Raw genomic sequence first — 144179 nt, forward strand, 5'->3', positions numbered from 1 at the left:
CCTGTGCACTTTCTGATGTCATCAGTGATCAGTATACTTCCTCTAGTCATCTATGTAACCCTTCAATCCAAGTGCAAAGCTCTATATTGGTCATATACCAAAAACTATATTTCCACTGCTCTGTTTCCCTGTAGTTCTTCATAAATCACTAATATCTTTCGTACGCTATCAATTCAAGTTTTGCACACTTTCCCATATGTTAAATACATGTTGTAGTATATGTTGTTAACTATACATAAGAAAATATGCAATATGATGTCTTTAATACACAAATCTTAGTTAGTTGCTTTGTCAGTCGTATATAAACTTATTGCTATATTGTCATCAATGACAAACAAAGTTCTGAGATGCTTCCCCATAGCATCAGCATTCATGCTAACAGAAGGTGGAAATGAAGTAGAAACCACTAGATTATGTTGAAGGTTACTCCTTGTACGATATGTGTAAGCTATAGAACCTTGGTCATTGAAAGACTCTAAAGACTCCATAGGTTTACCTTTGATAATAATGTAAGGACAACCTTTGATAGTCAACAAAGGTTCTAGATAAACCATGTCGATCATCTCAACACTACAAACAAAGTCATAAGAAGGAAGCAAAGAAGACATCCTAGGAGGAGATAAGGTAGGATCTTGATTCTCCATAAGATCATCACTAAGAGGGAGAGCATTAAGGAAAAACATATCATTCTCCACTAATGCCTCATCACTAGAAGGAAACTCAAATGAAGGTAAAGCACCTATAATGTCATCTTCTTCTAGTAAAATATCTACATAAGTGGAGTGTGTTTGAAAAAGAGTTATCATCATGTATGAATATATCATCCATTAATAAATCACCTTCTTGCATCAAAACTTCTTCTTGAGGAGGGGATAAATCAATCTCTTTATCCAAGGGTTCATCCCAAAAAGTAGATTCATTCACAATGATTTCATGAGGAAGAGAATAATCAGCATCCAAATCCAAAGGTTCATTCCAAATAGGAGGAGGATCATCCCTAACCATAAGGAATTTGAAACCGCTTGAAAATAACATATGTCGCATGATAAAAAGTAAAGAATAGGTCTAAATATATCCAAATGCATTCAAATGAACTTTATAAGGAAATCAAATGCCACATACACAGTAAGGGCATCTAATTCCACAAAGCAATGTAAATGTTTTTATATTTTTAAAGAGATTTTGTAATTTTTTTATTTTTTATTTGAAATATAAATGCAAGAAATCTAATTAGCATGCAAGATTTAACATTAAAAAAAAATTTAACACCAAAAAGATAATATAAAAGGAAATCTAACACCACAAAATACAATAGGGCATCTAATTCCATGAAAGAAAAGAGGGTAAGTGTGTCGGGTTCCCCAGAATGTATAGGATAAAATATGGATGATGAATAGGGTTTTAGAATAGTGCACATGAAAGAGATCCTAAACCCATATTTTACACATACATATGAGTTTTTATGATATGGAAAGTAAATCTAGATGACTAATATTGAAATGAATAAATAAAAGGTACTTACCTTCGAAAAAGAATTAGCTAAAAACCTTGTCAAACAGTCTTAGAATCTCTCATTTTCCACATTCTTGAATCAAAACTATGAGATCTTCAAAACCCAAAAATATTTTTCTTTTCTAAGGGTAGGTCGACCTTAACCCAGTTAGAAAGACACAATTGTGCCTCAAAAAGTTGACCTTGACATGCTCTGTTTTGACATAATTTATGTTTGTGGATCATACAAGTTCGACAAAAAGGGTATCCAAATCTATACTTTAATTCTTCGTTTCACACCTATACCTACAAGACAAATGGTTTTTTTAGTTTGGTGTGGGGTTTTCCTTAGTCAAACCCAAATTTGAAATCAATATGTACAAACAAAGTAAATGGAACTATTCACCTTGCTTATATTGAAATCCTTATAGAGGATTCAAATCCTTGAATCCACAAGTATGGATGCTCCAAATGAATGTAGAATAGGATGTAAGATGTCTCAAATAAATTGTCTTAGATCTTCAACACCAATCTTGAATAGATCTTTGATTAGTAAGTGGCTTGAATGGAAATGGATGAATCTTCAACAAGAGGACTCCATAGAGCTTGAATCCTTCAATGGCTACTAATGGATCTCCTTGATGAATTGAAAGCTTGAAGATGGATGCTTGTGTGAATTTGATAATGCTTGAATGCTTGATCATGAAAGAGTATAGCTTTGTCTCATCTCCTTATGCCTTGTTATCATTCTTCAGTCTTCTTGAGTGTTAGAGAAAATGAGAGGAGGAGGCTTCCTTATATAGAGATCTAGGGCACAAACTTCTAGAGAAGGTCGACATGGGAGCATTAAATCCCAATTAACCTTAACCCCTAGAAACAAATCGAGATTAAATGAAATTTAAGAGTTTACCATTTTGGAGACCAAAACAGCCAACCCAAAAGTGGGAAAATGATTCTTTCTGAAACTCAACATCTAGAAATCATGGAACCTTGAAATTTGGACCTTGGGTTAGCATTGAGATCGACTCTGACCTAGGTCAAGGTTGAGATCATCCTTGACCTAGGTCAGGTTTAAGGTCAACCTTGACCTTAGAGGTCATCCTTGACCCTAAGGTCAAGAATCTTAGGATTTCAGTCCAAAATGCCAAAAAAGTGCAGAAGGGTAGAATAGGGGAAAAATCCATATCCAAGTCAAAGACCTATTCAAGGCACTTGACATGACCCCAAAACACTTAGTTGGAGGGCTAAACACTCTTAACATGAAATTTATTCTATTTTAAGATGATAGAGAATCTGAAGAGGATATTTTGCTTTTTTCTTTAGAAAGTGTTGATGATTGTTGGGTTTTAGATTTTGGGGCTTCATTTCATGATACACGTCACAAAGGTGATTTTATTGATTATGTCCAAGGGGATTTTGGGCTTGTTTATTTGGGGGATAATGAACCCTATCAAATTGTTGGAAAGGGAAAATTTAAGATTAAGTTGCAGAATGAGAATCATTAGCTACTACATGAGGTAAGACATGTTCCAAGGATGAGTAGGAATTTAATTTCAGTAGGGCAACTCAGTTCAATGAGGGTTTTTTAATTACTTTTAATGATAAAAATTGGAAGGTTTCAAAAGGTTCCCTTGTATTAGCAAAAGGTGTGAAGGTATACACCTTATATCTTTGTACAAGTCATATTGTTCCTTCTACTTTGATTGTTTTAGAGAAAAATGAATGTTCAAGAACAGTTATTGTATTTGAACAGGGAGAACATATAATTGTTGTAGATTCAAATATAGCACTATGGAACAATAGACTTAGGCACATGAGTGATAAAGGTATAAAATTACTTCATTCAAGGAAAGTTTTACTAGGTCCAAAATGTGTTAATATGGATTTTTGTGAAAGTTGTGTGTATGGAAAACAAAAGAGTTTGAGTTTCATGAAGATTGGGAAGGAAAAGAAAAGTGAGAAATTAGAGATTGTACATATAGATGTATGCAGACCAGCTCAGGTGTCTTCCCTTGGTTCTCTCATTATTATGTTACATTTATTAATGATGCAACTAGAAAAGTATGGGTTTATTTCCTTAGACAGAAATCTAATGTATTACAAATTTTTAAGAAATAGAAATGCTTAGTTGAAAATGAGACCGGTAAGAAATTAAAATGTCTTAGATCTGATAATGGTGGTGAGTATTGTAGTCATGAATTTGAAGATTATTGCTTCACTAATGGTATTCATAGACAAAAAATTGTTCCAAGGACTCCACAGAAAAATAGAGTGGTTGAACACATGAATAGAACTATAATGGACTATACAAGGAGCATGAGGTTGCATGCAAAGTTTTTCTTAAATGTGGGCAGAGATCATCAATACTATTGTATATTTTATTAATTGATGTCCCTCTACTCCTTTGGGTTGTGGTATTCCAAATGAAGCATGGACCTATAAGAAGGTGAGTTATTCTTTTCTCAAAACCTTTGGTTGTGAAGTATTTGCTCATATAGATTCTAAAAATAGAACCAAGCTGGAAGATAATTCAAAGAGATGTGTATTTGTTGGATATGGCATTGATGAATCTGGTTATAGGCTTTGGGATTTTGAAAATCGTAAAATTTTAAGAAGCAGAGATGTCATATTCAATGAGAAAATGTTGTATAAAGATTTGTTGCAGCAACATGAGAAGAAAGAAGATGATTATATAGTGTTGGATAATACTCCAAAAGATGATGCTTTGACAATTCCTCATGATCTACAACAACCACAACAACAACTACCACACACCCTAGTGAATGTTGGATGGTCAACAAGGCTAAGTAGACCTCTAGAAAGATTTTTTCCTTCTTTTTACTCTATTTTATTAACAAATGCTAGTGAACCTGAATGTTATGATGAAGTTGTGTAGGTGGATACTAAGATTCTGTGGGAGTCTACAATGGCAAATGAAATGGACTCCTTGCTAAAAAATAAGACTTGGGATTTGTGCAAGTTGCTTGTAGGTAAACGAGCTTTACAGAATAAATGGATTTATAGGTTGAAAGAAGAGGATGGAGGTAAGAAAAAATTTAAAGCCGGGTTAGTTGTAAAAGGATTTGCATAGAAAAAAAAGCATTGATTTTGATGAGATATTCTCTTGATAAGTAAGAGATAATTTCCACAGCAAGTCAAATTGTGATGTTCTGTTGTTAAAATGAATTCTATTTGTACTATTTTAAGTATTGTGGCTACTGAAGATTTGAATTTGGAGTATCTTGATGTTAAAATAATTTTTCTTCATAGTGATTTGGATGAAGAGATATATATATATGGCATAACCATAGCGATTTGAGGTAAAAGGTAAGGAGAACTTACAGTGCAAATTGTAGAAAAGTTTATATAGCTTAAAGCAAGCACCTCGACAATGGTATTTGAAATTGGATAGTTTTATGCATGAGCATGGATATAGTAGGTGTCATTCAGATCATTGTGTTTATTTTAAGAGGTTGGATGATGATAGCTACATTATTTTATGTTTATATGTTGATGATATTCTTGTAGCTAGGTCTAACATGGATCACATAAAGGAGTTGAAATTCCAGTTAGCACATTCATTTTCTATGAAGGATTTGGGGGCAGCAAAACAAAGCCTTGGTATGAAGATTTTCAAAGATAGGAAGAATAGGAAACTGATATTATCTCAGGCTGATTATATTGTGAACGTGTTACAATATTTCTCTATGGAGAATGCTAAAGTTGTCAACACACCTTTACCTAGTCATTTGAAGTTGACTAAGGAGATATGTGCAAAGACATAAGAAAAAGAGGATAAGATGTCCAAGGTACCTTAAGCTTTAGCTATAGGAAGATTGATGTATGCCATGATATGTACAAGGCCACATATTGCACATGCAGTGGGAGTCCTTAGTAGGTATATGAGTCATCCAAGGCTTGAGCATTGGAATATAGTAAAATGGATTCTCGGATATTTGAGAGGAACATCTAGTAAGTTTATACATTTTGGGGGCTCTGATTTACAAGGCTATGTTGGCTTAGATTTGGCAATGGATATTGATACCAAGTGGACTACTAAAAATTATGTATTTGTTGTTGGTGGGGCAATTGTGAGTTGGGTTTCTAGGTTATAGAAGGTGAATACTTTATCCACTATAGAGGCAGAGCATGTTGTTGCTATAGAGGCATCCAAGGAGATGACATGGCTTCAGTTCTTCATGGAAGAATTGGGACACACTCAGAGGGATAATTATTTGTTTACAAATAGTTAGAGTATCATTCATCTTGCAAAGAATTCTACTTTGCATTCAAAAACAAAACACATTCAATTGTGGTACCATTTCATTCGATCAAATTTTGGATGACGGATAGATAAAGTTGGACAAGATACATACAAATCAAAATCTAGAAGATATGTTTACCAAGGTAGTGACAAGGGAGAAGTTGAACTTCTCTTCAACTTTGGTTGGTCTTCTATAATGAAGAGATAAAAGAATGACTGAGTCCAGGGTGGTTTGATTCAATGGGAGCCCCATGTGGTAGCAATATTCCTCCAGGGTCAATCTCCAAGTGGGAGATTGTTGTTTAATGTGGAGCCTGATCAATCCCCAAGTGGAAGATTATTAGTTTTTGGTGACTGATCAGGGAAGTACTGTACATACTTCATAATTTTGGGTGGACATGTTATAATTAATTATAACCCTAAAGTGAAAAAAAAATCTTGTATATAAAGGCTTAGTTATAGGGATTTCATAATGTGTGATGCGATACTTTTTTCTTGCAATGGTATTGAGTTGTAAGGGATTACAGATTGTAATCAGGTTGTAATCATTGGATATAATAATATTGGACTCGTTGTTTGGTGGGTGTAGCTTAGGGATTGGGTGAACCACATTAAATCTTGGTGTCTTGTGTTCTCTTCTATGTGATTTATTATTTTCTAATATTGTTTATATTTTTATGTAATTTTTATTTGCATGTAATATTTGTGTTGCTTTAGGGTTATAATTAATCATAACATGTTAGCCCAAAATTTTGAAGTATGTTCAATACTTCCCTTATTAGTCACCACAAACTAACAATCTCCCACTTGGGGACTGATCAAGCTCCATACTAAACAACAGTTATGGCATTAGGGACAAACATTGTTGAATGAGAGTTTAAGATATAGTAGTGAAACTGATTCACCACTTTTATTACCAAGAATGCATGTTTTTTTCTGTGAGTGAGTATCTCAATTCATGATTCTTCAATGACACACTCATGAAGGAAATAGGAACATCCTCACCTCCACCGTGTTGTAGTTGATGAAAGATCAATTGCACAGCTCCCAAGAATCACCTACATGCAAACACCTGTCACAAAAGAGAGATGCAAAAAGCTATAGAGGAAAAAATTACAAATCCATAGATGAGACATTCTTGATGACCAAAAAATATTTCTATAATCAAAAGTGAATACATCAATAATTACAAAGAGAGATCATCCTTATAAAGGAGATTGAATCCCTAAAAAGGTATAACCTAGGTTGCATCATAATAATTAATAAAAGAATTAATTATTAGATGCCTAAAGTTCAACTAAAGAAAACTAGAGTTAATTAGAAAATATCTAATTACTCTAACACCTCCCCTTAAGATAAACTTGGGGAGTAGCTAAAAACCTATAAACTACTACATAAAGTAGATTTGGGTCCCAAAAATAAAGCCTAATGAGGTACCCAAGCACAACTAAGTCTCTTAAAAGAGGAGAAATAGAGAAAATCACATTGGAAAAACCCTACTCCAAAAAGAGATGGAAATAATGCTAAAAAGGACTAGTGAAGGACTAAAGAAGCCTCCAAACTAGGGAATGTCCCAAAAGATAGGAATAAAAGATGATCATGTAGAATACCACTGAACCATGTAGAAGCTACAAAGCTTTGTCAAAAATAGTTGTTGATATGAAGAACCTCTATTGAAATAGAACCTAACAAGGTAGAGAAGACTATAATCTACATCAAGTTAGGAGGCACACAATGGCAAACAACTAAACTTGAAGATACATATGGCATGAAATACCAAAGCTTGAAGAGCTAATCAATCGAACATGGAAGTTTGCATCCAAAGTAGGAATGAAAAGAAGAGTGCCTATATGGTAAATGATCCATCTCACCAAAATGTATAAGTAACTAGCCACTGCATCTGCCTAGTACATAGGAACACATACTAAATACATAGCTCACTCCATCAAACCAAGGAATCATAAGAAACAAATAAAGAACCCCCCCAAATGCAAAGAAGGGTGAGGTGACAAGAAATTGGAAAAGTGGGCCAAAAGAACTGAATGTCAAGGAACCACGATCAAGATGCACAAAAGAATACATATATGTGTACTGGGATGATCAACCTCAGGCACATCATGATGCTAATGTCACAAAAGGGAAGCTCACTGGACAAAGGAAGATGGAAAACAAAGGAAAAACATCAACCCCCCATGGCACTTTAATCATAAGTAGTGCATGTATAATAAGGTACAAAAAATAGTGAATCCCAAGAACACAATAATCTACATGAGTGTCCTCAAATGACATTGCTCAAATCAGAAGGCAAAACAAGGCAAAACTACTAAAATGAAAATTCAAATGCAATACGACACTTTATCTCAATGCATTTTCAATAATGCATGCAAATGATGTCTAAATAGACCAGAACAGACATAATACTAATACAACATATAGTACAACCCATAAAAAATCATCTTAAGCAACAAAATCGATCCCCAGACCTAAAACATCCAAGATATCCACTAGAATGCAAAAATGAAAACATTAAATAGAATGTTCCTAGAGTATAATCTAGAAAAACAACAAGTATCACTGGAAAGAGCTCAGAAAGACCTTTCCATCAATATAAATAATTCCCAAATCAAAGATCAAATGCTCAAGATATGTATCTCGGAGTGCAAAACTGAACCCCTAACTTTGACAATAGAAAAAGCCATCAAAAAAATACTAAAATTGAAAACTAACTATACCACTATGACAGGCTTAGAACTAGATTTTCGATGATATCTTGTTTTGTGGAAAGTGGAGTCTATATGCCCAAGATATGAGTAAAAATGTGAAGGTAGGTCCAAATAGAGCACAAAGGGGTGGCATAAGTGTTGATGTAATGTTGAAATGGTGCTAATGTTAGCAAGTGACAAACCCAAATTCGATGGTCAAACAGTCATTGAGGAGAAAAAATGCATGAAAAATGACCTAATAGCTAGAAAAAAATATCTAGTGTGTTGGAAAATCACTGTCATAAACACGCCTCCAATGTCATAAACCACCTGGACATATGTTGGAAATGTTGCATGTCGGAGAATAAAAAACTCCACTAGAAATGCCACTTTCAAATATGTGATAACTCAGGGGCTACCACTAAAAAATGGAAACCATAATGAGAAAGTCTTTAAAAAATGCTATTAGTCGAAACCATATGAGAATTGCTCACTGAAGACAAACAATATACCTTGTAGCCCAAAAAATGACATGTACATGTGGTTGGTGATATTGAAATTTTGGGAAAATAAATCCCAAACAAAAGGCACTTTAATAAAGCACACAACCTACATTTAGAGGGTGCAAGGGTCCATTCACGGTATAGGATGCTCCAAAAACATGTCCTCTAATCAAAAGAATGCAAATCACCAAACTCCTAGGCATAGGTTCCAAGGAGCATGAGCCAAAATAGGAGCATGCTAAAAAAAAATGTTGACTTCCCAATTCCAAATGGTGCCTCTAATATGGCAAATGGAGCATGGAAAAAAATGGTGTTCCCAATAACAATGGAAGTCCTTCATGATGATATATTGCCAATAGTGGCATGTTTTGATGGTTGAGTTGTTGAATTGTTACCCTTGCCATCAAGGTTCAAATCTAATGGGGATGAGGTCCCCTGTTTGTGACCTCACTGGTTCGTAGCTCCAAGTCAATGCGTTTACCCCTCTTTAAAAAATGGAAGTCCTTCATGATGCATGGCTCAAGAGAAGGCTATTTTGAGTAGCAGATCACTTGAAGATCCCAAGTGCATGACATTCTCTACTTTCCATAGTCATCACCAATGATTTCCAATAATAATTGTGCTCCAAACTCAAAGATAACATGCATGTCAGACCATTCATTTACCAAAAAGGCAAGGATGATCCTCCAACTAAACTCCAAGTCTTTGAAGAAGCTTCCAAATCAATGCCAAAAACCAAGGATGGTGATGCAAGGACCACCAATGAGGAAGCAAAAAAATTGCCAATTATTACCAATGCAAAAAGTGCCAATAGATGACAAAGTGATAGAAAGATAGGTTGGATCCCAAATTGAAATCACAAGCATTGGCAAACATCAAATCAAGCATGAAGAAATCACTCCAAACATAAAGTCACCATTAGAGCCTCCAAATTATTCTATTTTGGAAATCCAAAAATCAATGACAAAAGTGAATATGAACATCATCATGATCATGATTTCTGCAATACTCATCATGTGTAGAACTAGAAGGGCCATGTGGACCAGGAAAATGAGCAAATTACAATTTCAAACTAGATGAGTTGCACTCAATTTCACCAAATGTATACCCTTGTAAAGCTTCTAATGCAGTTGTTGCACACCTTGCATTGGTAAAATCAACAAAACATAGAACAATAGGATCCCTACCAAGATGTTTAGATTCCTTCTACACCAGTCTAACTTCCTTGAAACTAATGAATGGGTAAAAAACATGAGATGCTTCCTTGTGAGTGCAATCAGTAGGAAGACCCTCAAAAAATAGGGTGTTGGATGCGTCAAGTGTAAGTTGGTCATCTAGCCTTCTTGAAGGCTCCACATCAAAAACTCCCAACAAAGCATGCCCATAAAAGTTTTGATAAAAGAATCAAAAAATAATTTGACATATATTTTTAACAAAAAAAAAGTTGTCACCTTGTTTTGTGTGCCTGAGTCAACATGACCTGGGTGCAAAAAAAATTGCCTCAGATTTCAACAACATCCAAACGAGACGTATTTCATATGGAAATGGGGGTTTTCAAGCGATTTAAGCTCAACGATGATGTTTGTTTGGGCTCAAACTACTCTGAAAAATAGACCCCCCCCCCCGCCCCCAACCCCACCAAATCTAATACAAAATCCTCTTAAAGCCACAGATCTAAAAACCAATGCCAAATCTCTCAAGAATAGGGGCATGAAGATCCAGAGATCGGATGCCATGTTGTAGTCAATGAAAGATCAACCCCATAACTCCCAAGAATCACCTACATGCAAATACATATCATGCAAAAGCGAAGAAAAAAGCTATGGAGGATGGAATTTCCAGATCCATAGATGAGATATTCTTGATGAGCAAAAAAAGATTGCTATAATCAAAAGTGAATTCATCAATAATTTCAAAGAGAGATCATCCTTATAAAGGATATTGAAACCCTAAAAAGGTCTAACCTAGGTTGCACCATAATAATTAATAAAAGAATTAATTATTAGATGCCTAAAGTTTAACTTAAGAAAACTAGAGTTAATTAGAAAATATCTTATTACTCTAACACATCGTTCCTTTGCAATAGTAAAACTAACATGGTGTGCTCAGTGGTATAACAATAAATCAAAAAGTCCTTTTTATAGTCTAGATGAGCTAGAACTAGAGCTCATGCAATGGCACTTTTTACTTCTTCAAAAGCCTTAGTAGCTTCATCGTTCCACTTGAAGGTAAGATTTTCACTAAGAAAATTTTCAATAGGCCTAGTTATTTTTGAAAAATTAGGTACAACCTTCTTAGAAAGTTTCTCTAACCAAAGAAAGAATACATTGCATTAAAAGTTTAAGGGAAAGCGTAATTCTTGAATTTCCCAAACTCTTTTAGGATCAATCCTGATTCCATCTTTTGATCCTAGATGTCTTAGTAGCTTATCTCCCATGAGATAGAACACAGACTTCATTGGATTTAAAGATATTTTATGTTCTCTACACCTTTGTAGGAGTAACCTCATATTATGAATATGCTTCATCCTTCTCTTGGAAAAGATACTCTTTTAGGATCAATCCTGATTCCATCTTTTGATCCTAGATGTCTTAGTAGCTTGTCTCCCATGAGATAGAACACAGACTTCATTGGATTTAAAGATATTTTATGTTCTCTCCACCTTTGTAGGAGTAATCTCATATTACGAATATGCTTCATCCTTCTCTTGGAAAATATAGTCATATCATCCAAGTTTAAAAAAATCATCTTATTCAACAAGTGTCTAATGAATGAGTTCATTTCCCTCTAAAAAATGGCACCCATATTTATAATCCCAAAGGCCATCCGACTATAAGAAAAAGTGCCCCGAGGATTGGTGAAAGTTGTTTTATGTTGATATTTAAGGGCTACACTGATTTAATTGTATCCTAAAAACCATAAGCATGGACATCATTTTTGTAAGAATTTTCCTTAGGGTAGAATTCACCCAAGACCAAGGAACTCAAACACAAGCACAACAGTAGACCAAAGAGAGTATGATCAGAATGACAATATATTCATTCAATATTCCATATGAAAGTACATTAGGACATGTACGAATGATGACACATGTCTGTTGACTGTACGGTATGGATGGCTGACTCAAAGTAAACATATGTGTTGACTAGATATTGTGGAAATTGTAGTTGGTATGTGTGGAAATGCCACGTGTCTCTGACTACGTAGATTAGGCATCCATTGTGGCAAAGAGCGGGTGCTGATTGTATAATGACTAGGCATACCACGTGGAAGGTTGGTGATCATTGCGTGGCTGGATTAATGCATGGCCGCATGTCACCACTATCTGTTGTAGGGTCACCAAAATAGAATAAGCAATGGCAAGAGAATTAATTATGAGTTTCGAACCTTTTTGGAGTTTCAGGGTTTCAGGCCATCGAAAAAGGAAAAAATAGCCACTAGGAATGTGGGGTTTAGTCCCACATTCAATGTGGGGCTGACCCAACACATTTTATAAAGAAAAGCCTATGCTTAGAAAAGAAAAGTGAGCTTGTTGATTGAGGAACTCGGCCAAAATGTATATTCTAGTTACCGCTCTATCCGTTGGATTTTCTTGTTAGTCCGATGGTATGTGTCCTACCAAAAAATAGATAATGTGCCCACCAAATTGTTAATGTGCCTATCAAATTAATAAACAGAACATTCCCTTCAAATATTCTCTACAAATGTGCTTGCCAAATTAATAAATAGATTATTCCCTTCGAATATTCTCTGCAAGGCCGAGGTGTGACTGCCTAATTTTGCAAAAAAAAATTCTCTACTAGCCCGACTGGGCAAAAAAATTTAAAAACAAAAATTTGAAAAAGCAAAGAATTATCATATCTGAAAAACAATTAAATAGATCTAAAAGTGACCATACCTGATTTGCAAATCGATGCCTTAGGGTGCCAGTTTGCAAAAAAATTTGCCTCAAAATCAACTTTAGCCTAGCATAAGAAAATTTATAGTCGATCTTCACTGAATCAACGTTCTGGACACAATGACAAGGTTAGATTTGGCTCTAGATGCTCCCAAGTTCTGCAAATTCTCTAGATTTGGGTCGAGGTGTTGATGCATGAATGGTCTCATACGACTATGTGATGAGAATGCCCTCAAGCTCTGATACCATGTAATAATTTTCCTTAGGGCAGAATTCACCCAAGACCAAGGAACTCAAACACAAGAAAAATAGTAAACAAAAGAGAGTATGATCAGAATGATGATATATTCATTCAATATTCCATATGAAAGTACACTAGGAGTACCTATATATAAAGGCCTCTAGAGAGCTTCTATAATGCATAGAAGTCAACAGCATGATAAGTCATACAACTAGGTACATGCCCACCAAATATGGGTTATCCTCCATTAAGCACGAAAGTAAGTGCGATTATGAGAGGATAAGCCTACAAAGGTGTAGCATGAAAATTAATGTTGTAGACAACATGTGCTAAAATGGGAGTGTGAATAACTATGTTGTCTACATGACAACTCAATGAATTATGCAAACTCTAGTGTTGTAGACACCATGTGTTGAATTAGAGTTGCGTACTTCTATGTTGTCAACATGACAACTCATGAGAGTACGCAAACTCCTAAGAGTCTCACCTAAATAAATAATAAAATAATGCATTAACCTAAGTGAACTTAAGTAAAGTGTAAATAGTAAATACTTATTTACACCAACAATTTTAGATCCTGCAACAGTGTACAAGATACAATCCATATTCAAAAATGAAAAATTATCCTTCAAACTTGCTTGATTCATATTTCTAAAGTCTATACAAATTATGATTTCCCCATTTTTCTTGCAAACTGGTACAATGTTGGAAACCCACATAGAATTATGTATAGGATATACTTATAGGCCTTCAACATTTTATCTATCTCCTTGAAAATTATGTCCTCTACCCTAGGATTATAATTCCTCAGCTTCTACCTAGATGTGGTTGCTCCAGGCTTTAAGGGAATTTGATGCTTGAAATTCCCTTTCCTAAATATTATAGGCCTTCATAAGACCATGTGAGCACATCTCTCAACTCCTTCAATAACTTAGAAAACATCATCTTCTCAATTTCACTGCAACATGTACATAGGTTGATCAATTTCAAATTATCCTCTATGCTAATATTAATTTTTTCACATTCACCGAATTTCCTACCCTTTTCCTCTATAGTCCCACTGACATAGTGATCATTTTAGTCAAAAAATGTCTCCAATTCTACCAACCCTTTAGGAAGGATATTACCCTTCAACTAGACAATCTCATTGCCACCTTTGCTAGCAAATTGAAGACAAAATTCTCAGCACTCTGAACTTGAAATTTCAAAGAACAAAGTACTAAAATTCTTGATTCCCTATAGGAATAAATTTATCTGAGAATCATCATTGAATATTTTCCAAGAGCTAGAAATATTAGGTACACTAGGTTGATTTATCAGCTTGATGGTGTAGAGGTCTTCTTGGAAATCAAGATGAGGTTTCATCAAGGATGTTGACCTTGCTAATGCATCTGCCCTAGCATTAAACTCTCTAGATACTGCTTCTATTGAGAATGCATCAAATCCTTCTAACTCATCCCACACTCATTTTATATAGTGCTTTAATCACTCATTTTTCACAACAAAGATATTTTGTACTTGCTTCACCACTAATTTTGTGTCTCCATAGGCCTTTAGGAGTTTAACCCCTCTCTTTTTAGCTTCTTCAATGTCAAGTAGTAGAGATTTGTATTCAAGAGTATATTTAGTATTTTAGAACTCCATTTTGAAATGACAAGGTGTCATCTTCCCAGAAGGTGGCACTAGCACTACTCTAGCTCCTGAGCCAACTGAAGAACAGTTGCTATCAAATTCTAGCACCCATGACCCTTTATCTATCAATTTACATCTACATGTTACATCTTCTCTAAGAAAGATGATATAATTAGAGAAATATGTTTCATGATACAATATGTGGGAACTAGTGTCTTCTAAAGGAAATATTGTATATTTAAACTTAGTCTTATGCCACAAAATGACTTTCTTGTTACCAATTGGTATTGTATCTTGAGACCAATCTAGTTTGATTCCTCCACCTAAGTCTTTGCAAATTGTCTTGCTCAATAACATCTTGTAGCTAGCTAGAATATTTGCAACCAAAATAGTCAACTTGAATCTCTTATCTAGGAATTCAGCTAAAGAAACTTGTGCATCTTTAATTTAACCAATCACAGGGACCTGTTTGGAATCCATTGAATAGCACTTGTCTAAAGTCTTTGTCATGGGTAAATCTAGGGCTTTGGATACAAAGGATGACATGATACTATTAGATTCTCTAGAGTCTATGATACAATTTCTTAGCTTATGACCATGGTGTTGACATATCATTCAAGTTTGTTATTAGTGACATACACTTATTCAGATTGTAAGTATCTACTGAGCTTATTGTACAGTTAATAATGTTTGCCAAGAATTTTAGTTGTTGTCAAGTTCTACAATTGCTGCCAAGTCCTTTGGACAAATTGCAGTGTTTACCAAGCAGTTACAGTTGCTGTGAAGATCATTAGTGTAAATCATGCATCTCAGTGTATGTTGAGTTTACCAGTGCAAACCAAGCTGTTTAGTGCTTAGTAAGTTCATAGTTTATGTGATGTGATTTTAGTGTTAACTGAGCTACTCAATGTTAAACAAGAGACTCAGTTTATACTGAGCTCATGGTGATAGTGTTTACCAAGTCATACAATGTAAACCAAGAGACTAAGTTTATATGATGAGTTTTGTAGTATTCACCAAGTCACCAGTGTAGGTTGAGTTCAAGACTACTTGGAAATGATCAGTATGGATCAAGCTTCTACGTCTAACAAGTGCATGATGATGCCAAGCATTGACAGTGGATGCCAAGTATCAGAACTTCACCAAGTCAATCTTTAGAACCTAAGTATCTACACTTGAGCCAACTTTGTAATATTTGTGTAAACTTGTATAGTGGCCAACTTTATAATTTGTATAATTGGATTGGTATATATGAAGTGTATTGTATTACATCTAGTGTGTGTAGAAATGATGCATATGTAATGTAATCTTAAGAGAAGAGCAAAAAGTGTGAATTACAAAGGCTACAGTAGTATAAGGAGCAACAAAGATTCATCTATCATAGTAAGGTGATTTGTACACTTAAAGGAATCTCATTCAACAAACCAAATTGTAGATTAGAGATTAGCTATTTTTTCATCCTAACAGGTGGATCGGTCTAATCCTTTAACAAGGTATACCTAATAGTCTTTTGTAAATCTCTTTACTAAGTGCATACTTCATTGTATGTTTGTAAATCCTTTCCCAATGTGGACCTAGTAGTCATTATTGCTCCTAATAGGGAAGATCATCAGAAGTGGTCAATGTAAGCCTTAACAGGCCAACTTTATACTATAGTACTAAAGCTTGTGGGTATCATCCCCACCCCAATTTTACTTTCTATTTGAAAGGTTTTTGGGTCACCAAATCTTTGTGTCAAAGTGTTATGAATGCTTTCATGTTTTCAATTTCTTATGCATACAATTAGATCAAATTATATGTGAAGGATTAAATGCTAATTGGACTGTTGGATTAAGAGTTAAAAGTGTAGAAGTTTTAGAAGTTACTGATTCACCCCTCCCCTCTTAGTAACTTAGCCTTGTTAATAATATTTCCAAAAATTGATATCAGAGCATTGTGGTTCTTAGAAGAAAGTTTAACAGCTTGAACAAAGATCAAATCCATGGAGATATTCAGACTTGACAAAGCTATTGACAATGAAAAGCTAGATTTGGAAATAGCTATTGCCCAACTCAAGAAAGCAAAGGAGCAACTCTCTCAATCCCTGAAAAGAAGAAAAGAACTTGCAATTCAAATGAATGATCATCTCTACATTGAAGAAAAGATTGAAGATCTTCATTCAAGCAATCAAGATGAAGCCAATGAAGCAATCAAAGAACTCCTAGAAAAGAATGATTCCCTACAAGAAGAAGTAAGAAAACTAAGAAGAGAACAAGAAATTTAGTTAGTAAGGCTATGTGAAGTCATGGAATAGAAGAAAAAGATAAAAGAAGAGATAGAAGGAAAGAACAATGAAATCCAACACCAATCCCTTCAGCAAGTAGACCTCATTGGTTAGCTCTCCAATGCAAATGAAGAAATCATGAGCCTAAGATCTGAAAATGAAAGATTGTGAAATGATCTAAACTCTAAAAGGCAAATCAATGAAAGAATGATGAAATCCCAAGTAGACATGAATCAATTGAATGAGAAAAATCTTTGTAGACAAAAAGGAAAAGCAAGAATTGGATATACAAAAGAAGGAGAATCATCCAAGCAAGGAGCTCAAAAGAATCAAAAACCTTCTTTCAATCACAATGGTAAAATAGGTCATACTTCAAACAAATATTGGAGTAATGGAAAAGAAAAATTCAATGAAAAGTACTACAATTGCAATCAACATGGTCACAAGGCTAATGAATGCAAAGAAAGACCAAGATTTGAAAGCAAATGTCACAAATGCAAGAAGCATGGGCACAAATCATCAGAATGCAAAACTAAGATATTAAATCTAGCAGAACAAATTGTGAAAGCTATATTTGGTTGGGACTACAACACCTACTACAGATGTCATTATTATGGAGAATTTGGACACATTCAAATGAATTGTGCAAAGCATCATTTGAGGAAAAGAGATACTACTAAAAGATGTTTCATTTTTACAGAACTTGGTCATCTTGCCAAGAACTGCATGAATACTGGTAGAATTGAAGATGAGAAGGAAAAAGCTGATAACATCTAAAACTAAATGAGAAATCAATAGGTTCCAAAGTCTATCAAGAATGAAATACCAAACAATGATGAACAAGTCACTTAAGAATTGGGTGACTCCACAATCTCTACTTCATTTCTCAAAAGAAAAACTAGGACTAAGCTACCAAAGAAGACATATAAAATAGTTCAAGATTGAAAAAACAAAAGATCCATATTTGTATTCAAGATACAAAGGTATCACTGAGTGAAAAGGGTACCAGTCACTACTGAGTTATTTTCCTTACCCAGTGAGGTTGGGTCATAGACTTTACTGAATGAGGTCGGGAGTAACTAAAATTTCATATGGTTACTAAATGATGGAAGACTTTGCTGAGTAATCAATGCAAAGAATTGGATGATAGTCTATCAACTTGATCTACCATCCATACCAAGCACTTATGGAAAAATTTGATAAAAGGAATGAAATCGAAGTCATTTTCACCATGAATTTTCAAGAGCTATTGTACAGTGCAATCTTCTAGAGCTTCCAAGTGATTTGAGAAAATTGTTACCAAAAGATTTCAAATTTTCTCAAACCCTACTGAGTGAAGATGACATCCAACAGCAACAAGGCAAAGAAAGTTTCTAACATGTTAGTTCATGGTGAATGGGAGGCTCCAGATTTCAAACTCACACTTGCAATTGCCGAAACCCTAGGTCCAAGTGGACCATATTCTCAAATCCCTCCAAAGGTACTATTGATAAATGATATTAATTCTCACTTTAAATGTATGATTCAAGATACTGGCACTTTGGAAATGGATGAAGCCCTAGGACAGTTGTGTGTTAATGGTGTCTTGAAACCTAAGTATCAATTCCTGGAGACAAAAGGGTTGACACACATTCCTCATATGCCCTGTGAATTTCAAGTTAAATGGATTAGGTATATTCTTAGCTGAGTTCACAATGGTTAGTTATGGTTGGAGCAGCCAATTTTAATCACAAAGAAGATGATTCATAGAATCACTAGTCTCCCAATGTTGGTCAAAGCTAAAATGACCAAAACCCTAGGTTAGGCTGAGCTTGAGAAGAAAACCTTAGTAGAATGGGATGGTAGAGGCATGAAGATAAGAAATATGACTAATAAAGAATTAAAATTTGGCATTCATATCATAGCGCACAAGATCTATAGCTCTAGCTGGTTAAATAGTGTGCCTTGTGAAGTAGTTGACCTTGTTTATAAGGTGGTCAATAATAATCTTTTGTTTGACCTTACTGAGCTACTATTGAAACAATTCAACAAGAACATGGAAAGCATCTAGATGACAAAGAACAACCTGTGTAAGTTTGGTTCTCTGTTGACCTGTTTATTCTTTTATGTTCAAAAATTTTTCCCTTCAAAAGGATCAATTGTATGGAGAAAAGATGTGCCAATTATCTACTAAATTAATGAGTATATTGCTAAGATGGGAGAGAACCATAATAGTATCATGGATAACTATTTTGATGCATTTAGAGAGAAAATGAATAATAGATTTAGAATTCCAAGAAAACTAGTGGAAGACTACAAGGATGATGTATGTTTCATGGTAGATAGTGATAAGGTATACATTCAGGCAATCAAGCCTAGAATTTCATGGGTGTCTTAGATATGAAGTTAATATTGATGAAACTAAGGATATCATTGAGGCACTTGTAAATGAACCAGTTGATCCCAAGGTTGCATATATTGGTACTTATGATGAAGCAAAAGCTAGGAAAGAACTGGAGATCAAGCTCCCTCAAGCGGTAAACAAAGGAAAGAAAAGAATTGCTAAATTGAAAACTAGCTCCACCCTTTTGTTGACCGAAGGAAAAGATGAGGATGAGGAAGAAAAGGATGAAGAAGAATTTGAGGAAGCAGAGCCATTAAAGAAGAAGGGCAAGGTAATTATCACCAACCTACCAAGACATCCACTATTGTATTTACTAGAAGAACTTTAAGAAAGAAAGTTGATAAGGAAGGAGGTGATATAATATTCAGAAAACCTCAACCCACCTTCCAAGATATACTAAAAGAATTGTAGGAAGGAGCAGGTATAAAATTTTTTAAAGCATTAAAGTATGAAACTAGGTCTAAGGAAGAAAAGAAGCAAATTGAAGACCTGGTGATGGACAAAATGGGTAAGTGGAAATACTCACCAGACCAGCTTACTTCTCAACTCCCTAGCATTTTGTTGGATAAGATTAAGCCAAGATGGGAATTTTCCATGCAAACTTTAAAAGACATCTATGGGAAAACTCTGAAGCAGCTTATTCCAAGCTTAACAGACAAGGAGATTAAAGAATTTCTAAAGAAAAACAAGGAGAAATTAACTCTAAAGTTTAACACTTGTCTAGTTTTGATAAAAGATATCGAGCATGTTGTAAGGAATGCAACACATACATGGAAGAATATATATCTTCTTCATAAACTGAGTGATTTTTCTATTGAAATAAAAGATGATGATGATGATGATAAAAAGGAGAAAGATGAAGAGAAAAATGTTGAAGAAGCAAATCATTTTGACAACATTGATGATGAAGAGGAATAGGAGCAAGAGGCTACCAAGGAAGAAAAGCAAGATGATGAGGAAATCAACCCAGTCAAGATTCTTGCAACAGTTATAGCCTCACTTCCTCATTCTCCAAGCAAGGTATTGACCACATCAAGCACCGAGATGGCCTCTACAGGATTGATTGTGACTAGCACTCAAAGCACAATTAGCCAACCAATCTTTGCATCAACTCAGCTAAGTACATCATTGACTGAAGTGACCTCCACTTCATCTACTAAGCTACATACTCTTCCCTCTTCTATCATGTTGGTAACATCAGTTTTGGACACATTAGTTTTGAATACATCAATTTTGGCTACTATAGGTATTACTTCAGGTATTTCTACAATAAGTGTAGTATCAATTTTTATAGCTAGTCCTAGTATGTCTACTATTTTTTCTATTCTAGGTACACAAGAAATAAGTGCAAGGACAATTGAGACCAAGGCTCAACTAAGTACAAAATTTTTGGGATGAGGAAATTGTAATCCCAAATTGGGACATTTCCAAGCTCACTCTAGACCAAATGCAGACATTTGGTGAACTCCTCCAAAAGAAAGCCAAGCAACAAAGGCTTAGAGAGGAAAGAGATAAGGAATTTAAAATCATTGAGGATGCCAAGAATATTTTGGCTAAGGTAGTAGGTATAGAGGTTGATTCTTCACAACCAAATTTGTATCAACTACCAGAGGCAATCCAAAATTTTAATGAAGACTTGGATGGATAGGACAAATTACTGTAGAAGGCAGAAAAGAAGTTTGAGAATAAAGTGTTGGAGCACATTGCTCAACAAATTGTTATTTATCAAATAGAACTCTTTACCATTTTGTGTTCCCTGGGAACTTTATGTACAAATGTATCAATACTTTTTGGCAAGCTATGTGATGTTTCAAATTTTACTAAGGAAATAAAGGACAAATTATCCAAGATAGATGAAGACCTCAAGACAAGTGCTCAATAGCTATAGCTTGACCCTAGTTCAAGCCATGTACATTTCAATAAGATTAAATTTTTGACTAAGTTATAGGAAGAATTTCTTAAGGAAGAGGCCAGAATTAGATCTACCTTAGTAGATATTTAGAAACATATTGCACATTCCAAAACCATCATCCATGACAACAACTTCCCCATATTAGACCACATGATTGAGCTGTCAACAGAAGTACAGATTGAACTTCACACATGTAAGGTCTTGCAAGACAATTGGGACAAAATGTTGGCTATAATACTTAAGGTACATTCAGACTTTTTATCTCATTTTGGCATTAACATGTAAATATATAGAATAAATCTTTGGCATTAATGTCAAAAAGGGAGAATCTATACTATGAATAAGAAGATACAAAGAAGATATGGAAATAATAAGTTATGCGAAAGAAAATGCATTGTAGAATTGATACATAAGTTGTAAAGGAAATGGGGGAGACATATGTGTATAGAAATATACATTGTATATAGCAAGGAAATGTATTTAGATGTATAGTATACTATATAGGAACCTTACCATGTACAAATATATATCTTACAAAACCAATTTTGAAAAATCTCAAAAATGATATACTCTACCGAGCTAAGAATCACTAGGTGATGGATAAAGATATTTACTTTCTGAATTCAGTTTTGCATGATAAGTGTTTTTTTCACTAATGCCAAAGGTGGAGATTGTTGACATATCAATCAAGTTTATTATTAGTGACATACATTTATTTAGATTGTAAGTATCTACCAAGCTTATTGTACAATTAACAATGTTTGCCAAGCATTTCAATTGTTGTTGAGTTCTACAGTTGCTACTAAGGCCTTTGGACAAATTCTAGTGTTTATCAAGAAATTATAGTTACTGTGAAGATCAATAGTGTAGACTGTGCATCTCAGTGTATGCCAAGTTTACCAATGCAAACTGAGTTGTGCAGTGCTTACTGAGTTCACAGTTTATATGGTGTGAGTTCAATGTTAACCGAGCTACTCAGTGTTAACCAAGAAACTCAATTTATACCAAGCTTGTGATGATAGTGTTTACCAAGTCATACAATGTAAACCAAGAGACTAAGTTTATATGACGACTTTCACAATATTCACCGAGTCACTAGTACAGACCGAGTTCAAGACTACTTGGAAGTAACCAGTATGGACCAAGCTTCTATATCTACTGGGTGAATGACAATTTCAAGCATTTACAATAGATGTCGAGTATCAAAAATTCACTGAGTCAGTCTTCAGAGCCCAAGTGTCTACACTTGAGCTAACTTTGTAATATTTGTATAAACTTGTATAGTGGTCGACTTTGTAATTTGTATAATTGGATTGGTATATATGTAGTGTATTGTATCACATCCAGTATGTGTAGAAGCGATGCATATGTAATGTAATCTTAAGAGAAGAGCAAAAAGTGTGAATTACAAAGGCTACAACAGTATAAGGAGCAACAAAGATTCATCTATCATAGTAAGGTGATTTGTACACTTAAAGGTATCTCATTTAGCTTTGAACCAAGTTGCAAATTAGAGTTCAGCTATTGTTTCATCCTAATAGGTGTATCAATAAAATCCTTTAACAAGGTAGACCTAACAGTCTTTTGTAAATCTCTTTACCGATTGCATACTTCATTGTATGTTTGTAAATCCTTTCACAAGGTGGACCTAGCAGTCATTATTGCTCCTAACAGGGCAGATCATCAGAAGTGATCAATGTAAGCCTTAACAGGCCAACTTTATACTATAGTACTAAAGCTTATGGGTATCATCCCCACCCCAGTTTTATTTTTTATTTGGAAGGTTTCTAGGTCACCAAATCTCTATGTCAAAGTTTCATGAATGCTTTCATGTTTTTGGTTTCTTATGCATACAATTAGATCAGATTATATGTGAAGAATTAAATGGTAATTGGACTGTTGGATTAAGAGTTAAAAGTGTAGAAGTTTTAGAAGTTACTAATTCACCCTCCCCTCTCAGTAACTTAGCCTTGTTAAGAATATTTCCAACACATGGATAAACAAAGGCACATAAAAGGGATTTGGCTTCTCAATTGTAGGGGAAATCTTCAAATTTTCTATGTTTACAATTGTCTCTTCTACTAGAGGACTTGCTTCTAGTTAATGAGAGGTTCAGGGGATGGCATAGAGTTTACTTGTTGAGTTACATTAAGAGGAAAAGAACCTTTCACATATTCAATCAACCTATCTAATTCACTAGGATTATATCTTAAATAATTGACAGATTAATTTTTTATCTTTGTAGACTTACAAAACTCAACAATGTCGAAGGCAGACTCTAAATTAGGTCTCTTCAAAATCTTCACCTATGCTACTGGGGTCTTCTAGCTCTTTGAATCTCCATTGAACTAGTTCACTAGTCCTTTACCTTTTTTGAACGATGTGGAAGAAGGGTGAACTGGAGACTTACTCTGATGTCCCCACTTTAACATATAATTTAAATAATAAATAAGTATTATATATTAATATTAATATTAAAATAGTAATATTTATAAGTAATATTATATTAAAATAATATTTATAAGTAATACTATATTATAATCATATAATATTTTATAATGAAGTTGTATTTATAAGTAATATTATTATATTATAATCATATAATTATATATTATATTATATTATAATCATATTTATTATAATATTAAAATAATAATATTTTATAAGTAATCTTATATTATTATTAATATAATATGATTATTATTATGAAACGATGTAACTCTTACTATTATATTTATATGGAATAATAATATTGGTAAGGAGCATTAGATGAAAAACATAATTAAATTTATATAAATTTGAGAAAATCAGTAAATACCCTAAATGGGACATTAGAAGTGGTATCAGAGCACAACGTCCTGCTAGCCTCTGAATGAAAAAATGGGGATATGAATAGAAAAAAGAGAAATGAAATAAAAATGCAAAGTGATGAGGACTAAAAGACAATATATGCACATCTCCATGCATTAAATAGGAATGATTATTGAAAATTGAAACAACGTACATAGAAGCAGTTTGGTTCTCCATAACCAGTGAGTTAGAAGAAACTTGTGTCAATTCCTTTGTCATAGCTTTTTTAGCCGAAAGCCATGGGAGAAATAGGAGTGGTTTTCAAACCTATACGCCATGAGCATGGGCTCTGTTACACAGAAGAACTAGCATGGAAGATATAGTATTGCCTATAGAACTTTGATGATTGTAATGGAAGACAATCCTTGCACCAAAAAATATTACAGAGACATATGTGCACTAGGAGTGGTATTGACTTGTAATTCTCATCACACTGGCATTGCACAAATCCACAACTTTCAAGCATTTGGTTTGGCTGTCATTCCAATATTGTTGTTGCATGTGCGGGAAGCGGTGTTGTTCAAAGAAACTATAAAAAAGAAGAAAGAGAGAGAGAGAGAGAGAGAGAGAGAGAGAGAGAGAGAGAGAGAGAGAGAGAGAGAGAGAGAGAGAGAGAGAGAGATTGTTGTTGCATCTATGAATCAGAATTGTTGATTTCCATTTCATGTGGTAAAGGCAAACATTCTCAACAATTTTCCTTGACATTGTCTTAAAGGCATCAACATTCTCCATACATATTAAATATAATAAAGAAATTGCATTTAATTTTGTCCCACATTGCTAATTACCCACTCTCCATTTTTAGGCTTCAAAAAACATTAAGTCTGCTTGATAACCAAAAATAATTGAAAAGGGACTTTACTAATTGGTCAGCTTTAACCAGATAGGATTAAGTATAGATAGAGTACAAATGTTTCGATCATGGGGGAGGAAATTCATTCTGTCAATTCAAGCACCTAGATAATCTCAACCTTTTTCCCTGAATAATCCATTTTTGTTACACAGAGCTATTTCTTTATATAGATAATTGTAGATTCCACCAATCAAAATTTGTTCCCTATTATTCATTTGACCCGATTCATTTTCCTAGTAGATCTTCCACTAGTTTTACAAATTTAGCCTTTGATTTTGACTTGACATCACTAAAAAGTTGTACTCACTGGATCCAATACCCAAACCTTGGAGTAGAGCAAGGAGATCTGATCCAGTGCTTGTGTGGGTATTGTTAAGATTAATGAAATGGCATATTCACTGGCTAGATGTGTAGCATATGATCAGAATAAGTGGCTCTGCTACTGGATTGGAGGGTCCAACTGGCCTAGTTTAAGGTCGATGCACATTATCTATCATATATGACCTTGTTATATATCATGTTGTTTTTGGCATTTCTGCTACCATTTATGTTCAATCTTACTATTGTTAACATACCATAATAGTTGACGTGCCATGTAAGCCAAGAACTGACCAATCATGATCATCAGAGAAAGGCAATAGTTTCCAACCATAGAAATAGTCATGAACTATTGGAAAGCGTAAGGTACACAGAGCATATATGAGGTGTACCTGAGGAAAGGACCACAAGTCCCACTTAGGAAGTTCATAGGTGGATACTCATGGTAGTATATATGTTATTGGGTTTTGTAAGATCAGATGCTTCCTTATGAGACTATATTGATGCATGTATGCGGAGATGTCATCTCATTCGAGGTAAGTTGGATTGTAATTATTATTATATTTTTTTATGTTATATTTATTGGAATAATTAAGGAATTTCTAAATATTAGCATAAATAATTATTCCTAATACATTCTTGTAATTGAATTATTATTAGGAATACAATACTTTTCATATTATAGAGCATGAGGCTTGATCTTCTCATTATTAAATAGTTATCAAATGATCATCTCTAATATTTGGTAGACTATTTCCCTACTTGAGCAGCTATAAATCTACCATTCATTACATGAACTAATAAATAAAAGAGGCATCTTTAGAGATACTTTCATTAAAGTAAATTATAATGTTGTTAAGTAAAACTAATTTAATTATCTAAGGTCGTCATCTTCCAAGATAAGATAAGGCCTATGGTGGAATGGGCTAGGTGACACCATTCAAAGGTACTAGGTAAGGCCTGTGGTGAGATGGGCATCGGGCTGCATCATCCAAGGGTACTAGGTAAGGCCTATGTTGGAGCGAATACCCCAAGGTACATCATACAAAGGCACTATTTTGGAGATGATGATCAAAGAGAGATAACAATAATGAAGTAGAATGGTGAGACCCATGATTGGGTAACAGGGCACCCTATTATAGTTTCTCCTCCCATATTCAAGAAATGAAGAGTTAATAAATTAACTATAGTTTTGATTGACAAGTCACTAAATTGAGACCATAAATACCTTGTCAGGGGATTGATATAAGGAAATCCAAAAAAGGGAAATTTATATATAAATATGTACTAATGATTTTTTTGTGGTTGCAGGTTCACAATCAAGGAATCACATAACGTGTATATTGTGTGGTTGCATCATGTTTGCTTTATGTCTTCATCTGTTTGCACCGTATTTGCTTCGTGTTTTCATAAATCTTTTAGGACTCTTGTATGTAAATATGTTTTGTACCTATGAAGGAGTTGTGTATGAATGATTTTGCTTGAGGACAAGCAAATTTGAGAGGGAAGGACTATGATATCCCTATTTTTGCAAGTAATTTAAATAATAAATTAATATTTTATATAAAGAAATAATTATAATAATATTAAAATAATAATATTTTATTAATAATATTATACTATAATCATATAATAATATCATATTATATATGTCGTATTATAATAGTAATATGAAAATATGAATGAAATAATAAATAATGATAAAGATATATTTTAATAGAACAATACTATATTAATAAAGTATTATAATATAATTTAATATATATAGTTGATATAGTATTAAAATAATAAATTTTATAATATAATTATTAATATAATATATCTTATGATATTAATTAATATAATCAAGTCTATTGATATAATTAATATAATTATATTATTATTATTATTATATAATTAATATTATGAAATGACGTGACCCTTTCTATTAATATATATATGGATTAATAACATTGGTAAGGATATCAGATGAAAAACGTAATTAAATTTATATAAATTTGAGAAAATCAGTAAATGCCCTAAACGGGACATTACAAGTCAGGTAAGTACAGAGTAGGAGGGTTCTTCAAGAGTGAAAATAATATCGCCACCACACTCAGAATCAAACTCATATTCAAGATACTAGTTGGAAAAGTTGCCAAGTCCTCCTGAGGTTCCTTACTAGGAATTTATTCTACTATCTCTTGTTCACTTCCATCTCTCTATACCATACCATCTATGGATAAGAATTCCCATCACGGTCATCGATCTAATGGAAAGTACACATGTCTCCTCTATTAGAGGTGGAGCCCTTAATCAATAGTTTATGTGTACTGGTCAACATGTTAGGTTGTTTTGTAAACACTCCTCCTTGATTAGGGTATTTCCTAGTGTTAGTTTGTGGTGACTGATCAGGGAAGTACTGTACATACTTCATAAATTCTTTGGGGTTCAGCTACTATTCACCAATAGTCAACTACTATTCGCCAATTGGCTATTGTTTATATTCACCAATTTATGGCTAACATGTTGTAACTAATTTTAACTCTAAAATGGGAAAAAATACTTGTATAAAAGGGCTTAGGGTTAGGGACTGTTTCATAAGGTGTGATGCAAAAATTGCTTCTTGTGGCAGTATTGAGCTATAAGGGATTATGGATTGTAATCAAGTTGTAATCACTAGATCATAATAATATTGGACTTGTTGTTTGGTGGACGTATCCAAGGGATTGGGTGAACCATGTTAAATCTTGGTGTCTTGTGTTCTCTTTTGTGTGATCTATTATTTTCTGTTATTGTTTATATTTACATGTAATTGTTTTTTATGTTCGTGGTTACATCCTAACAAGTGGTATCAGAGCGAGGTTTTTTGTTTAGTTATCCTCTACAAGAAAGTCTCACGGTTGAGTGGGAGTCTCATGGTTGAGTGGGAGCAATGGCAAATGAGGGTAAGCTGAGGGTTAACAAGTTTAATGGGTAGAGCTTTCAGTAATCAAAGATGCAAATAGAAGACTATCTTTATCAGAAGGATTTATAGAAGTTGTTGGAAGGAAAAACCAAGAATTAGGGATTTATGACAAATGACGACTGGGATTTTTTAGATAGAAAGGCATTTGGAAGCATTCGATTATGCCTAGAACCATCATTGGCTTTTAATATTACAAAAGCGAAGACAACAAAAGAGTTGATGGAAACCCTAAAGAAATAATATGAAAAGCCCTCTGCTTCAAACAAGGTATTTTTCATGAAGCATTTATTTAATATGAAAATGATAGAAGGTGGATCTATTGCGGATCACTTAAATGAGTTTAATATTGTTACTAGTCTGTTATCTTCTATGAGTATTAACTTTGATGAAGAAATTAGGGCTCTCTTGATTTTGTGTTCTTTGCCTGGAAGCTGGAATGGCTTGGTAATGGTTGTAAGTAATTATGTTTCTGGATCTAATACACTAAAATATGATGATGTGATCGGTATTATTTTGAGTGAGGAAACTCATAGGAAAACCTCAAGCAAATCTACATCAGGAAGTGCCTTGAATGCACAAAGCAGAGGCAAAACGACTGAAAGAGGAAATAATTCTGAAAATCATGGGAAATCAAGAGGAAAGTCAAAGGGAAGAGGTCTCAATCCAAAGGACCAAACAACTGTTGGTACTGTGGGAAACCAGGGCATAAAAGAAATATTGCTGGACTCCAAAGAAAAATGAAGGGAAAAGCAAGATCGACACAAGGAGGCCAATGTGGTAAGTGAAAAATCTGAAGAGGATGCTTTGCTTCTGTCTTTATAAAATGTTGATGATTCGTGGGTTTTAGATTCTAGTGCTTCATTTCATGCTACATCTCATAGAGGTTATTTCATTGATTATGTCCAAGCGGATTTTGGGCTTGTTTATTTGGGGGATAATAAACTCTATCAGATTGTTGGAAAGGGAAAAGTTAAAAATAAGTTGTAGAATGGGAATCATTGGCTACTGCATGAGGTAATACATGTTCCAAGGCTGAGTAGGAATTTAATTTCAGTAGGGCAACTCGATGATGAGGGTTGTGTAGTTACTTTTAATGATAAAAATTGGAAGGTTTCAAAAGGTTCCCTTGTACTAGAAAAAGGTGTGAAAGTAGGCACCTTATATCTTTGTATAGGTCATATTGTTCCTTCTAATTTAATTTTTTAGAGAAAAGTAAATATTCAAGAATAGTTGTTGCAATTGAGCAGAGAAAACAAATAGCTATTGTAGATTTTGATATAGCATTGTGGCACAACAGACTTGGGCACATGAGTGAGAAAGGTATGAAAGTACTTCATTCAAAGAAAGTTTTACCAGGTTTGAAATGTGTTAATATGGATTTCTGTGAAAGTTGTGTGTATGGAAAACAAAAGAGAGTGAGTTTTCTGAAGACTAGGAAGGAAAATAAAAGGGAAAAATTAGAGCTTGTGCATACAGATGTATGGGGACCGGCTCAGGTATCTTCCCTCAGTGGCTCTCATTATTATATTACATTTATTGATGATGTAGCTAGAAAAGTATGGGTTTATTTCCTTAGATAGAAATCTGACATATATCAAACTTTTAAGAAATGGAAATGCTTGGTTGAAAATGAGACTGGAAAGAAATTAAAATGTCTCAGATCTGATAATGGTGGTGAGTATTGCAGTTATGAATTTGAGGATTATTGCTCCACTAATGGTATTCACAAATAGAAAATTGTTCTAAGGACTCCATAGGAAAATGGAGTAGTTGAACGCATGAACAGGACTATACTAGAGCGTGCAAGGAGCATGAGGTTGCATGTTGGGTTGCCCTTACACATGTGGGTGGATGTTATCAATATTGTTGTATATTTGATTAATAGAGGTCCCTCTACTCCTTTGGGTTGTGGTATTCCAGAAGAAGCATGGACTAGTAAGAAGGTGAGTAATTCTTTTCTCAAAACCTTCAGTTGTGAAGAATTTTCTCTTATAGATTTTAAAATAGAACCAAGCTAGAAGCTAAGTCAAAGAAATGTGTATTTTTTGGATATGGAATCAATGAATTTGGTTATAGGCTTTGGGATTTTGAAAATCATAAAATTATAAGAAGCAAGGATGTCATATTTAATGAGAAAGTGTTGTACAAAGATCTGTTGTAGCAACATAAAAAGAAAGAAGATGATTATGTAGTACTAGATGATACTCCAAAAGATGATGTTCCAACAATTCCTCATGATGTGCAACAACTGCAACAACAAATACCACACACACTAGTGAATGTTAGATGGTGAACAAGGCTAATTAGACCTCTAGAAAGATTTTCTCCTTCCTTGTATTATATTTTACTTACTGGTGCTAGTGAACCTCAATGTTATGATGAAGTTGTGCAAGTGGATACTAAGATTCAGTGGGAGTCTACAATGAAAGACGAAATGGACTCTTTGTTGAAAAATAAGACATGAGATTTATGCAAGTTTCTTGCAGGTAAAAGGGATTTATAGAATAAGTGGGTTTACAGGTTAAAAGAAGAGGATGGAGGTAAGAAAATATTTAAAGCTAGGTTAGTTGTAAAAGGATTTGCATAAAAAAAGGATTTTTCATGAGATATTCTCTCCTATTGTTAAAATGACTTATATTCACACTGTTTTAAGTATTGTGGCTACTGAAGATTTGTAGTTGGAGCATCTTGATGTTAAAATATCCTTACTTCATGGTGATTTGGATGAAGGGATATATATGGCACAGCCACAGGGATTTGAGGTCAAAGGTAAGGAGAACTTAGTGTTCAGATTGAAGAATGTTTATATGGCTTGAAGCAAGCACCTCGGCAATGGTATCTAAAATTTGACAGCTTTATGCATGAGCATGGATATAGTAGGTGTCATTAAAATCATTGTATTTATTTTAAGAGCTTAAATGATGACAGCTACATTATTTTATGTGTATATATTGATGATATGCTTGTAGTTGGGTCTAACATGGATCATATTAAGGGGTTGAAATGCTAGTTAGTGCATGCATAAATACTATGAAGGATTTGGGGGTAGCCAAAAAAATCCTTGGTATGAAGATTTGTGGAGATGGGAAGAATAGGAAATTGACACTATCTCAAGCTGATTATGTTGAGAAGGTGTTGCATTGTTTCTCTATGGAGAATGCTAAAGCTATTAGCACACCTTTACTTGGTCATTTTAAGTTGACTAAGGAGATGTGTCCAAAGACACAAGAAGAGGAGGATAATATGTCCAAGGTACCCTATGCTTCAGCTATAGGAATCTTGATGTATGTTATGGTGTGTGCTAAGCCAGATATTGTACATGCAGTGGGAGTCATTAGCAAGTATATGAGTCATCCAGGAAGTAAGCATTGGAAAGCAATCAAATGGATTCTCAGATGTTTGAGAGGATCATCCAATAAGTGTTTTCATTTTTGGGGCTCTACTACTAATTTACAAGGATATGTTGACTCAAATTTGGTAGGGGATATTGATACCAGGTGAAATACTATAGGTTATGTATTTATTGTTGGTGGGGTAGCAGTGAGCTAGGTTTCTAAGTTACAAAAGGTTAATGCTTTATCTACAAAAGTTTAATGCTTTATCTACTACAGAGGTGGAGTATGTGGCTGCTATAGAGGCAGCCAAGGAGATGATATGGCTTTAGTTCTTCTTGGATGAATTGGAACACCCTCAAAGAAATAATTATTTGTTTACAGATAGCCAGAGTGTCATTCATCTTGCAAAGAATTCAGTTCTACATTCAAAGATAAAACACATTTCATTGTGGTACTATTTCATTCGATAAGTTTTGGATTATGGACAGTTAAAGTTGGACAAGATACATACAAATGACAATCTAATAGATATGTTTAAAAAGGTAGTGACAAGGGAGAAGTTGAATTCCTCTTCAGCTTTGGTTGGTCTTCTAGACTGAATAGGATTAAAAGAACAACAAAGTCCAGGGTGGTTTGATCTGGTGGGAGCCCTATGTGGTAGCTATAGTGCTACAAGATTAGTCTCCAAGTGGGAGATTGTTGTCTAGTGTGGAGTCTAATCAGTCCCCAAGTGGGAGATTGTTAGTTTGTGGTGATTGATCAAGGAAGTACTGTACATACTTCATAAATTTTTTGGGCTACTATTTGCCAATGGCTAATATTCGCCAATTGGTTATTGTTTATATTCATCGATTTATGGCTGACATGTTGTAACTAATTTTAACCCTAAAGTGGGAAAAATACTTGTATAAAAGGGCTTAGGGTTAAGGACTGTTTCATAAGGTGTGATGCAAAAATTACTTCTTGTTGTGGTATTGAGTTGTAATGGATTATGGATTGTAATCAGGTTATAATCACTGGATCATAATAATATTGGACTTGCTATTTGGCGGATGTAGCCCAGGGATTAGGTAAACCACATTAAAATCTTGGTGTCTTGTGTTCTCTTCTATGTGATCTATTATTTTCTACTATTGTTTATATTTGCATGTAATTGTTATTTCTATCTATGGTTAAATCCTAACACCTAGGAATGTCTTGATATGGCATAGCTGCTTTATGTAGCTATATTTTAACCATGATCATATTATTGACTAGTCTTTGTACCAAAGGATTATTTGAACTAGTAGTGGATGATTGAGGATTCGTGACTCAGACTTCCTACTTCCATTTTCTTGCTGATATAAGATCATCTTCCAATTCTATACCAAGTCTTTTAGTAGCATCAAAATCTTCCACTCTTCCCCTTCTCAAATGAAAGCTAATCTTAGACAGCATAACATTCACAAAGAATCATTTTCTATTATCAGTGTTAGGCCTTTGTGCTACAAGTTTTTGAGTGGGATTTAATTGAATTTGGCCACAAAGTCTCTCATGGGCTCATGGGGGTATTTATCCAAGTTGTGATAAGTGTAAGAGGAGAGAATTCTCATCATCTTCCACTTTGAACCTTTCTTCAAAATCATCTCTCATAGAAGATCAATTAGTAATTGAACCATTGGGTAGATGATGGATCCAATCAATAACTACATCAATCAAGGTTTGTACAAATAGTTAAACTGCCACATTTTTAGTGGGAACAAAAAGAACACCATATGTTGTGTTAGAAGCATTCAAATGTTCATTTGTTGACTTCTTTTCATCCCTACTAAATTTAAGAAGAATGTCTCTAGCACCTTTTAGGAGAGGATCAGGATAATTTCCCAAATTTGAGGGGCCAACCTAAGCACCCCAAGGTTGGTTTGTAGTCATGGTATAAAGTATGATATTAAGAGGTTGTTGTTAAAGTGGGATGGAACTAATGTTATGGGTATTATCAAAGATTGTAAACTACCAATAATAGGGGCTATTTTAAGAGGAAAAGAAGCTCTACTAGTAGATTTAACTGTCTTCTTCCTTTTGTGAGTGTGATCAAGGGTGAATTTGATTTGCTTCAAGGCTTCATAATCATCATCAACAAACCCTTTTAATTTATCACTTCAAGTATACTTCTTTCCAAATAGCTTATTTCAGTTGATGTTTTCAAGATTGGGCTCTTGAATAGGGTTAGAGGCATTCACTCTTAGCTCCTAGGCTAATATGTCTATAACTACTACTTCTTGTACAATGGGTAACCCCTGATGGTTTCTCCTTCCTCCTCATCTTCCATGACCTAATTAACCTAAAAGTATTGTTCAAGGATCATTCTAGAGTTCCAAGCTAAGGCATTTAGATTACAGATGATGTCTTCTTGCATATTTTCAAACCTTAGGTTCAATTGAAGAACAAGAAATATATCTTGATGAGGTAAGATCATTCTAAATCACGAGTATAAGTAGTATTATATTCTAATATAAAAAACTCACCATCATCATTTGAAGGTATATCATATGACATCATTATGGAAGCGAACACATTTACTAACTATGAGTAATTAAAGCATCATCATTATGAAGGTAATCATAATCATCAAATAGACACATGAAAGTATCATTATTAAAAATAAGTAACCATTACTATCTAGTATAATAAATTACCCTATATATCAAAGTATTGTATTTCAAATATTAGTTAAGGGCTAACATGTACATAGAAAAGTCAGATAGAACTTAAATAACAAAGTATACAATGATAGTAAATGAGGGGTATTACATCCGCCCCCCCTAAAATAAGCTTACTCATGGAGCTGACTATTACTACTAAGATACTCAAAGTCAAGAGTAATATCCAAAATTTCATACAAAAGGGTCAAATAGGAAATTAATACAATTTGATTTACTAAGTATACACATCCAACCTCTAAGAGTGATATAATTTTGGTTTAAGCATAAACCTAAAATCGCATTGATCAACATTCTCCCTTTAAGAAATTCTTAAATAGTTTTAAATTTTCATTCAATGAGCATCATAAAGGAAATCCAAAATTTAATGTTACATTTTAATCATAAGTTGAGAATCTCATGAAATCCTAGTTAATGCAACATGGACCCAATCATAAATTAAAGTGGCACTAATGCAAGCTATGTGATCCAAATGACTTTCCTTTTTATATGTAGTCAAAATTCAATCTCACAATATCCTCCCTTATATATACTATCAAAGGTCTTTAATGAACATGGTAGGAACAATACTTGTCACATAATAGGGCCAACAATACCAAACATTCAGATAGTCACCGTAGAATTCAAATGGAAAACCCAAGTGGGTGAACATTGAGCTCAACACTAAATCATAAAACACCTTGCAAGGATTTCAATAGTAAATCAAGGGTGACTAGTTTCATAAAATAGATAAAGAAAAGAGAGTGAGGTGACTAATCCACAGATAAGAAAGTTCAAATTTTCAATACTAGCCCACTCACAACATGAACACATCATAAATAACCAAAAATAAATTTTTACAAGAACATGTTTCACATAGCAAGGTGACTAGTGGTAGTGAAACTCAAGGGAGTAGTTGCTTCACAAAATCTAGAGGTCTAGTATAATGGATGAGCTAGAGAATGCACTTAACCAAAATGAATAGATGGACTATTAATTATTGTTACAATTATATTTCATGTCATCTCCTACAATTATGATCCCTAGTTTACTAATAATCATATGACATTTATTACAATGCTCAATAAGTTTCAATAAATATACACAAGTCTAAGCACTGACTAGAAATCAATGTCACAATAATAAGTGCATAAACAATAGAGTCTATCATACTATCTTAACAAGGCAACTCTAAGTAAGATAATATATAATAAATATAAAATGTACAACCACAAACAAGAGTCTAAAAATTTAGGTGTTACAAATCCAAGTGTCATAGTTCAAAATTTCTATGGTCTTCAATTTTTTGTCTATATTTTAAGTTGATAAGTCTTGTTGTTTAGTCTTGTTACAAGTTTAACTACTTGTTAAGTGATGATGCACAATATGCCTAGAGTTCCTAGTGTACAAACTTGGGCTCTAATACTATATGTAATGCCCTATTTGGGAGCCTAAAAGAAATTAGCCTAATATGCTACAAAGTTTAGTGAATATATGTTTTTTCCTTAAATTTTATACAACTTAATATAACAATACAAAAGCAATATACACATACACATCAAGTATACATAAGCAACTACAAATACAGTTTACATTCCTCAAGGTTTCCTTCACGTTGAGTAACATTTAAGAAAGTTTTATTGATTAGCTTTAATCTTAAGTACAATGCTATAATAAAAAATGAATAATAGATACATAATCTCATAAGAAAATACATAAGTAAAACTAATACAATGAAGCACATCCAAATAATAGCATCCATTGTACATGTTGCAGGGTATGCAAAAAAATAAAAGTACATCAATAACAATACATCATCTCATAGGATCTTAGCATATAAGGTGCATGATACATAGATACATCAAATTGAATAGAAGTCTCCAAAACAAGAACAAGAATGATAATGGTACAATTGAATCAATGAACATCCAACATCAGTGACAATCTATGGGGGACACAAATGGTAAGAAGTCACTATCTCCCAACTACATGGTCACCTAATTAGACTCTCACTCCAACTATGTAGGGGAGATAATCTACGATCCACATACAGATGATCAAACCACACAATAAACAACACAAATCTAGGAAAGGATCCTAAAATCTCTCTACAACAAGTGGTACTACTCATAGAAAAAGATGATCCCAAAGGAAACCCAAAAAAAAAAGCATAAATATAAATATAAATAAGAAATCGAAGTTGCGAATGGGGAAGTGTCATCACATGAGTCAACTCTAAGGTTAACCCTGGAAATCTATCTAGACCCCACCCCCTAGTGACTCCATGTGGAATCAATAATCATTTCGTACATGAAAGGAAACTAACTATGCAAGATCGCAATCAAGCATCTTCTCCCATTCTCATTCTAGCATGTACTAGTGCTCAAGGCATGGGTGAGGAACACTTGATCTTTTTAATTCATTTTAAACCCACCCCATTTAGTGTGTAGTATTATCACTTAATTTAGTTACTTACAATGAGTTACCCCAGCAGCCACTTAGGGCCCCGAGCCCCATTGCAATCGACTTCCCCTCTATACACCTAGATAACCTATCTTAATGCTCCATTCAAAAATAATCCAAATAATACCACACACAAAAAAAAATCCCATAAATCATAATCACAAAAGTCACCAAAGTAATTAAATGGAGCATAGGAAAGAATATCACATCCACACGAGGATTCATTGTCCATCTCAATATAACATCTCAAGAATTATCCATCCCATAATGGATATCCCTTAATCATAGTAATAATCCATAAAGTCTTATAATCATGAGAACAATAAATCATTATCAATAAAATCCATCTCCGTCATAGAGTACATCACACAAAAAAATGACCATTCAAATTATAGAAAGTAACATAATACACAACACAACCATCCAGAACATACATCAACATAAATGATAGCGTAAAGTGACTAGACAAATTGGACTTAATGAAATATTGGTCGTCACCCTTTTGGTTAAAATACATAATGATAGGAATGAGAAGGATTACTCACACTTACTCTCCACACCATACACAAACTAATCGAGACATGAAAATGGTTATATCATTTCACATAGAAAATAGAATCTCATAGCCTCTGGTTTTTAATACTAATTGGTCAACTACATAACCCTCAAAATATCATAAAATAAAATATTAAAAAATCATATATCAAAAAAAATACAATAGTAGTACAAGTTTATTTTTGCATCAAAATGAATTTATATTCTAAAGTTCAATTTGGCTATAAGAGTTTATGTTCAAAAACATGCATGAATTCCTATGGTTAATGGTTGTTCCTTAGAGTTCTTTAAACCATCTAGGGGGTTAAGACAGGGAAATCCTTTATCTCCTATCATATTCACTATTATGGTTGACTGTTTAGGCAGATATATTAAGAAATTGGTTTCTCTAGGGGAAATCAAAGGATTGCATCCCTCTTCTCATCCTCTTATTTGTTCCCATGGACAATTGTTGATGATACTATTTTTTTAGGTAAAGTTGAGGTAAGGGAAGCTAGGAATATTTAAAAGGCCTTTAACCTCTTATCTTCTACTTCTAGTCAATTGAATAATTGGAATAAGAGTTCCTTGTACTTTATCAATACTCTAGTTTCTAGACAGAGTAAAATTGCTAAAATTCTTGGTTGTTCCATAGGTTCTTTCCCTTGTATTTATCTAGGCCTCCCTTTGGGGCCTAATGTGTCAGACTCTTTTTGGGATGATCTTGTTAAAAAATTTAACAAAAAACTAGCAGGATGGAAGGGTAATCTGTTGAGTCAAACTAGTAAAATTACTCTCCTTAAGGCTTGTCTCTAAAATATCCCTACTTATGCCCTGAGTCTCTTCAAGATTCCAGCCAAATATGTTGATTCTATTGATAAAATCGAAAGGAATTTTCTTTGGTCTAGTACTAAGGAGAGGAAGAGAATGGCTTTAATTGCATGCGATCAAATCTGTAAGCTTTAATTGCACAAGGAAAAAGGTTGCTCAGGCTCTTGAGGCTCCTGTTCCTTCGCCTATTGACATCATCTAGAGCACTGCAGAAGCAAGTAAAGAGGTGGTGAACATTATCAAGGAGTTGTTGTACATGTGGGCTGAAGTTTGAGTGGGTTGGTTTTTGGTCAAGGTGGTAATGTTGGGATTTTTCCTTTTGCTTTCCCATTTTTTTTAAACTCTAAGTTCCAGGTCCTTGTAAAACCTGGTTGTTTTGTTTGGTTTAAACTCTTGGTTTTAGGTCCTTGTAAAACCTAGTTTGGATATTTTTAACTTTAGGTTTCAGGTCCTTGTAAAACTTGGTAGTGCTTTAAATGTTTATCTTTAATTTTTTGTAAAGGGTTTCGAGTACCTTCAACACTTTCTTTTACCGTAATCTAAAAGCATAAACCATTAGATAAAATATTAATACCAATATCACTCTTACAATATTACTTTAATTTCCACATAAGTTCAATATTAGTATTTAATTTCTATTGAACTCGTAGTTCAATTATAACTAACTCAACTTAAATTATAATCAAATATATATGATTCTACCAAATATATCTACTAACCATAAATATAATATATATATATATATGCACACCATACACATGCAAGTATGGGGTAAGTATAATCAATACACACGTATAAGTAGAATTATATTCTGATATAAACAACTCATCATCATCATTTGAAGGCATATCATATGGCATCATTATGGAAGCAATCACATTTACTAACTAAGAGTAATTAAAGCATCATCATAATCATCAAATAGACACATGAAAGTATCATCATTGTAAGTAAGTAACCATTACTATCTAGTATAATCAGCTACCCTATATATCAAAGAATCATATTTCAAATATTAGTTAAGGGTTAACATGTACATGGAAAAGTCAAATAGTACTTTAATAATGAAGTCTACAATGATAATAGATGAGGGATATTACACAACCATCCAAAACATACATCAACATAAATGATAGCATAAGGTGGCCTAGTAAATCAGACTTAACAAAATAATGGTCGTCACCCCTTTTGGTTAGAAGACATAATGTTTGAAACAAGGAGGATCACTCACACTTACACTTCAAACCATACACTGACTAATCAAGACATAAAAATAGTTATATCATTTCACAAAGAAAATAGAATCCCACAACCTCTAGTGTACGAGACTAATTGACCAACTACATTACCCCCAAAATACCATACAAAAAAAAAATACAATGAAACCACATACAAAGAAACAATAATAATAGTTTGTCAATAATATTTAATTATAATCTAGAATAGATCTATAATTTATTCTTATTCAATTATAATTAAGCCACTTATAAAATAAATCTCAAATCATACATGATTTATCTTTAAGTCAAATTATAATTTTTATTTTTATTTTTTTTTAAATCAAATCATAAACTTAATTATAATATAATATAATATAAAATTAGTTAAATTATCAATGTACAAATCTATTTACAAATAAAGTAGTCTTAAATTCAATCAAAATATTAAAATTAAAAATAATCTAATTAAATTTTACACTAAACAGACTAAATTATAAATATATTTAGAAGGGGAATAAACAAAATCAAATAATCTCTTAACTTTTTTTAAATAATAAGTAAGAATTACAAGTTTATATATAGTGGGGGGCTTACGTGATCCCACTCCCCCTTCAACCTCTTTATAAACTTAACATTAATAATGAATATGGGAGGGAGTTGGGAGTCAAGCCCCACTCCCAATTCCATGCATTTCATAGAGGATTGAGGTGCGGTTTCCCAAGCCGTACTCTCCAAAAATATTTAGATTTTTATTTTTAGTAATTTTTTTAATAAATATTCAAACTTTTATGGCTCATTAATGGGTCTCTTAGAGCTCATTCTCTCGTGTTGTTGAGAGCTCATTCTTTCGTGTTGTGGAAGCTCATGAATGCAATGTTGGGATGGCGAATGTTGTTGGTGAGCATATAGAGATAGCTCACTCGGGATGAGTTAATTAGATATATCTTCTTTTTATAAATCAATCACTTTTAAAAATATTTAGATTTTTATTTTTAATAATTTATTTTAATAAATATTCAAATTTTTATGGCCCATTAATGGGTCTATTAGAGCTCATTCTCTCATGTTGTTGAGAGCTCATTCTCTCGTGTTGTGGAAGCCCATGAATGCAATGTTGGGATAGTGAATGTTGTTGGTGAGCATGTAGAGATAGCTCGCTCGGGATGAGTTAATTAGATGTATCTTCTTTTTATAAATCAATCACTTTTTAAAATATTTAGATTTTTATTTTTAATAATTTCTTTTAATAAATATTCAAACTTTTATGGCCCATTAATGGGTCTCTTACAGCTCATTCTCTCGTGTTGTTGAGAGCTCATTCTCTCGTGTTGTGGAAGCCCATGAATGCAATGTTGGGATGGCGAATGTTGTTGGTGAGCATGTAGAGATAGCTCACTCGGGATGAGTTAATTCGATATATCTTCTTTTTATAAATCAATCACTTTTAAAAATATTTAGATTTTTATTTTTAATAATTTCTTTTAATAAATATTCAAACTTTTATGGCCCATTAATGGGTCTCTTAGAGCTCATTCTCTCGTGTTGTGGAAGCCCATGAATGCAATGTTGGGATGGCGAATGTTGTTGGTGAGCATGTAGAGATAGCTTGCTCGGGATGAGTTAATTAGATATATCTTCTTTTTATAAATCAATCACTTTTAAAACAAATAAATATTATATATATTTATATAAAATAAATTCTAGTAAATAAATAATTTTCATTTTATATATTTCTTTTAAATAGTTTTTTGAAAACAAATAATAATTTTTTTTTCTCTTTTCAATTAAATAATGATTAATTTAATTATTTTTCGTTTTTAATAAATGTATACAAGTATTTCTATAAAATAGGAATTAATTTGTTTCAATAAAAGAACATGCATGTTGTTGCTATAAGAATATATATATTTTTAAAAATGTATTTTCTTTTAAATATTGAATTCTATTTTTAATTTGCATAATAATATTCAAATCGATGTGTGATCTTTAATTTAGTTTAAATTTGAAGAATTTTATACTGAATTTTATTCAAACCCTACCTCATTGAACTTTTACAAAACTTGACTATTTGCATGTAAAAAAATCTCTAAGGAAGGCCTAGGGTTTTAAAGACCTAAAGTTTTAATAACTTTGATTTAAACATAGTTTTCTCCTAAATGAGCTTTAAGGCTTTTCAAATCGAGGATTTTACTAGAAATTTATACACAAGAATACAATAAATATTTTTCTTCTAATTTCTCAAAAATAACATAACCGAGAAGTATTTTCTCTTTTAAATTTCACAACCAAAACCATTCATAAATTTTACTAATCGGTACAACACAATCTAATAGGCACGAAGAAGACAATATATTTAAAGGAATTACTTGCAAGGCTCTCAAACCCTACCTTAAATCCACCTACAAATTATACAATCCAAAATATGCAATCCAAAATGCTCCTAAGCATTGGATTTGTTATTTAACTTTAATGTCAAATCACAATAAACCTGTAATACTAACTTTCCAATAAGGTTCTTAAAACTTTTGTGTAAACATGTTGAGTATAATTCTCTTCGTGGTTCCCCAAACCATCTCCCTCTAAAAAAATCTAAAATAACAATAATAAAAGAAACCTAGCCCTCTAGGGTTTCTAACATGCAAACCTAAAAAGGGAAAATTGACATAAAATTAAATAATAAATATTTTAATTAATCAATTTCTCCCTCATGCACATCAATTGATGTTTGTATTTAAAATATTATTTTATCTTCTTTTCCCCCACTTTATTAATCAATACAAGCACTTTTTAAAATGTAATTTATTATTTTAAATAATAATAATTAAAGCTCATCATTTAAATTCAACTCTAATTTAATCATTGAGCTAATATAAAGTATCATCATTCCAAGTAAGCAATCATCACTATCTGTGATTATACGTTACTCTACATATGAAAGAATTGTATTTCAAAGATCACTAAGAGTTTTTACAGAAGGGCCTAATAGGGTTTAATAGAGAAATCTAAAATAATGACTAAGGGACTAGTATTAGAGGTACACCATTATTTGGGACAAGGATGACTTTGACATCAAAGTCTGATCACATTGTTTGAGTTTATCAAAGCTCAAGGATAATGGGTAGTGGAAGAATGTTGTTGGAGTCTACACCTTTGCCAATACCTCCCATCTGATGGGACAATGGATCAATTCTTTAGATATCATATGCAATACTATAGTTTCCCTTGACACTAATGCTTTAGAGTCTGATCCAGATTTTGAAGAGGAAGACCTTGATGATAACTAGTGCACTATTTCCATAATTAATATTTAGTTAGAACAACATAGTTTTGATATTATCTAGTTTGAGAACTATTTATAATATGTATATTTTGTTCTAGTATATCATAAGAGATAATTGATTATAGTATGAACTCATACGTAAATTTTGTAAATATTTTTATGATATGAAATGGAAAAAAAAATTAGTGTGTACAGTTATATGCATAATAATATATAAATGTATTATCTAATTATATGTATTTCTTAAGTAAACCTTCTACAAAGTTTAATAATTATTTACATAAATAAGTATTAAAACCCCAAAAATATTTTCAATTCAAACTGTAGACAATAGAAACCAAAATCCCTCAACAATCTAGCAAGTGTGATGTAAACAATTTTCTTAAAAGAGAATGCAAAGGGATTTCAAGACCCTGCCTTAATCCACAAAAATGACTTGCAACCACAAAGAAGAATTACAAAACTCTTAAAAAAACTCCAAGCTTTGAATAAAAATTTTAACTCCTAAAATCCTAACAAGCTCCAAAACGTGATAAGCATTGTGAAATAATAACCCACAAACCCTCTAATATAGAAGATTTGATAAATTTTCTAAACTAAGATACTCAATTATGCAACAAAAAAAATCAATAATTAATTCCTTTAATTAAGTCTCTTAAGTCAACTTAATTTTAAAAGATTAGGTTCTAATTTTATAATAAAGTGTTTTTTAAGTTGCATGACATAGTTTCAATTAATTTAAAATGTGCAACTCAACTAATTTAAATTACTAGATTTTTTACTTAAATCATAATTCAACTTTACTAAATTGAATGTGCAACTTTAATTACATATTAATATTTAGTTAATAATTAATATTTTAGCACAACACAGTATACAAAATTATAATTAATAAATTCAGCATAATATAATATGCAACTTGACTTTTGAAAATTAATTCATATTATTTGTGCAACATTCAACTTGGGTCTCGAAGTAAAAATTAATTAAATATCTAATTCCACAACTAGAATTTTATTTAAGTTTTTTTAATTAGATATAGATATTGAAATTAGTTCATAATACTTAATTATTCTATTATTTAATACTCCAATATTCATAAGATTTAATTATTCCTATATCATAATTAATCTTAATAAATTCATTTCACCAAATAAACATACAACTAAACTCACATGACTAAAACCACATGAAAATAACTAAAGAAGACTTTCATGCTCAAGCTTAGCTTCACAAATTCATGTCACCTTGACAAATTCAAATGAATGGTCAATTACATACTTGTCCACCTTCTCATGACAATAATAGAGGTAAGTTTGGATTTAGACCTAAACATTATCTCCCCTCTATTACCATTGAAAGATTGTGATAGGGCACACTCATCCTAGCATTTCAAGGAAGTCAATGCCCAGTACTTGCAAACCTACATAAAACACGAGCATGTACTAATATATATCTAACTAAACATACAATGGCAAGCAGTGGTACATCATGTAGATCTCAACTCATAGGTAACTACAACTCTCAGGTCAAATAGAAATGTAATATAGACACACAAAGAGACATGCAAGTATGGGGTAAGTACAACTAATAATCTACAAATATGAGTAACATCATTTCCTAAAATATGAATTACATCATCATAAAGATAATTGTAATCATCAATTGGAAGCACATAGTATAACATCATCAAGCAAATAACTTTAATCATTAACCAAGAGCATATGAAATATTATTATGCTAAGCAAATAATCATCACTAACTGTTGATATGATAAAACATGTCACTCTATATATCAAAGCAATACTTTCCAAATATAACAAAGAACAAACATGTTCATGGAAAGGTTTCGTAGGGTTTAACAATGAAATCTACATTTATGACAAAGGGACGAGTATTACACATCTTAATTTTGTATATTGATATTGTAAAATATGAAAATGTCATTTTTATATATAATGTATTTATTATGATTAAATTTTAGATACATGATGATATTGAAAATATAGAAACATTTTTTTAACATAACCTTTCTAATTTGTTAGCCCTTGCTTATATATAGGGAACTAATGTTTTCACTTGTCTAGTTCTAATTAATCTCTCCTAGAAATAACTAGCACTTGCACCCAAAGGAGCAAGGGATACGCTGATAGTGTGAAAATGTGGTAATCTATGTAAGATACATGCCCTCAATTTTTTTTATCATATGACACAAGATCAAGATGATCAAATTTTTCTCTTGTATTATACCATAAACAATATTGTGTGGCATTCAAGAGAATACCACATCTCAAAAGAAATAAAAATGTATGTTTAAACATGACCACACGTGAATATGTACATCTTAAGATAAAATTCCAATTCAAGGTCATTTCCAATATTCAATAATTTGCATTAAAGTTGTTTAGTTGCCATAAAGTTTGGAACTCTGAAATGTGAACTCCTTTTTGAATCAAGGATCTTATTCAACTAAAATATTTTGATGGGATCAATCCCAAAAGGGAAACCTTTTCCCTCCCCTCAACATACATCGACTTGAATACAGAGGGAGTCTCCATGCACGCCATTCAAGCAAAAGAACATATGAATGTGAGGAGTCGGATAACCACATGGGGTATCTTTTCATCGTGCCTATATCACAACAACTTTAAACATTAGGGAAAGATGATATTGAAATGAATAAATGTAGCCAATTCTAAAATTGATGAAGTTAACAAAAACAAATTTCTATAAATTAAGGGAAAGTATGTTATTTAATACCTATCCACTCTAGAGGGAGATTTGTTGTAGTCGAGATTGTTCTTATTTTTTGATAATGGTATATGGATTATCTTTCATTCTTGAATATCTCTCAAAGGAGAATGGTGACTCTATACGAAGGTTGTCCAGTGATTTAACTCTTGATATAGCCGTAAAAGTCAAACCTTGGTGTTCTATTGTACCAATATCAATTATTATTTTTTGAAGCGTCAATCCCTAGGATTTATGTATGGTGAGTGCCCATGACATGGATAGTGGTATCTATCTGTAATTTCCCAAGGTGACAGGTGTTATAGGTAAACTATTTGGGTTGACTTGGTCCCAAGGTGGGCCATTGTAATTATCAAATCATAGAACCACATAAAGAGGTAGTTATGGGGGTTTACAACCAGGTGTGTACACAATATCTACCACCTCCCCAAGTGATCCATTTACAAGGCCCATTTGAATCTAGAGGTTTGTTGTTAACATTGTTCATTGGCCTTTACATAGCAATATTTCTTTTGGAAGGTGATCGACATCACTAATGAGGTTTGGTTGTAAGTGTGTTTTTATTGTACTACTAAGTGCAACAAGAAGATTGAGTAATTTAAGCATTAATTTAAGCATTAATTTAAGCATTTTGCAGTTGTGTAGCCCAACTAAATTGTTTGTAGAGTAAAGGTGCATTGACTGATCAAACATACTTTTTTCAAAAAAAGATATTTTTTTGTTTGTATGTTGCATAAGTAATTCCCAATCTTGTTCAATGGATTCTACATTTTGCAAGTTGTACAACATGTGACAAAAGTTGATCTAAGCTTGAATGTCAGCTTGTTGGTGAAATATGGTTGTCAATGTGATAATCTTTGTAAATTTATCCCAAAGGTATTTCACATTTGAGTGTGATGCATAAATTGGTTTATCCATGACAAGGGGTAGTTGTGCTAAGTCACCCACAAGAATTATTGAAGCACCACCAAAGCATTTTTATGTTGATGGGGGAAAGCCTCACGCAATCTACTAGCTATTTTTAGAAGAAGGTTTGGCCCTATGAAGCTAAATTCATCAATAAGGAGGTATTTCACATGTCTCATCTCTTCTTGAAAGACTAGTAGTGATTGTCCACATAGTGGGTACATTTTTCTTATTGGTATTCTAAGGGTAGCATGTATGGTTGAGGCATGTATGTTGAATGCCGCACTTCCTATAGGAGAAATTGTAAGGAGTGGATTATTATTTTGAGATGCCAAAACCCAAAGTGCATGTCTAATGCAATGTATCAAGTACAATTTCCCTATGCCTATTTTTCCTTGTATGATCATGTCAAGGGGTTGGTTGGAGGAAATTTCATTGTAATGCTCTTTAATAGTGGCAAGTGCTTGTTTTTGTTTGGGAGATAATGGATATAATGGAGCATGTTCTTGTAATATAGAGTGGTCATCTCTCTAGGATGTCTTCTATGTACTTATGAAATGCTCTATAGTGTTGTGCAAATGGGAAGGTATAGAACATTCATCCTAATTGCTTATTTTATCAAAGTCGAGTCAACTGAGCATTTCAACGGTGTTCAAGTTCTCACCACCAATGACTCTCATATGTGATAGAAACTCTCATTCATTCATTTCACTTGTATTTCTTGGATCCACCTCACTTGTATCATCTAAATCTTGTTCATGGTCAACCTCTGTAGCTATCAGGAAATCTACATGCCAGACATGGCAGTTATTTAATTTCATTAGTTTCCAATTCACAACAATGTTATCTTTAGTGAGACCAATATCTATAGAGATGCTACAATAATGCTTGTACAAGAGTAGCTCACTCCAACAAAACATCTTAAATTGTTCAGAATCCTCATTAGGGATACTATAGAAATGAGGAAAAACGTTGACAATTGCCTTTTGTTTTCTAGCTTTCCACTTGCGCCCTTTGCGAACAGCCGAAAATGAGAATGCTCTAGCAGTGTCAATTGATGGCATTAGTTCTAACTTAGTGGGTCATTGTATGTAGGAGTGCAAATAACTTGCTAGTAATGTATTATCACCTAGATTTTTGTTAATTCAATGGAAAACTTTACGTCCAACATTTAGTGTTATAAAAGAGTGACTACTAACCACAAGTGGTAACTTTTGTAGCATATGACATGTCTCCTATGCACCAATATCATGATCTACAATAATCTCAGACATAAATCTATGATATGTTGATAGTGCATGGTCTTCACCCACTTGTTGTTTGCATATGTGTGTTAGCATATCAATACAACTCTTTGATTTCTTTTCTGCCTTTGATGCATATTTTGCTATGTAATTGAGTACAAGCATCTTTGATACAACTGGTTGGGAATCCATATTGGCTCTCCATATTATGTTCATCCTGTCATCATTCTGTGCTAGCATATACATTTTTTTTCCACACTCATCACAAGCCAAAGATAAACTAACACTTTCTAACCATGGGGCTTTGTAGTGACACTCTAGAATACTACCTCATTTGCACAAGCATGTTGCTTCACTACAGTGTGTGTGTTGTTGGATGTGGTTGATCAATTCCTCATAGTCCGCATGCATATCTCTAGAGAGGATAGTAGTTGTTTCCAACAAACAAGGATTTTCTTGCAAAGATCGATATTGGGTGTTATTTCTACAAGATGGTGTGCGGGGATTCCATGCATTGACATATTTGTCAAAGAATGTCCTCACTCATTCTACCTCCTCCTGATTATGCCAATCAAGTCTGTCAATGTCAAGTGCACCTAGAATCCAAATGAACCCATGTATATGTCTTGATCCTCGATGTTGTCATTCATACCTATGCCAGTAATCTGACACACGAAAGAATTTTTCTAATACTTCTTCTCGAAATGTTGTGAACCTTTCATGCAAGAATAAAGAAGTAGTGTGTGGTTTATTGATAATGTTGTTTGTGTGTTCTTTATTTGTTCGTAGGACTAATGGAAAGGCCATTTGGAAATAGTCATTGTAATTCAGGCCACTTAGTATCTACAGCACTAAATGTGAAGAAAAGAGTAGGGGTTCCTAACTGGTTGATCATATTTGAAAGTTCACCATGATGTTTATTCCAATACACACGATTTCCCCTCAAGGAAGATCCAAAGTGCATCAATTCTTCAGCCAATTGAGTGTCATGTATTTGTTGTATTTGCAAGCAAAGGTTTTCAATGGTGGTAGGGATGGAGTCCTCTAGATTTTTCTTGAAAAAAAAAATAGAAGAGATTCCTTGGGTTTGATGTTGCATCATTAGATTTAGTACAAAATAGCAGAACCTTGGGTGGCTCCCAAATCTACTATCATGGTATCTCATTAAGTGCAATACATATTCATGCATCTTAACATCTCGATAGTGAGATTGCATTGGTAATGCAATACCGCTTGGGAAAAGTGTGGGAAAAGCCATATCTAGAAGTCCTTCAGTATTGTATTCATTTATTGGAGAAGGATCAAGCTCAGGCCAATGAATAATAGTGTCCTTGGCATATGAAATTTGCATCATTTATTTGATGATATCTATTTCACGTTGTCTATTTGGTAAGTTAGCCATAAATGATGACGAATACAATATGTCATTTTCCTTTTCATCCTCACTACATAGACCTTCAGATTCAATTGAGAGATCATGTTCATTGTCTACATCAGTAGTATGAAGCATGCTTGAAATGTTCATACTTCTATCTAGGAGTTTTTGTAGACATTCATCATCTATTAGAACATCCTTATAGTATGGGTCATATTCTATCTTATATTTTAATGCAGCCCAAAAACGACCCCTACTTACATAGCAATCATAGTAAGTTCCATGGGTGTGGAATCTTCGAACTATTAACAAGTCTATTCTAAAATCATATGTGGGAGGTATTTTGCTATTGATTTAATGTCTTGTGGAAAGCTAATTGTATGACCATAATATTTGTATTGTCCACCATGAGCATGAGTTACTTGAACTATTGTATTTACTCATGCTATGAGCATTTCCTCAACTTGGGTTAGATTTTTTAACACATCTGGTTGTTTTCCTGGGTCCATATTATTAGATGTTGCAAATCAATGTCTCCCTTTTTCATGAACACATCTAGTGCACACTAGGACACAATCTGTTGAAGAATTGTGCATGCCAAGGTAACATTCATTGCATACTTTGCATGTTCCAATGTTTTCCAATGCATCTACCCTAGTGCGAAACTTCTTAGAGACTACTGCAAAGTTTGTATCCATTTGGGGTGTCCCAATATCTATGCCACATTTGTTCTTTTTTTGTTTGTGTTTCATATGAAGACGAATACTGATTTCTTCTTTGTGTTGAGCATAATAATCACAATCTCTTTTACAATGCTGGTTTTGTTTATTTTCAATTTTTGAGAGCTTTGTCTCACAATTTTGAGGGGAGGAGCTCATTATTTGCAAAGAAAATTACACATTTCATGGTCAATAATATATTCATAATAAATTTTGATATAAGATGCCAATAATATCAATGTCAAACAAAACAAGTAATAACCTAGTTGAAAATTCAACACAAGGTAGTAGAAACATCAATTTTGGGTTCAAATACCAATATTTTAATTCAAAAAGAGTATGTCATAAATAGTTAAGTTGTTGATATAAATCATATTTCAATTGAAGTAAATAAAAGCATAAAAATTAAAAATCAACAACCAATAGTTTTATTCTCTAAAGATATAACTTAACTAAATGCAATTATAAGCAATTAATTTTGCCAAATACATGGTATTTTCATATGTTAGTATGTAGCATCAATGTTGTTAGTAAAAAATATATTTATAAACAATTAAATAAGATCATATTTGGATTGAAGTAAAACAATCATAAAAATTAAAAATCAACAACCAATAAACCCATTCTCTAAAGATAGAACTTAACCAAATACAAGTATAAACAATTAAATTTGCCAAATACATGGTATTTTCATATGTTAGTATGTAGCATCAATGTTGGTAGTAATAAATACAATCATAAACATTTGAATTTACCAAACATATGAAAATTTTAATATGTTGATACATAGCATCAATGTTGGTAGTACAATTATGTACTTGTATTATTAGAGTAGAAGCATCAAAGGTATATTTAAGCAACATTGTCTTTCATATCATCAATTTTACTAGTCAAGGAAGCATTTTCTTTTTCAAGATTGAGAGTGTCAACTTTTGTGACTGTCCACTTCAAATTACCCTGACCAACACTTGAGTCATATAGAGCTGAAATAGTGAAGAGATATTGTTTGAAACAACCTTGTTTGATTACTGTATCTGCATCAATATTTGCTTCTTGATTGAATTAGAGCATATATAAATCATGTATTGACATACTCAGAAGGTAGGTGGCAAGTTCATCAAAAGCAACCACCCAGAGTGTGCATGTATGATCTACTAGCTTCATCTGAAGTGTGTACCTATAAATACAATCTACAAATGTCCCTTTGCACTTTGCACAAGTCCACATTTCATCAGCATTTTTAACAACCTTTTTCTTACATTTTTTACCATTCAAGCAAAGGGGACAAGATGGATAGTAAACTAAATTCATTTATATGAATTGAATTGTTTCCTTTACAATGTATTGAAAATTTTGGGAGCCATTCATTGTTAGTTCCTTAATTTCCACAGTTGTTTTCCTTGGAATTTGCAGGAGCACATATACAGTGTGTGTCAATGATGATAAAATATCCTTCCCATTATGATCAAACCATAATCTTAGTTGTGTTGCCTCCTCTATGTCTAGATTGATGAAGAGTTGAGTACTACCCAAAGTGCTTATGACATTTCCATTGTATTCAATGGCTTTTCCAATTTTAATTGCAAGAACAACATGGTGTAAATGGTACATTTCTTGAAGTTTTGAACCCTCTTTTTGAGTGGTTGGTCCCCATAAAGTTACATTTATGGTAGATGAAGATGAATCTATTAATTGGACACTTCAAAGAACTTCCATCTCATCAAACCTCCTCACTGTGGTACATGGATCCACACAAATAACTATGCCAATAACATCAACAAGGAAATCATTGGCCACATGGATAATTTCATCAAGGGAGGTGAAGGAAAGTTGATGTTTTGGAATTGATAGGAAATCATTTAAGAGTGAAACCCTAGAGTTTTCTTCCAAACATATTTCAAGCTAGCTATTAAGTTTGTTGTAGAGCTTATTCATTGTCTTCAGAGTACCACCCTCTATTGTATATATCACGTAATGAAGATCTACAATTTTATTAAAGCAAGTGATACGTACTTTAGTTTTCTTACAATCTATAATGTCAAAAGAGAAGACTTTTCCATCTCCATGTTGGGTCTTGAAGTGGTGAATTTCCTTTTTTGTTGTAACACGCCCCCTTATAAGCCACCTTGTTTGATATGGATTCAAAGTTTCTAATTAGAGTAATAATAGGGTTGATTTCTTTATTCTTCAAAGATGATGATATCCCAGGCATCACTCTTGCGGAAGGTAGTTGTAAGGCATCATGAAGCCCACATATCGATGGACAACCCAAGTCTATTCCATGCAATTCTGGGCCTTGTTCCTTGCATACATAGACAAGTTCACCAATAATGACATGATGCAAGCAAGTGATGTCTTGGTCAAAAACAACAATCCACCTGCAAGACCATATTGAGTCAAAGTATTATATATTGTAACATAGCACAAAAGGGTGGATTCAAACATGATTGTGTTTTTTGAAATAGACTTCATTGGATAAATTTATAGAAGAGCTTACCTAGACTTGCAAATAGTAGGATAACTATACCCTTTGAGTAACACTATAAACACCTTTACGATTTCTCACAAGCCCACATGATCATTATATTTCTTTGGAATTGTTACTTTTTGTTTGGATACTCTATTAGAGAGGTCCCCTTTGTATCAAAGTGTTGCCTTACGATTCAGCCGCAACTCAAAAATGTCTATGAATTGGAGGTGTGGTTGTAATTGTAGGTTTCCATCAGTAATCATTGTAATTGCGGATTCAGTCAAGAGAGCCATTTTTAGTTATAGGAGGAAAATTAGATCTATAGACAAGACATCACATGAATTAAATATAAATGTAGGATATTACTTTGTTTCCCACAAAATAATTATTATAGTTGATACTGTATTCATTATTGTGTTCATAAATGCACACTGGATATACTTGTGTATATCTCATCATGAATGTGAAATTTTTTCTTCATGGAGCAATTATATTATAAATCTAGACAACCTAAAAACAACAATATTGTGTGACAAATACCTGATTGTGAATCTTTTGGTTTGTTGAGAATTCAACAATAATTATTTTATTTGGAAGGCACCTAAGCATGCAACAAAACATGTGAGATTAATTAGCCAAGGCATACGATAAAGTGAAAGGTATAACATCTACTATTAGAGAGAGATACTTTTGTCAAATAACAAAACCCATAGAGAGAGTTCGAGATCAAGATAATGAGAATAATGATATTTATAGAATGGAACACAATGTGGAACCAAAAGAGGGCTATGGTAAAATTTATATCATGAAAATGAATAGTATTGATGGCTTAACTCATGGGAATGACCAATGTGATTCTATAATGGTTGACCTTATCAATGGTACTCTTATTCATAGAAATTTAATTAATAATAGATATATATTTCTTGTATGTAGCACTATTTTTTTACATATGGTTTTCCATTCAATTGACTTCAAATTATAAAAATTGTTTATTGGTTTTGATAAAAGTAATATCACGAAAATAAAGGGTATTGATGGCTTAAATTATGAAAAGAACAATGTGATTATACTATGGTTGACTTTGTCAATGTGATTCTAATTATTGTCCACATACAGAAGGAAAATCATGCTACCTCTTATTCTCCTCCCCGACTATGAACAAGACTTCCTACTCTTAATGTGAGTTACTAAGTGTGTTGCTAATGAGTTGTTAGTTCTAACATTTAAATTTTACTTTAGTTTTTAAATGTAAGTGTAATTGTAGAAATAATTTTGACATTCTCATACTTAAAAGTAATAACTATAATCTTAGTTATAGCCATCATTTTTATTGAATAATCAAATAGTTCTTATGTATTGATTTTGCATAATATATAATTGTATATAAAATCTATAAATTGTAAAATAATTTAAACCAATCTTGATTAAAAATTAAAGAAACTATTGAGTAATGTGAAAATATATAATTATGTTCATAAGCATTTGGTTCATAAGAAAATATATAATTCTCAGAATGAAGAATCCAATAATTTTCTTGAGCATCTGGTTCATAAGGATCCTCTGGCTTGTCCAGTGCATAACAGTTAAAACTACCATTAAAATTCCTTAATCCTTCCAAATACCTCCAATGATTTGGTAATGGGATGGCATATTTGGTTTCAAAGTGCAACTTCAACATTAAGGTAAAAAAGTGGGAAGCGACTAGATTGGAAGACTATTGTTCTTTTAAATGACTAGTTCACAGGCATACATGGTGATAGGAATGGCCAAAAGAGTATTGTTTTGTTGTCCTGTTCATATCAGTCAATGTTTATTACGTGAAAAGTGATTCGGATCTTGCATGGTAGGGTTCACAATCTTAGTATATCATCTTATTTTGTTTAATTCTCACTGGATTGTCACTTTGTAGCTATCAATATGTGAATTTGGGCGATGTAGATTATAGAATTTAAAACTATGCTTTCAATGTAAGATCTTTTATATGAATTAATAGAAGCATGCTTATCCTTATTATAGGATTAAAAAATCCAAATTTTTATGAAGTACATATTAAATTTATAATAGCAAACTTAAAACACAAAACAAAAGAACAATTTCACAAAGATATCTGAATTTTAAGTCAAAGTTTCCTTATAATAGTGAAAGTCTCAAGCCACAAAATCAGTACAATTTGTGATAAACATATTTTCCAGTGAAATTAAAATTTATATCACTAAAAGGTACAATCCATGAAATAACAAGCACAATATATAATACTTCAGAACTTCTCCAATATGTTTTCCATGACTACAAACTACATTCAAACTAGAAACCATAACTGTTGTTACTTTTATCTGCTTAAGAAAAGGTGAGGGGTGGAACCAACATTCTAAACGAAATCATTGATACATATGGATGCCTCTATATAAGCTTGGCCTACAATTCAGTATTCATCTGCTATGATAAAGCTTTCTTGGGGTTCATTGTTGGAAATTAAACGTCAACGTCTGTAGGTTTTCCTCGAGCCCCATGCCCATCTACCTTGTCAGGTCACCGCAGGCATCCATGAAAGGCAGGCATTCATTTTTGGTAGGTGAGAGTTTGAAATTTGAACGTTGAGAGGGAAAGGAAGAATATGACAAAAGGAATGTTTCTACATTCATTCATTCATCAAGTGCAGATCAAGTAGATCAGAGAGAAGTTGCAAAGCTGAGCAGAGAAAGAAGAGGAAGAAAGTTTGTGCCTGCAGTTGCACGTGTCTCCTCTGTTCATTCTGTGAGTTTTTTTGTTATTTGGATTTGTCCTATTGAAGCATTGATTGCTTCAGGCACCATTGTATGCAGCCATTAGAGTTGCAGGTTTAGAAGTTTATTGAAGTTTGAAGTATTATCAATTTAGGGTTATTTTTAGGGTTTTTCTGGTTGAAGCCGAATGCTCCCAAATTTTGTAATAGTTTAAATCTCATTTGAATAGAAAGAAAGCAGCATACTTAATCTATTGATCTTCCCTTCTATGTTGCATTTGAGAAATTTGTTTGAAAGCTTAAAGCTTTGGCTCCCTGGTTTTAATGGTGAAAGCATTCGCGTTGAAATCTCTTAAGTTATAATTTCTTTTGTGAACCGAGCATACTCGACATTTGTTGTCGAGCTCCTCTTTGTGTCGAGTTCACTTGGCACCTGTTGCCTATCACTCGGCACCTTCAAGTGCTAAGAAAGTGCTGAGTAATTTCTGGAACTCAGCACCTTCCTGTGCCGAGCACTTTTCTTCAAGTGTCGAGCAACCTGCCACTCGACACCATCAAGTGCCGAGTAAAACTGTTACTCGACACCTTCATGTGCCGAACAACTTTTAAGTGCCGAGCAAAGTTTTTCAAGGTTAGGGTTGTGAGTATTGAGTTGAAATTTAAATTTATAGTAATATTTCTCACATGGTATCAGAGCTTTGAGGCCCCACATCCATAGTGAGTTAGGGCTTTTTTTTTCTTGGGATATTTATCATGGCAGGAGATGCAGGAAAGATATGGCAGCAACCACCATCATTTAATGGACAGAATTATGATACATTTGCAAAGAAGATGAAGACCATTATGGTTGCAAATGATTTGTGGGAGTTTGTGGTCAATGGATTCAATGATGTGACTGATCCAACTTAGTATGCTGCCCTCACAAATGCACAAAAGACTCATTTGAAAGAGTCAAGGAGGAAAGATGCAAAGGCATTAAGTCTTATTGAAGCAGCAATGACAGAGACAGTATTCCCAAAGATTGCAGCAGAAAATTATGCAAAGGAAGCATGGGATATCCTTGAGATGAACTTCAAGGGGACTGATAAAGTCCGCACAGTTAAGCTACACAACATAAGGAGAGAGTTTGAGAACCTTCAGATGAAGGAAAATGAATCAGTTGCAGACTTCAGTTCAAGGACCTCTAATGTGATTAACCAACTGAAGTCAAATGGAGAAGACTATCAAGAGCAGAGGATAGTGGAAAAGATATTGAGGAGTTTACCTCATAAATATGACCATTTGGTCATGACCATAGAAGAGGCAAAAGACCTCACTGTTTTGACAATGGATGAGTTGATGGGTTCTCTTCAAACCCATGAGCATAGGATCAATAGATCTACTTCTTCTACTTCCCAAGAGCAAGCATTCAAAGCTCAGTCAAATCCAAGAGCAAGGGGGAGAGGAAGAAATGGCTTAGGCAGGAACTCCAGAGGTAGAGGCCGAGGAAATGGAGGACAAAGGAATGTTGCAGCAGAAAGCTCAGGAAGAGCAGATGGAGCAAGTAGCTCACACAATACTTCAAAAGGAGGTAAGAAAAACTACAACTCAAATAAGAGTAATGTAGAATGCTACTACTATCATAAATATGAGTATTATGCAAATGAATGCTGGAAGAAGTAGAATGATTAGTCAGAACAAGCAAATGTGGCTGATGTGAACATGGGAAGTGGACCCAATGCTGCTGCCTTCATCATGTGTAATGTTGGTGAAGAAGGAAGCCCTGAGGTTTGGTACCTCGACAGTGGATGTAGCAACCACATGAGTGGTAATGAAACCTTGTTTTCATTCATTGACAAGAGTTTCAAATCATAGATTAAAATGGGTAACAATGGAACCCTACCAGTTGTGAGCAAAGGATCTATTATGGTCCGCACCAAGAAAGGTGAGAAAAGGGAAATACAAAATGTGTATTTTGCCCCTGGTATGAAGCACAATTTGATGAGCATTTGTCAGCTCATTCAAAATGGATACAAAGTGCTGATGGAGAATGACATGTGTGTCATCCAAGAAAAAGGTGGGAGCAAGAACTTACTTGCAGCAGTTCAAATGACAAAGAACAGAATGTTTCCCTTGAGGATAGAGACATGTTTCTCATCTCAAGTTTGTGCTACACCTCCCACATAATCAGCTCTAAGGAGTGTGATTGAAGACCCCTCACGGCTGTGGCATCTCAGGTATGGTCATCTTGGCTATGTTGGTTTAAATTTGTTATCAAATAAAAGAATGGTAGAAGGTTTGCCACGAATAGGAAATTCATGTGACAAGTGTGAGGCTTGTATTTTGGGTAAGCAACATAGGCTTCCCTTTAATTCTGGAAATCCTAGGAGGGCTCGATATCCATTAGAGTTAGTGCATACCGACCTAGTCGGTCCTATGCAAGTTACTTGTATTGGGGGGAGTACTTATTTTATGACATTCATTGATGATTTCAGTCGTAGGACATGGGTGTATTTCTAAAGAATAAATCTGAAGCATTTGATAAATTTGTAGAATTTAAAGCCCAGGTTGAAAGAGAATGTGGACACTATATCAAGGTCCTTAGATCAGATAGAGGAGGGGAGTATACCTCCAGTTCTTTTGTAAATTTTTGCAGGAAACATGGCATTAAGAAAGAGCTCACGGCCAGCTATACACCACAGCAGAATGGAGTGGCTGAAAAAAAGAACAAGACCATTGTTGAAATGGCAAGGAGCATGATTAAAGAGAAAGGTCTCCCAACTAAATTTTGGGGAGAGGCTGTGGCAACAGCAGTTTACCTAATTAATAGGTGTCCTACAAAGGCAGTCCGTGACAGAATTCCAATGGAAGTTGGGTCATGTATAAGATGGACAGTTGAACACTTAAGGGTGTTTGGATGTGTAGCATATGCACATGTGCCTAAAGAGCAAAGGCAAAAATTTGATGACAAAGGTGTGAAATGCATTTTCATAGGGTACAGCCCAGAATCAAAGGCATACAGATTGTATGACCCATTGAACAACAAGATGATGCTTTCAAGAGATGTGGAATTTCTTGAAAATCAATCTTGGTATGGACAAATTGATGAGTCACCAAGAACTTCAAGTAATGTGCCAATTATGAGTGAAGAAGATGCTGATGAACAGCAAGAAAAAGGAGCAAATAGAAGAAAAGGCAAGCAAGTTCAGACATTGCCAAGCTCCTCTAGGCATGACCAAGTGTCAGTGCCAAGTACCAGTGAAGACCAAGCTAGTCGGAAATGCAGTAGCAATGAAGATTCTAATCCCACACTCTCCTCCCTATTACCAAGAAATACCAAGAGTCTTAGGGAGTTATACCAAGATGAAAGGTATGAAGATTATGATGAGAGTGTTAATTTTGCATTATTTTCTCATAGTGATCTAGTATATTTTGAGGAAGCTATTAAGGAGAAGAAATGGTGTAATGCCATGGATGAGGAGATAGATTCTATAGATAGAAATGAGACATGGGAGCTAACTGATTTGCCTCCCAAGAAGCAAGTGATTGGAGTGAAATGGGTCTATAAGACCAAATGCAATATTGAAGGCAAGATTGATAGGCATAAGGCAAGGCTGGTAGTCAAGGGCTACAAATAGCAGTATGGAAGAGATTATGATGAGACCTATGCCCCAGTTGCAAAAATGGAAACCGTGTGTATTATCATAGCAATTGTAGCTCAGCACAAGTGGAAGGTATTTCAAATGGATGTAAAGTCTGCCTTCCTTAATGGTGTATTGAAAGAAGAAGTGTATGTGGAGCAGCCACCTGGTTATGAAGTTGCAGGTGAAGAGAATAAAGTATATAGATTGAAGAGAGCTCTTTATGGGCTCAAGCAAGCTCCACAGGCATGGTACAGTAGGATTGACTCATATTTGATGAGCAATGGCTTTAGCAAAAGCAATGGTGAGCCTACTCTCTACATCAAGGCAGCAAAGGGTAATGTGTTGATTGTTGTCTTGTATGTAGATGATTTAATTTTTACTGGTAATGATAAGGCTCTAATTGGTGAGTTTAAAGAGGCCATGAAAAGTGAATTTGAAATGATAGACCTAGGTCTCTTGAAATACTTTCTAGGCATAGAAGTAAAACAAATGCATGATGGCATCTTCATCTCTCAAGAAAAGTATGCCGGGCAGATCTTGGAGAGATTTAAAATGCAGAACAGTAAGGCAGCACCCACACCAACAGCAGTAGGTCTGAAGTTGAGCAAGGAAGACTCTAGCAAGAGAGTGGATCCAACATTATACAAGAGTATGGTTGGAAGTCTAATGTATTTGACTGCAACTCGGCTAGACCTAATGCATGTAGTAAGTTTGATTTCCAGATTTATGGAAACACCAAAGGATTCCCATTGGCAAGCGGGAAAGAGGATTCTAAGGTATGTGAAAGGTACCAAGGGATTTGGGATTTTGTATACTACAAATGATAATTTCAAGCTGGTTGGTTATACTGATAGTGATTGGGCTGGAAGTTTAGATGATAGGAAGAGCACTTCTGGATACATTTTTCATATGGGATCGGGTGCAATTTCATGGGCATCCAAGAAGAAACCTATTGTTGCTCAATCTACAGCAGAGGCTGAATACATTGCAGCAAATGCAGCAGCATGTCAAGCAATTTAGCTAAGGAGGATTTTGACATATTTGAATGAAACGCAAGAGGATGGAACCACAATTTATTGTGACAACATTTCATCAATTGCATTGTCCAAGAATCCAGTCTTCCATGGGAGAAGCAAGCATATTGAGATCAGATATCACTTCATTAGAGAGATGGTGGAGAATGGGGATATCAAAATGAATTTTTGCAAGTCTGAGCAGCAGCTAGTAGACATTTTCACAAATCCATTAGGCATTGGATCTTTTGTACAACTAAGAGAGTGTCTTGGTGTAGTTGATTTGGATCAATTGTGATCCTTGTTCGTTTGGCTCAGGACAAAGGGGGAGTGTTGGAAATTAAACGTCAATGCCTGTAGGTTGTCCTCGAGCCCCACGCCCATCTACCTTGTCAGGTCACCGCAGGCATCCATGAAAGGCAGGCATTCATTTTTGGTAGGTGAGAGTTTGAAATTTGAACGTTGAGAGGGAAAGGAAGAATATGACAAAAGGAATTTTTCTACATTCATTCATTCATCAAGTGCAGATCAAGTAGATCAGAGAGAAGTTGCAAAGCTGAGTTGAGAAAGAAGAGGAAGAAAGTTTGTGCCTGCAGTTGCACGTGTCTCCTCTGTTCATTCTGTGAGTTTGTTTGTTGTTTAGATTTGTCCTGTTGAAGCAGTGATTGCTCCAAGCACCATTGTATGCAGCCATTAGAGTTGCAGGTTTAGAAGTTTATTGAAGTTTGAAGTATTTTCAATTTAGGGTTATTTTTAGGGTTTTTCTGGTTGAAGCCGAATGCTCCCAGATTTTGTAATAGTTTAAATCTCAGTTGAGTAGAAAGCAAGCAACATACTTAATCTATTGATCTTCCCTTCTATGTTGCATTTGAGAAATTTGTTTGAAAGCTTAAAGCTTTGGCTCCCTAGTTTCAATGGTGAAAGCATTCAGGTTGAAATCTCTTAAGTTATAATTTCTTTTGTGAACCGAGCATAGTCAGCATTTGTTGCCGAGCTCCTCTTTGTGCCGAGTTCACTCAGCACCTGTTGCCTGTCACTTGGCACCTTCAAGTGCCGAGTAATTTTTGGCACTCGGCACCTTCCTGTGCCGAGCACTTTTCTTCAAGTGCCGAGCAACCTGCCACTCGACACCATCAAGTGCCGAGTAAAACTGGCACTTGGCACCTTCATGTGCCGACCAACTTTTAAGTACCGAGCAAAAATTTTCAGGGTTAGGGTTGTGAGTATTGAGTTGAAATTTAAATTTATATTAATATTTCTCACATTCACTACATGGATCATCCAAAAAAATGTATTTATTATTTAGGGGGGAAGAGAATACAAATGTAGGGTGTGTAGCAAGAAGAATATAAGATGTGGTAGAATGCCAAATTCAAATGATAAATCAAACATAAATCTAAGAAAACAATAGATATTAGAGATCCTGAAGAACATTTTGCATTATAAATAGACACAGAAGCAGACAATAGATTAAGAAAAGTTGTACAACAATTGAATATTACTTGGGATAAATAACACAACAATAAACTCTCTTTTCTCGTGGTGGCACTGTTTGTGAAGAGCACAATAAAATGAATATATAAAACAAGGGTAGCAGAAGAGGATTTTAAAAACAAATATTATTGATATTGTATCGAGCATGACTGAAATGAGTGGGAGGGGTTTTAAAAAAGCTTCTAGCACGGATACTATGATGCCTAATCTTCCAACTATCATGTTATCATATGGAAGTAGTGTGTGGCATTGTATTATAAATAAAGGCTTCACAATTCTCATAAACAAGCAATCAGGTGCCAAAAAAACTGCAAAATGAAGTTGAACCATGACAAGGCATTCCTACTGGTCCAATTTGCTTCATAAAAAAGGGAAATAACATATACTATATGGAAGATAATAACATTCACAATTCTGGTATCAAGTAGATTGGCAGCAAATGTTTTTTAACTTTTCCTATTATTCAGTGTTGAACAAATCATTGGAATGAAATTTTGATACAAAGCATAGGTATCATGCCTCAAATGTCAAGTCACCACTTATGGCTCAATGGTGTTCCATACAAATCTGGTAAGTTAGATGTTGAAATACTCATTAAAATATGTTTCCGATTTTCTTTAGCAAAATGAAAAGTAAGTGTTTACTGTTTCCAGTTAGTATTGTTAATCCACTATTTTGTTAATAAGTTGGGTATTGAATTTATGCTTGACTTCTTATGAAGATTTATTTTGATATTTATTTGAAATGATTAAGCTATTTTTTAGATATTGCAAATTGTGAATTTACATTTCAAATAGTTATATCACTAAGCATACATATTTTGTGTATTTAAATTTCTTGCTTTTGCATGCACAAAGCATAATACACAGAATATATGATTTAGACACCACTATATTAAACAATATACAACAAGTACAATAGTTTGGTATATATGTAAGTAACAGAGGTTGAAGTTGTATACAAAATATGCTTCATTTCAACACTCTTGTCTAACCAAACATATCTGTAGGTGGCCCATTCTTCCAAACAAAAACAATAAGGTGTGCACTCGATCATAGTTCAAAGTTGTCTACAAAATAAGGCTCATATAAGAAACCTATGCTTGGCCAGCAATGTCTAGGTAGCCACTTCCTCACAAAAGTACAAAATGACATACACTTTATCGAGTATACTATTGTACGATATCATATTTACTATATTCATAGGTATAAATGATATACACTACACATTATTGAGATAATTCTAAAATTCAACTTTGATATTAGGAGCACAACTGAGAGCAATCATCTGCATGCATGTCATGTAGGAAGTTACAATATCCAGTTAACATGTCACATGTCGCATGGAACTTGAGGACTCTTGACTCCATCAGCATTACATCGATATCTCACACAATTTGGATCATTGAGCATGTTGCCTTTGCATGTTCAAGTATGTTAATGCAACTAAGAGAAACTCCATTTGAAAAATTTGGAATACTATTCGTAGGAAAACCAACCTGATTGATTGATTGTGGTGACTAATTTGGTAACACGAGGGGACATTGCTACTGTTAATCTCAATAGCAGCCATAGAATTGAGTGTATTTTCCATAACTAACTGAAAACATTCAATAAAATATTAGAGTTTCAAAAAAATGTATCCAACATGTGGAAAAAAAGTGAATTTCCAATTCTAGATTCGAGTAACCAAAAAAAATGTTAAACATAAAAAAAGGTCTAATTACAATAATATGAGATTATAGAAATATGACATAATAAAAGTGAGTAAAAAAATATGCAATATCTATAGGAAAAAGAATCTCAGGCTAAGTTTGTGCAGGCTAAGTACTACATGGAGGCTTTACGACATAATAGATTGTTACAAAAGATTCAATAAGAGGGCAAAGGTTACAACAAAGTTACAACTACCACTACACGTAATTTTTTTTTTAAGTATTCAAATGGAGGAATTATGAACTTATTAACCAACATGATGAGAGGAATTATGAACTTATGAACCAACATGATGAGAGGATCTAACCTATGTTCATGCAGCAAACGAGAATTAAAAGTCTACTGGAAAGGCCAAAATAATTTATTTTTAAAAAGTATTCAAATGGAGGAATTATGAACTCATTAACCAACATGATGAGAGGATTTGACCTATGTTCATGCACCACATGAGAATTAAAAGTCTATTGGAAAGGCCAAAATAATTCTACCTGGTTTTGACACTATATACCCTTACCAATAGATCATCATGACAGCTTTGTGGGCCTATAGTGAATCTATAGATTGGTTGTTTGAATGCTCTAGTTGTGGGGTTGATAATAAAAGATAGGTTCAAGGCTAACATAATTCAATAATCTAAAGCAATCTTCAAATTTTCTTTATTTAGTTTTAGCTAATTAAAAAACCTAACCAGATGCATTTGCAACGGTATATTGTTTGTGGTGATGCTCCTGATTTCAGTCTACACTCCCTTCTTTGAATATGTTTCCTTTGATATTTTTGACCTACACACAAACCCTAGTGACCTATTTCGTTATTTTATTTTCATTAGTTATTCCTCACGATAACATGTGAAGTAAAATATTTTCATACTAATCTACAACTGCAGTTGCAGTGAGAAGCAGAAAGAAGAAATTTGTCCCCTGCAAAAATTGAAGCTAAAAATCATAAGGAAATGTTTGAGAACTAAAATATTTTCATACTAATCTACAACTGTGATTGTAGTGAGAAGCAGAAAGAAGAAATATGTTTCCTATAGAAATCGAAGCTTAAAATCCTTTCAAGCTTAACAATGTATCTCTAGTTTCAACAATTGCTTGATCTTTGTGAGGGATCAAATACAATCATTTGTTAGGGTCTGCATAAGCATGTTCTTCTAACGATAAAATGAAATGCAATGAAAAAGAAGTAAAACAAAATGAAACTATTGCTATTAGAAGAAGGATAAGTGCAAAAGGTCAAAGGATTTTCTATCATTTCCTCTAAATTCCAACCATGTTGATGAGGCATGCCTATAGCTCAATTTATTCAAGATATAGCTTATTTTGGTCAATCTAGGGCAAAGATGGCATCATTTCAACATGAGCACCTATGTAGGAGACAGAATATCATCTCATTTAACCATAACTTAGAAATCCAAACAAATAAGAACAAATCTACTTTATATTCTCGTGAATTTGCATCACCTATTACGAGCTGGACAAATCTCCCAAAACACTATATCTTGAATGACTTAGAAGTGAGGGTACTATTCATTTATGTATTTTAATCCATTTTGAATTACTTCTATAGTTTTGGTTTTGAGTCCATAGTATTTTTGCTTCATAACCATTGTATATACCATTTATGCGCAAGCTCAAGCGTTCATAAAACCTATCACAAGAAAGGAGGTCAAGTGTTCATGCAACCTATCATGAGAAAGGTCATGCAACAATAAGGAATTGTGGTGAAAAAAATGGGACGATGTATGGGTTATGTAGGGGCAGAGTACACAAAGAAGCAAGTGCAAGTATTGTGCCAAAATACAAAATAAAATGTTTGAAAAAAGAAATAGCGTTTGTATTCCATTAAAGATCCTCTCCTTGATAAAACCTTCTTTTGTGTGAAAACTCCACCTCATGTAATGTTGAATTACAACAAAAAAGAGAAAATTCAAACTAACAAGTAAAACAAATAACATTAGCTATACTCTGTTTCAAAACATAGGATATTCATTGAAGCAAAAAAAAGTTGTTCAAGCAGGTAAATTATAGAGTAAAAAAATTTGTAAGATAGTAATTCAAAGTCATTAACCTCTGTCCTATTATCATACTACTCAAAACCGTAAAACCCAAGATAAATAGAAGGACCAAGATTCATGGACTTACCTAATTGAAATAGACAATTCACAAAGCAACTCTTCTACTCAAGATTCTAGTTGTTTACGCCTTTAACGAGATAATGTTTAGACTATTCATGGGAAGTTTTATAGAGAATGCAGGCGATGGGATAGGATGAATTAACTCCACCAAATATCTGGCATAACAAATCAATATACAAATATAGTAGATCTGTGAAGATATATAAATATTTTCTAATAGATATAGTAACATATATGGTCGGTGCAGTAGATTGATATGGAAGTTGCATTTATTGCTTGAATTTATTGAATAGATTGATATCGAAATCATTAATGGTCGGTGCAGTAGATTGATATGAAAATTGCATTTATTGTTTGAATCTATTGAGTAGATTGATATCAGAATTGCAGTTATTGCTTGAATTTATTGGTTGATTAGTAGTTTACAAATAGAAATACCGCCTAGTTTTTCAAATGGACAAGTTTGTATGAAAAACCCACCTATAATAGCCTATCGGCTAATTAAAATACTAAAGTTCAAAACAAATTTTTTTGTAAAATATTTTTTTGAATCGTTATTTCATTTTTCCTATTGGCTACTATCAATTTACATAGGAGTTATATAATTTTTTTTAGTCAAAAAATGGCAATTTTTCTCTTGGTCTCCTCTAGAAACTTCTTAAGAAGATTGAAAAATAACTCATTAAACTTGATTAAGGAGAGTCATGGAGCTTAGCTGAGATAGATTCATGTGAGACATTTGGTGTTAGTTTTAGCTTGTTGGAATTCAAAAGAGGGAGTAGATTCATGTGAGCCATTTAATGTCAATTTTAGCCTGTTGGAATTCAAAAGAGAAAGTAGAATTGACATCTCCACCGTTGACATCTCTATTTTCTTTGGGCGCCTTTACACTTCCACATTATCCAACTTTGTCGAGATGCCCTCCACATTGAAACGTTTAGACATACTACACTTTCTTTCTTTTTTTTTGACTTTTCCACTTTTCTTAACAATTTTTTTGTGCTTTCCTATTTCAAAGTTCAATTTCTTTTAATAATATTTTTCATTTTTCCTTTTTAAGTTATATGCATTTTCTAAATTTATATATAATCTAAGCTTGTAATCAATCTTCCTTGTTATTATATTCTACAAGTGATGTATAAATAAGATTTTAATTTCTCCACATATGGTATTTTTAAAAGTGAGTACTTTATTAAGATATAAACTTCTTCATCATTGTTATTTTCTATGTTTCATATTTTTTATTAATTATTTTTTTTAATTAATTTAAAATGATTATCTATATATGCTTTGTTCAACGCCTTCATTTTTACAATTCATGGGCTGAGAGGAATTTGGCAGTTAAAAAATCTATATTGCGTTCCTTGGAAAAAACAATTGCACTAGATTGACACTCTAGCCTATTCCCATACATTTGTAGCATATCTTGACGACTGATCTCCCAAGAAAGTATATGTGGGAGACAGAAGATGGTGTGAGATGACTGGGCTTCAATCTTCTGGGAAAACAAGTATAAATACAATTAGACATGTTGATTCAAACAACAAATATTGATTGAGAAATTGCATACACAAAATACTCTTATTAACTTCAAACAGATTCCTCGCTACTGACTTACGTTCTGGTGGATTCCTCTTCTTATTTTTTAGCTTGGGCGTGGGAGGATCATGCGTTTTGCCAAGATACTCCCATTTGATTGGTACTCTTTCCCTCTCTCTCCGTCAAACCAGGAAGTTAAGTGGTATTGCGGTGGAGTGGAATTGGTCTCGACACTTAACAAAAACATGGACTATATATTGAGCCACTCAGCTCTCCTCGGTTTGACACCAAAGCTGAAAAAACGAATGGCTTCTACATCTAGATCGAGCGCCCCTGTTCTACCTCTCACAAAATTAAAGCTTGAGCGCTCCCAATCCCCGACTCACCATTTTCACTCTTCTATTTTGTTTGTCGTTGTCTGTATGCATGGTATATCTTATACATACATACATTTTTATCTGGAGATTAGCTAGTTAAAAATCCTCCTCCATTCATTCATTGCTTCCTTTCCAGACATACCTGTTTGTTTAAAAATTTCAAGAGGCGGTCTTGAAATTAAGCTTGTGACTATAAAGTGTAGCAGGCAAGACTAGAGCAGATGAAAAAATCTTGGATTGATTAAAAAAAATAAAAGTTAATTCTTCACATCTATATCTTCTGATGTCACTCACATGAACAAACTTGTATCATATGACTTACATTCTTTTCATCACACTACAAACACCAGTGTGCTTCCAAAATCTAAACTTGGTCATGATAAAAAAGATATCTGCTTTGGAATTATGAATCCTTCAAGAGCCCTGAATCAACCATGGAATTCCAACCTTCAACTGATCTTAACTGCTATAAAAACTCTATGAGAGGCATAATCAACAATCAAGCAACATTACTATCATCTTTATCAAATCATCTTCACAATTGTCAATCCATCTTCTCAGTCATTAATCCGTCATTAGGACCCAGTCACATAACACCCATCTGCAAGCTAATCAAAACATTATCCTTGTCGAGGCATTACCATATCCATTAATTCATAACATCAAAAAGGCCTCTAAGCCTTATCAGTGTACCCATGCATAAATCAACAACTTACCATACCCAATACATTTTTCTTACAAGAACTCATCATGGCTGCCACATTCCATCACTCTGGCTACACACACACACAAATGCATCAGTACTTAGTTATTCAACTCTTCCGTGAGTTAGTAACTCCATTACATGTTTATTGTCCTACATATTCTAGGTGTCACTCATCTCTGTAGCATAGATTCCTGATCAAATTATTATCAGTACCTTTACTTCCCTTGATCTGACAACCTAGACGAAGTTTAATCCAAATTATTAATGTACAATACACTGATCCTGACTGTCATGTCATGACAGTTGACTACTTGCTCAAAAAATTTGTAATATGAGTTTGTTTCATTCACCAATTGTTTTTTCTACAACTTAGGAGAAGTACAAAGCTTGTCTAATCGTTATTCAACTCTTATGTGCTATTGGGAACATTTCAGTTTGTGAACAATCCCTTCAATGCAATTAAACTATCCAAAAACAAGGATTTTACTGTGTTCAACCCACTTCAGCATCAAATAACCCAAAAGATGCAAAACCAATCAACTTGAAACCAAATGCAATTTAAATTGCTCTGAGTCTACTTTTAAATCCCACAGTTACAAAAAAATTGGACGGCTACAATTCATATTATTCTGAGACTGGGGGTTTAATGGTAGTTTGCAGATAATTCACCCTACTTTACACCATTAACCACGGCTAGGGCTTCATTTGATTTTAAATCAAAGTTAACTCAACGCTCATCATGTTCCAATTGATATTAGAGTACATTCAATCTTCTTTACCAAAGTAAATGTTCATTGAAACAAGAAAAACGTGATTGAATCAAGAACAAATAAATTAAACTGTCTTCATATTAAATAAACTTAAAATAAAACAGAACCTTTGAAATGTTTTACATGGTAGTACCTTCCAACCAAGATCTTTCATCTTCACATGAAGACTTCCATTTACATTGCATACAAAACTTTATTAATGTCTCCAAATTTGCAAAAATGGAGTGACAAATAGAGGTGAATAGAATTGATCTTTGGAATCGACCATTCCATTTCCTTTTATAATGCTTTTGGCAGTTTAAAATTGTTCAACTACCCATAAGACCGACCAACTTCCACTTCCAATGTTTGTGCAACTTCACAAAATCCTGCATTTTGCAAATGTAGCCCTTTTGCAACTTTTGTGACAAGTTTTACATTTTGACACAATTGACTTTAGAACTTTGTATGAACCCTCCTAACATATCAAAATGGATTAAATATGACCTTTTTATAACATTATTACCCTTCCATGGACTTAGTTGCATGATTTGACCAATTCTGGTGCAATTTCTGTTGGGCACTTACATTAGACCATGCCAAAAAAGAATCAAGGGATAACTTAATATACCTATTAGCCTAAGTCTAGATCGCCTACAAACTTAAGTCTGAACTCTGAAGATAGAAAATGAACCTGAGATGCAGGAGCTGATAAGCAGATTCAGATTAGAATGCGCTAAGGAATTGTTCATTAGATCACATGCTGAGACATGATTGTCATCAGTCAAAGTTCTTAGTCTTTCAATTTCCTCAAGCAAAGACAAAAATCAAAACTTGTCACCTCCAATAATAAAATTGTCAGTCTAAATTTGACAGGCAAACAAATGGCATCCTTGTGGACCATATACAAGACTAAAAATTTGACACCTTAACAAGTTGAGAGTAAAAAACTGGAATTCAGAAGAAAAAAAACAGCATTCAAGGATTTTTTTCACTCCATTGATTTTGTCAACGCACTCCAGACCTTGAGTATTGAAAACTTCACAACAATTGTTTCAAAGGAATAAATCAACAAGCCATATCTATATATTACACTCTCAAACTTGATTTACAAATGCATGTTCTACACCTTATCTTAAATTCTAGATATTCCAGCAATCTCTTAAAAGTTGTAACAAAACCCACTCACTCCCTGACTTTGACACATTATATTATATTAGCTTTGTCCCGGGAGGGAAGACGAAAATGTGTAAGGTGAAATGAATCCAAAATTCAAAGCATTGACATGATTTACGACCTACACAAGTGCTGACAACCAAAACTAAAACGTCAACAGTTAAAACATGGCATGTCTCTGTTACTTGACAGAAGTTCACAGTATGGAAAGTTGTGCTTCATGAGACATCTCTCAAACCTGGCACTTGTTTTGCAACCTTATAGCACTGTTTGTTGGAATCCAAATTAGCATGAACATTTCCCATGTTTCTCAACCTTGAAGCTCTCTTGAACCCTACAGTAGTGAAATTTTAGTTTGAGCCATGCTTTACTCCATGTCCCGGGGAAAATTTATATTTGCAATTGATGATTTAATGAAATATGATATAGTTTAAAATAAAGAGAAATGCACTTATTACAGAACTTTAGAAAAAATAACTCTCAATTTGGGGGATAGTATTGTCCATCTGCACAAAAAATCTTTAAATTCTCAACGAAAAGAAATTATTGTTTTTCCCATCTTAGAGAAAATGTATGTTTATGACCAAGTAAGCATAGTGGCCAGAAAATATGAATAACTCCAATTGCCGTACGAAATATCAAACATTTCCTAAACAACGCCTCTTAATCAAGTGGTAATTTTGTTGATGTCTTAAGAAGAATGCAAACAAGAGTATGTAGGATAGGATATCTACAAAAAAGTGCATCACTGGCATTATATTCTTGAACAGGGCGATCATCCAGTAACCTTAGAAACTGCAGTTAAGTTACTTTCATAACATTTCTATTCCATGCTTTGACAGCACCATATTACCAATACGAAGGGAAAAAAACATAATCAAACGTCAGGAATTCCCAAATATGATTCTGTTATAGCACACTGGACAACATCTAAACATGACAATAATGCAATCGAATTCAGAAAACATTCCTAGGCATCGATAAGATCATGTCTTAAACAAGTGCAAACTGCAAACAGAAAACCATGTTTATTCAACAATTGGCAGAGTTTTTACTTTCCAAAGATACCAAAGGACTTTGGTGATTTGCTCTTTGAAATATAGATATCGTAGTTCACAGATTCGGGCTCGGAGAGTACTGAGCAAGCCCAAATTTTTCAACTCGACAACCTAGAAAGCACTAAAATTTAAAATCTCTTTAAGAAACATTTGTTTTTTGTAAGATTCACTTACAAAATGTATTGTATTAGAAATTGACATCTCAATAGAGAAAATGCATTGTTTTGTAGCACTAACATGTGAAACATGCAAATTAACCAGCGTTTTACTTGCATCGACATTTTTACCTACACTTTTTACATCTATAAAAGAAGAGTTAAGACTTGTGAGTACTCACGCAGTAAAAAAAATTAGGAGTACTCGGCAACTTAGAGAATACTCGTAGAGTTTGCAAACTATGATTGATATTATTGATATTTTTATTTTTTTGTTTTTTGACCCATCCCTAGCATTTTCACCATAGTTGCTATAACTTTGATGTATACAAGCTATTATTGGCATTAGATAACACAATCTTTTATTTTATTTTTTGCTATTTTTATAAAGATTGTCACTTGTTAATTTACAGTGTTTTGATGAGATTTATTTATTTTAGACTTTTGATGAGATTTATTTATTTTAGACTAAGTTGTCGGTTTGGGTTTGGGGATGAATTTGGATTTGGGTTCCTATTCATGGGTTCAGGTCAAAACAAATCACATTAGGGTGTGCGTGCACGTGCACATGCGCATTATATATACAAAAAAATAAGAGAAACATGCATAATTGCAAAACTAAGTCATTTCAAAGTATGAATATATGTTGCTTGATTATTAAATGCCAAATATCAAAGATGAACATTAAATAATCCTCATTAATCAATGTTCATGATTGTAAAGAAAATCATACATTGAATTACTAAATTGAATAATAAAACTTCAAAACAAAGACTAGTTCATCAAATAAAAAAGTTCAAAACATAATGATAAATGAAATTGAAAGCACAATGACAAGTGTTTAATAGTTTATCAATGATCATAGTATCAATGCCCTTCAAGGGTCAAATGCGTCATCAAAAAATTAGGGATCAACGGCCTCATCCCCAGCTGCAACTATATCTATATCTAGATCCACAAACAATCTCGACAACCTTCTCTTCGAACTTGCAAAATGGGCACCCCAAAATGAGAGAGCAGATGAGACATTGAATGAGTGAAATGTTCTTTATTAGGCTCCTTTTAGGGTTAGCAAAAAACAATATTTAAAAATCCATATTTTAAGTGTTTTTGTTTTTCACTTTTTGCCACTCACTTTCTCCAGATTCACAAGTTCTTCCCAGGTTCACCCAGGTTCGTGATAGGTCCCCACAGGGTCTGCATCACGTCCTGTGGGTCCGCTTGGGTCTGTGCTGGCATGTACCCTGACGAACCCACAGGCCATGATGCGGACCCTGTGAGGACCCGTCACAAATCCAGGACAAATCCAGACCCGGACCTGGATCCACTTGGCAGGGTCTGAGCCCAGTAACTTAGATTTTAAACAAATGCAATTGAAACACTTACACTTCGCCATGTAACTGTAACACTTACAATCTTGGCAATAGTGTAAATCTCAAAACACAATTAGCAACTTGACAAGCACCTTGATTTAAGTAATGTTACAGTTAAGGAAGCAAGTACACTTTCTCGATCTTGAATATACAGACAAACTCAAGAAACACTGTCTACATATGCATTAAATTAATAAACAGAAAGTTTAATATATTGATCAAATACACACACCTCCATCAAATGAGAGACCCTCGATCTCAACCATCCGCTTCAATTGAAGCTCACTAGAAGTTACTCACACATGGTCAATGTGCAATAAATCGAGCATCAAATGACTATCTGGAAATTTGTTCTAGTCTGCCTCCAAGATTGACAAAATTCAACAATATAAACTTTCCAAAACTCCATCATAATAGTTTTAAACTTCCTCTCGTTAGTTTAATTATATCATTTTAGCATTGCACAAAAACATTGAGATGGTTCTAAGTTTCCAATTGACAGTCCCATTTAAAAACTTGTGGCACAAATAAAAAAGGAATTGTAATTAGTTATGACAAAATACATGGGCATTCAAATCACAAGTACTCGAAAAAAGAACAGATGATTTTGATTTCTATAAAGAACATGCCATCACTTTTAAGAGTTCAATGGCATTAGTTTAATCTGGTACCATAAAAATATTCACATACAGAAAGAACAGTAATTGCAGTGAGGACTGAACCATGAACTTTGCTGATCCGAGAGATATGTACAAGCTACCAATATCAAATTTCCCCAAGCAGCTGCTGTTTTTCATATACTTGTGTGTGGTGGGAGATGAAAATAACAGAAAGAAAGGATGAAGAGCTAATTTGCCTCAAGAGTATGAAGAGCCATCAAACATGCAACTAATCTGGAAGCAATCAGTACCTGCCATGATGTTTTGGATAAAGACAAACTGCTGGTGTCAAGTTGACACTGAGTTGGAAATACTGTTAGAGTGCTTTCCAAACAGTCAACTTATTGAGGCCATACCTTCTCATGTGCATCTCAAAATATGATACTCGAGTCCCTAAATTTGACCACCACTAAGGAAGCCTCTGTTGTCATCTCCAATGGGCAGATGCATTATACCATGGCAGAAAAATCCCTAGGTGTAAAGTTAATTTATAGGATTATCAAAGTAAATATGCAAACAAGTGTTCCCTTCATTATTTGTAAACCACTATTTTTAGTTCTTGCTTAGTGTTTCACTGGCTAAATGTATTATAGATGTTATTCTATAGTATAACATTGGCTATAAAAATTGCTGATATATTAAATTTTGCCCATATAAATCCCCAAAAGTGCAACCCACAATCATTCCAGATGCTGCAACGCTTTTCTGGTAAGGCATAGAGATCACATAGCCTCGCATATGAATCCTGAATACATGGAAAAAGAAGGAATATTAACTCATTCTTCATCCACTTTCTTCTTCCTTTTCTTCTTTTTGCTTTTTTCCTTTTTCACCTTGTTTCCTTTTCCATGCTTTTTCTTTGATTTTTTGTACTTGCTATTCTTATCCACATCACCGTCCATTCTTGAATGTCGTTTGCTCATTTCCTTGCTCTCTTTATTTCCAGAATACTTAATTTTATCTGGACTTGCAAAAGCAGCATCAATCCTGCTGGAAGATGGCAAGCTTGGTCCAATAATACGCTGCTCCCAGTCCTCCTTTACTCGAGTCTCTGTAGGCACTGCCAAGGATGATTCCCCTGCAGGAGACATGAGGTAGGGACCTGGTTCATCCATCCGTGACCCTACAGCTCCCCTACCTCTTTTGGCTCTATGATTCACAACAATGTTTTCTTCAATCAGTTAAAATGAACATATCTCCAGCAATGGCAAGAGTAACACTGAACATTCTTTTGAAACAATCCTCTAAAAATAATCATTGGGACAAGACATGCTACGGACCTTGACCGTAAGAAAGCCTCAATCTCTTCATCAGATAGACCTTCGTCACTAAGGCCAGGATGATGTATTTGGCAGTCATGTGCTGAATCTTCTAAATCTATTGCATTCTTACAAACCCTTTTCCTCTTAGCTGAATAGTATTGCTTGTCTTCAGAACAGTCTGATAATTCAGAAGAACGAGCAATTTCTGAGCTACTAGACAGTTTTTTACAGCCCTTTGCCTCTTTAGAACTTGAATATGCTGTATAATGTGAATCCTGCATGATATGCTCTGAACTCTTGGATGGCATATTTTTCTGATATTTACATGATTGGTTCTGACGCATTTGTCGCTCAAGTTCCAACTCTTTTTCCCTTAGCCGCCACATTTCATTTACATCTGCCATGCGGTTAGCTGCAATTGCATACAAACAAATATTGATGACAAAATTCAAACAGAAACCTTTATTTTATAATAAAGAAAAAGAGAATAGAAAATGCAACCAAATATCCAAGACAATGATCAAACCAAAAACAGATTTGCTTTGCAAACAAATATCTAAGACAAATTTCAAACAGGAACCAAATTCACTTTCATATGGTATAGCAAAAAGAGTAGAAAAAATAAATAAAGCTGAGCACAAAGAGCATTAGAAAATAGCACCTGAGAAATATAAGCAAAGTAATCCTCTAACAAATTCTTCATTTATAACACCATCAAAACAGTAATGTAGAAAAAAGAGATCAAAAAAGTAAGCAAAATATTTTTTCCTGCTGCTTCTCAAAACCTAATAGCCAAATGGCAAAGAAAAGATAAAGGATGTAGTGAAATGTTGTAAGAGGGTTCAAAAAGTGGAAATTCTGACACGTTTGCAAATAGAACATATTCAGTTCATGTAACCATCTGAAAACTGAACTTTTATCTTGGTTCATAGTTCTGAATGACCAAATTAGATCTGGCGAAAGATGTTGAGCAAGAAAGTTACTAGCTATAGATATGGAGAAAATAAAGTGCTTTAGTACAAGAAAATGGATGCATGCGGGTGAGAAGGATTCAAGAAACAAAACCATTTTATAACTGAAAAATAGAATAATACTGAAGCGACAAGAAAAGGGGTCATTAATCAACATGAAATTGCTACTCCTGCAATGGAAGACGCATGATCAAAACAAAACTATCCTTACGGGCATCAAGTGAATGATGACAAACCTTGTTGTACACCACGCACCGTTGCAGTTAGAAACTGTGAATTGGGTCGTCCACGGACCTTTGGTTTGGCTAGATAAGCATGCACACCTTCTTTATCAGCTTGTAGGCGTAACAATTTTGCTTCTTCCATGATCAATGCTGCTAAATGTTTCTCTGTGTCTGGGTCCATAGTGCATGCAAAGTGTACTGTCTATAGAAAAAGCTTCAGGGTAATTTTAAAAGACAAAAAACCTCTTCTCCTCTATGACATCCATTCCCACAGTTTCTTCATAGCAGGATCCTGGTCCAATTGAGCCATCCAAATCAGTCTCAAAACCTTTAAATGCTTTGCAAATAAAAGCAACACGCTACCAAAGTCATATAAACTAAGACTAGAAATTATTACTTGCTATCACAAAATCCAAGAAACGAGATTAAGTCACCAAGGACAAGGTTCCCATATAACTTTTAAATAGAGAACTCAAGTGGGTGATGACTTGTGAAGGTTCAACTGAAACCAGGTACTTTCCCACCTCTTATATAATAGAACAAGACTTGAAGGTCAAGCACATGCAGAAAGGCAGATTCATCCTTTTCATTTTCACTTATTCTCTAGCACACAAATGCATCCACAGAAGAGAAAAGCAGATATAAACTTTAAACTCCTTACCAATGGTATGGAATGGCATTCCTATTGTAAGAACAAGATAAAGAAAATTTAAGAATTTCAAAAACAAGGATGAATGTTACATTTTACTATATCTACCTCAACAAAATAAAAATAAGCTGCAAAAAAACAACAAAAGAAATGTGGCCTACAAAATAATCCTGATTGAAAGTGAATGTCAGAATTCTTACAAATAAGAATAGAAACCAAACCCTAGGTTTCTATCCGCATAAATCGCCAGCACAAAATTTTAAACAACCCAGGGCCAATTGATTTTAAAAACCTCTCAGCAGTAAGGCAGCTCACTGTCCCAGAAAAGACATGGCAACATTTTTGTGTAACAAATACGGGTTGCCTTTGAAAGGAACCCAAGTTTGACATGCCATGTCGGTGCACAATCCAGGTTGAAATCTAAAAGCTGCAGCTTGAACTTACCATATTCTATGTATCTGTTTTAAACACAGCTCACAACCCTAAACAAGATGTACTTAAAAACAAGTCTACACATTTAAACCCTGATCTCCACATTGAAACCCTGTTAAGTTCAATAAGCAAGAGCTCAATTTGTTGTTTAAAAACACAAACAGAAATATAGAGATTATTGAGATAAACTAGAGCAAACCCATATTCAGTTAAGTCTAAAACAAGCAAAAAGAAGGGAAAGAAAATGTTTTTTCATTTATTTAGAATTGGTGAATCTCAAAGCACAGATGTGGGTACATGCTTAAAAACAGAGCCTCCCAAGTTTGATGCTTGGTGAGAAACTTGTTAGAACTTAGAACTACTGATAACATCATCTTTAAATTGATTTGATTTTTAAATCCTGAGCTACTGAGGCTCAAGAAACAAACATGACTATACTTATTCGTTGCCCTGAGATATTTTATTTTTTAGGAAGCTCTGCATCCATTAATACACAAACTTTGCCTGGTAAGTGATCACCGTGACCTGGGAATGTAACTAATCAAGAACGAATCAACTCAGCCATACAAACAGTTAAAACCCAATAGTATCATCACTACATACCCAGCAAGAGAGTTTGTTGTACACAAAGGTTCAATCAGCAGGAAGTAATGATGCCGACTCCTACAGATTCAAACCAAGCAAAAGTTTATTCAGTTTACCTTAGAAGATTCTATACATAACATGGGTAGCCCCTACTATTCTATGGCATCATTGCCCTAATAATTTTCTCACGATCTCAATCTAATACTAATTGGCCCCTGCCCAACACCTAACCCTAATGTTTGTACCCCTTGTGTTTATGTCTCTTCATAAGAATGAGAAGGGAAATAGTTCCGACACTTTTTGACCTAATCGCATGCATGCTCAAAGCTGTGACATAATCAAAATAAAATCTACATCTACAATTAAAATTACATCAGTTGGTTGATGATAGCAAAATTTGATATTGTTCAGGTAACTAGAATGAAATGAAAGAGCCAGGTAATTTTTCGTGAAAATGGTCAGATACTCCTCACCGCAATAAATTGGTAAAAAGCTACATATCCGTGTATCTAGAAAAAGATTTGGGGTGCTGTAAATTGTGATCCATCTTTACAGTTCTTTAAGATAAAGTGTGTGTTCATGGCAAACTCTAACCTGACTCAAGACACCTAACAAAAATGCCAACAACTAAAGAACAAGATGAAAATAGAAGAACAGGTCAAATTTATCTATGAAATTTTATAACATAAAGCCTAAAATTACTAGCAAGTAAAATATTTTTCAGGTTAAATTCAAAAGCCAGAGAAAGATACAATCTCTACAAACCAATTGAGCTGCAGAGAATTTAGGATTTCATTTGCTATATACAATGCTACAAAAGATGTTTCAAAAAAGGCTTCAGTGGGAATGCATACCTGCAGAACAACATTAGATTGCATAATGATTGTGGGTATATATTAAAAGTGTTCATCCATTGCAACTTGCTTTATTGGCAATTTTGTAAACAATTTTTATTTATACTAGCACTTGTGCCCAAAGGTGCAGGGGTTATGACAATAATTATTATATAGAGTTTCTCATTAATTTGACATAAGGTCTGTAGCTGCTTAAACCTACAGGATCATGCTTATATTGCAGGACCAAAGAAACAACAGCAGAGGCTTTTGAATGACAGAAAATTGACACTATTAATTTCAGTAATAACGGTGATTTGGAGACTTGGAATCAGGGAAGCTACAAGTAGCATAGATATCTTAAATAAATCTATGTAAAGAAATGCCAAGAAATATCAATTATAAAATACTTTAAATTTAATTTCCTATACTAAAATATATTTATATTTGTTTTTTGGTATTGACATTAACTTTTATTTTTATTTCTAAGAATTTTGATTATTTATCTCCAAAACTTATGATTTTAGCAAATATTAAATTATTCTTAAAAGTATATTATATTATAATAAATATTGATATTTTGACATGTAGATGGCTGTCGAATTTAAGCTAAAAGGTAGTTGCTAACATTAACACACTCACGCCATCACACTCCTCCCTTTCTGCCATTGTAGAATGCCACTCAACATTAAAGATCTTAGCAACTGTGACCTTGGATCAAAGTCTTTGGTGAAAGTTTGATGACTAAATTTTTGCAGGTTTTCCTTGCCCATCAAAGATGTGGTTTAAGTCAAGTTCAGATTTTGACTCTGTTGTTCTTTGCAGACACCAATAATTAAGAGTGAAACTCACTTGTCCTCGTGCTTACAAAGAGTGCAGCAACAGAAGCATGCCTTCTATGTATACAGAACAAAAGAACTTGTAGAGATACCTTGCTTTTGTTGACAGGAATTCTGCCAACACGTGTGCCTAACTAAACAAAAATTAGAACCACCAAACAAACGTAAAATTTATTTCATGGTTCAACATATATCTACTTGAATTTGAGATTTCACTACAAATTAATTGAATGCAGACAGATGAAAACAAATAACAAACAAGCGAGGAAAACAGATGCTAGAAAGTCCGAAAAAGATGATTTTTTTTCACAACTTATGTTTATAATTTGGAGTGTCTTGAGGTATGAAATGCTACCGGTGCAGGATAGTTTATGTACAAACATGTAGAAGGAAAAAGAGTTTTAAAAGACGTATATTTTCAAACAACTGCAAAAAAACAAAATAAAATTGAAAAATTATTTTTAACATCTGACACACTGGAAATTTACTATTAAACATTAATACCTTCAAACCAGGTGCATTTTATTGTGTTTTTATATGTTGATTGTTACTGAAATCCATGAATAACAGCAATAATAAGTTAATAACAGCAAGTTTAAATTCAACATTAATTACCATTAATAGCTTCTCAGACTATCATAGTTACTGCTGAGCATGAGATAAGCATGTATCCAAATGTGAGACCATTCAAATTTCATATATATAATATTTTCATATGCATGCCTCTTCGCATGACATATGACACATCTTTTTATATAATATTGACTTAAATATTCTCACAAATATCTCTTTCAGATGAAGATGACCATAATGGTCATAACGCATTTCTATTTTACAAGAACAGAGATAAAGATCTCTATCACAGCTACAAACTTCAACTCCCTCTTAGCAAGAGAAATCTTTAATAAGGCAGGCACTCATAGCTGCAACCAAAAGATGATAATTTCACATAACACATATTATCTCAGCATAACATGACTCACCATAGTTACTTCATAAGCACATAAAAAATGAAGTCACACATTATGACTTTCACCATGCCCATTCACAGATGGTGATCAACCATACCTACTTGAAGAAGGTGGCACAAGGGCTTTCACCTCAAACTTCTCCCAAAGAAGAATGCATTTCCACCATGCCTACTCACAAGGGTGGTCCACCAACTCACAGAGGGTGGAAATGAGGGCTTTCACCTCAAACTTCTCCTAGAGAAGAATGCATTAATAACTGAGATTATCTCTTAACAAAGCCTCCCTCTCGATAGGGACAACTTAAATCACCACAATAATATAGCTGACTATTGCATAAACTTGCAAAGGGTTAGACATCTCCCTCTGTCACATAACCTCCCTTTGAAACTGAATAGTCTCTCTGTGAATATGCGTCATATAAGCACCATCCTCTTCTCATTACTTCTTGTTGCATCTTGCAACCAAGAGAGATATTAAAAACTCATAAGATCAACTATAATAGAGATCAATGTTAAAGTCACATGATACTCAATACTTGAGAATACTTATCTCCTTGTTGAAGTTACGAGCCAAAATGCAATAATCAGAAACCAAAAAAAAAATCATAAGAGCAGAAGTCATACCTACAAAAATCTCAATGTTTCTAAATAGCAAAACTGCTTACAAAACATATGAATTACATCAACAAGATCAATCATACATTGATCATGCACATGCTCTGCAAGACACTAAAACAAAATGACTCTAACAAGCAGGATAAGTGAACTTATCTATCACTGCAAACACACAGTATTGGCAGAATAAAACCAACACACAGCTATCCTGAACACATCTATCACTGCAAACACACAGTATTGGCAGAATAAAACCAACACACAGCTAAGTACACAATGTCACTCTATAATGGACGATATCACTGCTTATAGAGAGACAAATATTCTTCAAAGCTGAAAGCTCTGTCACCAAGCGACAGCAGATTACAAAAGACACACGACATCTTAAATATGAGAAAAAACGATGAAAGCTCTCTCACCAAGCGACGACAATTACAAAAGACACATGGCATCTTTAATGTGAGAACAAATGATGAAACCTCTCTACAAAAGACACATGGCATCTTTATTGGCTCAAATAATAAAACAATGACCCCAAAATATAAATCATCAGCATATCAATAATGATATTCACTGCCAACAGATCATTATAACCGCACGGTGCCAAGTAAGCACACACAAGGCACAAACATATATACAGATCCAATAACAATCTGAGACTACGGACAATAATAGACACTCTGAAACAAAACCAATATGATCAGTTCTAAATGAACTAAAAAACGCAGCCACTGCATAAAGATCAACAAATAATATTTATGAAATATGATCCAGGAAGAAAAACATGTACTGTACACAACACTCAACCAGTTTTCCCAACCAAAAATTATTTTTCTTCAATGCTAAGAAGAGACTTTTAATAGGAATGCTAAGAGATGCATAAGAAAGAAACGCTTTAATGTCGTTTACAAGCTAGGTGACAAGACAATATTAATATCAACGGTGAAGGAAGAAAAGAGCTACCGCAAATATAAAACTGAACGCAACCAAGAAGTAAACCCAACGTTGTTGGAGAGTTAGGAAGATGAAGAGAACACAAGAAGATAGAAATGCCAAGTCACATGCTGAGATGGATTTCTTAAAGACATGCACAAAGGTCACAGGAACAATAGAGAAGATGCAGAAGACACGAACCAAGAATAGCACGAACAAAATAATCTAGAGCCATATAGAAGAGAAAAGATCTCCAAAAAGAGAGCTCAACCACCAACAAAGAGAATTCATAGAAGGATCATACAGGGGAGAATATATATATATATGTGCTGCAAGAACAGATTCTCAGATCTCTCTCAGAGCTACTATTCTCAACACTCACGATGCAACACACTTACACAAAACTGAAAAAGAAAAAATTATCTGGTCCAGACACAACCAAAAACCCAATGAACAAGCAATAGATCAAACTGAAAGATCTAACAGCAAACATAAGAGGAATACTCCTTTATTGCTGATATCAACCTAGGTCTGATACCATGTTAAGTTTTGAGTCCAGAAATAAAGATAAAACAGCAATAAAGAGCATAAACAATATACAAAAGACTCAATAAATTTATCTTAGGAAAACCCTTTCCACTTGAAGAGAAAAACCCAGCCACCCAAAAAAAAAGATCTCTTTTATTGATAATGAAAAATGTTCAAGTACAAGGCTTTCCACTTAATCCATTACAATGCACTAAGCAATCACATAAATAGATAGCATTTGACTCTTCATCTTACACACAAAGGTCTTTTCATATCCCAAATGTGTAATGGGCACCTTGGTAATGCCCAAGAACTGAACCAATTGCTGATAGAGATTTTAATGTCTTTGCATAGATTTGAAACCACATAACATGAACAAGAAATGCGCCCAAGCTGCCTGTTATTGAAGCTGATAGCAATGAATTCCAAAGGCCAAACCCCAAGGGGATGACGTCTAGAATGTCACACAAGAGGATAGACGTCCTCTAATGCCAAGTACAGATCTATAACTCACACATCCAAGTTCTTATCAAATGCCATTCACAATAATCCGATGCTAAACAATGAAACTCCCACCTCTATTTATACTTTCCCTTCACCCTTCTAGAAGGAAATAAAATATTAATTAATTGCATTTACTAGAAGCTTCCCCCTTCCAATAATTAATACTCTCTAGAAACTCCTCCCTTGCAATACAATAATTAATTGTGCTTCTAAAAAATTAAATTACTAGAGGCTTCCCCCTTTCCAATAATTAATGCACTGTCTAGAAGCTTCTCCTTGCACTACAATAATTAATGGTGCTTCTAGAAAATTAAATTAATTAAATATAAAGTCGCTTTTTAATTTTAATTTATTTAATGACTTTATAAGAAATTAATTTAATCAATTTCTTATTTCTCCACTTAGCCTTTGGAGAACATAAAGGCTAAGAACTCCACTAAATTACTAAAAAGATGGGGACATTACAATCCGCCCTCTTTGAAATTGCTTGACCTCGAGCAATCTCAATCCTATTTGTTGTAGCACCTGCTCGCTCTCCCAAGTACCATCTTCCTTTGGCAGGTGTCTCCATTTCATTAAATATTTTTTAATCAACCTGTTTCGCAGAGTCCTTTCCCTAGTATCTAGAATAGCCTCAAGAATCAATACGAGCTTCCCCTCCTCATCTAATGGCAGCAATTCTGCAGAAGGCACAACTCTCTGACCGATGGCTTTCTTAATCCTACATGAAACACATTATGCACCCAATTGCCCTCTAGAAGCTCAATCTCGTAGGCAACCTCGCCCACCTTGCGAATCACTCTGTAGGGACCATAAAACCTAGGCTTCAACTTCTCTGCTCCGCTTTTCTTGAGTGATGACTGTCTGTATGGTTGTAGCCTCAAGTAAACCATATCCCCAACCTCAAAGCTGCGCTCTAGCCGATGGTAGTCAGCATACAATTTCTGCTGATTTTGCGCTTGTTGTATATTCTCCTTGAGCACCCTCAAAATATCCTGACTATCCTACAAGAAGTTTTTTGCTTTGGGCACTCTATTATCCCCCAAAACCAGATCCATGAAACTAGGTGCTTCATAACCGTATAGTACCATGAATGGAGTCATCTTGATGGACATATGATAAGTGGTGTTATAACAGTACTCTCCCATTTGTAGCCATTTGACCCAAGCCCTCTATTGTGCAGTCACATAGTTTCTCAAATATCCTTCCACCCATTTATTCACAATCTCTGTATGCCCATCTATCTGCAGATGATAACTAGTGCTAGGTGTAAGATCTATATCACACAACCCAAACAATTCCTGTCAAAAAGTACTCATAAATTTTCTATCCCGATCACTGACAATAAAACTAGGTAGCCCATCTAACCTGAATATCTCTCTAAAGAAAAAATCAGCCACCCATGTTGTTGTGTAAGTGGATGGAATAGCAAAGAAGTGAGCAAACTTCATCAACCGATCTACTACCACATAGATGCAATCTCTCCCCTCTACTCGTGGTAGTCCGGTGATGAAGTCCATAGAAATACTTTCCCATTTCCTATCAGGAATGGGTAAAGGCTGTAACAACCCTGCAGAATATGTGTGCTCTCCCTTATTCTACTAACAAACTGCACACTTCCTGACATGCTTTTGAACATCATCCTTAAGCCCTTTCCATGTGAACTGCTCACGGACCTGCGCGTAGGTCTTAAAGACCCCCGGATGTCCAATTGTAGGTGCATCATGATTGCCTTTAGTATTACCTCCCTAAACTGTGATGAAGGAATCAAATATATCCTACCCTAGAACTTGATCACTTCGTCCATCACTACATTAACGATCATCCTATATGGTGCTTGAAATCACTCCAGAAGCCCAAGTATCCATCGCATACTCTGTCGTAATCTTCTTTATCCAATCTCCTATAATCTCAGCTAGAGCACAAATATGAGGTCTCCTGGATAAAGCATCTGCCACCACATTCTTCTTACCTTTGACAAACTCAATGTCAAAGTCATAAGCCTACAACTTTGTAATCCAATTATGTTGTCTATCATTCAAATCACGCTAACTCATTAAGTATTTGATGTTGTTGTGATCAGTCTTAATAACAAACTTCCCCGCAACTAGGTAGGACCGAAACTTGGCCAATGCATGCATAATAGCCAACATCTCTCGATCATAGATGGAATAGCTCCTTTCCACTCCACAGAGCTTCCTACTCTCAAAAGCAATGGGATGCTTCTCCTGCATCAAGACTGCCCCAATCTCATCACCTGACGCATCACAATGAAGCTCAAATGGCTTCGTGAAGTTTGGTAGAGCTAATACTGGACATGATGACATCACTTTCATGAAATGATCGAAGCATCTCTAAGCTTCCCCTGTCCATACGAAGGCTCCTTTCTTGGTAAGGTCTGTCAAAGGTGCAACGATCTGTGAAAATCCCTTTAACAAATCTCCTATAAAACCCGCAAAAACCAAAGAACCCCTTAAGCTGTGTGAGGTTCATAGGAGTAGGCAATCAACAATAGCTCTAATTTTTTCAAGATCTACCCGAACTCCATCTGCACTGATGATATGCCCTGGGTATAGTAGCTCAGTTAACTCAAACTCACACTTAGATTCTTTGGCATATAGTGACTCTTTCTCCAAAATGGACAACACCACCTCAAGATGTTGTAAATACTCCTCCCAAGTCTTACTAAAGACTAAAATGTCATCAAAGAAAATCACGACAAATCTCCTAAGCTACCCCTTGAATACCTGATTCATGCAACTCTGGAATGTAGCAAGGGCATTGGTTAGCCTAAATGGCATAACCAAAAACTCGAAGTGGCCATAGTGACACCGAAAAGCTGCCTTCTCAATGTCCTCCTCCCTCATCCTGATCTAATGATACCCTGCCCATAAATCAATCTTCGTAAAAAAGCATACACCATGCAATTCATCAATCAACTCATCTATCTGTGGGATGGGATATTTGTTCTTAATGGTCTTCTTATTTAATGCCCTGTAATCAATGCACATGCGCATCGTCCCATCCTTCTTCTTTACCAATACTATTGCTGAATCAAAAGGGCTCTTACTAGGCCTGATATGCCCCATCTCCAACAACTCCTTAATTGCCTTCTCTATCCCATCCTTGTGTTTCTTAGGATGACGATAGGGAGTAATCATAACTCTCTCCTCGAGCTCAATAACATGCTCTATCCCCCTGTCAAGAGGAACTCCATGCGGAATCTCACCAAATATCTTAGTGTGCCTGTCAAGTATCTCCTGGATATCTAGTGGATGACTCTTCACCTATGGCTCCCGTAAAGCTGGCATAGTGAAACATTCTGCTGCCCACTCTATGTCATTATGCCGAAAAAGTCTCTACATTCTCCTCAGGGAGACTACTCTACAACTCCCATCTGAAAGTCCTCTAAGTACAACAATTCTCCCCTCATGTTGAAACCTCATCTCCACTTTTGCTAGGTTGAGTATGAACTCGACTAGCGAGGCCATCCATGTCATGCCAAGGATGACATCATAGTCTCCCATGTCTACTACATAGAACTCATCCTCCAACTCATGACCTCTCTTGGCTACCAATTGTGCATCTATGAAATTATGTGTAGCCCCAGTGTCAATGAGTGAGATCACTTTCTACCCCTGGATAGTACCCTTGACCTTAAATGTGACTGCCTTCTAAGTTCCCGTTAATCGTGCCAATGACTTCTCATCCTCAGGACTGTTGCTCTCCTCTATAGTGCTATCCTCATCTGAATCAGAGTGTTGATCCTCCCTCTCTAACTGTACTCCATTGGATTTGCCTTAGCCTTGAACAGGCACTTATGAGATAAGTTCCAAGGCTCTCTACAATGAAAACATAGCTTCTTCTTCCTCAACTCATTCAGGGTGTCATTATCCAACTTATTATCCCTTTTTGGTTGAGCATCCTTGTGAAAAGATTTTTTGTCCTTCTCCTTGTCCCTTTTCATATAAGAATCCCTATGCTGAAATCTGCTCCTAAAAGAAAAAGGTGCTAAGTCATGAGCCTTCTTAGTAGCCTCCTATAATGTAGTTGGATCATGCCCCTTGACCCAACCCCTCAAGGGATCTAAAATTCCATCCATAAACAACACTACTAACCTCCTCTCTAAAATATCTGTGACCAACACAGCTAACCTCTGAAATTCACTGATATACGTCTCAACTGATCCCCATTGCTTGAGTTGTGCCAACTCCTTAAACTGTAACTCGAGATCCCTGGTATCAAATCTCCCTATGAGCTTCTCAGTAAACTCCTCGTAAGATGTAATCTGATTGTGCCCCAAGGTTACCATGCCATGGTGCCACCACTCATGCACCAGTCCATCCAAGTGAATAGCCGCATACTTTATAGCTCCTCCTCAGGTATAGGATTCAGTTGCAAGTATCTATCTACCTTCTGTACCCAAGCTCGTGCGGTCATCTTCCCTAAAGTATCATAATAAGGTAAAGAAAGTTTTCCAACTTTCTTTCTCAGCTCAAAGTTTTGATTTCTCCCTCCTGATCTAGGCATGTGTCTCATCCTCAAGTCTATAATCTCTGAGGGAAATATCCACCTAAAACTCCGCTCCACTAGCCTCCCAGTCCCTCCTAAACTGATCCTATAACTCGGTAATTTGCGGTTCATTAACCGGTTGAACCGGATCTCTGGGTGGGAAGGTTGGTAGAAAGGTCTCGAGCTCGCTGTTCGAGCTGATGTCTAAAGTTATCAGCCTCATTCCCACTGTTGCCATGTCTATTATCATTAATGTTATTCTCAAGACCGTTGTTCTTGCCTCGGCCTCCATTATTATTATTGCCCCTATTATTATCGTTTCCCCCATTGTTATTGTTTCCATTATTGGCATTGCCTGGATTAATATTGATGCCCATCTGTCTAGCCGTAAGTTGATGCCCATCTGTCTAGCCATAAGCTGCACCATCATATCCATTCGCCTATTTTGCTCCTGTTGAATATGCTGCCCCTCCTCTAATGTACCCAACAACCGTCTAAACATTACATCCTCCTAATCTGGACAAGTATTCCTGCCTCCGCCTAGTCCTATATCCTTATCATCTTGTTCACCCATACTGCTGTCCTGTTCAACGAATATCTCCTCTATGTCTGTATGACTGGATTGTATGTCCCTTTGCACGGATGAACTAGACTACTCACTCTGCAAGTCTGAACTCCTATTTTGTCTTGCTCTGGTATTGCGGAAATTATAAAGCCCATGTCGCATGCTCAAACATAAACGCTTAGCTCTTTTAATTTCTTCTTCTAGTGTTTTGACATTTTGTCAAACACTTTTCCCTCTATCCGATTGTGCCAAATTCCCTATAAGACCTCCACAGGATGGCAGGACAACCTGGCTTTGATACCACTCTAATGGGCACCCTGGTAATGCCCAAGAACTGAACCAACTACTGATAGAGATTTTAATGTCTTTGCATAGATTTGAAACCACATAACATGAACAAGAAGGAATTTATGCAAACTGAAGATTGAACTACTGCTGAAATAATATTAGTTTTCAAACTAATAAAACTAAATACATACCAAACTCACTAATTACTCCAGCATCATGAAATCAAATTCATAACAAACTCTTCAACTCACTAATTACACCCAATCTACCTATAGCTGGAAATGTACTCACACTACCTGTTAATGGAGTTGATAACAATAAATTCCGAAGGCCAAACTCCAAGGGAATGACGTCTAGAATGTCACAAGAGAAAATAGATGTCCTCTAATGCCAAGAACAGATCTGTAACTCACACATCCAAGTTCTTGTCAAGTGCAATTCACAATAATCGGATGCTAAACAATGAAGCTCCCACCTCTATTTATACATTCCCTTCACCCTTCTAGAAGGAAATAAAATATTAATTAAATGCATTTACTAGAAGCTTCCCCCTTCCAATAATTAATGCACTCTCTAGAAACTCCTCCCTTGCAATACAAAAATAAATTGTGCTTCCACAAAATTAAATTACTAGAGGCTTCCCCCTTTCCAATAATTAATGCACTGTCCAGAAGCTTCTCCTTGCACTACAATAATTAAGTGTGCTTCTAAAAAAATAAATTAATTAAATATAAAGTTACTTTTTAATTTTGATCTATTTAATGACTTTATAAGAAATTAATTTAATCAATTTATTATTTCTTCACTTAGCCTTTCGAGAACGTAAAGGCTAAGAACTCCACTAAGTTGCTAAACAGATGGGGACATTACAAAATTTGAGACCATTCAAATTTCCAAATATAATATTTTCATACACATGCCCCTTTGCATGACTTATGACACATGTCTTTTTATATAATATTGACTTAAATATTCTCACAAATATCTCTTTCATATGAAGGTGAGCATAATGGTCATAACACATATTTCAATTTTACAAGAATAAAGAAAGATTTCTATCACAGCTACAAACTTTAACATAGAACACCAGAGTTATGTGAAAATTAAGAAGGGCAAAACCATGGTGCGAATAGTTGCTTGGAAATACTATCCAAATGCAGCCTCCCAAAGATAATATAAAGTTTACAATATTTTGTATTCACTAACCCACATATATTACAACCTGTAATGCCTACACCTAGTTGACTTTTATTGTCGTATTGCTGAATTCTTTTCAGCTAATATTATGATTATGCTTTATGAGTAGTGGTACTTAGTTACTAGATTTAATTAGATGCATTTCATATTCAGTTGATATATGTGTTGGGTTACTTAGTTATTTCATGTATTCATGATTATTTCAATGATGATACATGTATGTTCATATAGTGATTTCAGTTATCTCATGATTATTAGTTATATGTGTGATTTATATGTGGTTTCTATAGATACTTACCCCATACTTGCATGTGTATAGTGTACTTGTATGTTTTACTTTATGATTGACGTTTCTAATGTGGTTGGGAGAGGGAGTCGTAGTCACCTGCTAGTCGGGATCTACACAATGCACCACTTCCCGCCATTGCCTGTTTAGTTTAAATTATATGTGTATGTACATGCGTGGATTTTATGCAGATTGCAAGTACCGAGCATCGACTTCCCGAAATTGCCAGGATGAGCGTGCCCTATCTCAGTATCTAAATGGTAAAAGTGAGGAGATAATTCTTGAGTCCAAACCCTAACCTAAGCCAATTGTCCTAGAAAGTAGGACAAGTATCGAAGTTGTTTACCCATCCAAATTCGTTAATGACATGAATTTGTGATTGGAGTTTGATTATGTTCTTTGTCTTCAGTTGAGTTGTTGTATTTAGCTTTGTGGGTCTATGGTGATTTTCAGTTATAATTAAATCATATTAAAAGATAATTTAATGAAAAATTTATAAAGAAAATTTGATATTTAATTATATTTAATTAATTGAGAAATTAATTAAATAAAAGAATTAAATTTAAAGATTTTATTGAAAGTTCTAATATTGGCGTAAGCATATTTATTTAATTTAATAATAATATATTTAGGAGTTTCTTTTTATAATAAACTCTAAATATTATTATTAGTTGAATTAATAAGTATTTTATTTACAATGTATCATGATTTAATAAAAGAGAAAAAGGTGATTAATAAAGATTATTTTAATTAAATTGCAAAAGTTAGTGCATGAAAATTAAAATATAATAAAGTAATTAAGGCAAAGGGGTTTCGCGTGATTGCACAATTGAAGCCCTAATTTGGGGAACAGCTCTTTATTAGGAAATCAGAACTCATTTCTGCATACCAGGAGTTGGAGGAGCAGCTTTCCAAGGTGTTCAGAAGAAGGGAGATTACTTGCGTACTTCGTGCATTTGTCGTTTTCAGCATCTGATCCGGGTAGGATCTTGTGGGTTTATTTGTACAAGAGTTTTCCGTTCTTCGAATTTTTGTCTTCTTCATGTCTAGATGGATCTGTTTCAAAGTTTTTGTAAATTGGGTTGAAACCCTTGTAAATTTATCGTTCTTTGATTGAGAGACATTTGTATATGTATTGAAAATATAGAGACCCTCGTTTTGTAATATTATAGAATTATATTTTAATCGGGTAGGGTTTCGAAAAGAAATCAAGATTTGAGTTGTGAAATTTGATTAGTTATCCATTTTTTCCTATTAGGTCTGTATTAGAAATTTATTAAAAAATATATGGTAATAAAATTTTACCACAATAAATTTCTTACTATGATAGTTTTTATCACATATCTTTGAGAAAAAACATGAAAAAGCGTATGAATTTGTACGAGGTACTATGATCGATTTTGTTTTTTAAAAAATAAAATAAATTACATTGTTTTGGGGAGGCGGGCCACCAACCCCACCTCCCTCCTCCTCCCTCCCTGTTTCTTATCGGCCACTTGTTTAAAAAACATAAATATAGTTTTAAAATGGTGGGTGGGAGCCACCATCCCCCTATCCTCCTCTCCCTGACTACCGTAGCAACACCTGCCAAGGCAGCCATACGATTTGGGATATGTAATTTATATCGCATTTAATTAATGGGATTTTTTATTTTTTTATTTAAGTTTTGTTTTATATTAATAATAATATTAATATTAATTATTAATTATTAATTATAATATTATTATTAATAAGATTTTTATTAATATTGTGTTAGTTAATTTAATAATTATTATTAATAAATAATATATTATATATATTATTTTATTATTAATTAAATAATTATTAGTATTAATAATTTAACAATAGATAATTATAGTTTACTAATAATATTTAATTATGAGGTTGTAAATATAATTAATTGAAATTTTAATTGATTTGTTATTACAATATAATTGTGAGGTAAATGGGTAATTGTAAATTTGGGAAAATAATTATTTTAAAGTAAACTCGGATTTTACTTGATGATGTAATTATGAAAATGATTTCTATTATAAGGGAAAATCTATTATATCTTTTGATAATTGGAATACCTTAGCAATTATCATACTTTGAAAAGACGAAAACTATAATGTGTATGTTTATTAAATCTTGTGTTTTGATAACAAATTGAACTATGAAACAATGTTTAAACAACTTTTTATGAATTGTTGAGTGTTGAGACTTGCGTGGACCCAAAAACTTTAGTGAATCTATAATACTTGAAAACAAAAAATGAGAACTTGAAACCATAGTGAAAATTGAACTTTTATGTTTTCAAAACCTAATGAATTATGAAAGTTACTTTTGTATGTACTTTATGTGACGTGTGGTTTACTAATGTTGGGTTCAGTTTGACTTAGATCTTTGAGCAATCAGGATGTTTACCAGAGGCTTGGGGGTTTTGTTTTGTGATGATGTTATGGCTTATTTTGGTTACAATATTTTATACCCAACTATGGTGATGTGTCATGTGTGTTCTTTGATGAGTTTGATCAGATGATTTGTTGTACTTTCTAGTTTCTTGTGTAGAATTGAGGGGAATGGTATGACTTTTCTGGTATAACCTTTGAGTCTTTGATCAGTTATCTTTGGATTGCTTTCCAGTTGCTTGTATAGGACAGGTGATTATTGTGTTTTGTTTTTGGTGATGTCATGTGATGTCATGGGATGGTATTTGTGTACATGATATTGGATCAGTCCTGTTAGGATGATTGTATTGGTGAAATTTGTGATTTTGATCAATGATATTTCAGTGCTTTCCAATTGCTTGTTTAAGAACTGATGTGTATGTTATGATCTTATGAGATATTCTGCTTTACTGAGCTTTAGGTAGGTTATTTGTATGTCATGTTGGGAAGTGGTTTGCAATGGAGGCCCAGAGCCCTAAAGAGGCTGCCTTGGTAATCCATTGTAAGTTGTTTTAATAAGTGATAACATTTGGTTTAAAATAAATTATTAAGATACGGTGCCACATAAAGTCACTAGGGGGCCGGAGTCCTGAGAGACTACCAGGGTAACCTTAGAGTTGACTTGTTAGTATGCCTTGTCTATACGAAAGGATATTGATGCTTTATAGAGACACTAGGGGGCCAGAGTTCAGAGAGGCTGTCAGGGTAACCTTAGAGTTAGCTCATGCGATGAAACTTGCCCACGTACATAGTAGATTTCCTACGTGTCTTTGTTGCCTCTGGGATTAGTTGATACTTGTGTCTTGGTACCCTTTGAGATAGTTTGCTTTCAGGTGTTTCCTTGACCTAGATGTTGGTTATGACTTGTGTTTTGATATCCGTATGAGACTTGAGTTTATCTCCTCAGCACAGTGGGAGTGGACCATTTAGGTTCCACAAGGTCGGGTGGTAGTGCATTTTTCTTTTACCATTGAGATCCGACCACTGGATGTCATTGTTGGATGTGCTTGTGCAGATGTTCCTTTCTATCTGATCGTATATTTCTATTGGATGATTATACTCTGTTGTATGTATTTAATTACCAAAGATCTTATGAGATGATGTATTTATTTTGTGATGTATATTCTTTCAGCTTTTCATACCCTATGACTTGTACAGTGGATGATTGTGCATTTTGATTATTGCCAAGTGGCATCCTATGTAATTGTATATTCTTTAAATGGATTTGTACTTGTGATTATTCCATGATGTGGATTTTGGTTATGTGTTAGATTTAATATTAATTAAGCTTAAATGTGATTCAACGTCACAGAACCCTAAGAGATGTAATCTGTTTTATCATGGTTGTTATGTATCCGAGTTAATGCTTCCGCTATTATATCTGTCGATGTTATTATCTTTCAAAAAAAAAATGTTTGGCACACTTAGTGAAACTTTAGGTTGATTTCTTTTGGGTTCCCTGGAGGGGCGTTACACAACCCAAGTCAAAGACACCAATCCCTGATTAGATTTTGCAGGCACCAAGCTACAGGAAACACAAATCTCCATATCCAAGAACTGAGCACTACCTCAAATAATGAGGCATCAACCTCATTTACAACCAAATATGCAAAAATATGTCATACAGACCTTCAATGCTGAGCCTCCAACATTTCTTTGATCTAATCTACTTCAAAACACACTCACATAGTACACAAAATCCGCATTTCAATTTGCACACTTGAAACAAATTGAGTAGACAACTTGCACAACTTTTGCCACAGTAATTTTCTACTCACTTAAGCACCCTTGGAATGAATCTAATCGACATTATATATGCACTCCATCATTTATTACATTTTCAAGTAGGCCTAGAACATATTTGCAACATCCACAAGTTCGCCACAAGAAAAACCTTTAATCAAATTTCTAATAGGCCCATGTAAAAGCCAACACATTACACCAAGAGTGAGAATGCGCTATTCTTTACTTAGGACTAACTCAACTAGTACTAACAACCTTCATACGCTTCCTTCAAATAAAGAACGTTACAATACTCTTGCACATTCATTGAGAATACCAGCACAAACAATGAACTAACACTATAAGCATACTGCCCTTCTTGAGCTCCACCTCTAAAACTTGACTGGATTTGTCCTCAAGCATAGCCTTATTTTCTTTCAAAACATAGTCATAAAAAATCACTATGGCAGAATGTAGTGCAAACATTGTGCCAATGCACAACAGTTTATGAGCAGCAGGCCTCAGAAACTTAACACAGGCACCTCTGTACCTCTACAAACAACTGCAACATGTTTATGATAATTCCATTAATATCTGCAAGTGGGCTATCCACCATAGATTGACCCTGTCCTTCCATAACATAGATGCTCTAACATGGCATGACAAAAGTAATTAAAATTTCAGTAACCTTCTGGAAGAAAGGTACCCATCATAGCTGGATTCTATTCGCCCTAAAAACAGATGCTTTGACAAGACATGACAAAAGTAATTTAAATTACAGCAATATTATGGATATCCTGACAACAAGGAGAGCATTGATGTTTGTTTTGTTCCACTACAGATGCAATCTTGTCAGCGACTCCACCCACCTAGAACAAGCTACTAAGGTATACTGGAATGATTTCAAATCAATACTCCTCTTCATTCATAACAATGGATGCAAACTAAAATTCAATATCAATTGAAGTTGAGTAAATTCAATCCCTAGCTAACAATGCACAGCATACTTACAATCAGCAAGAGGCAAGCGGCCTAGTTTTACGTCCGAGTCTAACAAGTAAACATACAATTTCTTTCATCCAACTGAGTTACTTGAAATGAAATCAATTCTAAGTGAGGGATGTAGATCACCATGCAATACTTCAAACAAAATCACAATCATTCGCCATGCAAAACACAACAACGAATAATAAATCAAATTTGACAGAATATTAGCATTGATTCTCCAACAACCTCATTTACAAATGAGAAAGGTGGTGTTTATATAGGAGCCCCAATTACAATGAATGGCCAAGATTGATTTAGAATCAATCGCCCAAATGAATCCATTACAAACCCTGATTAGAGTAACCAAAATAGCTAATGAGAATAACGCACCACAAAATAAGCCAACAAGAAAATCCAATGGCTTGAGGACCAATAGGAAGCAAGGAAGCTACCTAGTCATCATACAACCCATCCAAGATGTGCATTCCCTTTTCCTTCTCCCTTTTAGCAAAATCAATGAACTTAAGCAAAATTGCACTAATTTCCTCTATGTCGGTACTAGTAAGGTTGTCATGTTGTATCTATATAACTTATATCTTCAACATGCAACTATCCAATGTATTATCCCAATCTGAAGTATGCCTATGTGGACCACTTTTAGAGATCATAAGTGAGAAAAATCCATTCAATTGACTCTTCCCAAGAGAGTTTGTGCCTTCGAAACAAATTGATTTCATCTTCTCCTTCAATTCATACAAATTTAACTCACATGAAGCATCAATGTCCAAACCAAACAAATTTCCAAGATAGGACCCTCAATATTCACACATTTTAATTGTGTTTGCTCATATGCAGTCCTCCTTGTGACCAATAAAAGATTCCAATGACCAAAGTCAAATGCAATTCCTCTAGGGCCTGTTTGGTTGCTGGAATATGATTTAAGAATTGGCATTCGAAATCATGGATTTGGGATTCTGGAACTTGAAATCTAGATTATGATTTCCGAAATTTATTTTGGGACCATTTGGTCCAAACCCAAAAATATTTGATATTCATAATTTGTTATTCCAAGCCTGTTTGGTTCAAAATATGAATGATGTGGTTTCAAAGATGAAAATAAAAGTTATAGTGAGAGGCGGTTCATATCTCCAATTTTCTCAGTGCCCGACCACATCAGATTTTAACCTTTCACACAACATTTTCAACAGTGGGAACCACATTTGTTTTTGAGAGTGTGTAGTTAGTCAAACGGGCAAAAAATCAGAAATGGAGCCGATGTGGGGAAAATGAAGTTTGGAAATCCAACAGAATCAATATCATGAAAAGAGAGGGTTGGAGAAATCAGATGTAAGATGTGCAGCACCTAATGTGGAACAATTTCAGCCCTCAATGGTGACAAAGCAAGAGGGAAGTAGAGACAAATGGAGCATTAGTGCAATGGAAGAGCTCCTCTCTCAAATCATTGACAAGGAAGTTATGAGAATTACTACCCATCCAGTGGGAATAGAGTATGGGCGCAAACCAAAACTGGAAGCTAGGTATGCGAAACTCAAGGCACGAGACTCGAACCTACAACCTCCTACACCTTGTCGTCACGCACTGCATTTCAAAATCTTCCACAAACTGATCAAGACAACTACTTTCAAAATCTTTCACAAGTCTTCGTAGTCCCACTGGGTATTTGGCCACATGCAAAGAATAAAACACCAATTTCATTTCCATAAGAAGTCTAAACATTAAATGATCCAAAGCAAGACATGAGTTAGAAGTGAAATTGAAATACTTCAGGCATCATCTTAGACATAGAATGATAAAATAAAAGCATCTACCATTTTATCCTTTAAATATGGTTGACTGAGGGCATCAATGAACAATGTTGGAGGAAAAGCAATAGTTTGGTTCCTATTATCATAATAACTTGGAGCTTTTCTTCATAAAATTGCTCAGACCCAAGTCTCAAATTTTAGCACACTAATTGGTTTGGTCATTTTAATGTTTTTTATTTTATGAAAATAAAGCATCAGTTTTGTTTCCAAATATTATTCTGATCAAATGAGTTGGGCATACTTCGAGGGCAACAATAGCTAAAAAAATGGGCATTCAAATGTCAATCCCACTTAAATTTCACTTTATTTAGAATCCTGTAATATCCCTTGCCCAAACTGACAGATTTTAGTCAAGGAATATTGTTAAACACTTGTATTGCTGCCTTTCAATGCTAAGAAATTTAGAATGTTCGCAAATGATATTACAATCCCTCTTACAATGAACTAATATGCAAGTGCAATTCTTTTGATATTTTCAAAACATATACATGGAAACTAAATATGGAATTGCATACCTCTACCCAACTAACATTTTGACAAACAATTGACATACAACTATTATGCTGATCATATATGCTATTAGATGGACATTTCGTCAAACAAATGGTATGCAACATGTGTCACCTTTATTGAATTCATTCTCATGTACAATGTTGCTATAAGTTTGCCAAGACAAATGGCTTACAATAATGACTACGGTAATGCCAAAATCTGATTCTGAATTATCACAGCAAAATCATATGCCCTAAAAAAAATTACAATGTTAACTACGCTGCAAGAGGAACCTGATAATAGTGATGCCCAATGATGGTGATGAATCAAGCATAAATATTGTAACACAACATCGTTCTTGCGTACTGTAGTAGCCAACAATAAATGTATGCTCCAATTTAAGAACAAATAGAACTCCTGAATTGAAGCTCTCTTGAATACCAAATTCAATGAATATTTCACCACCTCAAATGATTGCAACATTGAAGAGTTGACATTCTCCAATGGCTGACTAAAATTAGAAACCTTAGTTTCTTCTCCCAAGTTCTTATCAAATGCAATTCACAATAATCGGATGATTAACAATGAAGCTCTCACCTCTATTTATTCTTTTCCTTCACCCTTCTAGAAGGAAATAAAATATTATTTAATTGCATTCTCTAGAAGCTTCCCCCTTTCCAATACAATAATTAATTGTATTTCTAGAAAATGCACTCTCTAAAAGCTTCTCCCTTGCAATACAATAATTAATTGTGCTTCTAAAAAATTAATTAATTATATATAAAGTCACCTTTTAATTTATTTATTTTAATGACTTTATAAGAAATTAATTTAATCAATTTCTCGTTATTTCTTCACTTAGCCTTTGAAGAATGTAAAGGCTAAGAACTCCACTGAGTTGTTAAAAAGATGGGGACATTACAAATCCTTATTTTGGAAAAATGGGATTTGAAACATGAATTCCAAATAACAAGCATTTTGAAGGGAGATGGAATTCTTGTTTTGGGGTTCAAATGGGGATACCAAATCCACATTTCCCCACATCTCAATTCCGATTTTGCGCACCCAAACAACATATTTGAAATTTTCAGGCATTGGGCATCCCAATTCTTGTCTAATTCTAACAATCAAACGGGGCCCTGTCAATTACTCCCTCGAGTCAAGATTTCGAATTTGAGTTCGAGTAGACTTCCCCAACTATAAAATTTGAATGAAGTTTGACACGGGTAAAAAATTCAGGAAAATAATCGAATTAAAATTGCCTTTATATAATTCAAAAATATAATATTTTATTCTTAACTATACAAAACAGAAAACTCAATAAGTATTGAAAAAATATTTTTAATATTTTAATTGTCATAAAATTATATAATATTAAATAATTAAATGTTTAGCATATTTGTTAAATTTATTTATTCATTTCTACATTTATTAATATTACTTTTATATGCTATTTCAATTTAATAAGTGGTGATAAAGAGGTTGAAGCGATTTGGTCCAAGACAAAAAGCAGAAATTTAAGTTCCAAAGTCAAAGTGCGAGCAAGTCAAAAGCGTTGCTCAATTTAAATCTCCACACAACGACACCATTAAATATCAAGAAACATTCTAGCAATTCCAAAATGTCTCATGTTGGAATCCTGTGCAAGCGTACGCCATTAACAACAAATTGTTTTGTCCTCAGGAAGTTTGCTATGAGCAGCAAATCTCTTAGGAGCGATTTAACAACATCAAGCATCACAACAAAATCAACAAAAAAACCCACATGACGCCCAAGTTTTTCCGTCACACAAGACTACAGATTTACGAAAAATCACCTAGAGATTGCCTTTGAATCCAAGAATCATTGGACAACCCCAGAACAATTCTTTATAGAAAATAATGGGCGAGAAACATTCTAAAAAAATTTAGAAACTTTGGAGACAACAAATTTTTAATGCTTACACTAAGAAACAAGCTCATAATACTCCAGATTTTTCTGCACGAATAGAATGGTGAACTCCAACACCACATTTAACTCTCATTCAGCCTATTTGGGGATCACCTTGTGGTGTAGTGGTGACTTGGTGGCACTATTAATGGTGCACCCAAGGTTCAAATCCCCTCTTGGCCCAATACAGTGTTAATGTTGGTTGGGCCCACCTTGGTTATCGTGTGTGTTGGTAGATAGGTGCACGTATATAGCGTACTCATAATGTAGGTCACAGTGTTGAGGCCACCCACCAATGGAGATGGAGAGAACGATAGTCAACATTCAAGATCGTCATTGGGATAGGAGTGCTCGCGAACCCTGTGTTGGACCCATGTTGGATGTGTTGGTTGTGCCCCTCAGGCTTGGCGTCCCTATTGGGCTTTCATGCTCGCGGTTCTTGGTTGTTGTATTCAAGGATGAGGTCCCCAAGATTCGTGGCCTCACTAGTTCATAGCTCCAATCAAAAGTGAAATATTACCAATCAAAAAAATGGCAAACTCCAACAATTTTTTTTTTTTTAATTCAAGAAAATCCGAACTTGAAGCATTATATTCACTGAATGTTGTGACTTAGAATGTAGGGATACTCATCAATATCTTGAGATATGGGTTGAAACTCCTTCCATGTCTCCTCCAATCCTTGCAATTTATTTATCAATATTGTGGTCCTTGCATATGTTTGAACTATCCTTGCAAGAAAGTCCTTTGCTTGCTCCTCAATTTCACTTGTACATCCTTTTACCATGGCACAAGTAGAATGTGAGCCCTGAGAAGTAGAGACATGTGGAATAAGTAAGTGATCCACTCTTCTGCCTTGATGGATTTATGTGTTTGTTTATGAACTCCGTCATCAAATTCTCTATTTTGGGATCATCTCTTTCCTTTATGAATTTATGCATCCTTTAGTGACATTTGCAGTGTCTCTCCACTCCTGAAATTCTTGCTCCTTAGTTGCTGGCTCAATATCAAATGAGATGTTGTAATCATTGGGAGTAACTTCATCCCTAGTCTTGTCACCAACTATGACAACAAAATGCAAAGTGCAAGAGCCAAACCCATCTCTAGTAATGTTATGAATTTTCTTTGCTGGGTTAGGTTCTTTCACTCTGCCAATTCTACTCAAGAACATAATACTGTCATCCATGGGAAGTACCTTCTCTAACCTTTTCTCCATACCTTCACTTAACCATTCAAGAATTGTGGATAAATCCATACCATCTTCCATCTATTAATCTTCATCTGATCTCTTTAATGTTGAAATGATCTCATCCTCCATTTCCTGAGTGTTGGGATTAGGTTGTCCCAAATTGTCTCCCAAATCAATAACCAACTGTGATGTAGAAGATTATGGCAATATCTCTGTACCTTACTGCACTAATTGAGTGTTTGATTCTACATGTTGTAGTGGAACAAAACTCATATCAACAGATAGCATAATGATAATATAACAGCATTGATAGCATACACCTTTGACATAATGACAATGCTTGACATCTATCTATAAGAGAAACGTGCATAAAGCGTAATTTTAACCGTGTTATGGAAGTGGTCGTTATTTGGTGAATGAAAGCAATAATTTTCTCTAATATTTCACCAGCCTTGCAAAGCACAATCAGAATACATTGTAATACAACTTCAATGATACAAGGAGTAAATTAACTATCCAAACTGCAAATTACCTCCCCATATATAAAATATGGGATAAAACAACACTGTGATTTGGAAAAAAAACATGTCACTTGTTCATTTAAATATTATGGCTCACACGAATGTCAGCAGACACAAAATCCCCTTGTTGGACATCAAAAATCATCAATACTCTCATTTTTGCAAACACTGGCATACCCCCACCTAAGAAGCCATAGCATTAATCAAATCTAGTTGCAAAAAATTATAAATGATTAATTTGGGCAATGAACTACATTGAATAACAAGACCAGGAAAATATGGCAGCAATTAACTATATGGGAGGGACCAACTCAGGGGGAAATGACAGTGTTTAACTATATAGAGGAACCAACTCGGGGGAAAATAGCAGTATTTAACTATATGAAAGGGGTCAACTAGGATAAATGTTGAATAATTCCTGAATAGTGAATTCAACAACGGCCGACTAAGTTGAACGTGAAATAATTATGTGATGGCAAATCCCAGGTGAGTCTGACCCAAAGAATGTGAGATTAAAATAAACTACAAGTAATACCTAAGGAAAGGAATAAAATCTGTTGCTGGATGGCTATCACCTGGGCTAATATTTGATACTTTTTATATTTCCTCAATAGCTGTGATCATGAAAGGGCAGCAGATATAAAGTACAAGGACAGTGATTGCCAGAATAGGTACATCATTTCAATATAAGCAAATGTATTTTCATAACCAAAAGGTATGACACTTTTACTGATTTATTGTTATCAGACTAGTATTAGCACAATTATGTGTGAATATATAATACGAATTTATGACTGCAATATATATTCCTTGCTGAAATTATATAGGGATTATTGTAAGTAATTGCATTGTTCCAATTTGAGTGTTATTTCCCAAATATGAATTTATGACTAAGTTGAATGTGAAATAATTGCATGATGGCAAATCCCAGGTGAGTCTGACCCAAAGAATATGAAATTAAAATAAGCTACAAGTAATACCTAAGGAAAGGAATGATAACTGTTGCTGGATGGCTATCACCTGGATTAATATTTGATATTTTTTATTTTTCCACAATTATGTGTGAATGTATAATATGAATTTATGACTGCAATATATATATTCCTTGCTGAAATTATATTGGGATTATTGTAAGTAATTGCATTGTTCCAATTTGAGTGTTATTTCCCAACTATGTGATGACATATTCATTTATAGAAATGGTTGCAAAACAGGAAGGATGGTCAACCTTTCCAGTTTGTGAGAAGTGAAGGCCCAACATAACCACCATCAAGCATGCCTCTCAGAGGTGGTTAAGCCTCATGGGCTAGGATGTGTATATGTGCTCCCAAGCTTGGTGGAGAAACACAATCTTCATACACATATCAAGCATGCCACCCATCAGCGGAAGCCACATGAAGTGGGAGGTTGATTAGTGCTCTTAGACTTGATCAAGGAGGATGAAGTGCCTCAAAGGACTGAGGGATGGAGTGTACCATTTTCCACCACATGCTCTCACAATACAAGGATAACTATCCTTGACATTGTGGTTTGCAAAGTGTCTATCTAATTCCTACAATGGTTACTATAGGTATGTGCTTTGGATGATTATTAACACTATTGATTATACATACACTTGTTGGATTCCTTATCCTTAAGAAAATAGTTGGCCGATTACATTTCAAATGTTGACCAACATGATTGCAGCCCTACAACAAGATTTGGATTGGGAAAGAATCTTTTGGTTGGTAAGTTTGTACTTTAAATGAATGAAATTTCTTAATTTTATTTGAATTTGTGATTTTAGGACAAAATATAATAATATCCGCAAAATAGACATCACATACACCTTAGAATGCAGATCAGAAGATCTTTAATGGCATTCACATTCATTAAACTACATCGCAATGATGGTACTGTGGCTTTCTGTGAAATGATGGCTAGTAACTGCTGGTGGTTTGACAGTTTTAAATTACAACAGACGTCTAAAATGCATAGGTTTATGGTGCCTATGTGGCGGATCAATTAGTGCTGCAGGTTGTATTTTTTACCTGAGTAAAGATCGAACTCTTCTCTTTAAGCATGGCTATCTGACAGTACTCACCTCTGATGCTTGCATCAAAACATACAGACAAATTTATTATAATTCCATACTTATTAGTAAACTAAAACAATAGTATTTAGCTGAGCCTGGAGCGCGTAGGAAGAAAATTGTTTACATTCAATATATTATAATCATTTCAGATTATTTTCAACTACCTTAATTCCAGTGAGGAGCAATACTCTTCACATATGCAGACTACTATTTATTCACCAGTCTGCATTCGATATATGTTAATCCTCTGTCGCCTGCCAAAACTCATCATTTAGTCTTAGCTTTATAATTTGGAGCTTCATATATTAAAATAGCCATAGATGACATGAAACCGTGCCATTTATTTAACAGGAAATAATAGAATTGTTTCAGATGAAGTAAACCATAATGAAAATTATTGAACCACATGCAGATTTCGTCCAAAAATAATCACTGAAACCGAACGCTACCAAATTACAAATTTTACAAAAAAAAGGAGACGACCCGGAACCAATCTCCCTAAGAATTGCTTCAATCTATTCAGAATAAACGACATGCAAATCTAAAAGTAGCCCCCCGAACAAAACCAAAGAACCAATTCCATTAATTTAACATTAACAACAAGACTGTTTTCGAGTTAAATAAAATACAGCGAAAATGATTCGACTGCGTACAGATTTCCCCCAAAATGGCAAGTGGGTTACCTCAAAATTCTGCACAAATTGTGTTATGGTCTCGAAGACGCTGTTGAAAACAATGGGCGGAGCTTGGAATAAAAATATTACGAAACCCTATCACAACAGCTGCTACTTTGATCAATTCAAAAAATCGAGGTTCCAACAAGATTTTTCTAGCCTCTCAAACGGAGAATACGAATTGCGAGTACTACGGGAATGTATCAACAATTTTGCATACTATGTAGGCGTGAAAATTATTTTAATTTTTCAACAATAGTACTCTCCTGGTTCCATCGGCCTTCCTCCCTTCCGCGTTTGAAGCCGTGAAGTCGCACTGGATAATTATGCACCTTGATGGGCAATGGGGGCACCGGCTACGGTGCTGTTTAGCATTTCCGTCAGCCGTTTCCCTTTCTCTCCCGTACCGTCAGTCTGCTGTCGTACCTGTCAGTAGCTGCTGTATAAAATAGATCGCTGAAATGTAATTTACCTTTTTGTTTGTTTTTATAATTTTTTATATAATATTTTTATAATATAATTTAATAATATATTGAGAATTAGAATTAGTTAGGAAAAAATATATTTTATATAATGTTTTTATAATATAATTGATTGTTTATCAACAGTAAATTGATTAAATGATTTTAAATCTAGTCTACAAATAGATTGTTTATCTTAATTGACTTAAGGGGATGTATTACATTGACAAATTTGAATAGTGATTATTATATTAAATAGGTATAATTTATTATTTATTAACATTAAATTGATTAAATTACCTTAAATTATAAGTCTACAAATAGATTATTTTTCTACATTTGTCTTAAATTGGAAAATTAAAATATTGATTGATGTATTAAATATATGAAATTGATTAAATGATCTTATTTAGGTTATATTGATGAATTGATGCATTAAGTGACCTTATATGGAAGATTAAATTGATTAACTAACAATATAAATATATAAAATTGATAAATCGATGTATTAATTCTAATCTAGATATTTAAAGATATAAACATATTTAGTCTTTAATCATATAACCATTATCAAATAAACATCACATAATATATGAAGCTCTCTCATAAACAAAAAAAATTTGTGTGTGTGTGTGTATATGTGCACACGCGCACGCGCACGCGCACACACACACACATGTATTATACGTATATACATATATACTCACGCATATATATTTTATAATTATAATATAAATTATACTAATTAATGCATATAGGCATTCTACAATGGCAGAATGGGGGAGTGAGATTGGTGTGACGATGTTAATGTTAACTTTTATTCTTCTAAATTAAATTTGACAACCATCTACATGTCAAAAGTTTAAATTTTATTATAAATAGAATATACTTTTAAAAATAAGTTAATAAATATCACATAAAATATCCATATAAATTATTATAGAAAACAAGGGCTCTGCAAGAGCTAGAGTCCCTGCCTTTTGGTGGAAAAATAGATGATTGTTTTACTGATTGATTTGTCAAATTTTGTATTAATCATAAATATATCCATCCATCCGTAAGTATGTAATTAGAACATAATGTACAAATATATAGTATGGATAAGATTCAATTCATTTCTTGCAAACAATTTTATGGCAACAAAATTAATATTAGTTATTGTAAATAAATTTATTTTAAGATAGATAATAATAAAATAATTGTATATACTTATTTCAATATATATTCATAGTTGATGTTTTAGAGAAAAGATATTTGAATACACCAATTTGTCCCTCAAAATATCACCTGTAAAAATTTGTTTAAAAATTTGAAGGCAAGAAAAAGATTAATCAAATAGCAAAAAGAAATTATGAAATTTACTACAAGATGGGCCAAACACTAGAATATTCACCGTGAAAGCAAAGCCCCATCTTTAAAAAATATTTCCTTTAAAAAGAGATGTCAAAGAATATATACCTGGCTAAGGAGGAGAATAGATACATGACTAAGGAGGAGCTTCACATTGAATGGTAGCACAAACTAAAAGTTAGTAACTACAAATATAAAAAACACCTAGAACATAGAAAATTATGGAAAGAAGAAGAATGAAGATGTCTGGAGTCTTCCATACAATGACAAAAACTATGTACTATTAATTTCGTAATGAGAGTAGATATCCTCTCCTAAAGTATAATGTTGAACACCATTTTTATCCAAGGAGTACATAACACACCACTCTGACTTGAGGTTTTCATTACTTAAAGGATATGAACTCTGTATAACTCTATTTTGATGTGTTATTGAGAATGGAATCCCTGCAATAAATACAAACCCTTTATAAAAATATGTAAGGCTGTTGCAATACAATACAAATCCAATGTTGATGTGATATGAACAAAAAAAATTCAAATAATATAAAAGACAAGAAAGCCATAAGGCAGAATGAGCTATAGAATATAATGGAGAAAATGGAGAAAGACAACTACACTAGTTTTACTTATCTCCAACCCAATCCCAAAAAAAACCAAAGCTTTGTGAGTATTCAAGAAAGCAAGTATGAAATATAAAACAAGTGTAATATAATGGCTTAGTACTTGCCTTAGTTTTAATAGTTTTAGTATAAATCTAATATTAAAATAATAAATTTATCGTAGTATATAAAATATTTTAATCAACGCAAATCTTATATAGTTAAATTCTACTCATATATATCATATATACTATTATTAATAGATAAAAATATATAAATAAAAAAAATTTAATATTAATAATTAAATATAATAGTGTTTCTTAAAATATTATATAACATAAGTGTAAATAATATTTTAAAAAATATTTTAGTTGAATGAAAAAAATTAATTCTTAAAAATAGAATATTGAAAGTATAAACATCTAAACTAACTTACTCACAAATAAAAATATTTAATTTCAATCTTGCACATATAAGACTCAAAATGATTCACCCAATCAAATCATCAAAAAATATTTAATAGAAATTATGTAGTTAAAAAACTTGCATCTAACTATATGCATTTTATAATTAAATTTGAAAATGCTAAATTAAAACTCCTAAAAACAATAAGTTTTAATTCAATAAGTTTTAATCCAATAAGTTTTAATCACGATTAGGTGTGAAATGTAATGCACAATAAAATGCATATATCACTGCTCAATAAAATGCATGTGGTAGAAGTTCAATGAATATAATGCAACCACTAAGGCGAAATTAAACGTCAGTCCTTTATTTAAGCCACTTTCCTTTCACATAGTAATAAATTTGAATGGATTTTTAAAAATGTTTAAACCACTAGCAAAAATAGTAATAACCAATAAAAAAATAGCATTTAAGTGTGAAAAATATGTATTTTAATAATGATATTAAGAGACATTTAACATTTGGTAATGTTTTCAAATTTTTGAAAAAAGTAATAACAGTATAAGCAAGGCAAAAACTATAGTCTCCTGCCTATAAGATAGGGATTAATAAAAAGCTTAAGTTAGCAAAAAGCTAAATAAATAGAGATAAAGGAAATATAAATAATTTTTAATGTAGTAAATTAAATTATAATTATTTTGTAGTGGATATCTATTGACATTTATTTAGATAGATTTATTTAAGATATCGATACTAGTTTTATAATTTTAAATTATCTTAATTTTACAATTTAATTTTTTAACCAATTTTATATAAAATATATTATTATTTAGAATTTGAAAAATTAAAAATATATTTTTTTAAATAGAAAAATGCTTTGAATTCTAATACAATTAATTTTTTTAAACTTATATGCAATTAATTGCATTTTTATATAATCAAGAAAAGAAAAAAAGTTGTGAAATATTATGATAATTAATGTCTAACAAGTAGTAATAAAAATTTTTAAAATTGAAAATATTTTTAAGTATGACTATCTTGATATCAAACTATTATTTAACATGTTTTAATTCTTGAAAATAAATTTAAAAAAATTGATATTAGAATTCAATTATTTATATATAAATAGTTGCACAATTAAAAATAAAAATTAAGAATTTTTTGTTCATTACATTTATTTTATCGTTGCCTATTTGAAACAAGTGCCACGTAGTGGCATGTACTTGCCGTAGAAATAGTTATTCAATATTAGTATTATAATTAATCAATTTAGTAGATGAAAGATTTAGAAATAAATAAACAAATAAATCATTCTTTTAAGTATGTAGTATAGTATTATAGAAAATATTCTAAAATAATATAATATAAGTTAATGTTAGTCGATTTCATTTTTTTAAATGAGAGGACTATTTTGTTAATGAATATATCTTAGTACAAATTAATAAAAAATTAATAAAAGATAAATTTGAAATATTAATGTTATATATGATTTTAAAATGAGATAAAGTAAGTATCAACTAATAAAAAGGTAGATAAAATTAATTATCAAAAATTTATAAATAATTTCATGAGAATAATAAATTAGGTGAAATGATAACAAAAAAATTAAGCAAAAATATAGCAATATGGTGGAGACCTCCGCAAAAAGGGGTCTTATAAGACAAAATCAAATGAACCAATCATGATTGAGATAAATGATTTCAATAATAAATTATATTAATAAATTGTTATTAAACTTTATGAATATTTGATCAATAAAAAAATAATTCGCAATGATTGGTGCATAGTTCTTAAACTAATTGAGTAAAAGTGCAAACTGGATACAATAGTACTAGCCTACAATAAGTACAAAAACATGAAAACTAATAACTAAATCTTAAGACAGAAATTTATTAGATTCAAGATAAATGGACAGGCCAAGATATGGAGAATCCAACCGATTTCTATAGCACAAAAATTTAAAATTTAGATTATGATACAAAGTGAAACAATAAAATTAGAGTTCTCTATGACAACTGAAATGACATCATAGAGAACTATTATAATTTTATTTATAAAAATTAGTGCATATAATTGAAACTAGAAATGTAAACTAGAAAATTTATTTATTAATAATTTTTAAAAAATTATTTAACTTAATAAATCATAAATAACATATCATTATAAATTATTACTCGTAAAGTGATTATTTTCTTGGAGTATTAATATAGTGAGGAAAATATCACTCTTCAATTGATATACACTAACTTATCCCATTTATGTCACTAATATACACAACCCTATAATGATTGAGTATGTTAGTAAAATGTTGCAATTTATTACACTTGCAAATGTCATATAACTTCGAACTAATTAAAGAAAATAAAATGAAACATGTTAAATTAATTTGATGTAAAATTATGCAAGAGCCTACAACACAATGGTAACTTGTGAGTCTCTCATGTGGGAGATCTTGGGTTCAAATTTGCTTAACACATTTTATTTTTTTTTAAATATCTAGGCTTCAACCCTTTACCGATTTTTTTTTTAAAAATTGATGTAAAATTATAAAACTTAAAAATCATCTTTTATTAACCTAATATATTTAAATTAGAATTCTTTAATATAAAATAAGATAAGATTAATATATTATCTTCCTTTATTAAACTAAGAATTCTTTATTTTTTTAAATAATTTATAATTTTTTATGTTTGAGTATTACAAATAAGATTTAAAGTTTAATAATAATAATAATAATAGAAATTTTTTACAAGTAGATATTGCAGCCATGATAATGGCTTGGAGCTTGCAGAGTGGGGAACATGAACAAGTGGTTGGCTGGATGATGAGGGAGCTCTTTGAGAAGGATTTAATCCTGAATATGGATGCCCTTTTGGAATGGGCTCACCCAAGGTGGGCATTCGATTTTAGTGAAGGATATGTGGATGAGGAGGAGGGCATAGAGAAAGGAACTGTGCCTTTTGTAAATTGGCCAAGAGGTTTTAAGGACCAAGAAGGCTACACAAATGAGAGGCGGCAGGCTTGGAACGCTTTAAAATTTGCCATTATGGATTTTAAGGAGGAGCAGAACAAGAAGATAGTGCCAAAAGACTATCCAAAAGGAAAGTGCTCGGCTAGGAGCAAGCACAAGTTTTGAAGTGGTAAGTTTTAACCAAGCTGAATGTGTTGTGAGATGCGAAGCTCAAAAGGAGTGAAACCTTTTTTGGAGAATGCTGCAACAACCAGGAAGGGGCAAGATGAAGTTTGACAATTTTTGGAGGTTAAGGAGGCCCGTGCACACTTAATTTGCAAAAAGAGAAGATGGAATGTGGCAGATGATCGGGCGACATCAAGTTGGAGAAGAAGCAGCTATGCGACGAAGATGTTTTTGTATTTTTTGATTTTTTGACAGTCACAGATCCACTTTTAAGTGAAAGTTTTATTTTCGTCCTATGTTTCTATGTAAAATGTTGTAACTGGCCTATAAAGAGGTCATGGAGGTTTTAATGTTTTAAAGCCATGTTTTTGAAAGACGGTCCAAAGTAGTAGGACCTGTATATCGATGTAATCTTTTTATGATATTAATAAAACTATCTCTATTACCGACCAAAAAATAATAATAATAAAAATTTTAATATTATAAAATTATTTATATAAATTTGTGATACTTAATATATTATTAAATTATATTAAAATTATATTATAAAAACATTATATATAAAAATATTCTTTAAATTACATACTTCACACATTTAAAAACTATAAAAACAAACAAAGAAGGTAAATTCCATTTCAATGATATATTTTATATAGCGGCAAATATATTTTCTCGTAACATTGATTTGCTACTGATAGGTACGACATCAGACTAACGTTACGGGAGAGATGAAAGGGAAACAACTGACAAAAATGCTAAATGACATGGTGCAAATAAGTTGCACCGCAATCAGTGTCGTGCAATGGGTAGGTATGTTGAATCATCTTTGAAGAAATATATAAAGAAGAACATAAATAGAGAATACTTAAATGTGTTCAATGTGGATGATTAAATGTGTCTAATGTAGATGATTGTATTTAATATCTAGAGTACGAGCTATAGACATATAGCATCAACATTGTTTTTTAATGGATTGAATATTTTACCAATATTTTGAAGGTTTATAAGTGCAATTAGTAGCAGTGTAAGAAGCATGAGAAGAATGGATGATTTCTAAAGAGATTGGGATATAAAAGGGGGTGGAATGGTAAGAGAAGAGAAAATCACATAACAAATATAGATTGTCACAATTTAATAACATAACAAGTTACACATATACAAAATAATCATTTTACTAGTTTCTACTAAGTACATACCTTATCTAAACCTTATTCAACATGCTTACACTTAAATATTCCCTGCTAACATTTATTACTGTATTTGTTGGAGGCACATACTATTGCTCATATTATTTGAGTCTTATAAGAGCATATTTCCAAGAACCACTACCCTATATTTAAGGATGAAATATATATATAATATGAAACACATAAGACTTATATCAAACTCATAAAACTTATCAAATATTTTTTTAGCCATAATAGTTACATATTATAAATTCAAAAATGTTTTTATGTTAGAAATATATGTAGTTTGAATGATAATTATTTTTAATCTTAATAATTTAAGGAGAATAAGTGAATTCTAACATTACATTGATGTGATAAAAAAAAAATTAGTTATAATATTTTTTAAAATTATTATTTTTAAATATTTAAATATGTATGAAGATAGTTTTTTTGTTAAATTATATTAAATAAACATCATTACAGTTGACTATTAAATTTTTATTCTTAAACTATGATAACTTTCCTCAACTCACTATTTTCTAACTATTAAATTTTTAATCTTAAACTATTACAACTTTCGACAAATACAAGCCACTATGTGGCACTTGTCTAGAATATGTAGTTACACTATGCATTGACCAAAGTTGAGGTCGAGAGAGAAAATGAACAATATAAACATAAAAATAAAAGAGAATAAGAGAGATCAGAAGTGATATATAGAGAGGTAGGCAGAGGGAGATATATAGTGATAGATAGGGATAAAGAGATAAAAAGATAGAGGTAAAGACATTTTTAGAGCAAATGGAACATATAAACATATAAAGAAGAGAGAATGAGAGGGGTAGAAAGTGATATAAACATAGAGGTAGATAAGGGAGATATATAGTGATAGAGATGGATAGAGAGGTAACAAGATAGAGATAAAGATGTTTCTATAAGTGTGTCAACATCCTTGTTCCAAAACTATTATTTTTACCTTATATTGGGAACTTAGTTGTTTGTAATAGGATCTTATTATTGTCCATCTACTAACTTATCCAAGTTTGATATTTCATTCTTGTTCTATTTTAAATTTCTTCAAACAATCTTGTCATTCATAAATTTAATCGCTATTAATTTAATCATATCTTATATTGTTAGAATTTTTCATCCAAGTCTCATTTAGATTAAGAGTTTAATTTTTGTTCATAATTTATTTAGTCGATAGGCTATTTGTGGAAATGCTATTCTCGAAAATTGAAATTTTGACGGAAAAGTTGTCAATTAGCTGGAAAAGTCATCAGTTGGCCAGAAAATTTGTCAATTTGACTAGAAAATTGTAAATCCTTCCCATTAATTATTTACCGATAAGTTTTTATCTCACTCCATTTTTAACTCTTGTTTTGATATTTATTAGTTGGTATCTCCACTTTTAACTATTGTTTTTTTTTTTTTTTTTTTTTTTTTTTTTTTTTTTTTTTTTTTTTTTTTTTTTAAATTAATTACTTGTGATCTCTATTTATTTAACTTTTAATATAAAAATTGATTTAGATTTTAGTTTTTAAGTTATTTTAATTTATTATTTCTCTTATTAATTTTTTATAATAAATTTTTGATAGGGTTTTTTTAATGATTTTTTTCATATTTGATAAATTGAATTTAAATAAATAATATTTATTAATCTATTTTAAATATTTTAGTAAATATTATTTTCTTTAAATTGAAAATTGTTAAGAAAGAGCCTACAACACAACAGTAAATTGTGAGCCTCTTATTGGAGAGGTCTTGGGTTCAACTCTACACAAGCTTAATAAATAATAATAATAATAATTAATCACATCACGTAATAACAATGAATCTTGGCTTCGGCCTCTTACCGATAAAAAAAATTTGAAATTTGTTAATAATATAATTCACATAAGATTATATCTTAAAAAATAATTATATTATTGAAAACCTATTGGCTTATCGTTGCAAGCACAAAAGTGTGCAAGTGCTAGTGTATATTTATGTTATCTTTACTAACCCTTGTTAGTTGAATCCTAAGATGTCAGAAAAATTACCTAGATTTGTAATGAGCTTCTTATGAATCGTAACAATACTTATTTATTCATTTCTTTATTCTTAAAAGAAACTTTCTATGTAGACAACAAACACTTGTTTGAATATCTAGAAGTTAATTAATTCTCCCTCTATACATATTTCAATTGCAACTTTTGAATATTGTATTTCTTATCATATTATAGTTGTGGTTTTATTTTTCTTCTAAAAATTAATATAATATAATAAATAATATATAAATTAATTTATATATATCAATTATTTGATAATCTAAATTAAATTATAAAATTAATTCACAATTGAAATTACAAAATAAAATTATTTAACATTTTTTATACATATTTAAATTACTTAATAAAAAATCATCTTACATATATTATTGCATTTAAAAACAACTCATAAAACAAGGGGTGCATGCGCCAAAGTTCATGCCTTCATGTTTTTATGGTTGGCTAAATTAGTATTACATGAAGGGGAAAGTAAATTAGTTATAATTTTTAGCAAAAACTTGTTGACTTTTGTTAACCTCATAATGGTTTTTGACACTTGAGTGCGAATACACTTAACCACTTTCTATATTGGAACCAAGTACACCATGTATGTCGAGCCACAACATGAGCCGAGTCAAGAAAGACTTCAGGTGCCTAGTAGCCTTTAGGTGCCGAGTGAAGATCAGGTGTCGAGCAAAGTTCAAGTGCCGAATGACTTTAAGTGCTGAGCATGATACAAGTGTCGAGTGATATTTAAGTGTCGAGTCACAGATGATGCCGAGCAATACAGAAATGCAACAGGAGCCGAGTAAGCCAGTTTGTTATTAGTGCCGAGCATCTGAAATTAGCAAGTGTCGAGTAACACAGAATGTACATATGAGTTTGTAACTTCATTGATTCATATGTAAACCATTTTCATGGACGACATATGACGAATCTTGAAGGATTAAATGATAAGATCGAATATTTTGTATTTTCTATGCAATCTACATGCAGCCAATTAGAAAAATGGAGAAGGCATGCAACCAATAAGAAAAGTGCAAGGAATGAGTGAGAAGCAAAGATTCAATATGGATCGTAGATCCATACCTAACCCTAAGTCTTCAAATGTCTTTATAAGGAAGACGAAATCTCATTAGAAATTAGAAATGGATGTACAAGGGTGTGGAAGGAACACTATTTCAGAATAAAGAGTATCAAATCTCAGAGGATCAAGATTAGAGAAAGCAGATCAAGTGTCTGTATTCAACAAACGAAAGATTGCAAGCTATCAGGTTTATTGAACCTAATACTCTCTAGCAATTGTATTAGAATGAAAAACCCTATGGTGATAGGTTAGCTTAACAGCTATTTTGTAGATCCTTTAAATAGGTGATTAAATCCTTTAACAGGGTGACACTTCATGTAAAGTGTTTGTAAAACCTTTAACCAGGTCACTATTGATATAGTGTAAAGCCTTTAGCTGGGCCGGCCTTTAATGGGGCAAACTATCAGAAGTGGTTAAATATTATTACTACAGTGATTTTGTGGGTATTATCCCCACCCCAGTTTTACCTTCTTATTTCTGGAGGGTTTTTGGGTTACCAAAATTTCAAAGTGTTATGTGGTGATGCTTATGTGTTTTTCATAACTGTCTGATATGTTCATATGCATGCAATCTACTTTCAGTTAAAAGTTTTAATGGTTAAAATATAGTACTTCTGATTCACCCCCCACCTCTCAAAAGCATTCTTCTTATTTGAATATTCCAACAATTGGTATCAGAGCAAGGTTCTCACAAGAAGAAGTCTAACAACTTGGAGAAAAAGATCTAAAGATGGAAGTCTTCAAACTTGGAAAGATTATTGACAATCAAGTGATTGATGTGCAACTGGCTCTACACAAAGTAGAGGAAGCAAGGGAAGAATTGAAAAAATTCTTGAAGAAAAGAAAGGATATAGCCATAGCTGAAAATGATATAAACTACAAGGAGATTGATACCACAAAACTGTGTGCCAATGGAGACACCAAAGAGTTTGATGCAGCAATAGCAGAACTAATGGAGAAAAACAAAGTTCAAGCAAAAGAGATAAGATCTCTCAAGATGGAACATGAATCACAGGCCATAATGTTATGTGGAATCACTGAACAAAAGAAAAGAGTAGTTGAGGACAAAGTCATCATGGAAAATGACAAAAGAAATCTTGCAAACAAACTTGAAGAAAAATGTATTGAATTAACAAGGATCTCAAACATGCAGATGGATACACTTGCCCAAATGATGAACCTTCATCATGAACTCAATATGAAAGATATTGAGGTCTCTACTTTGAAGATGCAGAATGAACAACTGAAGAATGAATTAAACAAAGAAAAAGAGGTAGCAGAGAATCTCAACAAGTCAAGTGAAGCCATCAAGTATTTTGAGCAGTTGCTTAAATCTCCAAAATTTGCCCATGATACATCAGGACTTGGATACAACAACACTAAAGTTGGAGAATCATCAAAGAGTGTTGAGCAAAGAAGTGACAAAGGTAAGGATTCTAAACCCACTTGTCATTATTGTAATAAAAAGGGACATACTGCTAATATTTGCAGGAGTAGGAGATTCAATCGAACAAATACACCCAAGAGCAAGAGTTACTGTCACAAGTGCAACATGCAAGGACATATAACACAAGATTGTAGATCCAATGCCACAAGGACTCAAAAATTTGAAGGACATTGTCATAATTGCAATAAGTATGGACACAGAGCATTTGAATGTAGATCAAAGCCTATGTGGACATCAAATCAACCAGCAAAATCAAAAGGAAATGAAAGTCACTATCGTTGGGATTACAACACCAGGTATAGCTGTCATTATTGTTAAGAATATGGACATACACCCCAAAATTGCATAAGAACACATTTCAATGGAAACTATAAAAGATGGTTGAGCCAAACTACATGTTTCAGTTGTCTAAAAACTAGACATACCAGCAGAAACTGTCCTACAAGGTCAAAGGCACCCAAGACTAAAGAAAATAAGGACAAAGAAAAGATTGATGTCGAAAAGATAAGGGGGCAAATGAATAAGACTTGGAAAAAGAAAGATGAGTATAACACATCAAGTGGAGGGATCACTTCACCCAATGGGTCAAGTGATCACACTTCATCAAACTAAGCATGAGAAGTATATGGGATTGATATACAAAGTTATATCACACATCAGTCCCAAGACAAAGAAGCAATGCAAAGTATAAATCTAAATGAGACAAGATGTCAAGACAAAATCTAAATGATGTTACCGAGCTATCTTTGGATGCCGAGCTAAACTCCAATACATGCCGAGTTCCTAACAGCGATCGAGTTGATAACTGATGCTGAGTTGGTTAACTCCAATGCAAGCTGAGTAAAGTGGAAGTGTAGTACAAGCTGAGTAATGTTAAAATCCATCAGAAAATGAGTTGGCAGTTGAGCATTTAATGCAACAAAAATAGGGTATATTATCGCGATTCCAATCAGTTTTTCTCATCGCGATCAAGAAGCAAAGAAGAGAAAGAGAGCAGAGCAACTTCATAGCAGAGAATCTAGCATTTGAAGTAGATTGGAACATCTCTCAATGTGTTTTCATCGATCTTAGGTATTTTCATTTGTGTCGAGCTACACAGTTTCATATTTCATTTATTAAAAAAAAAAAAAAAACCCCTAGTTTGCATAAATGGCGTCAAGTTCCAAGAAAATCGAGGAGAAAGAGTCATTTGAAGTTCAGTTAGTGTCAAATGAGGTCGAGCAACCTGAGTTTTGTCACATCCCTGAAGTTGCATACAAAAATGACCCAGCCGGAGCTCTCTCCCAAATACTCCCAAAAGTTGTAATGGTTCAAGACGTGAGAAGATGCTACAATTGTAAGATAGGAGCCCTAGGAGATATGGAGATAAGGCAAGCCTATGAAAAATTGTGCGTAGATGGAGTCTTAAAAGATGAATTCAAAATTGTTGAAAGGAAGGGTTTGACCTGAGTTTTGAGCTTTCCCACCGTATTCAAGATAGAATGGGTTAAACTTGTGTTAAGCAGAATTCATGGTGGAAGTCTTTGGTTGGAAGATATTCCCATCAAATTAACCAAAGGAATCATACATATGGTAACTGGGTATCCTACCCTAGATCGGTTCAAAACCTTGAGAAGTGAATCAAAGGAGGTTATTGAAAAGAACACTAGTGCTCAGTGGAATAAAAGAGGAATGACAATTCACACCATCCAGGATCCTCTAGTTGAGTTTGTTGTTAGAGTCATAGCCCATAAGTTCTATCAATCCAGTAGACTCAACAGTGTGCCATGTATTGCAGTAGATGTAGGTTACAAATTGGTGAAAAATGATCATACTTATGATCTTGCAGAACTGCAACTACAACAGATTACTGAAAACCTAGCTGCCATAAGAAGGACAAAGGGTGCTCAATGCAAATTTGGAGCAATTCTAGTTTGTATATTCTTTTATGTTTAGAATGAGTTTCCCTCTTTCGGCAAAGTTACATGGAGGAATGATAAGACTATCATTGCCCAAATCAATGAATATATAGAACAGATGGGAGAAAATTTTGATACATTGATGACAAGTTATTTTGAGGATTTCAAGAAATCCATGAAGCAAAGATCAAGAATACCACTTTCCTTAGTGGAAAAACATACTAATGATTTGTGCTTCTTAGTTGACATTGATTTTACCTATATTCAAGCAGTAATTCCAAGAGTGAGATGGCTAAGGCCATTTGGATATGAAATCAATATAGACGAAGCTTCTGTAGCAATAACTGCATTATTGGCAGAAGAGACAGATAAAAGTGCTCCACACTTTGGCACTTATGATATGGTAAGATCAAAGATAAATATGGAGCTAAAGACTACCTCAACATTAAAGAAGAAAGACAAATTGTTAAAGAAGATTAAGAAGAAATTTGGTGAAGAAATTGAGGCTGAAGCAGAAGAAGATGAAGATGACAATGATGATGATGAAGATGAACAAGAACGAGGCCCAATGGAATTAACCCAAGGCCTAGGTGAAGACAAGGAGGAAGGTGCAGAGGAAGAAGAAGCTAAGGAAGCACCAACTGAAGCTGAGTCAAAGAAAAGGAAGGCAACAAAATAGCATCCAGCTTAGCAAAAACCAAAGAAATCTGCTATGCCATCACCTCAAAAGCCAACAACTCGAGCTTCAACAAGGGCCTCCACAAAAAAGGTTGTAGAGGAAGCTATAAAGAAGAAACCAATCAAGGAAACACAGGAAGAGCCGAGGAAAAGAAGAAGATATGTGGCTCAATCTAATACTGATGAAGAAGATCAATCTGAAAAGGTAAGCCATTTTTCAGTTGATACTTTATGTAAAAAGATTGGAAATGGTGATTTAAGCAACTTAAATAAAGTTGATTTCAATAAGTTTACTAAAGAAGAACAGAATAGGATAGAGGAAATAGTTTATGGAATGATGGCACAGTTCAAGTACACTCCTCTTGAACTAGATGGACAATTGCCAAAAGAACTGTCTAAAATTGTAGAAGACAGATGGCATTTTTGTTTGAAAATGGAGAAGGAGATGAGGGAATCAACCCTAGCAAGCGTGTTGCCTGATTTCACCAAGGAACAAATAAAGGAAGCAGTCAAAAGGCATAATACTAGGTTTACACCTAAGTATAGGGCATTCGTTATTCTCCAAAACAAGATGGAAGAAATTGTTCAAAGAACAATGAAATCATGAAAAAACTTGTACAAAAAGATTGAAGATTTTCTTGAAGAAGAATACAAGGAAGAAGTAGCTACTCCACCAGAAGAGAGAAGAAAAAGGAGAGAAGAGAAGACAGTAGTAGAGAAGGAAGAAGAATAAAAGAAAGAAGAAGAAAAGATAGAAGAAGAAGAAAAGAAAGAAGAAGAAGAAAAGAAAGGAGAAGAAGAAGAGAAAGAAGAAGAAGAGAAGAAGGAAGAAGAAAAGAAAGATGGAGAGGAGGAAGAGACACAAGAACAAGATGTAACGGCAACAGCTGAGCAAGAGCAGCAACCAAACCAGAGTGTGCAAGACACACAATTGCCACCCTCTAGCCCTCCTCAAGTACGCATCACACCTGCAAAAACTATAATTATAAAAGATGTTCCTGACACTTTTGGTCAGAACATCAATCCATTAACTGTAGAAGACCTCAAAAGAATCCTTGACCAATCTACGCAGCAAGCAAGATTGTGTACAGATCCAATATTGGTCAGTATGGATGAATTAAAAAAACTAGTAGAAAGCACAGTTAGAGAAAAGGTGAATCCACAAGAACCACCTTCCATCATCTCTACAACTACTAATGGTCAACCTCAAATGCCCATAGTTATTTCATTAGGCATACTTGACACCTCAATACAGAAGCCGAGTATAGCTGTAGAAAAAGAAACAGAACAAACAGGACAGACTATTACATTTGATCCTACAGCACAAACACAAGGTGCACTTCCTAAGATTACCACAATTGATCAAGGAAGTAGACAGCAGGAGGAGAAAATAGAGGAAACTCCTAAAGAGCAAGAGGCAATACAAACATTGATAAATTTGCCTACCTCAGGAACTCCTTCACAACAGCCATTGCAAATATCTGCACCAGGATCCAGTACTACAAAAGTTGCAAGGGTACTTCACTATGGAGATCCTGAATTAGATGAGGAGATAGTCATACCAGGATATGACTCAAAAACAATAACCATTGATCAAATCAATGAGGTGCAAGAAGCACTGAATAGGAGAAAGAGACAAGAGATACTTAGGAGGGAGTATAAACAAAAGCAAACACTACATGAGATTAAGGACATCTTTATGGATGCCTTCAATTTGCAATCACCAGATGAGTCAAAGCATATCATAGAGCAATTATTAGATATTGTTGACCAGGTGACAAATGAAGACCAATAGACAAATGCAAAACTTATAGAATGGTCTGAAAGAAAATTCCAAGGAAAAGTAAATGAGCAAGTATCAAGTCAAATTGCACTCTCCCAGGTTGAACTAGAAAAGCTTATAGACAAAGTGAAAAAGGTACTTGAGAATATATTCTCATTGTACAAAAAGTTGTGTGACTTTTCATACTTCACACAAGAGACAAGCCAAAAGATACTGAGCTTGGAGAGAAATTTAAATATTTCAAGCATGCAACTACCAAACGATCCAGCTCAAAGTGAGAAGCATTTTGCTCAATCACTTCACACTCAGAAAGAAATAGTTGTATTATCAACAAATGAGGCCAATATCAAGGCAAAACTGATACAACTCCAGTCCTCCATTACCCCACATTTGGAAATACTCCATAAGGAACAAGTCTATGCAGAAATTGTTCTCAAGAAAGATCCCAATCTTTCTACTTCAGATGGACTTATTCATCTTGCTGTAGAGACTGCCATCCAGCACAAGTCACTGGAAATTGCTTTGAACAATTGGGATGCAACTCTTAGGATGATTATGGAAGTAAACAACACATTTTTGGTGAAATATGGTCTTAACCCTTAAAATCCTTTGACATAAGTGTCAAAAAGGGGGAGATATATATCTTATTAACAAAAGGGGGAGATATTATAAGATGAATGAGAGAATGGGGGAAATAAAACCAAGGAAACCAAGGGGAGCATGATATACAGATAATGGCACAAACAACCAACTCAGGGGGAGTTGCAATAATTTTGAGTTACAACAATTTTGAGGTATATATATTGTAAGTTACACAAATTTTGATTAAAGGTTTTTAAAACCTTTGTATATACCAAGCAGATTAGTTAATGTACTCATAAGATCAGTTAAGTATTTTTGTCACTCATGTCAAAGGGGGAGATTGTTAACCTCATAATGGTTTTTGACACTTGAGTGCCAATACCTTAACCACTTTCTATATTGGAACCAAGTACACCATGTATGCCGAGCCACAACATGAGCTGATTCAGGAAAGACTTTAGGTGTCGAGTGATCTTCAGGTGCCGAGTAGCCTTCAGGTGTCGAGTGAAGATCAGGTGTTGAGCATGATACAAGTGCTGAGTGATATTTAAGTGCCAAGTCACAGGTGATGCCGAGCAATGCAGAAATGCAACAAGAGCCGAGTAAGCCAGTTTGTTATTAGTGCCGAGCATCTAAAATTAGCAAGTGTCGAGTAACACAGAATGTACATATGAGTTTGTAACTTTATTGATTCATATGTAAACCATTTTCATGGCCGACATATGACGAATCTTGAAGGATTAAATGATAAGATCGAATATTTTGTATTTTCTATGCAATCTACATGCAGCCAATTAGAAAAATGGAGAAGGCATGTAACCAATAAGAAAAGTGCAAGGAATGAGCAGGAAGCAAAGATTCAATATGGATCGTAGATCCATACCTAACCCTAAGTCTTCGAATATCTTTATAAGAAAGACAAAATCTCATTAGAAATAAGAAATGGATGTACAAGGGTGTGGAAGGAACACTATTTCAGAATAAAGAGTATCATATCTCAAAGGATCAAGATTAGAGAAAGCAGATCAAGTGCCTGTATTCAGCAAACGAAGGATTACAAGCTATCAGGTTTATTGTACCTAATACTCTCTAGCAATTGTATTAGAATGAAAAACCCTAAGGTGATAGGTTAGCTTAACAGCTATTTTGTAGATCCTTTAAATAGGTGATTAAATCCTTTAACAGGGTGACACTTCATGTAAAGTGTTCATAAAACCTTTAACTAGGTCACTATTGATACAGTGTAAAGCCTTTAACAGGGCAGGCCTTTAACGGGGCAGACCATCAGAAGTGGTTAAATATTATTACTACAGTGATTTTGTGGGTATCATCCCCACCCCAGTTTTACCTTCTTATTTCTAGAGGGTTTCTGGGTTACCAAAATCTCAAAGTGTTATGTGGTGATGCTTATGTATTTTTCATAACTGTATGATATGTTCATATGCATGCAATCTACTTTCAGTTAAAAGTTTTAATGGTTAAAATACAGTACTTCTGATTCACCGCGCCCCCACCCCCCCCCCCCCCCCCCTCTTAGAAGCATTCTTCCTATTTGAATATTCCAACAACTTTTGATAACTCATCTTTAAGTAAAATGAATTTAGTCATATGACGATGACAAAGAAAAGGGGAGATAAAGATACAAAATACACTTGGCACACAACTACAAATTTTGATTATGGTCATGTGAACAAATTGGAAGGCTAAAACAAAATATGATAGTACATTAGTTAAATAAATATAAACTATTTATTTAGTTAATAGCAGACAAAATCTAGGCTATGGCAAAATCAGATAAATAGTAAATATTTATTTAATTAAGGGAAAGAAAAGGCTAACGAATCAATTAGATAAACAAGATTTATTTTTAATTAACAAAGGAAGGCATTAATAAATTGATTAAATAAATTAAATTTTTAATATAATAAATAGAGGAATGATGGTAAAATAATCAAATAAACAAAAAAATTAGTTAATTTTGTGAGGAAATTTTTCTCATTTGTTTATATTTTGCCTCTCTTTAAGATGATGTAGTTTATCATACCGATTCAAAGAAAAATAACCAAATGATATTTTTCCTTAATATGTCTCAAGTAGGGATGTGATATGCCCCAGTTGGAGGACATTAGCAATTGTATGTTCCTTTGTCAAAGAGTTTTGAAAGATGAAAAAATATATACTTCTAGATTAGGGGAAAAAACACCCTCAACTACTAGTGCCCTCCATTTTTAGGTCTACATTTCAAACACAAGTTACTCTATGTCTCTTATTTTTATATTTGTACTTTATATCACCATATCAAATCTAAAAAACCTTGCATGTTATTTAATGTCAATTCTACACCATTATCCCTAGATCTTTCATTCAATTCACAAATTTCTATAATTTGTTTTCAACTCAATCAAAGAGGACTGAAATTCAATCAATTCCATTCCTCTTAAATGCAATTGAATGTGAAAGCTGGTTAATTACATGTTTACATAACTAAACTAGGGAATCTCTATTTTTACCACCAATATAAGGATTTTTATAAGTTGGGTTGACTAAGTTCATAATTTTTTTGGCTATTGAAAAATGTTTTGGCTTGATTATAGGAGGACATAAATATCGATGTCACTTAGGAGATGCATCCTTCAACACATATGATACCACATATCAAATTGTTAGCAATAATATCCCCATAAGTTTGACATGAATCACACTACTATACAATATTTTAATACTCCAACATTATAGAAGTAACAAATACTCATGTTAATAGATACATTTGGACCACATCTCACATTTGATTGACATAAATGACAGAATTGGTTCATATTTATAATAATAATTTATTAGAATATAAACAACATAGTAGAAAAATAATATGTTTAATATTTAGTCATTCAAAGTATTTTGGCTTGATAAGTGTTTAAGTTTTATATTAGAACCCTAAGGAATGTGGATTTTATCTTCTTTTCAATTATGTTCATATTCCACATTAACGGCATTATTTATGTTTTAGGCAACTTATTTTTCTAAAAATGCATAAGACTTTGAAGGCAAATTGGATGTACTAGTTAGGTATCTATTTGATCCTTGATTGTGATACTTGGATCAAAACATTTTTCCAAGTGTATGTGATGCAATATCATCCTTATCTTGGAATGATCTTACATCAAGTTGCCCTAAAATATTTCAAATGTACTTTCAAATTCTTTGTGCAATTGTTTATGGATTTTTATTGGGATAGTTTGTGTTGGCTAAGCTTCACTTGTACATGTGTGTTATAGATTGTAAAGTTTTGTAACAATACTATTTAAAGTTATGTTCATACCATTTTAATTGTCATGTGAAAATTTGAATGCAAATCATCCTAGGCATAAGCTTTCCTTGCAACAAGATTGGGACAAGCTTTGGGTTCGATATGTGAAGATTGGATAGTCTTCAAATTTATCCTCATACTGTAGAATATGTTACATGTGTGTACCATATAAATGTCGATGTTATAATGATATGCTAGTTTTTTATTAGATAAACAGGTTTTACAGGGAGCCTGAAACCCAAGAGTTAAAACATTAACAAGGCTGAAAATAAGCGTGAAAAGCCCAGCCAAAAGAGTTCAAGTTCAAAGGCTGATAATAAGCACAAGGCCCAGCCGAAAACCAAAGAACATAGAAAAGACCAGGAACAAAAACAACAAGAACTGATAAAGGCAAAAGCCCTGACAAAAATCCAAAAAAAGGCACAGATAGAAACAAAAGAACAGGCAGTGAATTAGTCCTCGATCTTTCTCTCCAGCTCTTACATGACCTGAGCAGCTTCATAGGCCAGCTGGTTCTCCTCAGCCTCCTATTGGTGTGCCCTTTGATCCTCTTGGTCCTGATAATTGTTGATGTTGTCCTTTATAGGATTAACCACCAGTCTGGCTTTTTCCTTATCTTTTCCTTCCTCATCGTCCTTCATAACACTGTCTTTGATCCAACTAGTTAAAGATATGATGTTGTTGTTAATGGAGCTTAGCAAGGAAATCATCTGGTTCGAGAGATTGTGATTGTAGATCTCAAGATTGTTAATCCTTCTCTCCACCAAACTAAGCCTCTCACCGTGGCCATCTATATTATCAAAATCTACTCCATTCTTGTATTCCTCCATATGACCCACCTACTCTTTGACCTCCTCCAGCTCATGGAAAAGCCACTTGATTGATATGAAGTTATCAATCATATTGTTGCGAGCATTGTTCAAGAGGTTCATCCCAATTTCTCTTGCTTTATCCAAAATAGCCACAATCGTTAGGTTTATGAGTTCTTCAAGCCGCGACTATTTTTGGTTTTCCACGAGGACCTGCAGGTTCATGACCTCTCTAAAAATGCCCATTTTCGAGGTCCTAACATTAAAGTTTTTCCAAGATTTCCTCCCATCTTTAACCTGCACCTCCCCTCCCTCAGTCTCAGAATCCATTTTTTGCTCCTCAGGTTGGGCTTGAATATGGATAGGAGAAAGAGGTAGCGAAGACATATCCAGTTCTTGTTGCTTTCTCTCATCCTCCAGACCCTCCCTCTTGCATTTCTTCCCTCCCCGGTCTTCCTTATTTTCCTCCTACATCTCCTTTTCCTCCTCTTTCGTCTCTACATCCTCCTCATCATCACTGTCAACCTTCTCATCCTTCACAGGTTGCTTCTACTCATTAACCCTAGGGCTTTTTCTACTAGGGGTTATGGAAGAAGGCAAATTCTTGACCTGATGGGTGACTTTTTTACCAGCGGAAGAAATCTCTCCATCCTCAGAGCTTAAGCTCTAAATATCATCTGAGTCTGAAGAGAAGTTGGAACTTTCAGAGGTCACATTCTTAGTCTGAGGGGGGGCATTGCTTATTGTCTGAGCCTTAAAGTGCTCATAAATAAGTAGCAAGAGCCCCTGATGCAGAGTGGGGTTATCAGTGGGCTTCTTTTTGAAGCTATCCACCGCCTTGCTCATGGAAGTTAACAAGTAAAAAGGAAAAGAAATTTTACAGCTGTGCCGAAAATTATTCAAAAGAACAAAGTGGTGGGTACGAGCCCGATCAAACCTAGGGTCCAGAGTAATATACTCGATTACAGCTCTCAAAACATACCTCCATAGTTTCTTCATGGTATCAAGAACATAGTACGTGTCAATCTTCTTCAGGGCTTTCAGTTCCTCCGCTTCCTTCACAAAATCCTGCACAGTATTAGCCAAGAGCTTCTTGTCCCTGAAGAACTTAAAACCTTAACAAAATAACTTTTGTTAGATGATAATGATTATACATTGATGGATTTTGAATTCTCAAAGTAAAAAGAAAATCAATTAAACTTTATTAAGAACAACTCAGCCATTTTATTTAAATGCAAAACCCTTAGTGCTTAAATATCTTCCTATTCGGACATGTATGATGACGACTATTTTACAATTGTCAAAAATAAACATCAATGTAAAACTATATATATATATATATATATATATATATATAAGAAATAAAAAATATTTAACTCTATATTCAAAGATAGCTAGTAAAATATAGTGTAAACTTTAAGAAACAAGGGGCGCATGCGCCAAAGTTCCTGCCTTAATGTTTTTATGGTTGACCGAAGTAGCTTTTGCAATGATCTCTATCTTGTCAACACTTCTATGTTTTACTGACAAAAACTTATGGCTCAAGATTAGTTTTTTGTGTTTAATGAAGAACTAATGAAAAATGTTGAAGTGTATTTAAAAATGGAAACGTTCATACGTTTTTCTGTATATATACAACTAAGCTAGTGTTGATATCAGTGATGCCTATGGCCCATGGGATATAATGTTATACGAAGAGAGAGCTAAAAGAGAGAATAATATGTTATTATAAGGACAAGTAAAGGTAGAATAATAGAGAGAGTTGAAGAGAATTTGAAAAATATTAATAATTTTATTATTTTAAAAAATATATAAATAATAATAATTATTATATTATATGAATGAACTACTCATTTCTACCAATTCAATTATAAGTTGAAATATTTATTTTAAAAAAAAATGTTGATTACTTAAATCAAAGTACCAAAATATGTAGTAAGTTTGATGGGTAGTATTAATGGTATAAGAAAAAATTGAGCAAAATTGTAAAATAGCATAAGATAATAAATGTGTTTAGAATAAGAAATATATTTAACTCTATATTTGATTAAAATATCTATATTTGAATAACATTTTACAAATTACAAAAATAAACATCAATGTAAAACTAGTAATAAATATATTTAAAATAAGAAATATAAAACATTGAAGTCTATATTTGAACATGGTAAGGAAAATAGATAGGAATAATTAATATTGATTAGACATATTTGTGAGGTGGAAGATAAAAATGATTGTTTTCTAAAAAAGTTTATCCACTTGTGACAAATGTAGAAAAGATAAAGTTGCAATTAATGCATTGATTAATAGAAGCGTTAGAAAAATGCTTGTTTTTTTAAAAGTTTATCCACTTGTCACAAATGTGGAAAAGATAAAGTTGCAATTAATGCATTCATTAATAGAGGTATTGGAAAAAATATTTGTATTTTTGTTAAAGAAAATTGAATTTTTTCATTGCCTTTTTCATCATTAGCCAATAATTTTTTTTTAATTTGTATTTTTCAATTCCAAAAAATATATAAATTCATATAGCTTTTGCAAACATTAGTATATCATGAAATTTTTAGCTTATGTAACTAATATGGAATCTCACGATTCCATTAATTTCTTGCCAACAGGAGGAACTAATAACATTTTACAAATTATAAAAACTAACATCAATGTAAAACTAATAATAAATATATTTAAAATAAGAAATATAAAACATTTAACTCTATATTTGAACTTGGTAAGGAAAATAGATAGGGATAATTAATATTGATTAGACATTCATTTGTGAGGTGGAATATAAAAATGATTGTTTTTTTTTAAAAGTTAATCCACTTATCACAAATGTGGAAAAGATAAAGTTGTAATTAATGCATTCATTAATAAAGTTGTTAAAAAATATTTGCAATTTTGTTGAAAATTTTTGAATTTTTTCATTGCCTTTTTTATCATGGGCCAATACAATTTTCAAAAAAAAATTATTTTTCAATTTAAAAAAAAATGCAAATTAATATAGCTTTTGCAAATATTAGTATATCTTCAAATTTTTAGATTTATGTAACTAATATGGAATCATATGATTCCATCATTAATAGAGTTGTTAGAAAATATTTGTATTTTTGTTGAAGAAAATTGATCTTTTTCATTGCCTTTTTTTTATCATGGGCCAATACAATTTTCAAAAAATTGTATTTTTCAATTTCAGAAAAACATGCAAATTAATATAGCTTTTGCAAACATTAGTATATCTTCAAATTTTTAGATTGATGTAACTAATATGGAATCACATGATTCCATTAGTTTCTTGCCAAAGGTAGGAACTAATAAGAAACATGTAATACACTTTTATCATTCAAACTTAGAAAAAAAAAACATAAAAAGGTAACCAATTTAGGTTTATAAGTATCATCCATCGTGCATGATTTGTTGTCATATTATTAATGTATAAATGAATGTCTTCCCCATGATAATTCCTCCTAAAATGATCAATTCCTGAATTGTTTTTTATGATCAATTTTTCTTTCTTAAAAATTGAATTGTAATTCTCAAGCAAAATGGCCATGACCGCTGATTAGTTGAATAAAATTTAATGAAAGAAATATTCATGCTAAAGCTCTTTAGCAGAATAAGAGTGTGGTTTTATTGTACATGGAGTCTAAATGACAAACTAACTGATACAACCTTGCTTTATTATTTACAAACCTCGGTGACGAGGAAAATTAGAAATGACAGATATAAGAAATAGTCAGAGAAGACAAGAATAAAAAGGGCAATTCAATTGGAAGAAAAATGGACCATTGTGATACGTTCTATGGTCATCATTATCTTTATACAACTAACAACCATTGATGTTAAATATGAGCTTCTCCATCTCTGTTAAATATGAGCTTCGCCATCTCATTTAGGGAAACGTCTTTGGCATAAAAAATAATTTAGGTTCTCTTGGAATAAAGAGTTTTTTTCTTACAATTACACCAAAAGAATTTAGTTGAAAAATAAATTACAATTTGGAACTACAATATTACAATTCTAACATAGTGGCTTAGTACTTGTTTAAGTTTTTAGTATAAAAATAGTTTTAATTTGATAAATTTGTTATAGTATATAAAATATTTTATTTAAGAAACACGTTATATAATTACAATTTTTATAATAATAATTGTATTAATAAATAAAATTAATATAATTTTATAAATATTTTTAATTTTTAATTTTTAATAGTCAACTATAATTAATTTAAATCTTAATTTTAACTTTGTTGTAAATATAATTATTGATATTTATTTTTATTGCATATCATATGGTACTATTATATTATAAAAATATATATAACATCAATATAATAATATTTTTATAATAATAAATAATAATATTTGACAATAGATTAGATAATATAAATATATATTTTTTATATTTTTTATTGAATGATAAAACTTAAATTCTAAAAAAACCACTTCAAAAAATAACAATGACAAAATAAGCTTAAAATAATATTTTATAATATATTAATTAAAATTATATGTGAAACTATAAATTGGTATAAGACTTCAATTTTATCAACCAATTAAAAGATTGAAAATTAGTATAGAAAAAAATATAAAGTTAAAAATTGTTATGTAGCTTTTAAAAACTAAATAAACAAATTAAATGAATTATAATTGGTCTATTAGATCTCATTTAATAACTAGTATTTGCACCAAAAGAAGGTGAAATAATTAGCACATAGATATATCTACAATTTGACATTCCATTTAAATATTATGAAATATTTTTTCTGGCTAATATTAAGATTTGTATTATTATTTTTACCTTTTCTATTGTATAAATGTGTACTGACAAGTACATGGGGTGATTAAAAATTCCATGACATGTTTTGATTAAGTAAAAACAAGTTTTAAAGGACCCAAAACCTTATACAAAGTATCAAACAGAAACAACTGAAAAAACCCACAAGGAACTATGCATCAACACTGAAACTACAAAACAAACTAAGACAAAAGCCTTAAAACAAAAGTCAAGAAAAAACAAAAAAAAAAGCCAACAAAAAGGATAGCACCTAGACAACTATGAGGTCTTCAGTATATCAACAACTTGTTCAATAGGGATATTCATATTCACTATAGAGGCCTTCAACTCTTCGATTTCTTTGTCTTTCACCACCTTTTTCTTCTTAGAGTTAGCTATATTGTGTTTACTAGGGCCCTAATCCTCATTCCTATCCCTAGAACTATGAATAGTCCCTTGATCTAGTTTGTCCAACAGAGAATTGATGTTATCTGCAAGTCAATATGGAACAATTATGGTCAACCAATTTTTAAATAGCCTTTTCCATATTGTCAACTCTATCACCCATAGTATCCATCATTTTTTGCATATCCTTAATCAATTGTTCATTAGTCATGACATGTTGAAAAATAGTGATTCAAACATTTAGAGGAGTGTTCTATCAAAACATTGATAAATACTCTTTTTTTCGAAGAAGTCTATGTAAAACCTATTCAATCAATAATCTCCCCAAAAAAAAAAATTCAAAATCTTTAGATTCAAATAAGTTTACATACCTAACAATTAACAAAGATTTTTCTTTTAGACAGGGACTTACATCTCTTCAACATAATTTAAACCAATTTATCTTTTAAGATCATGTTTTGGAGATCCTCTTTAGGATCTGTTGACTTGCATGTAGTGGAAATTATGTGTCTTTAATTAGTGAGTGATCAATATCACTAAAAGGGAACTTCCAAAAAGAGAAATAATGCATGAGTTCTAGATAAACAAGGTTGCATTTTTTACAGCGCTCAATTCTCTTGTACATACATGTAAATTTAAACAATTGAATTCAGGGGTAATTCTCGTATATTGGTCAAGTGAAAACATGGTTTTAAGGCTCTAAAACCCCCTTTTTGCAGTCTCGTTTAATTAGAGTTTATGAATTTAGATGGGATTTCAGGATTCTTTATAGTGGAAATTCTCTCTCTAGAATGCTCATTTCTGGTGTTAACAACTTGATAATAGGTATTTGTTTTCCCCACAATCTTTGTCCTTTCAGTGGTAATATCCCCTCCTCTACTTGCCTGGGTTATTATCCTCCTAGGTTGTAACCATCTGGAGGCTCTGATACCCACAACAATTATCACCAATTTGACATAGCTTAAGCTATTGGTCGAGTGGGTTCAATTTTATTTTATTAGCAATCTAATTCCTTTAATTATATCAAGTTAGGTCAACTAAAATCCCCTTAACAATTTGAAGTGTGGGACAATAACTTTAGCAAAAGGATTCCAACAAAGTTGAGCAATTGTTTAGTACTGGGGCTACTAAGACAATAGGGCATATACCTAAGTGGGTCCATACCTCCATAGTTGGGTTTCCTATGCTTTTGAAATTCTTGTACTTTTCCACTTAGCGTCTATTATCTTAACAGTCTCCAATTCATTTTGTTGCAGCTTCATTTTCTTCACAATTTACTAATCGATCCTCGCAACCTCTAAAATTGTATTCACCTTCTACGAACTTTCCATCACCAACACACATTTATGCTCAAATTTTATAATTATCTTGTTAGAATCCATAATTACCTATTTTCCCTACTCCCCTTCTATATACTCTTCAAATCTTAGCTTGTTAGTCACAATGAGAACACTTTTCTACTTGACGACAAATTCATCAACATCTACCCTCTTTGTTGTTGAACGCCCAACACTTTTTACATTGGTTGCTGATTTAGAAGCATTTTTCTTGCAAATTTTCATTTCTTTCATAGATAATGACCACCTCTTTTCCCAACACCGTTATTCTTCTCCTGGTGTCCGAATATTTGTTCAAAAATAAGTTTTTCATATAAATCTTGTCCAAGGAGGACAATTATTTCAAGAGGAAATTGAAAGAGGTCTTTTCCATTAGCTATCATCTCATTAACCTTAACCGTGATGTGGGTGGTCCATTAACCATTCATGGTGCCCCCTACTTGATACCCTTAAAGCCTCCATTTTGGAACACTTGGTAGACCCCACCATCCCTGATGCTTTTTGTGGCTTCACTTCTTGCTTTTTCTTCAATTTCTTGTGTTTTTTTTGTTTCCTCTTTTCCCTCCCCCACTCTCATGCTCTTCCCTCTCGGTCTTTCTCTTTTTTGTTGACCTACTATTTCACATCTTTGATCTCTCTCTCTCTCTCTCTCTCTCTCTCTCTCTCTCTCTCTCTCACACACACACACACACACACACACACACACACACACACACACACACACACACACACACACACACACACACACACACACACACACACACACACACACACACACACATCAAGCATTTTTCATTTAAGTGTTTTTCTTACTTAGGTCTTTTGATCTTATCGATTTTTATCTTATGGGTCCTCTTTTCTCTGAGATCTATTTATTTATTATTTTTTGTGCGTGTATAGGGCTTTCTAATTTTGTGTGTTTTCCTTGGTGGTTTAGGGTTCCCCTTTTTATTGATTTTTCTTTTTATTTTCTCTTTTATTTTTCATGCATTATAGCCTTGATAGTTTCTTGCACTCGCTTCTTTTGTATGTGTGTGTGTGTATATATATATCTGTGTGTGTGTGTGTGTGTGCGTGTTTATATATACATATATACGTATATATACATATATGTATACCTATATATAAATATATATAGATATATATACATTGATATAGATATATATATACACATATCCATACACACACACACACACACACACACACACACACACACACACGACATTTTGTATTTATTTTTGTGATTTATTATTTATTATTTATTTATTTTGATTTAGTGTCTCTATTCTTTTTATTTTTGTTCGAGTACTAGGATTTCCTCCTTCAGGGGTGTGTTCCTCGTTGGGTTCTGGTCTCTTTCTATTTCCTATTGTTGCTTTTTTTTTCGTTACTCTCTAATATTACTTTTTTTAGACGTATAGGGAGGTAATTTGCATAATAATATAGATTTGTATATAATATATATTCATAATCTTGTATCTATAATGTACACACACACACACACACACACACACACACTCATACATACATACATACATATATATGTATGTATGTATGTATGTATACATATGTATATATCTATATATCTATACATATATACATATACATATATATGTATGTATGTATGTATGCATATAGATATATATATGTGTGTATATATGTAACTATATGTTTATACATATCTACATATATATTATTATACTTACATATACATTAATTATATATAGATACATACGCACACATGTTTGCTTCATTATTCGCTTGCTTTTATTAAATGTTATGTATTTTTCTTATGTTTGATTTGTGTTATTTCTCCTTTCATGTTTTTGTCTCCTTTCATTTTTATTTTTATTTTGGAGTTTTCCCTTTAAAGTTTTTAATTATTTTTTGCCCTTAATCTTTTATCTCTCATTTAAAAAAACAAAAAAATTGAGTGTGACACTTTTCAATCTTTGTTCTTTTATTCTTTGCATTGTTTTGTGTGCTTTCCCATTCTCTTTTTATAGTCCTTGTGAAAGGTCCAATTTGCATATCTTTACTATCCTACACTTCCTCATCTTGATGATGGATCATATAGTGTGATCCAAAACGTTGATGATAAAAAAACGCACACAATCAAATCTAGAAAACAACTTATTACACATCACCATACTGGTGGAAGTCTCAAGTATAATAGCCTACATTTTCTTGCATGACTACATTGATATGGAAGCCACCAATAAGAAAGGTTAGTAGATACCCGAACATGAGCAAACTAAAATATTCTCCAAAATGTGCACCACTACTCTTATTGCTACCAACATGATAAACATTAAGGAAAAATAAAAATTACAGGCTCTAAGATCATACTCTGTCATTTGACAAAAAAGCTTTCCTTGGTCACACTTTTTAAAATTATTTGTATTGTGAACCATGTTTTCTCTCTTATTAATTATATAGGTGTTCTTATACACATATTTTTCAATGACTAATCTACCACATTCATAAATTATATTTTCCTTGAATAATATGGAATATAAACAATCAAAATGACGATAGATAAAGTATATTTTCTTTGAGCGCTACAAAGTATGAAACAATCATCACAATGATACAAAGTAAAAACATTCATCACAATCATAGAATATTTTTCTTTAAACAATACAAAATATAAACTATCTCACAACCATTTAAAAAATGATCAATCTCTAGTTTCAATACAAAAAATGTTTCCTATACATTCCATACACTTCAATTCAAAATCAAAATCTAAGTTTATAGAAATGAAAAAAAGTTTTAAACATTTTAGATCCCAATCCATAATAGTTTTATTAATAAATAAATATTTTTGCATTATTTAATACATAAATATAAATCTAACATTCCAGAGTGCAAAGGAAAAGCAAATAAGTAAAAAGTCCCTCTTCTATAAAGCATGATACTTGTCTATAAAATAAAATTAAAGTTGTGTGCATATGTTACATTTCTTGATATAAGGACCAACAACAAATAGAAAGAGTAATTATTTCAAAAAAATCATCCATTGGAGCTAGATGTTGTAAACTCAAGAAATGTAATCTATGCACACAACTTTAAGTTGATTTTATTGTCATATGGTGATACAGAAAAGAAAATTCTAAAACCTTTAAATCCTCTATGACATGATCCTCAGTTTAATATGTTGGTTATACAATAACTAGTTTATTTAATTCATCATTATTTGATGGGAAATCAAATTCTTGTAGTAATATTATTATTGGAGGAAAATTTGGCCAATTTTGAAAAATGTGTTTTTAGTTTTATGCATGTAGGTTAGTCATGGTTTAATGTTTTTAATTGTTGATGTTTACTGTATTTGGAATTGAATTAAATTTATATGAAGGTGTTAATTATTGAAGTAATTAATAGTTTTAAGAGTCTATATTAGCTATAGTTTAATATTTTTTTCATTGATCTTATTTTTTGTTTTGACTGAATTAAATTTGATATGCTATGTTATAACCTCAATGATCCCTGATTAAGGTACCCAATATGTTAATAATCGGGAAACCTAAAATTGATTTAGTTGTATCAATAAAGCAATGTTCCATCAAGCAATTGAAATGTTTTAAAAGAATTTGTTGGCGTGATATCTAAAAGGAAAAAGGAAAAAAAAAACTATTTAACTAGTTAACAAATCTAACTGAAATATTACATTTTAAAAATGGAGACACGCACAATTTTCATCAAAAAAGTTTTACACGAGTAAAGAAGCCTACAAAAACCTATTGTTCCTTAATCATTATTTATGTAAAAATTCATTTAGAAATATTGAATTCAAATCACCCTAAAGTATACATTTCTTAGTACCTTAGAGAATTAAAGCATGATATTTTTTTCACTTCACTAATACGTCCAATTTATGCCTACCGTTCACAACTCTAGTGCAACGAGGCAAATAAAAAAATAATTGATGTTTTATTTTTTTTAAATATTTCACTTAACATATTGTTTGACACATAAGAAAACAACATTATAGTTGCTAATAAACAACTATACTTTTTTTAAAAATCTATAACCCATGTTGCATTTAAACTTAACAATCAAGAAATTGGGCATATCCATATTGAACTTTGAAAGAATAAAGAGCAAGTAATTTATAAATCCTTCCCATGTTAGAAATTATATCATCATCATCTTTTTGAAGAAAAATAATGCAGGGTCTCCACCAATCAATGTCACTGCCAATAATAGCACTTCACTATTTGAAATAGAAATTACAATGGTAACGACAAAAACATAAATCAAGAGTATGTGTCTACAACTCTCAAGTAGATGAACAAGATTACAGAGACAAACAACAAGAATGAGTTTCACTTCTATAATAGATATGGTGTATAAAATGAGGAAACTCGACCCACCACAAGGTGATAGTTATCCACAAATACGCTTACCCTATAACAGCTAGAAAATGTGCAACACAATGTTTCCAAGTAGAGACAACATTTCATGGCATCAAAAGATTAAATATTTTTAGCTGATTAGGTTATTTACTACGAGATTCTTGACCAGGAATTGTCCTATCCAAGTCAAAACCTAATGTTGGATAGACATGCTCAAATTCAGAATAGTGCTTATGCTGTGGAGATGGACACCAAGCTTCTTTTGTGATGCATTTTACCACTTACCACCTTAGCTTTGTGGCAAATGAAATTTAGTTTCTGATACAGTGGAGGGCACCACAAAGGTTAGATGGATTAACACCATTGTCTTATCATATATAGAGAGATGTCACCATTACAAAATGGAATCACTTGGCTTTTGAAAGGCTCCATATCTAGGTTGGTTTCTAACCCTAGCATCTACGTCTATTGGCTTGAAGAGCTAGCATGTGACTAAGTTCAATGTTTGATGTTAATAGAATATGGAAGTTCATAAATGTAGGAGTTGTTCAGTTCATCATTCCATATTTTGAATTTCTATAATATTCTATGCCAGGGAAGATAAATTATTAGAAAAACCTACTCTCATATTTGATATGTATGACTAAACACTCAAAGAATACCATACCTTTTATTTCCTTGATAATCATGGACTACAATTTCATCCTTTTAATCATGCAACTTAGTCCACTTTTAAATTTGTGGGGTGTAAATTAGTTTGGGTGTATGGACTGAATGATTTGGGTAGATGTTGAACTTCTTTTCTTTCATAATTTTTGTGTTATAATTCCTTCAAACCTTTACTATAGAGACCTACAAAGGTCACTAGGTTTGACATAATTAAACAAAAGGTAGCTTTCAAACTACTTAAATGCAATGGGGGCATCAATAAATGGTCTTAGAAAAATGGTCCATGGTGAATCTCACGGTGATACTGAGAAAACTATGGGAATCATCAATTTGGAAAATTAGTCCAATAAATTTTAATGTTTGGAGTAATAAACCCTTAGTCTAGCACCCAAATTAGGGATTTTCTTTGCATGTTCATGCGACAAGGAAGGAAGTGAACCAACCAAGATTCTATGCTTGTCTGGAGGTATGCATTATATAAACTGTGCTCTCTCTTTCTTCCAATGGAGATTGAAATGACCAATTAGCTATTTTCCATGTGATACACTTGCAAAAGCATATTTCATTAGAAAGTTCAGGCTGATTTATGTTGAAGTTGGTGAAAGATCAACCCACAGCTCCCAAGAATCACCTGCATACAAACACTTGTCACTGAAGAGAGAAGAAAAAGGTTATGGAGGTTGAAATTGCCAGATCCATAGTTGAGACATTCTTGATGAGAAAAAAGAGAAATTGTTGTTATCAAAAGTGAATCAATCTCAAATGAATGTTTACAATGAGAGATCATCCTTATAAAGGAGATCAAAACCCTAAAAAAATCTAACCTTGGTTGCATAATAATAATTAATAAAAGAATTAATTATTATATGCCTAAAGTTTAGCTTAAGCAAACTATAATTAATTAGAAAATATATAATTACTCTAACACCCCCCCTTAAGATAAACTTAGGGAGTAGCTAAAAACCTAGAAAGTAGATTTAGGTCCTGACAAAAAAGGCCTGATGAGGTACCCAAGCACAACCAAATCTTTGAAAAGAGGAGAAATAAAAAAAACCACATGGGAAAAACCCTACTCCAAAAAGAGATGGAAATAATGTTGAAAAAGAAACTAGTGAAGGACTGAAGAAGCCTCCAAACTAGGGAATGTTCAAAAAGATAGGAACAAAAGATGATCATGAAGAACATCGATGAAGCATATAGAAGCTACAAAGCTCTGTCAAAAGTAACTGTTGATCTGAAGAACCTCCACTAAAATAGAACCTGACTAGGTAGAGAAGACTATAATTTGCATCAAATTAGCAGGCACACAAAGGAAAACAACTGAACTCAAAGATATAGATGGCATGAAACACAAAAGCCTAAGGAGTTGATTAATCAAATCAAGGAAGCATGAGAAACAATACAAGAACCCCCCTAATGCAGACAAGGGTGAGGTGACAAAAAATTGGAAAAGTGGGCCAAAAGAACTACATTTCAAGGAACCATGATCAAGAGGCACAAAAGAGTGCATATGTGTGTACAGAGGTGATCAATCTCAGACATGTCATGAGGCTAATGTCATGGAAGGGACACTCACTGGATAAAGGAAGATGGAAAACAAAGGAAATACATCAACCTCCCTATGACACTTTAATCAAAGTAGTGCATGTACAATAAGGCACAAGATATGGCGAATCCCAAGAATACAATAACCTGTATGAGTGCCATTAGATGACACTACTCAAATCATAAGGCAAAACAATTGAAATGAAAATACAGATGCAATATGACACTTTATCTCAGTGTGTTTGTAAGAACGCATACAAAATGATGTCTAAATAGACCAAAAGAGAAATAAGACTAATACAATAGATAGTACAAGTCATAAGGAATCATCTAAAGCAATGAAATCAAACCCCAGACCTAAAACAACCAAGATATCCACCAAAAAGAAAAAATGTAGAAGACTGAATACAATATGCCTAAGCAAAATCGAGAAAAACAACCAACATCACTGGAAAGAGCTCGAAAATACCTTTCCAACAATGTAAAGAATTCCTAAATCAGAGATCATATGCTCAAATTATGTCTCCTAGAGTACAAAATTATACTCCTAACTTTGATAGTAGAGAAGGCTATAAAAAAAGCATCAAAACTAAAAACTAATTATACCATTATGATAGGCTTAGAACCAGCTTTCCGACGATATCTCATGTGTAGAAAATGTAGTTTGTACACCCAACATAAGAGCAAAAGAAGGAGAAGGTAGATCCAAATAGAGCTTGGGGAGGTGACAAGAATGCTGATGTAATGTTGATGTGGCACTGATGTCAGTAAGTAATGAGCCCAAGTTTGATGGGAAAATAATTGTCGAGGCAAAAAAATGCCAGAAAAAAGACCCCTACTGGACAAAAAAAAATTGATCACTAGAAATAAGGCAGAGTTATAAAATCAATGTTGTCGATAAAAGAGCTAGTGCTAGATTAAAAATTTGTGGCCAATATTTGAAAATGTCTGACATTTTTAAAATATTACCAAAAAATGGAAAACCACCATTCAAACACCAAACCATCGTACAAATCCAAATCCCATATGTGTCAAAAAATAGAGTTAAAAAAAAACTTTGGTACTATATCCCACCAATAGACTAAAAAGCATATCTGAAAATGAATTTCACCACCCAAGGCCAAAACTAATAAGGCATGTATTTAAAAATATAAACACCAAATTTTCATGTGTTGGATGTAATGCACTACACAATTTTACCTTATGCCATCTTTAATGAGCAAATCCGGCCTCGATCAGACCACTAAAAGACAATGAATCTATAAATTCGAATGTAAAGTGACGATTTCATCTACATTGTAGCAAGGGTAGGGTGACCAAGAATGACAGAGGGCTAATGACCAAGCATGGATGGCATGGGATGGTGTGAAAAGAGAAGCCGTAATTGATAGAAAAAATGCCAAAAGTCTGATTTTTTTGCAAGATAACCCTACAAACCTCCATCAATATGAGAAAACATTTCCCCCAAAAAGGGAAAACTTGGTACATGATAGAGGACCAACAAAAAATGTTATGTTTAATGGAGGAGCGCATGAGCGTAAGCATGGGAGGCGATACACCCAAAATTTTGCACAAACCACCAAGTAAAAACTCCACAAGCTTCGCTTCAAAACTGTTGCACATCCATCAAACCATCTGCAAATTACCAAGAAAAATGTCTTTATTGGGGGAAAAAACATTGGTCAATGATAATAAATCTTCCTTGGCATGTTAGATAATACTAAACACCAATTTGCATTTAGCCAATCAAGTCGCAAATCAAGGCAAAAAATGTGCCCATTGACTGAGAAGGAGATGTGGGCCTTGAAAAGTACAAAATCACTGATAAACTGGCCTTGGCATGAAGATCAAGAGGAAGGAAGGGTCCAAAAATGACATTTTAAAAAAATGCCTAACATGCAACATGAGTGGATTCCAAAGTCATCGGTAGAGTCCCCACAAAGCAAACGATGAGGAAATCGACAGGAGTTCTTGAGTTCTTTTCCCATCCGAAAGAGACAACGTGGCACATGCAGAGTTGATGAAGGGTGCCAAAACAGGGGTTGAACCTTCTCCTTCTTCCCATGCACATTGAGTGGTGGGCTGGCCTTGACAGATGATGAGCCCAAGGTAGGAGAGCAAGTTGTAAATTCGATGATGATTCTTAGAAACAAAATTGAGCAAAGCTTCATAGGAAACAATGTCGACACTTATAAAATCTCACACCCTCCAAGCAAAAAAAAAAATGCTACCTCTAATTGAATCATGCACTTTATAAAAAGTGCTTCTTCTTTGATTTAAAAAAAAAAAAATCAAAATACTAACATTTGAATAATTTTTTTTTTAACAAAAAAATATATCATTGCCTCATTTTGTGTGCCAAGGCTAAAATGTCCTTAGTATAAAAAAAAAGCCTCAGATTTCAACAATGTCCAAACTAGGCATATTATTATGGAAATGGGTGTTTTCAAGCGCTTTGAGCTCAACAGTGATGTTTGTTTTTGCTCAAAGTGCCTCAAAAATTAGTGATCCCTCAGATCCAATAAAAAATTCTACTAAAAGCTTAGATCTGAAAATCGATGCCAAATCTCGCACGAATAGAATAGGGGCATGAAGATCTAGAGCTCTGATACCATGTTGAATTTGGTGAAAGATCAACCCCACAGCTCTTAAGAATCACCTGCATGCAAACACGTCACAGAAGAGAGAAGCAAAAGGCTATGGAGGCTAAAATTGTTAGATCCGTAGATGAGACATTCTTGATGAGCAAAAAGAGAAATTGCTATTATTAATAGTGATGTCTAAATAGATCAAAAGAGACATAAGACTAATACAATAGGTAGTACAAGTCATAATGAATCATCTGAAGCAATGAAATCAAACCCCATACCTGAAACAACCAAGATATCCACCAAAATGAAAAAAATGCAAAAGACTAAATAGAATGTGCCTAGAGCAGAATCTAGAAAAACAACCAGCATCATTAGAAAGAGCTTGGAAGGACCTTTCCAACGATAAAAGAATTCCTAAATCAGAGATCAAATGCTCAAGTATGTCTCCCGAAGTGCAAAATTGTACTCCTAACTTTGATAGTAGAAAAGGCTATCAAAAATACATCAAAATTGAAAACTAACTATACCACTATGACAGGCTCAAAACCAACTTTCTGAAGATATCTTTTTTGTAGAAAATGGAGTTCGTACACCCATCATATGAGCAAAAAATGAAAAGGTAGGTCCAAATAGAGCCCAAAGAGGTGATAGGAATGCTGATGCAATGCTAATGTTGCATTGATGTTAGTAAGTAATGAGCCCAAATTTGATATGAAAATGATTGTCGAGGCAAAAAAATGCTAAAAAAAGACCCCTACTAGACAAAAAAATATGATCACCAGAAATAAGACAAAGATATAGAATCAGTGTTGTCGATAAAAGAGTTGGTGCCAGATTAAAAAATGGTGGCCAATAAAGCATGTTTGGAAAAATGTTAGAAATTTTTAAAATATTGCCAAAAAATGGAAAAACACCAAACCATCGTACAAAGCCAAATCCTATATGTGTCAAAAAATAAAGTTTAAAAAAAAACTTTGGTACTATATCCCACTAATAGACTAAAAAGCATATCCGAAAATGAATTTCACCACCCAAGGCTAAAAATAATAAGGCATGTATTTAAAAATATAAACACCAAATTTTCTTGTGTTAGATACAATGCACTGCACAATTTTCCCTTATGCCATCTTTAATGAACAAATTCGACCTTGGTCAGACCATCGAAAGATAATGAATCTATAAATCTGAATGTAAAGCGATAGTTCCATCTGCATTGCAACAAGGGTAGGGCATCCAAGAATGACAAAGGGCTACTGACCAAGCATGGGTGGCATGGGATGGTTTGAAAAGAGGAGCCACAACCATATCTTTGAAGGAGGAGTCACAGTTGATAGAAAAAATGCGAAAAGTCTAATGCTTTTTGCAAGACAACCTCTACAAACCTCCATTGATATGAGAAAACATTCCCCCTGAAAAAGGGAAAACTTGGCACATGATAGAGGACCCACAAAAAATGTTATGTTTAATGGAGGAGCGCATGAGTGTAAGCATGGGAGGAGATACACCCAAAAATTTGCACAAACCACCAAGTAAAAATTCCACACAAGCTTTGCTTCAAACTTATTGCACATCCATCAAATCATTTGTAAATTATCAAGAAAAATGTCTTTATTGGGGGAAAGAACATTGGTTGATGATAATAAATCTACCTCGGCATGTCAAAAAATGCAAAACACCAATTCACATTTAGCCAATCAAGCTACAGATCAAAGCAAAAAAAATGCCCGTTGACTGAGAAGGAGAGGTGGGCCTTGAAAAGTACAAAATCATCAATAAATTGGCCTTAGCGTGAAGATCAAGAGGAAGGTGAGGTCCAAAAATGGCATTTTAAAAAATGCCTAACATGCAACCTGACTAGATTCTAAAGTCATCGATAGAGTCCCCACAAAGCAGACGACCAGGAAATCAACGAGAGTTCTTAAGCTCGATTCCCATTTGAAAGAGACAATGTGGCACATGTAGAGTTGATGAAGGATGCCAAAATAGGGGCTGATCCTTCTCCTTCTTCCCATGCACATTGAGTGGTGGGTTGGCCTTGACAGATGATGGGCCCAAGGTAGGAGAGCAGGTCATAAATTCAATGATGACTCTTAGAAAAAAAATTGAGCAATGCTTCGTAGGAAACAATGTTGGTACTCTTATAAAATCTCACACCCTCCAAGCAATAACAAAAATGCTACCTCTAATTGAATCATGCACTTTATGAAAAGTGCTTCTCCTTTGATTTAAAAATAAATAAATCAAAATACTAGCATTTGAATAATATTTTTTTGACAAAAATAAATAAATTATTGCCTCATTTTGTGTGCCAAGGCTAAAATGTCTTGGGTACAAAAAAAATTGCTTCAGATTTCAACATCGTCCAAACTAGACAAATTTTATATGGAAATGGGTGTTTTCAAGCACTTTGAGCTCAACGATGATGTTTGTTTTTGCTCAAAGTGCCTCAAAAATGAGTGATCCCTTAGATCCAATAAAAAAATATGTTGAAAGCTTAGATCTGAAAACCGATGCCAAATCTCTCATGAATAGAATAGGAGCATGAAGATCTGGAGCTCTGATACCATGTTAAATTTGGTGAAATATCAACCCCGCAACTCTCAAGAATCACTTGCATGTAAACAAATGTCATAGAAGAGAGAAGCAAAAGGCTATGGAGGCTGAAATTGCCAGATCCATAGATGAGACATTCTTGATGAGCAAAAAGAGAAATTGCTATTATCAAAAGTGAATCAATCTCAAATGAATGTTAACAATGAGAGATCATCCTTATAAAGGAGATTGAAACCCTAAAAAGGTCTAACCTAGGTTGCATAATAATAAATAATAAAAGAATTAATTATTACATGCCTAAACTTTTTCTTAAGCAAACTAGAGTTAATTAGAAAATATCTAAATACTCTAACAACTTATTTATTAGGTTTATATTTTTTTGACTTATTTAACAAGATTGACTAATTTGCAATTAATGTTGATGATTGGAATTCTTAGTATATCTTGAAGATGATTCCAATATCCAATTGATAATTTCTACTTCCATTGAATTCGCAATCGATGCCAAATCATTTGAAGCATGATTGACGTAGTAATTGTTTAATGCTTGTGGATGAGACTGACCTCCGACAACAAACCTTTTTTTTTGAATAGATTATATTACTTGTTAGTTTTTCATGTCAATTATAAATAGTTTTATGTGTTGATTGGATCACTTTGTTTTGCAAAAAAAAAAAGTATTCTACCAGGTGAAATTATTATTGGAAATCTATTTGATATATTATCTGAGTGACTTAAATTTGTAATTTTAAAGTCTAATAACTTGACACCAACCCACAATCTATTTGATATCATTGATATTTTATGAATTGATTACTTGATGGACATCTTTGAGTTTTTTGTGATTGCATTGGGTGCTTCCTACTATCATTATCCAAATAGTATTAATATTATAAAAAAATCCTAATACAAGATTGCATTGGAGGGTAGTTTGGATTATAAATTGATCCACAAGAGTGGTGGTTTCTACAAGTTTGCATGTTTTCCTTGCTAACAAAATACATGGATGCATAATTATCTATAATTATCTTGTGAATTCTTGAGTCCCACCAAAAAATACACAAGGTTGAATGACATGGAAATTGTCCTAAAGAAAGAGCTAACAAATTCAACTAATTGAACTCGTGATATCCATCACTTAACTTGGAACACAACTTGATATACAAGATTTTTTTTGCATAAAAAATATAGTTTTCTATGGAGAATTTTATGGGCACAGTCAATTTGGCCATCTAGTAGCAAAAATGGTGAGGGACTCACTACCATCAAATTTGTGATCTTAATGGGAAACAAAGGTCAAAGATGTTAATAGATTAAAATAAGTTAACATTATTGTGGGCAGTGTGAATCCAAAGGACTCAACTATGGATGATGCCTCATTCAAGTATCACTTATCACAGCTATGGACAAGTGGAGAGGGGGCATTATATACTAATATACCCTTGAGGTCTAATGGTTCTCACTATATTATATTGGAGGTTCTCAATGGGTCGAAAACACAAGGTATGGAAAGTGTAGCCAAGAAGTCTTTAGCCAAAAACTATGGGCTATCTTTATGAATATGTGAGGTTCTTGAAAAGGTTAACAAGGTCACAATAGAAATAAATAGTTATGTTAAACATGAACTTGGATTAACTTTAGGTTATAAAGACTGGGTTATAGAGTTATGATTTGAATTTGGTTTTATTAATATAATGTATTACTAAAACTATATTTGTTTTTTTTTTTTTTTTGTGTAGATTGGAATAATTTGAAGTCCCCTAGACTATAACCAATGAGTCTTTAGTCAACAACATAGTGGGCAGAAGGATTTTAAGAGTACAAGCTATACAATATCACATGGATCAAAAAAAGTTGTGGGGTCATGCGAGCCCTAAAGTAAAGAACTTCATAAGCCAATACTCCAACAATAGAGATTCAGTGCCTCTAAGGATGGAGAGCGTGTAGTATGAGCAATATAATAATACTTTTGGTTTTGATAGGGATTCATGCAATTCAAGGATCAATGTTAATTGACTTGTATGGTGTAGGCCCATCAATAACACCACCTATGAAATAGCAATGTAGGAGTAACCTAATCTATTATTTTAGGTTGCATTGGAGTGCAATGAGGATGACTTGTTTACAAATCGTAGTCTTCAATTCAATCCTCACTAGGGAGAGAAATCATGGACAATGTTGTGGGTATATATTTTATAAAACCATGATTTATACATTATCTCACATACATGAAAAATGATGATAATAAAAAAAAAAATAATGATAGTACTTTTCAATCACAAGTAGCCTTGAATTTAACCATGAGTCATGAATCCCAATCTTGTTTTTATTGGAAATTATTTTTAGTTGATTAGGTTATTTATGAAGGGATTCTCAACTGAGAATTGTCATGTCCAAGTCAGAATCCCTTGTTTAGGTGTCGAATCAATGTGTTTGGCCTAAAAAATGGTGCTCGCACTTTGAAGCTGGACACCAAGCTACTTCCAGGGGTGCATTATACCATAGACTTGATGTCACCTTGGCATTGTGGTGAATTTTCCTAAGCCCTAATATATGATCAGATGATGGGATTTAATATTTGATGTAATGGAGGACACGATGCAGAGGAA

At 33.3% G+C, this 144179-nt stretch overlaps 1 protein-coding gene across 3 annotated transcripts; it reads right to left on the reverse strand.

Moving 5' to 3' along the window:
• Positions 1-72486: 72486 nt before the first annotated feature.
• Positions 72487-103055, reverse strand: LOC149567403 (uncharacterized). 3 transcript variants are annotated; one of them, XM_089820580.1, is made up of 6 exons: positions 102607-103055; positions 102088-102177; positions 101880-101934; positions 75032-75311; positions 73843-74236; positions 72487-73711 (listed from the first exon to the last, which is right to left on the reverse strand). In XM_089820580.1, the coding sequence occupies exons 4-6, from the start codon at positions 75198-75200 to the stop codon at positions 73339-73341; spliced, it is 936 nt and encodes a 311-aa protein (XP_089676706.1). In that variant the 5' UTR covers positions 75201-75311; positions 101880-101934; positions 102088-102177; positions 102607-103055; the 3' UTR covers positions 72487-73338. The 3 variants fall into 3 exon arrangements, with proteins under 3 accessions (XP_089676706.1, XP_089676707.1, XP_089676704.1); XM_089820581.1 differs by lacking the exon at positions 101880-101934 and having other exon boundaries at positions 102607-103018; XM_089820578.1 differs by lacking the exons at positions 101880-101934; positions 102088-102177.
• Between the last annotated feature and the right edge of the window lie 41124 nt (positions 103056-144179).

The sequence above is a fragment of the Cupressus sempervirens genome, chromosome 3, assembly GCF_028749045.1.
Source record: "Cupressus sempervirens isolate cs-2001-9-10 chromosome 3, ASM2874904v1, whole genome shotgun sequence".
Classification (NCBI taxonomy): domain Eukaryota; kingdom Viridiplantae; phylum Streptophyta; class Pinopsida; order Cupressales; family Cupressaceae; genus Cupressus; species Cupressus sempervirens.

Coding starts and splice junctions, on each gene's coding strand:
- LOC149567403 (XM_089820578.1), bottom strand. CDS start 75,200: ATGGACCCAGACACAGAGAAACATTTAGCAGCATTGATCATGGAAGAA. Junction 74,237..75,031: donor GGTGCGTGGTGTACAACAAG/GTTTGTCATCAT, acceptor ATGCAATTGCAG/CTAACCGCATGGCAGATGTA. Junction 73,712..73,842: donor GAGGCTTTCTTACGGTCAAG/GTCCGTAGCATG, acceptor TGTGAATCATAG/AGCCAAAAGAGGTAGGGGAG.